Source organism: Saimiri boliviensis, chromosome 1 (assembly GCF_048565385.1).
Source record: "Saimiri boliviensis isolate mSaiBol1 chromosome 1, mSaiBol1.pri, whole genome shotgun sequence".
NCBI classification, from domain to species: Eukaryota; Metazoa; Chordata; class Mammalia; order Primates; family Cebidae; genus Saimiri; species Saimiri boliviensis.
Genome location: NC_133449.1, coordinates 176,203,672 through 176,346,657, shown reverse-complemented (window position 1 = coordinate 176,346,657; position 142,986 = coordinate 176,203,672). Strand labels below are relative to the sequence as shown.

General features: G+C 49.0%; 3 protein-coding genes across 4 annotated transcripts; 1 reads left to right on the top strand and 2 right to left on the bottom strand.

Annotated features, from left to right (window-relative positions):
- Window positions 1–40,941: 40,941 nt before the first annotated feature.
- Window positions 40,942–41,176, bottom strand: LOC101040169 (short transmembrane mitochondrial protein 1). Its single transcript, XM_010342006.1, is given in 2 exon segments — window positions 40,942–41,004; window positions 41,006–41,176. Coding segments are annotated over 2 exon segments (234 nt in total).
- A 31,907-nt stretch (window positions 41,177–73,083) lies between these two features.
- On the top strand, window positions 73,084–113,940 carry TCF7 (transcription factor 7). Its single transcript, XM_039467448.2, is given in 12 exon segments — window positions 73,084–73,553; window positions 73,719–73,785; window positions 74,305–74,429; window positions 97,022–97,130; window positions 97,894–97,981; window positions 100,977–101,096; window positions 101,518–101,680; window positions 101,808–101,915; window positions 102,402–102,450; window positions 103,589–103,661; window positions 104,926–105,094; window positions 105,096–113,940. Coding segments are annotated over 12 exon segments (1,491 nt in total). The 5' UTR covers window positions 73,084–73,304; the 3' UTR covers window positions 105,267–113,940.
- Window positions 113,941–116,174: 2,234 nt separating this feature from the next.
- Window positions 116,175–136,820, bottom strand: SKP1 (S-phase kinase associated protein 1). Of its 2 annotated transcripts, XM_074381519.1 has the most exons (7): window positions 136,684–136,820; window positions 134,304–134,356; window positions 133,788–133,884; window positions 127,661–127,734; window positions 120,002–120,145; window positions 117,449–117,589; window positions 116,175–116,463 (listed from the first exon to the last, which is right to left on the bottom strand). In XM_074381519.1, exons 3-7 carry the CDS (start codon window positions 133,882–133,884, stop codon window positions 116,428–116,430), a joined length of 492 nt encoding a protein of 163 aa, XP_074237620.1. In that variant the 5' UTR covers window positions 134,304–134,356; window positions 136,684–136,820; the 3' UTR covers window positions 116,175–116,427. The 2 variants fall into 2 exon arrangements, with proteins under 2 accessions (XP_074237620.1, XP_039326975.1); XM_039471041.2 differs by lacking the exon at window positions 134,304–134,356 and having other exon boundaries at window positions 136,684–136,819.
- Window positions 136,821–142,986: the final 6,166 nt, after the last annotated feature.

The window sequence follows — 142,986 nt, the reverse complement described above, 5'->3', positions numbered from 1 at the left end:
GTTTCACCATGTTGGCCAGGATGGTCTCGATCTCTTGACCTCGTGATCCGCCCGCCTCGGCCTCCCACAGTGCTGGGATTACAGGCGTGAGCCACGACGTGGGTTATTTTTAAAGCTCCCTCCGATGGTTCTACCGAGAATCCTGTAGGCTAGAATAACTGGCAGCTTGCTATTAGAGAATTAGCCACGAGGTGGCGCCAGAAGCCGCCCAAAGAAGTGCGGTGGGCCGTCTCCGGGCTCCCAAATCCTGCAGTCTTCAGGAGGCGGCACAGCTCCCTGCTCTCAAATTAGGGGAGCAAACACTAGGCTCTGGCCACTCGAGGTTTCTTTCACCTTAGGAGTGTGGCATGTCAGCCCACATCCAAATTTCCAGCAGACACAGCACATTCCCAAGCACCTATGAGCTGTCAACTAAGAAAAACCACAGAGTGCCAGCACCCTTTATCAGGTACAGAAACTCCTAGAACTCCAAAATTTGGCCCTCCTAGAGACAGGGACAAAGGCTTCAGTTCCATGGGTTCACACAAAAGGCATCTCCTCTTTTAGCACCCGAGAGAGAGAGAGAGAGACCCCTGAGGGTAGCACTCCCATTCTAAAAGGAGCAATTGGCCTGTGTTGTGGTCAAGAGTTCCAGACCAGCTTGGCCAACATGGCAAAACCCAGTCTCCACTAAAAATATAAAAATTAGGCTGGGCACGGTGGCTCACACCTGTAATCCCAGCACTTTGGGAAGCTGAGGTGGGAGAATCACTTGAGGTCAAGCGTTCGAGACCAGCCTGGCCAACATAGTGAAACCCATCTCTACTAAAAAGATACAAAAATTAGCCGGGTGTGGTGGTGGGCACCTGTAATCCAAGCTACTCGGGAGGCTGAGGCAGGAGAATCGCTTGAACCCAGGAGGCAGAGGTTGCAGTGAGCCAAGATTGTGCCATTGCACTCCAGCCTGGGCAACAAGAGCAAAACTCCATCTCAAAAAAAAAAAAAAAAAAAAAAAATTAGCTAGGCATAGTGGCATATGCCTGTGGAGGCTGAGGCAAGAGAATCACTTGAATCAAGGAGGTGGAGGTTGCAGTGAGCCAAGATCACATTGCTGCACTCCAGCCCGGGTGGCAGAGAGAGAGATTCTGTCCCAAAAAACATAAAATAAAATAAAAGGAGTAATTGATTCCGTGTCTCTCCAAAACATCCGCTGAAGAAAAACCCAGGCTATTCAACAGTGTCTCCTCCCCAGTTGGGAAAGGGGTCACTCTAGAAAGTCAGTTCTCCCTGAATTACTTTAACTTCCCAAGAATCACACATGGAGGGCTGCTAACCTCTTTAAATCTGGTGCAAAATTCTGTGTGCGTCTTTCCCCCAAGAACAGAGTCTGTAGCTTTTACTATGAGGATTAAGAATACAAAAGATCGGAGAGAGATCCAAGATGGCTGATAACTAGCAGCTCGGGATTGTAGCTCCCACTGAAAGCGCAAAGAAGGAGAGGACGCCACACCTTCACATGAATTCTTGTTGCTTACGCACCAGGAGATTCCCAGCGGAGGAGCCCCACGGGTCGCCAGCGCGACTCTTGTGACCGGCGAGGCGGTTTTGCCGGCGCCTCGGAGCGTCGGTTCTCGGTGCAGAGTTGGAAAAGCACCCTCAATCTTAACGCCGCTGATTTAGTCGGTGCAGTGGGTTGCTCAGATTTCGGCGCTGAGAATCAGTAAGTCGGACGTCCACTCAGAAACCCAATTACAAAGACGGTGATTATAAAGACTACAGATGGATGAATCTACAACGAAGGGAAGAAAACGGTCAAAAAAGGCTGAGAATATCCAAGATCAGAACGCCTCTTCCTCAGCAGGGGATCCCAATTCCTCATCAGCAACGAAACAAGGCTTGATGGAGAACGAGTGGGTTCCAATTACAGAAGCAGGCTTCAAAACGTGGATAATAAGAAACTTCAGTGAATTAAAAGAACTTGTTATAACACAATCTAAAGAAACTAAGAACTTTGAAAAAAGGTTTGACGAAATGTCAACAAGAATACAAAATTTAGAGAGGAAAATAAGTGAATTGATGGAGCTGAAAAACACAATACGAGAACTACGTGAAGTATGCACAAGTTTTAACAGCCGAATTGATCAAGCAGAAGAAAGGATATCAGAGGTCGAAGATCAACTCATTGAAATAAAACAAGAAGACAAGACGAGAGAAAAAAGGATAAAAAGGAACGAGCAAAGTCTCCAAGAAATATGGGACTATGTGAAAAGACCTAATCTACGCTTGATAGGTGTACCTGAATGTGACGAAGAGAATGAATCCAAGCTGGAAAATACGCTTCAGGACATTATTCGGGAAAATTTTCCCAGCCTAGTAAGGCAGGATAATATTCAACTCCAGGTAATACAGAGAACACCACAGAGATATTCCTTAAGAAGAGCAACTCCAAGGCACATAATCGTCAGATTTACCAGGGTTGAAATGAAGGAGAAAATACTAAGGGCAGCCAGAGAGAAAGGTCAGGTTACCCACAAAGGGAAACCTATCAGACTCACAGCAGATCTCTCAGCAGAAACCCTACAAGCCAGAAGAGAGTGGGGGCCAATATTCAACATCCTTAAAGAAAAGAACTTTCAACCCAGAATATCACATCCAGCCAAGCTAAGCTTCACATGCGAAGGAAAAATAAAGTTTTTTGTGAATAAGCAAGCACTCAGAGATTTCATCACCACCAGGCCTGCTTTGCAAGAGCTTCTGAAAGAACCACTACACATAGAAAGGAACAAACAGTATCAGCCTTTCTAAAAAAATTATCAAAAAGAGCATCAATATAATGAAGAATTTATATCAACTAATGGACAAAATAGCCAGCTAATGACAGTATTAAACTCACATATATTATTATTAATTCCAAATTTAAATTGACTAAATCCCCCAATCCAAAGACAGGCAATTTGAATAAAAAACTAAAACCCATCAGTATGCTGCATCCAGATCCATCTCACATTCAAGGATACACAAAGACTCTAAACAAGGGATGGAGAAAGATTTACCAACCAAACAGAGAGCTAAAATAAATAAATAAAAAATAGAAGTTACAATTAAGCAACAAAGATCAAAAGAAGCAAAGAAGGACATTACATAATGATAAAAGGATCAATGCAACAACAAGAAGAGCTAAAGATCCTAAATATATACGTACCCAGTACAGGAATACCTAGACATACAGGACTTATAAAGAGACTTAGACTCCCACATAATAATAGTGGGAGACTTCAACATTAATATTAGACAGATCAATGAGACAGAAAATTAACAACGATATTTAGGTCTTGAACTCAGATCTGGAACAAGTAAATGTAATTAACATTTATAGAACTCTCCACTTTAAATATACAAAATATACACTCTCATCAGTACCACATCATATCAATTTAGAGGTTTAAATGAAATCTTGGTTGGCTCCTTGTTTGTTATTCTCTTCCCTCATTTTCTTTCATGTCACCATTATTGAGGACAATTGTAGGCATACCCATATTTAGACTGCATTCTAGCCTGGGCAATAAAGCAATACCCCCATCCTCTCTCCCTCTTCCTCTTTCTCTTTCTTCCTCTTCTTTATAAAAAAAAAAAAAAAAAAAAAAAAAAAAAAAAAAAAAAGAATACAAAAGATCAAGAACTGTCAAAACAGATGGACTTTAATAAAGACATTTAAAATATTGTCCTTGGTATCCAGTTGAGTTGTTCTGGAATAAATGCACCCACTTGGCTCACCCCCCGTGACTCGTCCTACTCAAGAGAAAACATTGCCAGTGCCTTTCCTTGATGGTTCGAAGACTTGGCTCCTTCTGAACACCTCTAGTGCCCTGCAGGCTCTGGGCATGGCAGAGCTTACCTTGCTCGGGGGACTTCTTTCTTTGGGGGATGTCAGAAAAGAAGTTGCTGCTGAAAATTCCTTGACCTAATCTTTACTGCTTCAGGTAGCTGCATACCCTCTAGGAGAGGCCACAGGCCCAGCAGGGCACATCTGTGGATCACATAACCAGGTAGTATGGGGGCCTCTGCTGACCAGTGGAAAGGGGAAGGCGCGGGTCTGGGGCTACAGAAGGCCAGCCCTGATGGTCAATGTCCCAGTAGGATACAAGGTCCTTATTCAATGGTCCCAGGACCCACTGCTCAGAGAGCCCTGGATGTCGGCGCTGTGAGTGGCATGAGACTCCATAGTGCCCCTTCCCCACTCCAGCGAGGATGGCAGAGACTGTGGAACAGAGCCTGGTGTGCCTCATTTTACCAGACTCACACTCAGAGAAAGGCAGGCCTTGCCTAAGGTCACACTACAAGGGGTCTTGGAGCCATGCCTGGGACCTGGTCTCCTGCCTTCCACACAGGGCACTTTGCACGGCCCATGAGGAGCCCCCAGCTACAAGCATCCCTGTTGGTGAATGGCTCCCTGGAAGCAGGGCCCACCCAGGGTGGGCTGGCCAGCCAGTCCTCCAGAGTAAGGCGCCACCCTGGCCACCACCCCATACTCTCTGGCTGGCCTGGCCACCCTCGAAGCTCCTGAGGTGACCCATTTCCCTCACTCTCCTCTGCAGCTTCAAAACAAACCAAAATGCAGACCAACATCCTTTGTTTGTTTTGGGGGATCAGAGAAAGGGGAAAGCAGCTCTGTGGGTTTGCACTTGAAAACAAAACTGCTCTGAGCTGCCCGAGCAGAAACCAAACCAAAGGTGAACTCGGAGGCCAGAACCCCTGTGGCAGTACTCTCAGAATGAGTCAAGGGGCGGCTTGGGAAGCTCAGAACAAGGCTGGCTACTGACCAGACACTGATGGCCTGGGGTCGACAGCTGCCATGTGGGCTCAGCGTCATGGCCACCCTCACTCGCCCTGGGCACTGTGGGCTTGGTGGAGACCAGGCCCTGATAGGGACAAGCTCTGTGATCGCTGGTCCAGACCTCTTTCCTCACTGTGGAGGGGATGGGGACAGGGCATGCCCAGGGACTGTGGCCCTCACAGCACCCACCCATCCTCTGTCCTGGCTTGCCTTGCCCACAGGCCCTTGCTGGGTGCCCAGAACTAGGTGACCTGCCCCGTGGAAGCTCCTGGCCCTTAGGTGAGACCACAAGGGCCCCTTCAGCACTGGGTGCTTTTTGTGTTTTGGTTTTTCTTTTTTTTTTAGACAGAGTCTTGCTCTGTCTCTCAGGCTGGAGTGCAGTGGTGTGATCTCAGCTCACTGCAACCCCTGTCTCCCAGGTTCAGCTTCCCAAATAGCTGGAGCTACAGGCAAGCACCACCACGCCCGGCTGATTGTTGTATTTTAGTAGAGATGGGGTTTCGCCATGTTGGCCGGGCTGGTCTTGAACTCCTGACCTCAAGTGACCCACCCACCTCAGCCTCCCAAAATGCTGGGATCACAGGCCTGAGCCACTGTGCCTGGCCTTGGGTGATTTAATGGGAGATCGGCCGGGCACCGTCTTACTTGCCTGTTGAACTTAGGCTTCTTGATGAAACTGGGCTCCCCTAGATCCTCCACCTCCAGAGGGAAGCACATAGTGGGACCAAAACCGGGCTGTTGCAGACATCTGGGGCTCCTTCTTGGCACTGAGTATGTGGGCCCCGGGAGACAGACTGGTAAAAGCTCTGGCTGGGCCTTTTCCTGGGCCAGATGAAGGGATGGAAGCAGCGGGGGCAGATCCGGGAGGTCCAGCTGATGCCGCTGCTTCCTGCCAAGAGCCTCCATGAGCACTGTGATCCCGGGGCGGGGCTGGAAGGAGAGACGCGGCCGAAGCTTCAGGGTGAGTGGTGGGCCTGTCCGGCTGGCAAAGTGATACCATCAATTTCTACTGTCCAGGGGTGACCAGAGATGCTCCCCACTCTGTGAGGATTCCCCGCCTCTCCCAATAGTTTCACATGCAGTCTCACGTGAGCTTCACCACTATCCAAGATGGAGAAAAGTAGGCTGCTGAGGTTCAGAGAAGCAAAGCGACATCCTCCAGGTCACACAGCAAGTTAGCACCAGAGGCAGGGCTAGGACCGCGGCAGCGCTGGGCCACACCCCTCCCAGAAACTAGCACCCCCAGAGCAAAATTCTGGACTGCCGGACTACATAGGAGGTGGCTGGAAAGGACTCTCACCACCTCCTCTCTGGTTATTCTGCCCTAGGATGGGCTGGGTAGACTTTTGTTTTTTTCCAAAGAAGCTTCACTCTGTTGCCAGGCTGGAGTGTAGTGGCGCAATCACAGCTCACTGCAGCCTCGACCTCCCAGGCTCAGGTGATCCTCCCACCTCAGCCTCCTGAATAGCTGGGACTCACAGATGTGTACCACCATGCCCAGCTGATTTTTGTATTTTTTTAGAGATGGGGTCTCATTATGTTGCCCAAGCTCATCTTGTACTCCTGGGCTCAAGCAATCTACATACCTGAACCTCCCTCCCCCCAAAGTGCTGGGACTGCAGGTGTGAGCCACTGCGCCCGGCCTGGGTAGACTTTCATCCAGTGCCTCCATTTTCTTAAGCCGCCATTTTATTTTATTTTAGTTTAGTTTAGTTCTTTGGCAATAAAAGGAGCACTTGACTTCTATTCTCTCATCTAATCCCCACTCCAGCCCTGACAGGTAGGAGCCCTCATTCTCCCGTTTCAGAGATGACAAAGCTGAGGCAGAGAGACATCGATCGACCAGCCCAAGGTAACACAGCTGAGGAGTGCAGACTGCGACTCGAACCAAGCCTTTCCGACTCCAGAGCAGGGGCTTTTTTCTCTTTTCTGCTCAGTACCCTGCCTCCCATCCCTATCCCTTTACCGATGGATTGCTGAGCTTGCACCCCACCCCCAATTGCTGTATAGCTGTCCAAAAGCTGAGCCTCCTCCAAGATCCAAGGTAGGTTCAATTTGCAGCCTGAACGTCAGAGGCCCATCTCCGCTTGCTGGGGGACCAACCCAGCCATCTGTGCAGGGCCCCCAGCCCCTCCCGCCCTAGCTGCAGCTCCCATCATATGCAGGTGTCTATACAACGGCCGCCAACAGCAGCCAACACCTGGCTCCCCTCCCCTTCAGTGGGAGATCCGCCCCATCCTTCCTGCCTGGGAGGCTCCCCAGGCAGCTGAGGGTTTTTTTGTGGATTCATACAAACTTCCAAGACCCTGCTAAGCTAGCTGACACCTCAGCTCCCTCAGTGGACAGAAGTGTCCTCTCTTCCCTCAGAATAGGGCTCCATGGCACACTTGCATATCTGTATGTTTCTGTGTGTACATACCCATTGTGCATGTGTGTGTGCACATAACTGTGTGTGTGTGTGTGTGTGTGTGTGTGTGTGTGTGTGTCTGCACAGGTATGTAGGTGCTTATCTAGGTATGCATCTTGGTATAAAAATGACAGTGTGATGTGCCAAGCTGCGTGTGTGTCTGTGTATGTGTGCTACTGACTTATTCATTCGTTCAGCAAATATTTCTTGAGCTCCTACCCCAGGTTAAGCTCTGCGCCAGAGCTAGAAGTACAGAAGAGACTGGCTCTCCAGAGCTCAGAGCCTTCAAGGAGCTCATCACCATGTGAGACCCCCTCAACCCTGGCCGTCCTGGGGAACGGAGGCCTAGGCAGGGGCAGTAATTCGGCCTGGGAGCCAGAGGGCAGTTTTGGCCTTTTAGGCAGCTGGTTCCAAGACAAGGCCTAGAGTAGAGGCTCGGAAATTCCCAACAAGGTCTGCCCTGTGAAGCTCCATTCCTGGTCCTTCCCAACCGTATCACAGGTCAGAACCCTCCAAAGCCACAGTGGACAAAGCTCCTTCCCTGGGAGAGGAAGAACAGCCAGGGAACCAGATTCTCAAAGAAAATTCACAAAATCAGAATAATTTTAGGCCCTGCTGGCCTCGACTCACCAGCTTCAGTCCAGGAAGCAGAGTGCCTGTGGCCCCGCTGGCCAGCCACCCACTTAGCTACAGAGAGGAGAGGACAGCTGAAGCCCGTGTATCCGTTTCCTGCTGCTGCTGGAAAAAGTGCCACAAATTTAGCAGCTTAAAACAGCAGGATGTATTCTATTACAGTTCAGGAGGTCAGAAGTCCTAAAACCAAGGTGCCTACAGAGCTTCCTTCATTCTAAAGGCTTTAGGGAAGAATCGTTTCCTCACCTTTTCTAGCTTCTGGGAGCTGCCTATGTCCCTTGGCTCAGGACGCCATCCTCGTCTTCAAAGCCAGCAGCATCTCCCAGTCGGTCTCTGGCCTCTGTCTCCACAGTCTCAGCTCTTCTAACACGGGCTCTTCTGCCTCCCTCTTTGAAGGGCCCTGGTGGTGACCTTGGGTCTGCCTGAACAATCCAGGATGATCTCCCCATCCCAAGATTTTTCTTTTTAAAAATTTTTATTTTAAAAAACTAGTGACACTAGGCATGGTGGCTCACACCTATAATCCCAGCACTTTGGGAGACTGAGGTGGGTGGGTCACAAGGTCAGGAGATCGAGACCATCCTGGCCAACATGGTGAAACCTCATCTCTTAAAAAAAAAAAAAAAAAAGAAAAAGAAAAGAAAAGAAGAAAAAAGAAAAAAAAAATAGAGACAGGGGTCTCCTTATGTTGGTCAGGCTGGTCTTGAACTCCTGTGCTCAAGTGATCCACCTGCCTCAGCCTCCCAAAGTGCTGGGATTACAGGTATGAGCCACCAAGCCTGGTCCTGAGATTCTTAATGTATTCACATCTGCAAAGTCCCTTTTGCCATCTAAGGTAAGATATTCACAGGTCTGGGCACATGTAAGGATGGGGACATCTTGGGGCAGGGGACAGTGTTCCACCCACCACACCAGAACCAGAGGAAAATATCCAAGGTCTGAAGGCCTTGACCAAAGGCCAGAGCTCAGGCTGCAGGCACCACAGTTCCGGGCAGCACCTCAAGGGGAAGGAAAAGGATGACCCCCCAACACGGTTAGCTTGTCTTCTCAAACATGCTATCCATAGAGTGGTCAATAGCACCTGGGTTGAGCTTCATCTCCACTCTACCATCTACCAGTGGGGTGACCGTGGGCATGTGGCTTAATGCCTCTAGGCCTTGGTCTTCTCATCTGTAAAGTGGGGACAATGATAAGGAGCCACTATGTGGCCTGTTTCAAGAGTGCAAGGAGCCCGGGTTGTGGCCGCACTGTTAGAGCTTTGGCAATGGTCTTGCCACCCTGCCCAGGGACATACCCCAATTCATGTAGAAATGGGAGAAGTGAGGGTGGGGAGAGGGAAGGAACTATACTCAGACTAGCAGGGCTGGTCACTGAGATAGTACCCTTGACCTTTCTCCTGCCCCTCCCAGAGCAGTGGACCAGAGCCAGGGGGTCGCTTTCCTGGAAACTCCCCAGTGAATGAAGGCTTTGATACCTAAGTGGGTCGTAGAAAGGCAACAAAGGGATGCTTTTTGCATGAAAAGCCGCCTGCTGGTGAAGGGCAGAAACTCTGGTTAATAAAAGGTTGGGTGTCAAGTGATTGCAGAGGCGCAGGCAGGTGGTACATTGAGGGGAGGGGCACCCACAGAGAGGGGGCCACTTGAGAGTGCTGCCCATGCATCTCCACACAGGAGGTGGGGATGGTTCCGGAAGGACTGGGAAGGCTTCCCGAGCCCAAGCCATGAGTGGGGCCTCAGAAAAGGACATTCCTACAGAAAAGATGCTCTGGTGTCCAGTTCCAGGCCCCAGGGACTCCATTCAGCCCACACAGGAAGAAACTGGCAGCAGAGGCTGTAGTTCTCCTGGGCCCCTCTCCACACTGCCATGTGCCAAGCAGTATTTTAGCAGCTCACGGTGCTGCAGGCACCATCCGTCAGCTGCCGCCGGTTGGGGTGTTTCTTGTTCTGCTTTTTTGTTTCCTTTTTGGTTCAATGTACCTGTTTGTGCCATGTGGAGATGGGCAAAGCAAATCAGCACGTGGCCCAGTGCTGTCACCACAGGCCAAGCGAGGCTGGCTGTACAGCGACGGGGACGTCGGGGGCTGGGCCCCAGAGGCACACTTCACCACAGTGCCCTGCTTTTCACTACATCCACATGATGGCATGACGTTGCCATCCTAAAAGGCTGGTCAACAAGCACCATCATTTTTCTCTAACTTTTTTTCTTTTCTTTTTTTTTTTTTTTTTTGAGACAGTCTTGCTCTGTCACCCAGGCTGGAGGGTAGCGTCGCAATCTTGGCACACTGCAACCTCCACCTCCTGGGTTCAAGCAATCCTCTTGTCTCAGCCTCCTGAGTAGCTGGGACTGCAGGCGAGCACTAGCACTCCTGCCTAATTTTTGTATTTTTAGTAGAGATGGGGTTTTGCTATGTTGCCCAGGCTGGTCTCCAACTCCTAGGCTCAAGTGATCCACCCACCTCAGCCTCCCAAAGTGCTGGGATTACAGAAGTGAGCCACTGCACCTAGCCTGACTTTTTAAATGTATAGAAATGTCATTATTACTCATAAGAGAAATATTCATTAAAGAAAACTGGGCCATAAGGTAACACCACCCAATGGCCTCATTATTCAGAGACAATTCAGATAATACAGTATCTTGATCTATTTCTTTCTAGTCCTTATCCCCCCAGTCATCTTTTTTTTTTACATGTCTGTGCTCATGCTGCACACATACCTTCCATGTTTTCATTTAGCATTAATTTATTCACTGCTGTAGCTCCAGTATGTAAAGCAGTATTTGGCACAAATCGTACCTCACTAAATATTTACTGAGTGAATGAATGAATGAACCAACATGGATGTTTCCATGTTACACAAAAGTAATAACTGGCCAGGTGCAGTGGCTCACATCCTGTAATCGCAGCACTTTGGGAGGCCAAAGTGGGTGAATCACAAGGTCAGGAGTTCGAGACCAGCCTGGCCAACATGATGAAACCCCATCTCTACTAAAAATGTAAAAATTAGCTGGGTGTGCTGGCAGGTGCCTATAGTCCCGGCTACTCAGGAGGCTGAGTCACGAGAATCACTTGAACCCAGGAGGCAGAGGTTACAGTGAGCTAAGATGGTGCCACTGTGCTCCAGCCTGGGCAACAGAGCAAGACTCCATCTCAAAAAGAAGTCGTCGTCATCATCATCATCATCATCATCATCATCATCATCATCATCATGGTATGTGACAACTGAGGGCTTACTCTGTGCTAAGTAGTTTATATACATTTCTCATGTGATACAGTAATCCTATGAGTAGGCACTACTATTATCCTCATCTTACAGATGCATAAACTTCAGCTTAGACAGAGATTAACTCCCAAAGCACATGGATAGCACTGGGTTTCTACCCCAGGTCTGGCAGCAAAGACTGTTTTCCTAATAGTATGCATCACTGACTCTTTGTGAATATTTTCAGAAATGGCATTTTAAATGATTTCATACTATCCTTTAATTGTTAATGTTTTTAAGTAAATAGAGATAAGGTCTCTCTGTGTTGCCCAGGCTGGTCTCCAGCTCCTGGCCTCAAGCCATCCTCCCACCTCTGCTCCCCAAAGTGCTGGAGTGACAGGCATAAGCCACCTTGCCCAGCCCGTGCTAGCCCTTAGCCTCTGCAAAGTTACATTATTTTCTGGCTTTATTTTTTATTGTCATAAATAATTCTGCAATAAACAACTTTATGCATAACCCAACTCCATATTCTCCATATTTAAAGGTTACTGACTAGCAAAAATTCCCCAGAAAGTGAATTACTAGTTCAATTGGTACAAACACTTCTAAAGCTTTTTTTTTTTTTTTTTTTTTTTTTTTTTTTGTGAGACAGAGTCTCACTCTGTTGCCCAGGAGGGAGTGCAGTATGATCTCAGCTCACTGCAACCTCTGTCTCCCGGGTTCTCCTGTCTCAGCCTCCTGAGTAGCTGGGATTACAGGTGCTCACCACCACACCTGGATAATTTTTGGGGTTTTTTGTTTGTTTGTTTTGAGACAGAGTCTCTCTCTGTTGCCCAGGCTGCAGTGCAGTGGCGCGATCTAGGCTCACCACAACCTTCGCCTCCCAGGTTCAAGCGATTCTCCTGCCTTAGCCTCCTCAGTAGCTAGGATTACAGGCACACACCACCACACCCAGCTAATTTTTGTATTTTCAATAGAGAAGGGGTTTCAGCATGTTGGTCAGGCTGGTCTGGAACTCCTGACCTTGTGATCCACCTGCCTTAGCCTCCCAAAGGGCTGGGATTACAGGCATGAGCCACCATGCACGGCCAATTTTTGTTTTTTTAGTAAAGACAGGGATGGTGCACAGGGGTGGTTAGCCATGTTGGCCTAGCTGGTCTCGAACTCCTGACCTCAGGCAATCCACACCCACCCCCTTGGCTTCCCACGGTGCCCAGATTACCTCAAAGCTTTTGAGGTGTGTTTTTCACTCAACTTTGTTTAGTTTAGCTTTTACAAATGGAAATTTAGATGTACTAAACCCACCACCTTCTATTCTTCAATATTATTCACTGTTTCCTGATTTGAAGTACTTTACCCTTCTACAGAAGTTAATAATTCTATTTTCTAGTGGTTGTACAGTTTGCTTTTAAATTATTCAACCCTTTAGTTCTTTAGCACATCCTTTGGGGGATACACTAAGGAGAAGCCCCATTTACACTTCCAAGCCCCCCCAGCTGCCCCCTCCCTGTTTCCTCTGGGCAGGGGGAGAGATGAAAGAGAATGGGAAATAGTGAGAGTGTGAAATAGGGAGGCCGATGTCTTCCTAATTACAGGGGAATGATTGCCGCTTCTCCACATGAATGACTTTCTCTCAAAGTCTTCCACTTCTTCTTAGAAGCTTCTGCCACATACCAGCTGACTTGAAGTTATGGCAGAATTGTCCTAATGGGAATTAGCCTAAGGAACTTCTTGAAAAACTCAAAGGATGCAAAAATTCTTAAAATGGAATATTAAAAACACATCAAGGCTGGGCGCGGTGGCTCACGCCTGTAGTCCCAGCGCTTTGGGAGGCCGAGGCAGGCGGACCAAGAGGTCAGGAGACGGAGACCATCCTGGCTAACACGCTGAAACCCCATCTCTACTAAAAATACAAAACATTAGCCAGGCATGGTGGGACATGCCTGTAGTCCTAGCTACTCGGGAGGCTGAGGCAGGAGAATCTTTTGAAGGCAGGAGACGGAGTTTGTAGTGAGTCAAGATCACACCACTGCACTCTGGCCTGGGCAACAGAGCCAGACTCCGTCTCAAAAACACCAAACAAAACAAAACCTGTTAAATTGGAAATGAGGGTGTCACGGGGCATATCTGTGTTTGCTGAGTTGGCTTTGGGCAAGTATGGTGGCAGAGTCAACGTGGGGATGGGAGCTGGGGCTCAGGTGGATAAAAACACCTCACCCCTACCCAGCAAAAAAGCCATCAGGAGTTTCTGGGGATAAGAAAGGACCTCTCAACTGAAGAGGCGTCTGATGGTTCTTGAGGGCACGTGAGAACTCCTGGCTAGGGGAGACCTGGCAGTGTCTCAGGCCTGACACAGTTACATGTGAGAATTCCTGGCTAGGGGAGAGCTGGCAGTGTCTCCGGCCTCACACAGTTACGTGTGTTGTGCAGCACCTTCTTCACTTTCCTCAAAGGCGCCCTGTGGGCCAGCGGCTCCCTGGACTGTACAGACAGTGAGATGGAAAAGGAGTGCTGCCCAAGAGGCAGGGGGCCAGGCTCTGACTCCAACTCTGCCACAGCCCTCCAGATTCCAATGGCCCCACCCAGCTTTGATGCTGAACCCGCTCTCAGCATCCACAGCAGCTCTGGCAGCACCCACTGTGGGCTAGGCCTGGGCTACCGTGAACAAGATGCCCTGGGATGCTTCTGCAGGTTAGGGCAAGCAGACTAACCAACCTTCCTCAAACAAATGACTGCTCCAGAGTCACTTGCATTTTGGTTTGGGGCCAGAACCTGTTCCATTGCCTGTCCCTTTCAGGCAGTGCCCTTCTGTGGGCTTGATTATTTGTAAGAACCTTGTTGAGTGAGTCAGCCAGTTCCCCTTGCTCAATACCTGGATGTTCCATATGTCTCTTCCTGCAGAGATTAAATAATATTAATCATCAATACCAATCAACAGGGTTCAGGATACACTATCCCTGGTGCCTGGACATGTTAATTTTTTTTTTTTTTTTTTTTTTGAGACAGTCTCACTCTGTTGCTCAGGCTGGAGTGTGGTGGCGTGACCGCCACCTCCCAGGTTTAAGCGATTCTCACCTTGGCCTCCCAAGTAGCTGGAATTACAGGTATCCACCTTCATGATGGCTAATTTTTGTATTTTTTAGCGGGGTTCGCCATGTTGACCAGGCTGGTCTTGAACTTCTGACCTCAGGTGACCTGCCTGCCTTGGCCTCCTAAAGTGCTGGGATTATAGCCATGAGCCCATCTTCTTTTTAAATGAGGAAACTGAAGCATGGAGTGCGATGTCCCTTGCCTCGTCACCCAGCAAGTCAGCAAAAAGATGCCTTTCAGTTCTTTCTGAAAAGACCCCCTTTCTACAAACAATCCCCCTCCAACCCACACCCACCATGCCTGGGGATATTCTGCAATTTGTCAGTTTGCTGTGGGTCAATGGCCCATTGCCTAACCCTCTACCACAGTCTAGGACTCTTGCGAGCGGTGCCAGGGCCAGGCGCGGGGGTGGAGAATCCTGCCAGAGGAATCACTCAGCTCAGCCTGCATGGAGTCAGACCTGGAGGACCTCACCCCAGGGCAGCTGTGCTGGGAGGAAGCCTGGGAGAAACAGAACAGGTTAAGGACACCCCATCCTGCCCCGCTCAGCCGCATTCCAGGCCATCCCACATTGCATGAGTGGAACTTTCTCTCCAGTCTCTTTGCTGGGCAACTTACTCAGCATCTCTGTGCTACTCAGGGCAGCCCACCCAGACAGCAGTCAACCAGTGCCTGCCCTCACCTAGGAAGATGCCTTTTTCCCTAAATCACAGTCAACAAGTCAGAGACAGGGCTTCTTTCCATTTTTTATCTTTACGGTGGATTCCTCCCAGAGCTGGCATTCACTCCTATTCATTAAAAATGCAAAGAACCAAGTGCAGCAACAGGGAAGTCTTAGGTTATGACTTCCTGTGGGTTACGGGCCAGAGGAGGGAACAATCAGCTCCTTTGTTGTTCGAGCTGCTATTTGTCACTGACAATGGCATTCTTAAGGAATTATGATATTAAGGATTTAATAGCCATTTGGTATATGCAGTAAAACATTTCAATTACGGCGTTTCTGGAAAGTACTGTCCTCATCTGTTGCAGGAATTTACAAAGTGTCTTTTAATTAAGTCGGTTCTAAATGAGACACCACCTCAGTGCAGTAATTTTTTGAATGAAGCTGCCCCGAAGTACTAATTAGTTTGTTTTTAATGCTTGATTTACTCTGCCAGCTTGGTGGTTGGGGCAGGGCTGTCCTGCTGGAACTGGATGAGTCTCACAGGCAGGAACAAGGTGCAGTGGCTCAGGGCTCTCCTGGCTAGAGAAATGGAGGTATTTCATTTCACCCTGGAAAGCTGCTAGACTCTCCCTGTTGAGAACAGACCATAGTCTTTCTTCTTTTTTTTTCTTTTTCTGGTGGTGGAACTTCACTCTGTCACCCAGGCTGGAGTACAGAGGCACCATCTCAGCTCACTGCAACCTCCTTCTCCCGGGTTCAATTGATTCTCCCTCCTCAGCCTCCTGAGTAGCTAAGGTTACAGGTGCTTGCCATCATACCCGGCTAATTTTTTTTGTATGTTTTTAGAGACAAGGTTTCACCATGTTGGCCAGGCTGGTCTTGAACTCCTGACCTCAGGTGATCCGCCCACCTCAGCCTCCCAAATTGCTGGAATTACAGGTGTGAGCCACCTCACTGGGCCAGACCACAGTCTTTCAACTAAACTGGGAAGTGCCTCAGTCACTGGCCCTCCTTCTGATTAACCCGACGAACCACTTCCCATAAGAAGCGTGGGACTGAGCTCCTGGGAAGCTAGTGACTGCCCCATTGCTAGAGGTGGTGAGCAGAGGACATTTGGGCATTGCATAGGCAAGTGGGCCAGGTGACCTCAGAGGTCCGTTCCCACCCAGTGTCACTCTGGCTGTTCCTTTATTATTCAGTCATATGTCAGTCACCAGACATTCACTGAGGCCCCTCTCTGTGCACATAAATGGAAAGCAAATAAGGGCAGGATGAGTGCCCCGGTGGTGCCCACAGCTCAGCTGCCTGGGGTGGGGGTGCTGGGTGGATAGAGTTGGAAGCAGCCACAAAGGAGACAGGCAGGCAGCTCTGGGAGATTGGGTGGTGGCCCCCAGGAAGCCATGGGGAGGGGTAGATGGTGGACGTGGGCTGTCTGTAGCTTAGGAATGGCAGTTGGACCCTGCTATGGTAGCTATGGGTGATCTGATCTGAGGAAGGTGGGCATGGGAAGAGTTTTCAGCCTTGGAGGAGAATTCCCCATGTCTCAGGCATGCATAAATACATGTATATCCATTCTGGTCCTCATGACACGTGAGGACAAGTGATTATTTTGTTTTTAATTGTCTTTTTCTTTAAAAGTAAGTACACGCCCATAAACTATATAGATTTAAAAGTGAAAGTCTCCCATTATCTCAATTGTTATCAGCCCCTCCCAGAGACAAGCATCCTTCCAGACCTTTCCTTTTCCTTTGGGTGTGCAAGCACACATGCATGCACACACACATCTCTCACACAAAGGCACACACACAGAGAACTCGCTTACCTAAATGGATCATATTAAATCCAGGGTCGGCCGAGTGTGGTGGCTCATACCTGCAATCTCAGCACTTTGGGGGGCCAAGGCAGGTGGATCCCCTGAGGTTAAGAGTTCGAGACCAGCCTGGCCAACATGGTGAAACCCCGTCTCTAATAAAAAGATACAAAAAATAGCCAGGCGTGGTGGTGGGCGCCTGTAATCCCAGCTACTTGGGAAGCTGAGAGAGGAGAATCACTTGAACCCAGGAGATGGAGGTTGCAATGAGCCGAGATTGCTCCACTGCACTCCAGCCTGGGCAACAACAGCAAAACTCTGTCTCAAAAATAAAATAAAATAAAATAAGATCCAGGGGTCTGTGATTTATTTTCACCTTATAACGTGTGATTTTTGTATGAGTCAGTACATAAAGACGTGCAACTGTGAGTAGCCTAGGGTGTACATCACTATGCTCATGAATATTAAAGCTGTTGCCTTTTTTTTTTTTTTTTTTTTTTAAGGCAGGGTTTCTCTCTGTTGCCCATGTTGAAGTACAATGGTGCCATCATGGCTCACTGCAGCCTCCACCTCCTGGGCTCAAGTGATCCTCCAGCCTCAGCCCCGCAAAGTGCTGGTATTACAAGCATGAACCCCTGCGCTGGCCCAGTGAACATTCTTGAACGTAACTTTTTGTGTTTTGTGTTATTCTTGGAATTGCAAAATGTTTTTGTATTGTGTAAGTTTTTCTATATGAAGTGTTCTAAGAAATTTACTGGTGGGTCTAAAATATATGTGTCTTTTGGCCGGGTACAGTGGCTCACATCTGTAATTCCAGCACTTTGGGAGGCCAAGGAGGGTAGATCACCTGAGGTCAAGAGTTCGAGACCAGCCTGACTAACATGGTGAAACCCTATCACTACTAGAAATATAAAATTGGGCCGGGCACGGTGGCTCAAGCCTGTAATCCCAGCACTTTGGGAGGCCAAGGCGGGTGGATCACGAGGTCAAGAGATGAAGACCATCCTGGCTAACATGGTGAAACCCCGTCTCTACTAAAAATACAAAAAATTCGCTGGGCATGGTGGCACGTGCCTATAATCCCAGCTACTCGGGAGGCTGAGGCAGGAGAATTGCTTGAACCCAGGAGGCGGAGGTTACGGTGAGCCGAGATCGCGCCATTGAACTCCAGCCTGGGTAACAAGAGCGAAACTCTGACTCAAAATAAAAAAGAAATATAAAATTAGCCAAGTGTAGGCCGAGCATGGTGGCTCATGCCTGTAATCCCAGCACTTTGGGAGGCCATGGAGGGTGGATCACTTGAGGTCAGGAGTTCAAGACCAGCCTGGCCTACATAGTGAAACCCCATCTCTACTAAAAATAGAAAAATTAGCTGGGCATGGTGGTGCATGCCTCTAATCTCAGCTACTTGGGAGGCTGAAGCTGGAGAATTGCTTGAACCCAGGAGGTAGAGGTTGCAGTGAGCCGAGGTCACGCCACTGCACTCCAACCTATACAACAGAGTGAGACTCTGTCTCAAAAACAAAAACAAACAAAAAAATTAGCCAAGTATGGTAGCGCATGCCTGTAATCCCAGTTACTTGTGGGGCTGAGGCACAGGAATCGCTTGAACCCAGAGGCAGAGGTTGCAGTGAGGTGAGACTGCATCATTGCACTCCAGCCTGGGCAACAAGAGAGAAACTTCACCTCAAAAAAAAATAAAAAATAAAAAAGGCTATGTGTCTTTTGAATTTTAACAGATACTGCCAAATGGCCCTTCAGAAACAGGCTTGGCCCCCTTGTCCTGCCATATTACCGCATTCATCTCCCTACATTCGCTTCAACACTGGATATTATTAGTCCTTTAAATTTTTTGCCAATCTGATCGGCAGAAAAAAAGAAAAAAGTGCTTCTCACTGGTTTTGTTTGTTTGTTTGTTGTTTGAGTCAAGGTCTTGCTCCATCACCCAGGCTGGAGTGCAGTGGCATGATCTTGGCTCACTGCAACCTCCACTTCCTGAGCTAAAGCAATCCTCCCACTTCAGCCTCCCAAGTAGCTGGAGTTACAGGCTCCCACCACCACGCCTGGCTAATTTTTGTATTTTTAGCAGAGACGGGACTTCACCATGCTGACCAGGCAGGTCTCAGATCTTAATAAGCCCACCTCAGCTTCTTAGAGTGTTGGGATTTCAGGCGTGAGCCACTGCGCCTGGCTGCTTCTCACTGTTTTTTTGACTTCTGTCCTTGTTTTGTAAACTAAGATGAAGAAAGGCTGAGTGAGTGGCCATAGGGCCTAGGTCAGCAGCCAGGTTGTCTCCCTACTGGTCAGGAACCCTGACTCTTAAGGCCACCTGAGAGACCTTAGGCAGACCATGCATTGCACCAGCCTTGATCAGGCAAACTGCATTCCTTTTTTTTTTTTTTTTTTGGAATTGGAATCTCACTCTTTCGCCCAGTCTGGAATCCAGTGGCACAATCTCAGCTCACTGCGACCTCTGCCTCCTGGGTTCAAGCGATTCTCCTGCCTTAGCCTCCCAAGTAGCTGAGATTACAGGCATCTGCCACCACACCAGCTAATTTTTTGTATTTTAGTAGAGATAGGATTTCACCGTGTTGCTCAGGCTGGTCTTGAACTCTTGATCTCATGATCCACCCACCTCGGCCTAAGTGCTGGGATTATAGGTGTGAGCCACCACGCCCAGCCGCAAACTGCATTCTAATCAGGGATAGATAGGGAACAGAGCAAAGAAGGAGCCTGTCATTCCCAGGGACTGAAGGGACCTGAGCCAGCAGGGTCTTCCTGAGGTAGAGGGTGTCTGAACCTGACACAGCAACGTGACTGGCACTCCAGGACCTCTCCACAAGCCTCTCTCCAGGGAGCTGCAGCCCCAGGAGACAGGCCCTGGCCCCTCCTTGCCCTCTCCCCAGGAGCTGAGCCCAGCTCCACCCAGCCATCAAGGGTGGGCTTTACAATACCTGCCTCCTCGTGCCCACATGCCAGTGCAGAGGCTGTGTACCCTGCATGCCAGCAGAACATGCAAGCCGGAGTGATTCAACACCGCCTGGAGTGTGGCTTGCCAACCCTTGGTCGGCGACGGGCTATGAGTCACAAATTACAGGCCTTCCGTCCGAGCTGCTTTGCCAGCCTGTGGGGCGGCAACACTGGCAAGGAGCTCCAGAGCTCCAGGCTTAGGGCTGTAAGGAAAGAAAGGCCCAGACAGGAGCAGCAGACTGGGCACTCTTACAGCTTCCCTCCCCACCAGCCAACGTGAGGCTCCCAGGTTCCCAGGACACAGAGCCAAGGTGCAGTTTCAGTGATGTGATCCCAGGAGAGGGGCTTGGACATGCTCTGACCCAGGTCTTCCTTGGCTCCAAACCAAGAGGAAGCCAGCTGGCATCATTCCCTAGTACAATTTCTTTCTTTTTTTTTTTTTTTTTTTTTTTTTTGAGACTGAGTTTCACTCTTGTTGCCTAGGCTGGAGTGCAATGGCATGAGCTCAGCTCACTGCAACCTCCATCTCCTGGGTTCAAGGGATTCTCCTGCCTCAGCCTCCCGAGTAGCTGGGATTACAGGTATGTGCCACCACGACCAGCTAATTTTGTATTCTTAGTAAAGACGGGGTTTCACCACATTGGTCAGGCTGATCTCAAACTCCTGACCTCAGGTGATCTGCCCGCCTCAGCCTCCCAAAGTGCTAGGATTACAGGTGTGAGCCTGACTGCCTATTGTAATTTCACTCTGCATCTTTCAAGTGAAACTGTGGGAGAGCCTGCCACGTGCAGTAGGCGGTGGCCCCAGGGAAGTGGTCCTTTGCCCTCTCAGACATCCCCACACCCAGGGAGGGCCTGGAGCAGTCTTGTTCATAGGGCCAAGAAGCTTAGAAGGCCGTCACACTGTTCATGAGCTCCCACCCAACAGGAGCTGACCCCACAGGCCTCTGAGCATCAGCATACCCCCGAGACATTTGGGCAACCTTGGCCATGGTAGCAGGGTTTCTAGAATTTTCAAAGAACTGGATCATTATTTTGTGGTTATGAAGCCAACCACACCCTATACCCCCAATCTCAATTCTGCCCCCTACAAAATTCCTTTCGGTTCAAGAACTGATTCTCAGCAAGCAAACTTAAATGCTACCCGAATCTGATGTCTTGTTTGGGTTTCTTTGTTATACATGTTTGATTGTGTGGCTGAAGGTGACGCAGAGAGGCACAAACAGCAAGGAATAAGAGCCAAAGCCAGGCTTGGGCAGAGGCCCAGGGAGACTGCATGTCTCCTTCAGGAGCAATCACACCCACCCCCAGGACTCTGAGCATCTCTAAAATTCCACAGGCCTTCTACACCCTGCACACCCTCCAGTGCTGCTCCACTGAGAGCCTCTCTCACGAACCAGGGCCCCTGCTAGTGATGACTTGTTGAAACTCCGGGCTGCTGGCATCATCAAGTGCATGGAACAAGCCAGATACAGACTCTAATGAACATGTGTTGGGCACAGTAAAGCCAAGGGTCAGAAACGGATCCTGATTTCAGCAGCTGGAAACTTTGGGCCATTTCTTAGGAACTAATAATACTGGTCACCATTGAGTGGGACTGTGCTCCGGCTACCATGTTGATGCACTGCACACCCTTCACCCCAGCCAAGGGTCGACCACCAGTTAATGCAGGTGCCTGTATCCCCAGCACCAGGCACAGTGGCTAGCACCAAGAAGGTGCTCAGGAAATACGGTTGAATGAAGAATAAGGTCAGTACACGTTAGGAAACCAAAAAGCTTCCTAGTCAAGCTACTTTTTCCAAATATTTCTTTTCCAATAATCGTTTTTCCTATTAGAGATATATGATACACTTATGAATAGACATGTTTTACATTTTTTAAAATTTGGAAGCATTTCAAACACATGGAAAAGTACAGAAAATAATATGATAGGTCAAACCCTATTTTAAAATACCGAAGAATTTATAGGTGCAATATTCAGAATAGAGCTTACCTGTAGGCTGGAAGAAAAAGGATGGGGAAGGAGGACACAATAATAAAATGGTCTTAGTAAAATTCTAGTTTTTAAGTTAGATGTAAGGGTCGTGAGGCTCATTTTGAAATTATGCCTTATAAATCATATGTATGTTGTATATATCATTTTATATGTATTATGTATATTACATAGAAACATTCGACAAATGAAAACAATATAACAGACATACTTGTGCTTTATTTGTTGCAGATATTCTCTTCTTTTTCTTTCTTTTTTTTTTTTTTTAAAGAAGGGTCTCACTCTGTCACCCAGGCTGGAGTACAATGGTGCAATCTCAGCTCACTGCAAACTTCGCCTGCTGGGTTCCAGCAATTCTCCCACCTCAGCTTCCCAAGTAGCTGGGATTACAGGTGCTTGCCACCTGGCTCATTTTTTGTATTTTTAGTAGAGACAGGGTTTGACCATGTTGATCACAAACCCCTGACCTCAAGTCATACACCCACCTTGGCCTCCCAAAATGCTGGGATTATAGACATGAGCCACTGCGCCCAGTCTCTTTTTTTTTTTTTTTTTTTTTTTTAGAAACAAATGACACGTATGGCTAAAGCCCCATCCTCCATCCTGTTCCTCCTGGTTCCTCATCTTCCCTCCTGGATATAATTGTTAAATTTTTTTTTTTTTTTTTTTGAGACGGAGTTTCGCTCTTGTTACCTAGGCTGGAGTGCAATGGCGCGATCTCGGCTCACCGCAACCTCCACCTCCTGGATTCAGGCAATTCTCCTGCCTCAGCCTCCTGAGTAGCTGGGATTACAGGCATGCACCACCATGCCCCGCTAATTTTTTGTATTTTTAGTAGAGACGGGGTTTCACCATGTTGACCAGGATGGTCTCGATCTCTTGACCTCGTGATCCGCCCACCTCAGCCTCCCAAAGTGCTGGGATTACAGGCTTGAGCCACCGCGCCCGGCCAATTGTTAAATTTTAATTTCACATTTGCATATTGACTTTACATCCAGCCACCTAGCTAAACTCTTCTTAGTTCAAACAGCTTACTTGCAAATGCCCCTGATTTTGTTGTTATTGTTGTTTGGAACAGGTTTCACTCTGTTCCCCATGCTGGAGTGCAGTGGTAATGTCACAGTTCACTGCAGCCTCAACTTCCCGGACTCAAGTCCCACCTCCACCTCCCAAGTAGCTGGGCACACACCACCATACCCAGCTAATTAAAAAATTTTTTTGTAAAGACAGGGTCTCCCTATGTTGCCCAGACTGGTCTTGAACTCCTGGGCTCAAGGGATCCTCCTGCCTCAGCCCCCCAGAATGCTGGGATTATAAGCAAGAGCCACTGCACATAGCCCCTGAATTTTTTATGAAGATAATCGTGTCATCTTACATATGAAATTGCCATTTTTTTCTTCCATTGTGATTTTTATTATTTGAATTTATTTTTATTATCTTACTATGCTAGCTAAAACATCTAGCACAGTGTTGAGGGCATCAGTGGTAGCACGTAGATTTTCCTCATGCCTGATTTTAACAAACATGCTTCAAATATTTTGCCATCAAGGATATTGTTTGATGTAGTATTTGGTACATACTCCTTCTCAGGTTTGGGAATTTTCCTTCAGTTCTGGATTGGTCAAGGGTTTTTTGTTTGCTTTGGTTTGTTTTTTGAGACAGAGTCTCGCTCTGTCACCCAAGTTGGAGTGTAGTGGTACAATCTTGGCTCACTGAAACCTCTGCCTCTTGGGTTCAAGCAATTCTTCTGCCTCAATCTCCTGAGTAGCTGGGACTACAGGCACCCACCACCAGGCCCAGCTAATTTTTGTATTTTTAGTAAAGATGGGGTTTCTCCATGTTGGCTAGGATGGGCTCTATCTCCTGACCTCAAGATCTGCCCATGCTGGCCTCCCAAAGTGCTGGAATCACAGGCATGAGCCACTGTACTCAGCTGGTCAAGAGTTTTTATAATGAGTGATACAAAATTTTTATCAAATGCTTTTTCTGCTTGCATCTGTTGAGATGATTATATGATTATTCTTCTTTACTGTTAATTTGGCAAATTATTTTAGGTTTTCTAAACTGTCCGTGTATCCTTGGGGTGTGCATGTGTGTTTGTACGTGTGTGTCTATATACAGTTTGCTAATACTTCATTTAGGAAGTTTGCTTTTCTCTTTATAAGTGAGATTGCCTATAATATTCTCATATTGCCTTTGACCAAACAAGATTATACTAACCTCATAAAATTAATTAATAAGCATTCCTTCTCCAGTTTTCTGAAACAGTTTTTGTTTTTTGTTTTGTTTTTGTTTGTTTGAGATGGAGTCTTGCTCTGTTGCCCAGGCTGGATTGCAATGGCATGTTCTCTGCTAACTGCAACCTCCACCTCCCAGGTTCCAGCGATTCTCCCACTTCAGCCTCCTGAGTAGTTAGGATTACAGCTGTCTGCCACCATGCACAGCTAATTTTTGTATTTTTAATAGAAACAGGGTTTCACCATGTTGGCCAGTCTCAAACTCCTGACTTCAAATAATCCACCTTCCTCAGCTTTGCAAAGTGCTTGGATTACAGGCGTGAGTCACCATGCCCAGCCTGAATTTTCTGTTAAAATAAGAGAGGGGGGCCGGGTGCGGTGGCTCAAGCCTGTAATCCCAGCACTTTGGGAGGCCGAGGCGGGTGGATCACGAGGTCAAGAGATCGAGACCATCCTGGTCAACATGGTGAAACCCCGTCTCTACTGAAAATACAAAACATTAGCTGGGCATGGTGGCGTGTGCCTGTCATCCCAGCTACTCAGGAGGCTGAGGCAGGAGAATTGCCTGAACCCGGGAGGCGGAGGTTGCGGTGAGCCGAGATCGCGCCATTGCACTCCAGCCTGGGTAACAAGATTGAAACGCCGTCTCAAAAAAAAAAAAAAAAAAAAAAAAAAGAGAGGGATATCTGTTCATTGAAAAATTTGGCTAAAATCACCCATAAAATGACCTAGGCCTATAGTTCCCCAGTATGTTGGAAAGTTGTTGCTTTTTTAAAATAAACTTTTAGTTCTGGAAGAATTTTAGACTTACAAAAAGTTTCAAAAACAGTAAACAGAGTTTCCCTATATTTCTCATCTAGTTTCCCCTCAGGTTAATGAGAGCCTATACCCATAGTATATGTGTCTAAGTAAGAAATTAACATTGATATATTTTATTAACTAAAACTCCAGTCTTTCTTTGGATTTCACCACCACCATTAGTTTTCCCACTAATGTTCTTTTTCTGTTCCAACATCCAGTGTGGACTACCACACTCTAATTAGGGAAGGTTCATTGATGTTTATTTAATAGTCTTGGTTGATTGTTATAGTAATAGCCTCCCTATGCCCATTGAATCTCTATCCCTGTATCCTTACCTATGGATAAACCCTCCCTCACTGATTCAGTGACTTGCTTTGGCCAAGATTTGTTATAAGTTGGCCAATGAGATATTAGCAAGTGTGATACAACCAGAGGCTTGAAAAACACTTGTGCACTGGGGTTTGCTCTATTTTGCTACTTGCTGGGAATCTTTCTGCTAATACAAGAAATCTGGACTAACCTGATGGAGACATGTGACTCAGCTGACAACCAGCACCAACCACCAGACATGTGAGGGAGGCCATCCTGGGTTGTCCAGACCCGGAAGAGCTGCCAGATGGCTGCAACTGCCTGAGTGACCCTAGGTAAGACCAGCAGAAGAACTCTCCAGATGTGCCTGGCCTGAACTATTAACCACAGAATCATGAGCAAATAATAAAATGATTGTTGTCTTATTTTATTTTACTTATTTATTTGCTTAATTATGTATTTATTTTTAGAGACATGGTCTTTCTCTGTCACAGGCTGAAGTGCAGTAGCACAATTACAGCTCACTGCAGCCTCAAAGCCCTGGGCTCAAGTGATTCTCCCACCTCAGCCTCCCCAGTAGCTGAGATTACAGGTGCACACAACCTGTACTAATTTTTTTTTTCTTTTTTTTTGTACAGACAGGTTCTCCCTATGTTGCCCAGGTTGGTCACAAAATCCTGGGCTAAAGTGAGCCTCCTGCCACTGCCTCCCAAAGTGCTGGGATTACAGGCAAGAGCCATTGTGCCTGGTCCCTGAATTTTTTTATGTAAATAATCAAGTCATCTTGAATATCAAATTGCAATTTGAATTTCAGTTTTTCTGTAACTTCTTTTTTCTCTATTTTGATACCAAAGTCTGGTTCTATCGCCCAGGCTGGAGCGCAATGGTGTGACCTGGGCTCACTGTGACCTCTGCTCCCTGGGCTCAAGTGATACTCCCACCTCAACCTGCCAAGTAGCTGTGACTACAGGTGTGCACCACCATGCCCAGTTTTTGTTGTTGTTGCTGTTGTTGTTGTTTTTGTATTTTTAGTAGAAATGGGATCTCACCATATTGCCCAGGCTGGTCTTGAACTTGGGAACTCAAGCAATCTGCCTGCCTCAGCCTCCCAAAGTGCTGGGATTATAGGCATGAGCCACCACGCCCACCTTAGTTTCCATTTTTATTTCCTTTTTTACTACTTTCTTCAGGTTATCCTGTTACTCTTTTTCTTTTTTTTTTTTTTCTTTTTTTTTTTTTTTTTTGTATTTTTAGTAGAAACTGGGTTTCACCATGTTAGCCAGGCTGGTCTCCAACTCCTGATCTCAGGTGATCTGCCCACCTCGGCCTCCCAAAGTACTGAGATTACAGGCATGAGCCACTGCACCCAGCCTCTTTTTCTAATTCTTAAACTGGATACTCAGCTTATTAAATTTTAGTCTTTTTTCTTTCTCTAATATATTATTGTTATTATTTGAGATGGAGTTTTGCTCTTGTTGCCCAGGCTGGAATGCAATTGCAGGATCTCAGCTCACTGCAACCTCCGCCTCCTGGGTTCAAGCAATTCTCCCACCTCAGCATCCCAAGTACCTGGGATTACAGGCATGTGCCACCACGCCCAGATAATTTTGTATTTTTAGTAGAGATGGGGTTTCTCCATGTTGGTCAGGCTGGTCTTGAACTCCCGACCTCAAGTGATCTGTCCACCTTGCCCTCCCAAAGTGCTGGGATTACAGGCATGAGCCACAGTGACTGGCTCTCTAATATATTTGGTTAAAGAATATAAATTTCTCTCTAATAATTGTCCTAGCTAATTCCTAAAAAAAAATTTTATATGATGTTTTAATGACTTTCACTTCCAAATGTTTTGTAATTTTCTTTGTGGTTTATTCTTTTCCCTATGAATTCTTTACACACACATCCAAATGTAATGGGGTTTTTTTTTTTTTGTAATGTACAAAAAAAATTGTGTTATTTTTTGTAATGTAATGGGCTATCTCTTTGGTTTTAAATCTTTTGGTTTTTTTTGTTTTTATTTTTTGTTTTTTTTGAGACAGTCTCACTCTCCCATCCAGGCTGGAGTTCAGGGAAGCAATCTCAGCTCACTCCAACCTCTGCCTCCTGGGTTCAAGTAATTCTTATGCTTCAGCCAGGACTACAGGCGTGCCTCACCCCACCCAGCCAATTTTTATATTTTCGTAGAGACAGGGTTTTCCCATATTGGCCCGGCTGGTCTCAAACTCCTGGCCTCAAGTGATCCACCTGTCTCAGCCCCTCAAAGTGTTGGAATTACAGACATGAGCCGCTGTGCCCTACCTCTTTGGTTTTAACTTCTAGTTTTATTTCATTAAGATAAGATAGTATAATCAGTATAATAGCTATTCTTTGATATTTGTTAAAATTTGCTTTATGAATTAGTTTAGGGGTCATTAAACTTTTTCTGTAAAGGGCCAGATAGTAAATATTATGTGTATACATATATATGTGTGTGTGTGTGTATATATATGTATGTATATAATATACATACATACATATATACATATATATAGTGTGTGAGTGTGTGTGTGTGTGTGTGTGTGTGTGTGTGTGTGTGTATGAGACAGAGTCTCATTCTGTCACCCAGGCTGGAGTGCAGTGGCACGATCTTGGCTCACTGCAACCTCTGCCTCCTAGGTTCAAGTGATTCTCCTGCCTCAGTCTCCCAAGTAGCTGGGATTACAGGCACCCACCACTGCACCCAACTAATTTTTGTATTTTTGGTAGAGACAGGGGTTTCACCATGTTGGCCAGGCTGGTCTCGAATTCCTGACCTTGTGATCCACCCACCCTGGCCTACCAAAGTGCTAGGATTATGGGCGTGAGCCACCGCGCCCGGCCTGTTGTTGTTTCATACACAAGGATTATTAGATTTACCCAACATATTCTTTTTCCCTTCAGTATTGTTTCTTCCCTTCCACTCCTATCAGAGTTTAATTTTTGTTTTTCTTTCTGAGAAATACTCTTCAGCAGTTTTCTCAGTGGGGAGATCCATGTGAAAATGTTTCTCAGTCCTTTTTTTTTTTTTTTTTTTTGTCTGAAACGTCATTATTTTGCACTCATTCTTGAACAACACACAGTTTAGAACTTGAGGGATAACAATTATTTTCCCTCAGCCCTTTGAAGGTATTATTCTGATCACTTTTGTTGCTAATGAGAAGGCTGTTTACTTATGATTCCTTTGTAGGTAATTTTTCTTTTCTCTGCGGTTTCTTTTAGGATTTTCTTATTGTCTTTGGTGTCAAGAAGTTTCACTACAAGGTGGCTAGGCATAAAGTGATTTATATTTTTTCTGTTCGGAAACCACTGTGTGCCTCTTCAGCCTGAGGATTCACAGACCCAGCAGTACTGGAAAATTATTAGCTGTCAGCTCTTTGCAAATTGCTTCTTTCCCCTTCTCTCCATTGTCTTCTGCCAAATTAACAGTAGAGGCGTTTCTTCTACTTACTCTATTCTCTGTGCATCTTGGTCTTCTTTTCTCATTTCTTTTCAGTCTTTTAAAAATACAGTATTCTTATCTAAAGTGAATTTAGAATAGAAAGAAATTTCTCTGGGAGGTGGTGTGTGTGTGTGTGTGTGTGTGTGTGTGTGTGTGTGTGTTCGCTCCTCTGTTTTAGTAAAAGCAAATTTTACTTAGCAGCTGTCCTCTCTGGGAGTCCCAGCTAGACTCCTGCCCACACAGCCACCCCCTAGGTTTTTCTGTACTTTCAGAAGAAAAAAAATGAATGTTAAAGAAATCAGAAGTACAGAATGACTTACAGTAATAATCTGCCAAGTTAGAAGCAAAAACTTCAAAGAATCACTAGAGCTGACTAGAGAAAAGGGAAATTTTTTTAGTGTTCGCTAAACCTTATGGTGCAGGATAGAGGGGCCCATTTCAATGGGCTGTAGTCCAAACGTTCTGAATAGATCCCGAGAGAATACAGTTCTCGGTATTTCTCCAACAGCCCTCCTCTAATAATTCAGGACTGTTCTTAGCCACAGGAATGGATGAAGGCGGGGCAGTGCAGGAGGGAGGAATGATGACCCCCTCAGAGGGGAGGGGTCTCTCCCATAACCAGCCGATCACCACCTATTAGGAAGGAAGCTGAATGTCTGACAAGTCCTGGAACTGCAGAAGCTGCCTCTACCACCCAGGCCTCCTGAGTGGTGGTGGAGAAAGGATGAATCATCATACCCAGAACCTCTGGGAGACCACATTATGGCCTCTGGGGAGTGAAGGGTTCTCATTCCTGCTTCCCAGCATTTCTCTTTATTTCTCCACCTTTGTGAGTTCAAGTTGCATTAGGGCTGGTTTGCATGCTGAAGGATGTGTCAGAGGTGTTTAAACCAGAGCAACTCCATCTTGAAGAGGGGCTGGGTAAAATGAGGCTGAGACCTACTGGGCTGCATTGCCAGATGGTTAAGGCATTGTAAGTCACAGGATGAGATAGGAGGTCAGCACACGATACAGGTCATAAAGACCTTGACGGTAAAACAGGCTGCAGCAAAGAAGCTGGCCAAAACCCACCAAAACCAAAATGGCAACAAGAGTGACCTCTATTCATCCTCACTGTTACACTCCTACCAGCACCATGACAGTTGCAAATGCCATGACAACGTCAGAAAGTTACCCATCAATAATCACCCCTTGTTTAGCATGTAATCAAAAAATAATCAATCATGCAAATGGGCAACCAGCAGCCCTCTACTCTGCCTATGGAGTAGCCATTCTTTTATTCCTTTACTTTCTTATCTTTTTTTTGAGATGGAGTCTTGCTCTGACTGCAACCTCCACCTCCCAGGTTCAAGCCATTCTCCGGCCTCATCCTCCCAAGTAGCTGAGATTAGAGGTGAGTGCCACCACGCCTGGCTAATTTTTGTATTTTTAGTAGAGATGTGGTTTCACCTGTTGGTCAGGCTAGTTTTGAACACGCGAACTCAGGTGATCCGCCCACCTTGGCCTCCCAAAGTGCTGGGATTACAGGCGCAAACCACCTGGCCCAACCTATCCCTTTACTTTTTCTTTCTTTTCTTTTCTTTTTTTTTTTTTTTTTTTTTTTTTAAACAAAGTCTTGCTCTTGTCCCCCAGGCTGGAGTGCAATGGCACAATCTCAGCTCACTGCAACCTCTGCCTCCTGGGTTCAAGCAATTGTCCTGCCTCAGCCTCCCAAGTAGCTGGGATTACAGGTGTCTGCCACCGCACTCAACTAATTTTTGTATTTTTAGTAGAGATAGGTTTCACCATGTCGACCAAGCTGGTCTCGAACTCCTGACCTCAGATGATCTGCCCACCTCAGCTTCCCAAAGTGCTGGGACTGCAGGTGTGAGCCACTGTGCCCAGCCTACTTTCTTAATAAACTTGCTTTCACTTTACTCTATGGACTCACCCTGAATTCTTTCTTGCATGTGATCCAAGAACCCTCGCTTGGGGTCTGATTGGGACCCCTTTCCAATAACAGAAGCAGGGAAGCCAAGAATGCAGGGGTCCTGGCGATACCCTAAAGGAGTCATCTGGCTTGCAGCAGGCACATGTGCATGAGTGCGTGCATATGCACGCATATGTCTCCGTGTGTGTGTGTGTGTGTGTGTGTGCGCGTGTGTGTGTGTTACATGCATGCGCATGCACTCAGGAGCGTTCCACTCTACACACACCCCCTCCCCACTTTCCACCCCATGACTCCCCTGCCTGCTCAGCAAACTGAAGGAGCTTCATGCTATGGAAGGACACAGCGTCTGGCCCTACCTGGCCAAGACACACTACCAGCCTTCTCTTCTGTGAAACGGAGATAATAATAACTGCCTACCCATCTCACAGGCTGGAGGCCGGTTTTGAAGAACAAAAGAACAATGTGTTCCAGTGTTGTGAGTCTTATGGGGGTGCTATTCAAATTCAGAAATTACTGAGAAGCCTGGTAAATTGTTTTTCTTTATATTCTTAGAACTAAGGCTTTATCTAAACTACATTTATTTTTAAATACGTGATTATGACAATGGTATTAAACGTTTCAGAAATGCCTAAGATAATCACAGTCATCCTTCAATCCCAGCGCCCAGAGCGAACCACTACTAAGAATTTGTTGGCTTATTTCCCTCAGTCTTCTTTCCATACAGGCTTATATAGTTGTTAATTAATACTATCAACAGCGTTTTTTTCGTAGTAAATATTCTGTCATCGTTGCTCATGATTTGAAGTCTCTGATTTTCTCCAGTGCTGTCTGGCCAGTGGTAAACTAGTAGTTTATTAGTGAATATAATCGTCTCTACTGCTTTCCCACGGTCTCCCAGTTCTAAGCAACGCTCCCATGTTTCATATGCACATACATTTTTGCACGTATCTGCGATTATTTTCTAGGCAGCACGGAGGTTCTGGATGTGAGGTCTGCACAGTTTTTAAGTACTTGTACAAACATATGGCCAAAATGGCTCGTAGGATTTTCACGGGAAACTGGTCCCACATCCCCAACCCCAGCCGCTTCCCGGAGGCGTAAACCCCGCCCAGCAGAGGAATCTAGGGGTTGGGGCTCCGCCGTCCCACCCTGAGTCCTGAGGGATGACCAATCTTTCAGGAAACGTTAAGGGTTAACCTGACGCACCTCGACCCTGCGCCCCGGAGGCGGATTCCCCCAGAGGCCCCTCAGCCCGGCCCTCCTGGGGGATGACTTTACAAAGAGTGCCCAGCGAGTGCCACCCGCCCCTCCCCTTGGACTGAGCTCAGCCACTGCCAAGGTGCAGACGCAGCGGGGGCGGCGCCACGCGGGAGGGGGCAGCCAGCGCGGCCACTTCAAAGCGCGGCATGTGGGGCGGCCGGGGAAGGGCTGGACTTGAGGCTCGCAGAGGGGACCCTCCTAGGGCCTCGCCCCTTCCCGCCTTCCCCCCAACCCCGGGCCCAGCTGCGCCAGCTGTGCAGGTGGTGACATCCTCCTTGCCCAGACTCGGGGGAGAGCCCTTCTTCACGCCCCCACCCCACCCCATCATTCCCACCCAGGGGCCCTCAGCCTCGGGGTCCTCAGCCTTGGGCACTTTTAGCTGCATGTGGCAAATGTGGATGACCAGCCTCACCCAGACCAAAAGTAACACCTTAAGCTTTTCCACCACGCAGAATTCCCCTAAGCCTTGACTTTCGTTTTTTGGGTGAGGGGTGAGTGTCTTAAAATAAATGAGAAGTTAAGTTTTGAGTCTGAAAGAATTAAAATTCTCTGCCCCCACCCCCACCCAGTTCCAGTATTCATTCAGAGTCAGACGGTGGCAGTGGGCTGAGGGGTGGGTGATGGATCCCATCCAGATCACGGCCCTGCCCTTAGCCCATGTGGGCAGACTTGGGCTCTCCAAAATGCTGACATAATGCTCACAGATCCACTCCACCCTCCTCCTTGGGAAGGGAGAAGCCACTCTCCCCTCTGTACACTCTCCTCTGGTGAGCCTGTCCCAGGGTGACCCTTGGATAGGAGGCTGGAGTTCCCTCCACTCCTGCCACCGCCCCCGCCCTTTGGCATCTGAGGTTGTGCAGAAGTTTCTTCTGGCAGTGGAACCCAGCCCCCACAGCAGCAGCAAGGCAAAGGGGTTCTCAGGTAGCTGAGCAGCTGGCCCTAGGGCCCTAGGGAATACAAAGCCTAATCCACCTTGCAGACACCTTCTAAGAACTTCATCTCATCATTTATTCAACAGAGGCTGTTAGGCATCTACTATGTGTTAGGTGTTGTAGTCCAAGACAAGATTTTAGACATTACCCAACCAGAGAGAGAAGGTACCCCAAACGTTACTGCCCAGGATTATAACTGGTGCCAGACTCTGTCCCACTGAAGGGACGGGGCCTGCAGCAGTTCTCAGGAGCTCCCATCTGTCTCACAGGGTTTGTGCTCACTTTGTGGTAGGTAATGGAGCCTCCTTCCCACCTCCCTTCTGATACCTGCAACAAACAGAGGAGTCTGCAGTTCACAGGAATCCTCTTTCTCATGACCAAGGTGGCTGACGTTCATGGACAGCACACTGGGGGAAAGGGCCAGGAGCTCTATGAGCTGCAGGGTGGCACAGCTCTGCTCTGGGCAGTGACCCTGGACAAATGCCTGTTAGGTCTGACCCTCAGCCTGCAACTGAACCATTCTCAGGTGCAGAAGTGTCCAAGCCACGAAGTAAGCCCAGGAAAGGCAGTTAGTCTTTCTGGACGGTCTTTAGTTCCAAGGGTCCATGTTCCAGGTTCCTCCCACCTCTACCCCTGTGATGGTCTCCTCCAACCCCACGGTGACCTCCTGCAGTCCAGCTGGGAATGAAGAGAGCATCAGGGTCTTGAAAGCTCAGGACCTTTAGAAGACCTTCTCTGGAGATGTGGTCTCCTGCTGTTTCTGTTATGAAAACCCCAGAGCACTTCCCAATCATGTTGTGGAAACAGCTCACCACCAGCCTCAGAACCCTTCATTTGGCTCCAAAGGGAAGAACAGGGTGAGTCGCTTGCTGCACGGGGGTGGGTGGTGGGATGCCAGGAAAAGGATGGTCCTGCAGGCTATGTCAAGAGTCAAGAGGTCCTAGGCTTTCAGGCCAGACCTCTGGACCCATCATCAGTGCCCTGAAGGCCTTGCCTTCCCAAGGGATGCCAGGTAGGGTACCTATCTCTTAGTAGAGGGAGGGGCCCAAGATGAATATCGTCTTCCTTAGATGACGTGACTCTTCAAGTAGGTAGAGGCTGAACAGCTAACACCCTGAGGCAGCAATTCCCAAAGTCAGGTCCATAAACCAGGGCATCACATGGAATTTGCTAGAAACAGTTCTCAGGACCCCTCCCAGTCCTCCTGAATTAGAAATTCCAGAGGTCTGGCCCACCAATGTGTAGCTTAAAAAGCTCTCCAGGTAGTTTTCATACCCAACAAAGGTTAAGCATCACTGCTGTGGGGTGAAGAAGACATATTATTTCTTTTTTGCCTTGAATACCTCCTCTGATGCAAACCTCATCATCAAACAAAGCCATCCTTGAGTTAAGCAAGGCTGTCACTTACGAGGATGTTTGCTACAGTGTTGCTTGTGATGGTGACAATCTGGAAACAATGTGAATATTCAGCAGAGAGAGAATGGTGAATAACCCAGGTGAATACACACTGGAGAATACCAAGCAGCCATTTAAAAAGAAGGAAGCAGGTTTACATACATTGATGTGCAAAGATCTCCAAGGTGTACCCATAGCTGAAAAAGGAAGCTGCTGAATAATATGCGTAACTCAGATTGTGTGTGTGTGTGTGCGCGCGCGCACGTGTGTGTGTATCCCAAACAAAATTATCCTTGTATCTACATACTTATAAGTGAAAATGGATTTTAAAAAGACTGGAAGAAGATACACCTAATCGATAACCCTAAGTGGGGGACAGAGATGGGAGAACTCTAGCTTTAATCATGCTATTTTTTCCCATTATTTGTATTATATATGTCATCAAAAGTCAATATAAGAATGAATAAAAACTTTAAATTACATCTACTTTGAAAATGACATTAAACTTGGGAGCGAGCATGCTGGATGTGGGAGTGCTCTGTAACCTCAGATCAGACACAGAGCCTGGGTGAGAGCTGGGCACCAGGGATCTGACCCTGACTCACCAATGCGAGATCACCCTGAGAAAAGCGAAGATGGGCTCACAGTGCAAGTCCAGGGCAGAGGTTTGATTGCCCGTTTGCCAGGTAGAAGCTTTAGAGGCCGCCAGTCAGGCCTTGTCAAACAACCTATGAGGTACCTGTGGCAGCCTCACCCTTCCCAGGCCGCTTCTCCTCCAAGTTTAGCCCATCCAGCCCGTCACTCAGTGGTGGGAGGACCATTGGCTTCCCTTTCCCAGGAGCACTTCGAGTTTTAAAAAGAAACCTGAAGAACAATGCTTACCCTGCCCTATGAGGGATCAGGTGCTGATGCAGGGCACTCCACGCAGATGAAGGAGATTTGGTATTGGTGGTCCTCACATGTGCCATGAAGACATCTACCACCAAAGGCTCCTTTCCCAGGAAAACCTAGACAGAGCAAATGGCACAGTCATGGGCGCCACGGTGACTGCCCCAGACCCCAGACCTGGGTCCTACCCCTCCTTTCCAGGTCACTCATAACTTTGCTCAGTGGGGCAGCTCCTCTGGCCTTTTTGCCTCTCAGCAGGCCACAGAGCCTTTTCATACACTATGCACACAGTGTGGATACACTGTTCACACTATGATTTGCACATGATTCACATGCTATTCATGTTACCATTCATAAGGCTATTCACACTACCATCCCTGCTAATATTCACAGTACTGGTCTCATACTAGTTACACTCCTATGCACGTGCTATTTTATATACAATTTGCGCATAATTCACACTACCATTCACACTTCTATTTGCACTGTTTGCACACTATTCATGCTATTACTATGCACACGATTCACACTGCTATGTGTATGCTATTTACACTGCCATTGACAATGCCATTCACACTACTATTCACACTGCCTTTCCCACTACTTTCACACTGCTATTTACAATACTACCCACACACTAGTCACACTACTGTTCACACACTACTCACACTACTATTCAGACTACTATTGACACAGTATTTACACTGCTGTCCACACTGTTATTGACACTACATTCACAATACGTTCATACTGTTATTCACACTGCTATTCACACTATTCATACACTACTCACTATTCACACACTATACATGGTACTGTTTTCATACTATTCACAATACTCTTCGCAACACTACTCACGCAGTACTGAGCTTGCAACCCTCTCTCCCAACCCCTCTCTGGTTTTTTTGTTGTTTTTTGTTTCTGAGATGGAGTCTCCCTCTGTTGCCCAGGCTGGAGTGCAATGGCATGATCTTGCTCACTGCAACCTCTGTCTCCTGTGTTCAGGCAATTCTTCGGCCTCAGCCTTCCAAGTAGCTGGGATTACAGGCACACGCCACCACACCTAGCTAATTTTGTATTTTTAGTAAAGACAGGATTTCATCATGTTGGTCATGCCGGTCTTGAACTCCTGACCTCAGGTGATCCATGCACCTTAGCCTGCCAAAGTGCTCCCAAAGTGCTGCGATTACAGGCGTGAGCCACCACACCTGACCTCCAATGTCTCTCAAGTTTGTGCATGTCTGTCTCCCCATCTCCCCTCCCAGACCCTGAGTCCTATACTGGCAAGGCTGAGTTTGCTTAGCTCACTGCTCTCACCCCAGCACCCAGCACCACCTGGTACCCTGTGGATTCAGGTTCCAGGAAGATCTGTGGTGTGTGTGAGGGACTCCATACCTAGGCAGGCTCATCCTTGGCTCAGAGTTCTTATACCACACAGCCTTCAAAGGGCTCAAGACGTGGCCTTTCTCCCAGTGGCTGTGTGCATCTGGTTATAAGGCAGCGGCTGGATCAGATAGTGTATCATTCCATCCAAAGACTCCAGAGGCCTTAGGTACAGGAGATTGAAGAGGCAGGATCCTGTTTCCCTGCTCTCTGCCTGATGTGGGCCTCTGTGGTTACCTAACAGGAGAGCCGGAGGTAGGTCTAACTTAATGACCAGATAATAATCATTACTAGTTAGCACTACTCTTGCAAATAAGCACTTAAAGTATTTCTTCTTTTAAGAAGGCCAAACATGATGGCTCACACCTGTAATCCCAGCACTTTGGGAGGCCAAGGCAGGCAGATTACTTGAGGCCAGGAGTTTGAGACCAGCCTGGCCAACATGGCGAAACCCTGTCTCTACTAAAAATATAAAAATTAGCCAGGTGTGGTGGTGTGCACCTGTAATCCCAGCTACTCAAGAGGCTGAGGCACAGGAATTGCTTGAACCCAGGAGGTGGAGGCTGCAGTGAGTGGAGATTGCACGGCTGCACCCCAGCCTGGACAATGGAGCGAGACTCCGTCTCAAAAAAAAAAAAAGGCTGGGCATGGTGGCTCACACTTGTAATCCCAGCACTTTAGGAGGCCAAGGTGGGCAGATCATGAGGTCAGGAGATTGAAACCATTGTGGCCAACATGGTGAAACCTCATCTCTACTAAAATACAAAAAAATGAACCAGGTATGGTGGCGTGCACCTGTAGTCACAGCTACTCGGGAAGCTGAGGCAGGGGAATCGCTTGAACCCAGGAGGCGGAGGTTGCAGTGAGCTGAGATCACACCACTGCATTTCATCCTGGCAGCAGAGCAAGACTCAAAGAAAAAAAAGGGATTAAACATTTATTTACCCTTAAACCTTTTTACTCTCTCAATTGCCTAGCATAATCTTTCTTCAGCTCAGCCTGGTCTGAAAATCCATTCAACAAACTCTTACTGCGCACCCACCATGTGCCAGATGCAGCCTACTCCCTCACAGAGCCTCCTCCTCAGGAGAGAGGGATCTATGAATTGGTCTCATGTGCCTGGGACCTGACTTTCCCAACTGTGACCTGCACTATTCCCATCATGCTGGGATGCCCCACAGATCATCATCAGAACTAACATGTGTCCAACCCTGTAAGAGCTTAATGCATACTCGCTCATTTAATCATCATCATAACCCTATGAGGCAGGCACTTCCCCTTGTACGGATGAGAAAACTGAGGCACAGAGAAGAGCTAGGCCTCCCTTTTGCCCTCCCAGCACCTACCCAGCCAGGGGTGGCAGCGGGTAAATTTCTCTAGGAGTCCAGTTAAAAAAAAAAAAAAAAAAAAAAAAAATTAACCCGGCTCCACAATTCAGAGCTCCACAAAAATGTAATGTGGGTTGTCTGAATGTTCCAGCCTTGGCCACAGGTCAGCTCTCCTACTAAAGCCAGAAAAGATGTAAAAGGTATTTCACGTCCGGAGAAATTCTCTGAAAAAAGACCCTTCCCTTTGGCCCTGCCCACTAATTATCAATGCCATGGGACTTTGTCCTTATTAAAGCAAGCTGCATCAGGGAGCCTGGGAGGCAGGGAGAGGTGGAGTCTATTACATGCTACAAGCTGCTTCCAGGCCCAGTCTGATCCCTTGAGGTTATGAAAGGCACAGAGAGGTGGCCGCCCAGCACACACTGCCCAGCACCTGCTCCATGCCAGAGCCTCCTTGACTGAGCAGGGCAGGGCTGGGCTGGCCTGCAGACACAGAGCCAAATCAGACCCCTGCCCTCAGAGAGGCTAGAGGTGCCCACGCATGACACATGCAAAACTGAGCTGCACACACAGACCGAGGAGGTCCACTGCAGCTGCCGTCAGGGAAGGTGAAGCGGGTGGGGCAGGATGGGGAGAGGAGAGCAGTTCAGCTGAATGGTGAGAGTTGGTGCACTGTGAGGTCCAGGGCCAGGTAGCAGCTGGGAACAGGGGCCTATTCAGAGTACTGTACAAAGCCCAGGAGGCCTGGTAGCCTTGGGGCTTGTTTAGGGACTTCCCCCCACCTCCCAGTAGCTGGGTATTCACAGAACGAGGGAAGAGAGCACATTGGGAGCAAGGATGGGTTCTGACAGGTGGAAGGCCACCCTGGGCCCAGCAGGGCTTTTAGATGCCACACAGCAAGTGTGCAAAATAGTAAGAAAGAAGGTCCATTTGTGATGTGGTCCCTCAAGCATCTATTTTTTTTTTTTAACCTTTTTTTTTTCTTCTGTTTTTGAGACAGGTTTCACTCTGTGGCCCAGGCTGGAGTACAGTGACGCCATCTCAGCTCACTGCAGCCTCCACCTCCCAGGTTCAAGTGATTCTCCTGCCTCAGCCTCTATACTAGCCGGGATTACAGACACATGCCACCATGCCCAGTTGATTTTGTTAATCTTTCTGTAGAGAACAGGCCTCACTATGTTGCCCAGGTTGATCTCCAACTCCTGTGCTCAAGGGACCCCCCGCCTCCCCTCCCAAAGTGCAAGGATTACAGGTATGAGCCACCACACCTGCCGAGTCGCTTTCAGCAGAGGCAACTGCTGGCGAGGCCTCAAGGGCCACTGATACCCCCAACTTTCACCCCAAGAAACCCACTCCATGAGGGAGCTCAGAGGCCAGAACAGAGAATACAGACTGTTGTTGACATAAGAGGAAAAACCAGGCTTCCTGTTTGAACCTATGCAGGTACTGGAAGCTCTGAGTAATGCCGAATCTTGGCCTGCCCCACAGGCGGCCTGCGGTGGGGGCTTCTCACAGCTGCTGTCAAGAGCGACTTTCAAGCATTTGCTTACAGGGGACGTGAGGCCCGGCCAGTGAGTGCTGTGTAGAAGAACACTGCATCCATGTAGAGAGGCCACAAGATGTGTGACATCAAAGCCGGCTGAGCATCAGCCTCTCTCAGGCCGTTCACTGTGGTCAATTGCCCTCGATAAGAACCCAACATCAGAAACCAAGGATTTCTCACGTGGCTGGTGGCCACTTTCACAGTCCCCGGTGGCCTTTACTCCCACAAATCAGGCTATTTCTAGGCCCTTGAACACTAGAAATTGTCTCCTTTTGTCTGGCCTGGGGTCGAGCTAGTGAGAGATGCCATGGGGCTCGGGACTCACTCTGGGCCAGAAAAGCTGGCCTGCTCTGCATGAACGCCCTGTGGGACCGGGGGCAGGGCCCTTGCCTCTCCCAGCCCAGACCCCTGTCTGTAATGAGACATTGCAGTGGAACAAACAATGCACGCCTCCACGGAGGTGCAGCACCCGAGCGGGTTAAGTCACGGAGGCGCGGCGCCGCGAGTGGGTTAAGTCATGGAGGTGCAGCACCCGAGCGGGTTAGGTCGTGGAGGTGCGGTGCCACGAGCGGGTTAAGCATTGGGACATCAACAACATGAGTTGACATTAGCTGTGTACCTCCACCCACCAAACTGGGCTAGTGATTTATCTCATTTAAGTCTCACACCAATATTCCTGAACATGCTTCTATTCTAAAACAAACATTCGTTTATATTTTTCAACTTTATTGAGGCATAATTGAAGTTTACTGAGCTATACATACTTAAAGTGTATAACTGACAAGCATTTTTTTCCCCTAGATACTAATTTTAATTACTTTGAAACTACACTATTTTTTAAAATTTATTTATTTATTTTGAGATGGAGTCTCACTCTTGCCGAGGCTAGAGAGCAGTGGCATGATCTCGGCTCACTGCAACCTCAGTTCACTGCAACCTCCTCCTCCCAGGCTCAAGCGATCCTTCCACCTCAGCCTCCCAAGTAGCTGGGATTCCAGGTGTGCACCACTACGTCTAGCTAACTTTTCGTCTTTTTGGTAGAGACAGGATTTCACCATGTTGCCCAGGCTGGTCTCAAACTCCTGAACTCAGGCAATCTACCTGCCTCGGCCTCCCAAAGTGCTGGAATTACAGGTGTGAGCCACTGCACCCAGCCAAAACAACATAATTTAGTACCAAATGTTTAACAAGCACCTATTTAAATTGCTAAAAACTGTGAAATAAGTATTATTTGTATTTGACCGGTTATACAAAACTCCAAATTTTTCTTTTGACAAAAGGCAGTAGAAATCCCAGATTAAGAAAACGCTACTCATTAAAGTTCATGTTTACTAACCTAGCACCATAATTCCAGTCTTAGAACCTCCCACACAGCTGGAAAAGGATATAGCAAGAGGTGAGATATCAAAAACATAATGGTAGTTCTCAACTTGGGGCCCCATTTTGCTTCTTCTAAAGCAAAAAACACAGGGTTTAGCAAAGAAGAAAATCACTGAGGCTGGAGATGAAAACAAAAGCCGGCCGGGCGCGGTGGCTCAAGCCTGTAATCCCAGCACTTTGGGAGGCCGAGGCGGGTGGATCACGAGGTCGAGATCGAGACCATCCTGGTCAACAAGGTGAAACCCCGTCTCTACTAAAAATACAAAAATTAGCTGGGCATGGTTGTGCGTGCCTATAATCCCAGCTACTTAGGAGGCTGAGGCAGGAGAATTGCCTGAGCCCAGGAGGCGGAGGTTGCGGTGAGCCGAGATCGCGCCATTGCACTCCAGCCTGGGTAACAAGAGCGAAACTCCGTCTCAAAAAAAAAAAACAACAACAACAACAAAAGCCTTTGGTTGAGAAGCTAAAGGAGGCCCTCAAGAGTCGTGGAATCAGGGTATCCAGAAGGCAGTGCTGGAGTCCACCTCACGAACTAGGGGGTTTCTTTCTTCCTGACATCAAGTCCTTTTTAATTTCTTTGAGTTTTTTTAGCCAGGTTTGGTGCATCATAGCTCTGAGCCAGATACATTCCAGCCACGCTGGCCAAACTGAACCCAGGTAGGAGCTGGAGCACGATCATCAGCAGGGAGGGGAGGGGGGCATGAAGGGTGACTGCAGCTCTGCAGGCTGGTCTGAGCCACCAGTCGATAAGTCTGAACATGTTTACACCTGTGCAGCTATTACTACAATCAATATGATAGACATTTTCAGCACTCCCAACTGTTTTCTTTGTAACCCATTCCTCCTTCCTTACACTCCAATCCTCAGGCAACCACTAATCTGCTTTCTGTCAATACAGATTCCTTTACGTTTTCTAGTCTTATATAAATCAAATTATACAGTACAAACTCTCTTTTGTCTGGATTTTTTCACTCAACATAATTATTGTGAGGTTTATCCATGTTGTTGCACATACCAACAGTGAATTCCTTTTGATTGCTGAATACTACTCCATTGCATGGATATACCACAATATCTTTATCCATTCACTTATTGGTAGACATGTGGGTTGTTTCTAGCTTTGGGCTATTATAAATAAAGTTGCTATAAACATTTGTGTACAAATCTTTGTATGGACATGTTTTAATTTCCATTGGGTAAATATCTAGTAGAACGTCTGGATCATATAATAGATATATGCTGTATCTTTTCAAGGAACTGCCAAACTGTTATCCAAATTGGTTTTATATTCAGTATCAGCAATATAACTGCTTCACCTCCTTGCCAACACCTGGTATGGTCAGTTTGGGTTTAGTTTTGTTTCGTTTCTTTTTTTCGGCTATTCTAATGGATGCAGTGGTGGTACCTCATTGTGGTTTCAATCTGCATTTCCCTGATGACTAATGATGCTGAGCATCTTTTCATGTGCTTATCAGCCATGCATATATACATGTCATCAGGGAAATGGAAATTAATATTTTATGTATGTATATAAAAATATTTTTGTGAAATGTCTGTATAAATTTTAGCATCTCTGAAACTGAGACACATCTTACAGTTGATGGCTTGTCATAGGTAAACTGGCAAGGACTGCTTTTCCTTTTGTTGTATGACATAAAGTATGGTATACCTTACAATGGATGGAGATTTAGATTTATGAAATACATTAAGTCACTTGCCTTGGGTCACACAGTGATGGAAGATGGAGGGTCAAATTCTGAGCCTGTGCTTTTTATTTTTTTCTTTTTTGAGATGGAATCTTGCTCTGTCACCTAGGCTGGAGTGCGGTGGCACAATCTCGGCTCACTGCAACCTTCACCTCCTGGGTTCAAGTGATTCTCATGCCTCAGCCTCCCAAGTAGCCGGGATTACAGGCACATGCCACCAAGGCTGGCTAATTTTTATATTTTTAGTAGAGGTGGGGTTTCACCATGTAGGCCAGGCTAGTCTTGAACTCCTGGTCTCAAGTGATCCTTCTACCTCAGCCTTCCAAAGTGCTGGGATTACAGGCACAAACCACCGCGCCTGGCTGAACCCGTGCCTTTAAATGTCATGTTATCCTGCATGGTTAGAAGAATCAGGACTGAGTGTGCGGTCAGTGGAGAAAACTGCACTTCTATGCTCTAAGTGCTACGTCAGAGAGCTCTGGAATGTCCAGGCTCCAGACTTCCAGGCCTCAGTTGGCCTTAGTACCCCTCTGCACAGCAGATGTCTCCACTATGAGCCTTCAACTAGCAGGACTTACCAAGAGCAACTATGTGCTAGGCTGCAGTGTGGAACAGACAGGATGCAGTCTCTGGCATGTAGGACTCAGAGCCCAGAAAGGGAGATAAGAGAGACCCAGAGGACAGACACTTAGCAGAGGCTGGGAATACTCCAGTGAGGGAAGAATGGCTGCGGGCCTGAGCAGTCCCCTGGTGCTTTGTGTCCAGGATAAAGAAGTCAAAGTGGTATGGTGCAGAGGTTCCAGGCTTTTTAAGCCCTAAAGTTCAATCCTGGCTCCAGCCCTTATGAGCTGTGTGACCTCAGGCATGTGGCTTAACCATCTGAGCCTCGTTTTCTCCATCTGTAAAATAGGGGGCAAGGGCCGGGCGAGGTGGCTCAAGCCTGTAATCCCAGCACTTTGGGTGGCTGAGGAGGGTGGATCACGAGGTCAAGAGATCGACACCATCCTGGTCAACATGGTGAAACCCCGTCTCTACTAAAAATACAAAAAATTAGCTGGGCATGGTGGTGCGTGCCTGTAATCCCAGCTACTCAGGAGGCTGAGGCAGGAGAATTGCCTGAACCCAGGAGGTGGAAGTTGCGGTGAGCCGAGATTGTGCCATTGCACTCCAGCCTGGGTAACAAGAGCGAAACTCCGTCTCAAAAAAAAAAAAAAAATAGGGGGCAAATTATGCTATCGGGGATATTTTTATTCTAACTTTATGGATGAGAAAACAGACTTAGAGAGGAATAAATAGGAAAATGTATCTAATATAGGTACAGTGGCTCATGCCTGTAATTCCAGCACTTTAGGAGGCTGAGGTGGATGGATCACGAGGTCAGGAGTTTAAGATCAGCCTGGCCAAGATGGTGAAACCCCATCTCTGCTAAAAATTCAAAAATTAGCCAGGCGCAGTGGCAGGTGCCTATAGTCCCAGCTACTTGGGGAGTCTGAGACAGGAGAATTGCTTGAACCTGGGAGGTGGAGGCTGCAGTGAGCCAAGATCTTGCCATTACACTCCAGCCTGGGAGACAGAGTGAGACTCCATCTCAAAAAAAAAAAAAAAAAAAAAAGAAAAGAAAATGTATCAGTGTATCTGGAGCACTTGGCTCAAACACAAGGTCCTTGGGCTTTAAAGGATAGCCACGAATCGGATTGGCAGGGAGGAAGAATGAGAGGATCCCAAGAAAGGAAACCTGTGTGATCCAAGACAAGGAGTGTGGACGGAGGGGAGGTGCCAAGGTGGGAAGAGTCTGCTGGAGTAGTGATTCCAGGGCATCCTCCTCTAAAAGGCCTTTGTAGGGACCTCCAGGAGCAGCTCCTGAATCCTGCCCAGTGTCCTGTGTTGGGCCAAGAGCCGAGCAACTGGAGCTGCATGGGGTAAGGGGCCCAGAGGACCAGATACTCCAAGCCAGACCCTGAAACTGACCCGAACCTTGGTCTCAGCAGGTGTCATGGCCGTGGCGATGCTTGGCCCTCCAGGGTGGCATGGTGGGGATCCCTGTTGATGGGGCTGCCCAAAAGACAGTGGTTCAGAGGTCCCCACATGCCTATTCAGGTCCTGGCTAGTCCCCAGCCCACCGTGGTTCCCATGGCTAGCCACTTCAACACTCTGTGGCTCAGTTTCCCCATATCTCAAATGGGAATGTGAAAACATGGCAGGCCTGCCTGCCCAATCCGTAGAGCTGTGGTGGGGAGTGAATGAGCTGCTGAAAGCATGTCAGTGGGCTTCGAAAGCTAGATGTTAGGCTGATGCGGACCCAGCACAGTCCAGGGAATCACAGAGCTACGAACTGTCACACCTGGTGGGGACCCTAAAGATATTTTACTGTAACACTGGCATTTACCTGATGAAGAAATTGAAGCCAAGAGATCTGAAATAGCTCACCTAGTGTCACACAGCTAGTAAGCCGGGATTCAACTCTCAGTTTGACTAACGTAAGCCAGCTCTCACCTCTCTACCTCACAGACCTGCGATCTCTGGGGACCTTGGGCACAAAGCAAAGTGAAAAATAAAATCAAGAGCCAAGACATTCTCCCTCTCTTTTTTTTTTTAAATTATACTTTAAGTTCTGGGGTACACGTGCAGAACGTGCAGGTTTGTTACACAGGTATACACGTGCCACGGTGGTTTCTGCACCCATCAACCCGTCATCTACATTAGGTATTTCTCCTAATGCTATCCCTCCCCGATGGTCTCTCTTAAGAGACCTGGGAAGCCACTGATTTCAGTACAAAGCTCGGAGGTGTTTGAAAATGCCTGGTCTCTTCAGACACAATTATGGGGCCTCCCCCAGAAGCCTTCCTTCGGCCTCCAGACTTTTTCTGAAGTGGCTGCTCATATCCTTCTTACCTTATCTGTAATATGGGCACAGAACACCTCAGGGGTTTGCATGGGCTGCCATATTGGCCAACCTTCTCCACAGGGCCAGGCGCAGTGGCTCACGCCTATAATCCCAGCCCTTTGGAAGGCAAAGGTGGGAGAATCACTTGATAGGAGTTTGAGACCAGCCTGTGCAACATAGCATGACCCCATTTCTAAAAAAAAAAAAAAATTTAATTAGCCGAGTATGGTAGTGCACACCTATAGTCCCAACTACTCGAGGGCCTGAGGTGGGAGGATCGCTTGAGCCTGGGGAATCTGAGGTTTCTATGAGCTATGATCGGCCTGGGTGACAGAGTAAGACCCTATCTCTAAAAAAATAGAACAAAAAATAAAGCCAAGCACAGTGGCTTAAGCATATAATCCCAGCACTTTGGGAGTCCAAGGCGGGCAGATCACTTGAGGTCAGGAGTTTGAGACTAGCCTGGACAATATGGTGAAACCCTGTCTCTACTAAAAATACAGAAAAATTCAGCTGGGTGTAGTAGTGCATGCCTGTTACCCAGCCACTTGGGAGGCTGAGGCAGGAGAACTGCTTGAACCCGGAGGCAGAGGTTGCAGTGAGCCAAGACTGCACCACTGCACTCCAGCCCGGGCAACAGAGCAAGACTCCATTTCAATAATAATAATAATAATAATAATAATAACAACTTTCTTCATAGGATGGGAGATGATAGACATGAAAGTGCTTTAGAAAGAAAAAACAATCATTGCTTACACAAAGCAACACAGGGTCTATTTCTGTGATGTAATGGCTGCAAGCGTAGGCCGCCCTCGGGAGACTGCAAATGTTGATGAGCAAAGGGAAGAGCTTAAACACAACCACGGGAGATGCAGCGGCTGAAGCACCTGGAACCTGGGCGGCTCAGACATTCACAAGCTCTTAGAGACCCCGAGCCACTTAGCATCAGCTTCAGAGTCTTTTTAGTTAAGGAAAACGGATGGGCATTAACGTACAGATTCTTGACAGCTTTTGTCAAAGGAGAAACAGCTGTTTCCAGGACATTTCCTGCCATTTTCTCCTGTCCCAAGACCTCCTTCTCAACAGTGCCTGGTGCTGTTTTTCTTCTCCTCCTCCTCCTTTTTCTTGGGGTTTGGGGGATGGCACAGTCTCCAGTACAGGCAGCACAGAGGAGAATTTCACAGACTCAGCGCATTCCCATCCCACTTCTCAAAAATTCAGGTGCCTGATTTTCCCTTGTGACGTGCGTCTTAATGGTGAGCACGAGGTACAGTGAGTGGTTTTGAAGGCAGGTTCCTTATCACCAAGCGTTATCTGCGCCATCAAAGTACACTTGAAGAAAAAAGCAGTTTCAACATCAAACCTGAAGGTTTGACTGTTAAAAAGAAGAGCCAGGACAAAGCGACCACAGCTTTTATCACAAATTCATGAGGGTGGCATGCGGTGGGAATACTACATTTTGGGCCTGTTGCTGAGAATGCCTCCACGGCCTTTGAACAAAAAACAAACCATGCTATGGAAATTGCCGGTAATTGTCTTTACCTACGGTTTCAGAGGGCGCACACCAGGCCTTGCGGTTGTGGGCGCCGTTTCATGCTGGGGTTTGCGTTCCTCCTCTGTTTGGCATAAAGAGAGTGGAACAGATCAGGGCCTCAGATCTGTGTGCACCTGCGGTCGCTGCAGAAAGGGGAGGCGGATTGCCGAGATAAGGCGGCAATGGAAAGTTTCTCACCTGAAAGGTCCGGGGAAGAGCCAGGAGGCCTGTGCGCAGGGGAGACTCATCTGCCCCGGAAAAATAGGGACTGGAGAGGAAGCCAGCCCCGCAGCCCAGCCCCCTCCACCAAGGAACCCTGGCCCCACAAGTCTCACTTTCTCAAATGGTTTCTTCAACCTCAACACCCAGGGATTCCTTGCACCCACTGAAAGGCAGTATTCACCTTCATGTATCCATAGTTCTTAATAACAAAAAGAGCGGCTGGGCGCAGTAATCCCTGTAATCCCAGCACCCTGGGAGGCCGAGGTAGGTGATCACCTGAGGTCAGGAGTTCGAAACCAGCCTGGCCAACATAGTGAAACCCTGCCTCTACTAAAACTACAAAAATTAGCTGGGCATGGTGGCAGGCATCTGTAGTCCCAGGTACTCAGGAGGCTGAGGCAGGAAAATGACTTGAACCCCAGGAGGCAGAGGTTGCAGTGAACGGAGACTGTGCCATTGCACTCCAGCCTGGGTGACAGAGTGAATGAGATCCTGTCTCAAAAACACCCAAACAAAACAGCAAGCAGCTGTGACAATGAGTTGATTTCTGAGCAAGGGACCCTGTACCTAGAGCCCCAACGAGCCCCATCACAGGTCCCAGTGCTGGGTGAGGCACAGGGTAGGCCAGGTGCTACTGAAAAGGGGGCCCCCAAGGCCTTCTGAGCTTCCAATCTCTCTGACGGTCAGAGAACCCACTAGCCTGTGACTCCATCAGTCCCAAGGCAGGCCTGGGCCTGAGCCAGGCTGGGAGAAACAGCTGGAGAGGTTGACCACAGGCATGGAGGAGGCGAGGGAGAACATTCCAGGGGTGCCAGTGGGCAAAAATGAGACAGAGGAAGAAGGCAAACTGGGGAAGAAGGTCCCAGGCAATCATTCAGTGCCTCCGTTTTTGTTTCCTTTTCTTTGAGGTGGAGTCTCTGTCATCCAGGCTGGAATGCAGTGGCGCGATCTTGGCTCACTGCAACCTCCACTCCTGGATTCAAGCGATTCTCCTGCCTCAGCCTCCCGAGTACCTGGGATTACAGGCATGCACCACCACGCCTGGCTAATTTTCATATTTTTAGTAGAGACAGAGTTTTGCCATGTTGGTCTTCAAACCCCTGACCTCAGGTGATCTGCTCACCTCAGCCTCTCACAGTGCTATGATTACAGGTGTGAGTCACCGTGCCCAGGCGTCTCTGTTTTTGTTTTCTTAACCCTTTTTATTGTGAAAAGAAAAACATTCGGGAAAAGGACCTAACGCATAAATGTATAACTTACTGCATTAGGACAAAGTGAACACTCATGTAGCCCCCTCCAGGATTAAGAAATAGAACACGGCCTGTCCCCTGGAAATGTCCCTCCGGCATCGTTCCTCCTGGCACCTCACTGAAGGTTACCACTACTCCAACTTAGGGTACTCACTGGCAACATCCCAAGTTCTCCCCCTAAGCCTGCTTCTCCCCTAACGCTGTGGAACAGTTTCCCTGGTTGTGGACTCCATCACATCCATCCTTTCAGCTTTTGCTCCACACGTCATGCTGAGGATTCATCCGTGTTGTTGCCTGCAGCCATGGCTCCTTCATCATCATGGCCGCTGGCCCCCTTGCCTACACTGGTGCCCTAATTCTCAGTTTGCAAGAAGCCAAGACCTGGGGAGCCCAGAATCCTTTCTTGCCTGTAGCAGCCAGGGGTGACCGGCACCCCCACAGGCTCTGGAGCTTTGCCCAGACTCGCTTTTCTCCAGATGGCCACCTGCAGAGACAGGTGAGGACAAAGGGCAGAGTGCTCCTGACTGCCTCTGCAGAGCTTTCCTGGGGGCACACCCCGGGCTCTGAGTTGCCCGCTACACCCTCAGTGCAGATGACTGATGAGGACACTAATCCATGGCTGCTCTGCCAGCTCTAAAACCAGATGGGCACTGGGAACAAGCAATAAACTGGGGCACATCCCAAATGAGAAGCAGGTGGCTTCTTAGGACCATATTTCTCAACATCCTGCCCTTATGGTTTGCTCCTTATCCAATGTGGTTCCCATTTGAAGGAGCCTATAACCCTTATGAAAAATGATAGAAATTATAGCTCGCCATCCCAGCCTGGTTGTTTGGGATACTGGTATAAACATTAAGGCAGGGCCACCCTGATTATAAGGTAGAGGCACTGAGGAGAGGTGGGGGAGCCAGGCAAACCCCCAACATGCCTTTCTCTACTCCTTTCTGTATGCAGAGTAGCCAGTTCACCTCTCCCAGGCACCTTTGAAAATGTGGATCATGGCCGGGCTTGGTGGCTCACACCATAATCCCAGCAATTTGGGAGGCCGAGGCGGGTGGATCATTTGATATCAGGAGTTCAAGACCAGCCTGGCCAACATGGTGAAACCCCATCTCTACTAAAAATACAAAAATGAGCCAGGTGTGGTGGTTCATGCCTGTAATCCCAGCTACTCGGGAGGCTGAGGCAGGACAATGGCTTGAACCTGGGAGGTGGAGGTTACAGTGAGCCGAGATTGTACCATTGCACTCCAGCCTAGGTGACAGAGCAAGACTCTGTCTCAGGAAAAAAAAAAAAAAAAAAAAGAAAAAAGAAAACACGGCCCAGTAGGAATTAGTGAGGTGGGCTCTGAAGTGCTCATTCTTAGGCCTCGTCCAGTCTGGGGAGGACCCAAATTTCTGCCCCAGTTCCTCCTTCCATCAGTCCCCACGTTCAGGCCAAGCTAGGTCCCACCTCTGAGCTTCTATCCATGCTGCCTGCATGTCCTCTCACCTACCCAAGGTTTACCCCTCCCAGGCCCCAGAAACTACTCTAATTCTTTGTGGAATATTCCTGGGTGGTTGGTTCAGAGACCCACTGATGTCCTGGCCCCAAACGCCTGGCATTCCTCCTCTTCTGAACCACACCAATTAGCCCTGATTACAGAATGCGTGCATTGTTCTCTAACAGTTTCATATGTGCAAGCTCCAAATCCCCAGATGGGGAGGGTACATAGATGGCGGGGGTGGAGGTAAGCCAGCCTCTGGTCCTCTCCGGGCCTCAGTTTTTCCATCTTTGAAAGAAGGAGATGGCACAGAGACTCCATAAGCGCTCTTCCCCAAAACCCTGAAACACTTTGGCCTGGGTCTGTGGTCTTCAGGAAAGACAAGTGACGATCGGCTGTCCTCCTACCCTCAGTCTCCACCCTGGGCCCTGTGCCAGGAAACCTGCTCCCACCAACCTCCGCTCAAGGTCACAGCCCTTGGCCTCCACCCCCAGCCCCACCCCCTGCCACCGAAAGGCAGCATTGGGGCAAACATCCTAAACCACCGAATGCTTCTAAAAATACGGTGTTTTTGTCAGAGAGCAAACTTCTACTTCCTTCAGGCTTTAATCTCCATGCAACCCACGGAGGAGAAGACACACAATAACAGTTTAAAGCTTTCTTCTTCCTTTGGGGTCTACCTCTCAAGGATTTTGAATCCCCAGCTGGGTGGTGGTAACCTATGGTCTTTCTGAGCATGCTCAGATCCATCAGCAGTGGCTCAGAGACTGACACACCTGGTCCTACCCCCGATCTACGGTCAGGAAGAAAAGTCCAGAACAGAGAGCCTGCCAGGGCACAGACTGGCCATGGAATACTATGCAAGTTTATTTATTTATTTATTTTATTTTTTGAGATGGAGTCTTGCTTTGTCACCCAGGTTGGAGTGCAATGGCACCATCTCAGCTCACTGCAACCTCCACCTCCCAGATTCAAGTGATTCTCCTGCCTCAGCCTCCCAAGTAGCTGGGATTACAGGTGTGCACCACCATGCCCAGCTAATTTTTGTATTTTTAGTAGAGATGGGGTTTCACATGTTAGTCAGGCTGGTCTTGAACTCCTGACCTTGTGATCCACCTGCCTCTGCCTCCCAAAGAACTGGGATTACAGAGGTGAGCCACCACGCCTGGCCACTATGCAAGTTTATAACGCCCTTTACTGTCTGCACTCTAGGGAGAAAAATTAATGCTATAGGGTTGAGCAGAATAAAATCAGGGCTCAATCACAGAAATGGGCTGTGAAAAAGGAATGGAGGCACTAACTCTCACATGGTCCCTGGACAGCAGAGACAATAAGTATTTGTTAACGTTTTCATGAAGATCAAGAAATAGAGCATGGCCTGTCCCCTGGAAATGCCCCATGTCCCACCCACATCCTTCCCCCTTCCTCACTGAAGCTTACTGCTATTCCAACTTAGGATAATCGCTTAGAACCTTCCAAGTTTCCCCCTAACTTGCCTCTCCCCTAATACCACAAAATCGTTTGGCATGGTCAGATCAGATCTGACTGGGCAGATGGAAAGTTCTCCACAAAACCTTGTGAACTGGGCACTGGAAGGATGTTGACTGATGGGGACAGAGAAGTAAGGGCCTTCTGGCAGAGGGAACGGCATGGGCAGAGGCTGGGCCACATTGAACAAGAAAAGCACAAATGCTCGCTGGCAGAAATGGAAGTATGGAAACTCTCCCACTAGGTCTGCAGACGCATGAGCTCTTGCTGCCTGCCGGAAACACAGGTACGAGAAGGAAAAACAGGGACGGTGACAAAAGGATCATCTATAAACACCGACTGCGTACGAGGTGCTGTTCTAAGCACCACCCACGCGGGTCCTGGTGTTGAGCAGTCATAGTCCACATTTTTCCTGGAGGGAAAAAGAGCCTCAGAGAGGGGGAGTTCTTTGACCCCAGATTAGTGACAGAGCCAGATCTGAAACCGTGAAGCCCAGCTCCTGATCAACAGGCCCATGCAGGCTGCACTTGAGCCTCCACGCAGGCCAGGTTAGTGCTTGAGGAGTCAGATCCTGGCCTTCCTGCTTCGGCAGGTGTCCAGGGAATAACCCTAATGCCCATGTACTCAGGTCTCCTTGGGGCTAAACACGCCCTGCTCATTGCTTCATTTAGTCCCCCAGCAACCCTTGAACTAAGTCCCGCTGTTTCTTATCAAAACCAGATGAGGAGCCAAGGCTCGGTGTGATGAACTCACATAGTTTTTAAGTGGCAGAGTGGAGATCTGAACTCAGATCCCTCTGCTCCCAAATTCTATGTCCCTAACTTCTGTATTTTAAGGCCTCTCTAAACCTTATCCCCTGCCTGGGAATTCCAGACTGTGAGTAATTCAAACATGTCTGAAAAAGTCAAAATCACTATAATTTCCTAAAGACTTTAATAGAGACAGAACATCCCACTTCAAAACAAAAAAATTATCAACAATACTGCCAAGGGGTCTCTGAGTCACTGTCTTGGGCTTCTCCCTGTTTTTGAGAGGGAGGTATGCAGAAGAGCTCCAGGGCACAAGCAGGCCTTAAAAGAATAAGGGTGGGGTCCTGGTCTTGGCCCTCATGTGCTGTTGAATCCTGTAGTATCTTGACATTTCTGGATCTGTTTCCTCATCTAGAAGATGTATTCATTTCCCTGGTGACCTCTGACACTGATTCTGGAATCACTGCTATCGGATTACCCCAAAACCCCAGTGATCCCCACACATAAGGAACAAAGGTAGTGTGTTTACTGGAAAAGTCCAGAACAGAGAGGCTGCCAGGGCACAAACCAGCCATGGAACACTATGCAAGTGGCACACAGTTCAATAAATTCACTCCTAGAGCTTAGGTTACTACAGATTTGCACACAAGTCTTCTCTCTCCATTGCAACCCTTGCCACTTCTCAGGGACCAGTTGGAGCTACTAGAGTTTCCTTGTCTGGTGGTTCATAGCTTTGATCAAGGTTTGCCAAAGACACCTGCAACAAAGGCCTCCTTCAAGCTAATGCACAGTCACCCTTCCAGGGGGATAAAGGTGATTTATGGATTCATGACCCGGAGTCATAAATCTACCAGCAATCTGCTGCAGTTGGGAACAGTAGCTTTCTGGCCCTTGGCAAGCCTGCAGGTACTTGTGAGTCATCTGGCACAGGTGCATATCCACAGAGCTGGATATGGGTCCTGAAAGGTTAGGTGTAGAGAGAACCTCACTTCAAATGCCCTGGGGGAAGTCCTTGGCTTCCTAGAATGGGTAATACCACTGCCTGGATTTTGAGTGCAGTTGTATACTGATGTATTAGGAGTATGAGGTATGGTGAGGAAGGTGCAGCAAGACTGACACACGCGCATTGAAGTGTGTGTGTGTCCAGAATGGCCTGCGTTGTGTTCCTTTAGAGCAGTGTCCCAGAGTTGTGCAACATGGTAGCCCTGCACATGTTTATAGCAAGTTCACAGGAAAACAGACCAGACCACACACTCCAGGCCAGGGCAGACTGTCCCCTCATGATGCAAGGCTGAGCATCTCACCTCCCACCAAGCCCATCAAACCTGTAATTGCCCGGGTGGCTGGTGATGTCTTTCCACGGGGTCTGACCAGGCTTCCCAGACTTCAGATACACACTGGTGTCGAGAGCATGAGTCGTCAGAGAGAAGCGTTCCAGTTCTTCCGTCCAGGCTCTTCGATCAGGCTCAAATCAGTGCGCTGGGTACAGAAGGGGCCTCCTGGATCAGTCCTCAGCATACAGGGCTCCACCTGCACCCGCAGAGTTCTGAAGGGAGTAGGGGGTGAGGGTTCCACTCTCTGCTGCCCAGAGAGGACTGAGCCCAGGAAGAAACAGGCTGCTGATCCAATACTTCCCAGAGAGGGACAGAAAGTGGCCAAGGCAGCCCCTCTTTAGTGGGCCATTCCTTGTTCTGGGAAGCACTGTGAGATACCTTTGAAGGTCCCCCAGCTATGAGTCTCCTGTCTGCCTCATCTGAGAGTAATTGTTACCTTCCTGCAATCTGTAGCACCAACCCCACTGAAGTACCCCAGAGACCAGAGCTGTGTGATCCTGGAGTCCATGGGGCCAGTGAGGGCTGGGTGAAAGGCAGGTGCCCTGCTTCTTGGCTTAATGCAAAGTCAACAGGTTTGAGCACTGCCTCATCCAAGCAAGCACGAAGCTATTCCAGCCAGAGGGCGTGGATTCTTCCTGCAGGTGCAGGTCATTCACGCTCCAGGCAGCTCGGGGCCCTGGCCTCCACCCTGCATTCCTGGGCAGACAAAGGAAGCACCTGATGGATATCTGCCCTGCCTCATCTCTCTTCCCATCAGGGTCCAGCCCAGGTACTGGAATGATGACAGAGTTTCTTCCCGATCAAACTCTGGTCCGAGGAGCAACAGATTGAAAAGACATGAAACGGGGCAGCTGCCTTTGTGCTCCCCAATGGGAGGCCCTAATGCCAACGGGCAGCCTGCAGAGTAGGGAGGAGCTGCCCTGGGCCCCACAGCTGCCATGTCCAGGGCAGAGCACACAGTGACGAGGCTCCCAGGGCCACTGCTGGGCTCCTGCTCTGACTCAAAGGCCGGGGGAAACCCAAGGAAACGTCTTCAGTTTAACCAAGAGCTCTGAGTTTCCCACACACATGCTGCAGGAGCCTGGAGTCGCCCCATTTGGGAGCATCAGCTCTTCCACATGTCCAGTTTCCTTGTCTGGCATTTCCCAAGGGGAACTCCACAAAACACCAATAGATGTGCCATGTAAAAAAGGTGGTGTGGTCAAACACATTTGGAAAATTTGAGGTTAAATAAAACGAAATGATTGTTTTCTAAGCAGAATATCTCAGTGCCTTTATTTAACATGCAAATATGCATCTCAAAAATCCAAGAGGAGGCCGGCACCGTAACACACGCCTGTAATCCCCGCAGTTTGGGAGGCTGAGGCAGGAGGATCTGACGCCAGGAGTTTGAGACCAGCCCGAACACTACAAGGAGACCCCATCGCTACAAAAAAATTTAAATTAGCTGGGTGTGGTAGCAGGCACCTATGGTCCTAGCTACTCAAGAGGCTGAGGTGGGAGGATTGTTTGAGCCCAGGAGATTGAGGCTGCAGTGAGCTATGATTGCATCACCGCATCCCAGCCTGGGCAACAGAGTGGACTCTGTCTCAAAAAATAAATAAGGCCAGGCATGGTGGCTCATGCCTGTAATTCCAGCACTTTGGGAGGCCAAGGTGGGCGGATCATGAGGTCAGAGGTTCAAGACCAGCCTGATCAACATGGTGAAACCCCATCTCTACTAAAAATACAAAAAAATCAGCCGGGGTGGGGTGGTGGCGCCTGCCTGTAATCCCAGCTACTCGGGAGGCTGTGGCAGAAGAATTGCTTGAACCTGGGAGGCAGGGGTTGCGGTGAGCTGAAATGGCGCCATGGCACTCCAACCTGGGCAACAAGAGCAAAACTCCATCTCAAAGATAAATAAATAAATAAATCCAAGAGGAGGATAGAGTGGAATATTTGCCAGATGTAATCTAACTTTTTCTCATAGACTATCACAAGACGGGGGTTTACTGGAATCCTTGGGTGGCCTTCTTCTAATGCTGCCATCCCTCCCACTGCCCAAGGAGCCTGGTGAGCTGGGAGAGGCGAGCTGAGGCACAGGACCCTAGAACTGCACTGCCCAGTTCGGCAGCGCCAACAGCCACGAGTGGCTACTTACATATAAATTAACTGCAATTCAATGAAATGTGAAGTGCAGCTCCTCAGGCACGGCAGCCCCACTGTCGGCACTCAATGGCCACATGTGGCTAGTGGCTACTGTACTGACAACACAGAGAACATTTCCGTCACTGCAGAAAGTTCTGGAGGAATGGCGCTCATCTAGCTTCTAGAGAGAGTGGGAGACAAGCCCAGAGACATAGAAAAATTCTCGGAAATGGCCAAACCAGCTTCACCCTCCTGCTCTCGGCCTCAGAATCTGAGAACCAAGCTCCCTGGAGCCCGACGAGCCATGGGTGCCAGCCACCAAGTCAGACTCTACCCAGTGTGCCAGAGAAGTTTCACTGACACTGCGAGGAGGTGCCGGTTCCTTTCCGTAGGGCCTGGGATTGTGCGGGGCAGGCCCTGACTCCCAGGCCCACTCCCTCCCAGGAGCTTCCTCCTCAGCCCCTCCCCAGCCCCACTGACACTGCACAGTGAGTCGTGGAAGAGGGAAAGGAGGGGCTGCACTCCTCTCTTCAGTGCTGCTCAGAGGAGTCCCAGTCCCAGAGTGCCCTTACCCTCCATGCCAGGTGACAAGGCATCTGAAAGTTCCCTCTGCCCCTAGCCAGGGGCCGGGCCCACTGCTTGACTGAGCAGCCCCGCTGCGGGATTTGGGGCAGCTTCCAGGAGCTGTCTCTGCCAGGGTTCTCAGCATTACCCAATCCCAGTCTTGGGGGAAGGGGCTGTGGGCCACCCAGTCTCCCCTTTATCCAGACAACTAAGGATGCTTTGCTCCCACACCCGCATTCCTCTGGGCAGATGCCATACGACTCCTTCCTTTCAATGCTTATCTATATTTTCTCTTCTCTTCTTCTTCTTTTTTTTTTGAAACAGGATCTTGCTTTGTCACCCAGGCTGGAGTGCAGTGGTGTGATCAACCTTCACCTCCTGGGCTCAAGCAATCCTCTCACCTCAGCCTCTCAAGTAGCTGGGATTACAGGTGAGCACCACCACACCTGGCTAGTTTTTGTATTTTATGTGGAGAGATGGTTTTGCCATGTTGCCCAGGCTGGTTTTGTACTCCTGAGTTCAATCCACCTACCTCGGCCTCCTAAAGTGCTGGAATTACAGGCATATGACACTGCACCAGCCCCACCTCTAGATGGACAGTTATGAGCTCTCCAGCAGGCAAACTGAGGCCTAGCTAAGGGGCCTGCAGCCCCCTCTGGGGAAGCCATGGATTTCCTGGGACTCAGCCCACGGCTAGAGACCTGTGGTCCCAGCACACATCCCCACCAGCGTTGCCTCTCGCAAAGCACATGCCTGTCTCATAAAAAGATACCAGCACGAATGCTGTCAGGACCCTTCACATCTCTGCAGTTAATGAACCCCTACAGTCTCAAACATCCTGTTTGCAACATTTTGATAATGGCATCCTGTTTTCTTTTGGAAGGAAACCCAGGTTGAATTGATTAACAAATACAATCATTATTTAACCTCAGAACTTGGTTTTGAAATTAATTTACAATAAAAGAAAAAGTCCTCACTAAATAATCTCTCTAATTACATGCTAAGGGCTCAGAATGGAAAACATTCAGGAACACAAAAGACCCAACCAAGCTCATTAGCTCTGTTTGCCTCTAACTTATCTCTATGGCAACTCACAGAGGGTCCAGGGAAAAAAGGCTTTTAAAATCAGATCATCAAGAACTTCAACCAGAACAGCCACAACACAAAACGCTTTCAGAAAGCCTTCGGTTGATGAAATGGTGAGGGTATGTTTCCTGATCACAGATGGGCACAAGCATGGGGAAGCCTCTTCCCGGAAGCCCTCAGCCACCTCGGTTCACCCTGCAGAGGTCTTTCCAATGGCTGGAAGGTGCTTGGTCCTGTAGCCCACACCCGCGGTGGAGGGGCTGCTGATGAAGGTGGTGGAAATGCTCCTCTGAGCATGGTGGGGAGAATAGGAGAGTGTACATGTTCCCAAAATGAGGACCACAGACATAGAAGGAGCCAGACGTCTAATTATTACTACAACTGCAGCTCAGGGTTCTGAAGGTTTTTCCACCGGGACTCTCACAGGACAAGTCTTGCCAACACAAGGATTCCTTTCTTTCTTTCTTTCTTTCTTTCTTTCTGTTTTTAGATGGGGTTTCACCATGTTGGCCAGGATGGTCTCGATCTCTTGACCTTGTGATCTGCCTGTCTCGGCCTCCCAAAGTGCTGGGATTACAGGCGTTAGCCACCATGCCCGGCCTTCCTTCCTTCCTTCCTTTCTTCCTTCCTTTCTCTTTCTCTTCCTTTCCTTTCCTTTCTGAGATTCAGTTTTGCTCTAGCTGGAGTGCAGTGACAAGATCTCTGCTCACTGCAATCAAGCGATTCTCCGGCCTCGGCCTCCCATGTAGCTGGGATTACAGGCACCCACCACCGTACCCAGCTAATTTTTGTATTTTTGGTAGAGACAGGGTTTCACCATGTTGGCCAGGCTGCTCTCGAACTCCTGACCACAGGTGATTCGCCTGCCTTGGCCTCCCAAAGTGCTGGGATTACAGGCTAAGTCACCATGCCCAGCTAAGGATTCCTTTCTTTCATACCAATGCTCTGCTAACCTCGGATAAAGCTCCCCTCTCAACCTCCTGGACAGATGGTGGTGTCCAAGTGGCCCTGACCACTAGCTCCATCTTTGTAACATGAAGACCCTTGGCCCCAGGCCCCTGAGGCCTTCTGCATGAGCTAGGCCTGATCTTTTCCTGTCTGCAGGCTGCCCAAGTCGGGGACGAAGGCCATGGTGACCAGGGCCTACCCAGCTCCTACTCTCACCCTGAGGGGCTCTCCCAGAGGGCTGAGTCACTTTTGGAGAAGCAAAGGGCAAAGGGGCCAAATTCTAGTCCACAATGGGTAGGACGACAAAGCAGCTCAGCTGCACCAGATCCAAAGTCATGCTTCTGGTGACTGTACCTGTTCAGGAGCAGCGGGCAAGCCAGGCTGGACTCTAAGCTCCGATCCTGAAGGAGCGATGAGCAGGGAGATCAGGCGCCGCTGGGGCTGCACAAGTAGTGAATTCTGACACAGAGGAGAAACGGAGACTCCTAGAGAGGCACTGTAGGAGAAAAGGAAGGCGGGCAGCGAGGTGGCCAGGCAGGAAAGGCGGAACTCATTGAAACCTACCAGCTCACAGCCTGTGTGCTTCAGGTTGAGCACAGCCTCTCAGAAGTGGGGCTTTGAGTGGGCTGTGATTTGGGCTGTCAAAACCAGCCAGCATCTGGTTGGGTCTGGCTTGGGGAGGGTGGCTCTGGCTTACCCTCTGTTGCTGCGGAATTGTCCCTCAATGGGACCAGCCCTTTACATTCCCAGAAAGCCCCCTTGCTTCTCAGGGCCCTAAAGGTGCCGTTTGGGACTGCTAGAGGAGGCTGGAGCCCCTGGGGTCCTTCTCACCCACTTCCTTTCACTTCCTCCTCTGGCTCATGCTCCTTATCTGACCAGCCTGGCAATCTGGCACAGCTGCGAGGGTCAGAGCGCTACATGTGGGGAGTCATGGTGAGCATGCTACACGGCCTTCCGGAGGCAGCCTTTCTCACCTTTCTCAACCACTGTCTTTTTTTTTTTTTTTTTTTTTTTAATTTTCTGAGACAGGGTCTTGCTTTGTCACCCAGGCTGGAGTGCAGTTGGTGCAGTCACAACTCACGGTAGCCTTGAACTCTTTGGTTTAAGCAATCCTCCCAGCTCAGCCTCTCAAGTAGCTGGGACTACAGGCACATGCCATCATGCATGGCTAATTATGTTTTTACTTTTTGTAGAGACAGGGTCTACCTAAGTTGCCCAGGCTGGTTTCAAACTCCTGGGCTCAAGTGATCCTCCCGCCTTGGCCTCCCAGAGTGCTGGGATTATGGGTATGAGCCACCATGGCCTGGCCCCCCCACTACCTTCTTTATCTCCCCGGAATTCATTGTCCAGGCCCAGGGCTGAGGCAGAATAGGAAGGGGTCCATCCCACATTCCCCAGACCTCGCTGGTACAGACTGGCCCCTTGGCTGGTGTGGGGTCAATCCAAGCACGGCCCCGCATGGCTGGCCTGGTGCATAGGCACAGGCAGAGAACGCAGAAGCAGCAGGATGCTCTGTATTTTTTCATCCAGCTTGATGCCCCACCTCTTTCTCACAAGGAGTGGAGGCCCCTCAGGGAGCACTAAGTGCCGGGGGAGCCGGTCTCCAGGAGGAGGAAGCAGTCAGGGCTCTCCCTGAAAGCAAGCTGGGGTTACATGTTTTTAGGGCAGAGGAGGCACAAATCAGCCAGAACTACCTCCCTTTCAAATCTTACCCAGCCACTAAGCTTTGAGAGGACCCCCCCTCGTTTAAATACATTTACATTTTATTTGCATGTGATGCAAAGAATGGAAAATCCCCTCAGTGCTTAGCCCCAAGATCACAGTCTCTAACACCTCGTTCCCACAGCTGCAGCACCATGCGACAGACAGGGGGTCCCGCCTGGTCATCTAGATCTGGGCTACCTGCAGCCTGGGACCCAGCCTGCGGCCTCCTGCCTGGAGGTAGCAGCTCCTGTGAAGCAGGTGACGGCAGCAGACACAGGCCTAGCAAAACAAGGTACTTTCACATGTGACTCACACCAAGGACCAGAAGCAGAATTACAGTGTGAACACCACAGCCGGCTGAGTCTCCCTCGGGGAATCCCCTCCAGCTCCCTCTCTGTTTCACTCCTTTAAAAAGCCCTGGCCATGGCCCAGCACTCTAGAACCCTCCAAGAAAGTTCTGTGCCTCCCATCCAGCATGGGCAGGGGCTGGGTCACTCTCAGAGACACCTTGTGTCATCCCTCACTGGGGTCCTCGCCAGCTGTATATCACAGCTACGTCGCCAGCACCGCACCAAGGTGGGGCTCCAGCGGGAGTCTCACAACGCCTGAGCAGCTGCCAGGGCTCAGCTGCAGCCTGGCCCTCCCATTAGGCTCTCTGTGTTAGCGACTTCATTCCAAGAGACGCCCTTCTAGGAGGCCGGGGAACAAACATGCTGGCCACCAGGCCTGCTTCGGAGTCCAGGCGAGAACGCGGTCGCAGCTCCCTGGCGACTGGACCGAGACCGCGTGCCCTTCATCTACTATTCAGCGGCAGCGGCTGTGACAGGAGTCACGGGAGATGGGTTTCCTTTTGAGGGTCCTGGGGTGTAAACATCACCCTGGTTACTTCCCACTCCTGCTGTTCAGAGGCACGGCCTCTTCCAAATCTAGCCACAAGGGGGCGTCCGTGAGCAGCCCCCGCCGCCCTAGGGGAACTCCCGGCCTCTGCTGAGCTGAGAGGGGAGGAGGCTGTGGACCCGGCCACCGGGTCACGCGGGGCCAGGACAGACTGCACTGATCGTTTGTGAATGGAGCAGACTCCCCAGCCCCACCCTACCCCACATTCCAAAGTTTTTATTTCCACCTGCATTTCTAAATAACATTAAATATATATATATATTTTTAAGTACGAAAGCAACTCATGGTCAATACATTGCATGGGTGCTCTGGGTTTGCTGGTTTGTTTTACTTTGCATTATGTTTCAAGATTTCCTGAGTTTGGGCTATGGAGCAGAGGAGGGTCCCTGCCTCTGGGCCTCAGTTTCCTCCGGGTGCATGTCTGGAAGTCCTGGTGTTCTCTTGAGTCTCCCTGAGTTCTCTGCAAGCTGTCAGAGTCTCTTTCTTTGGTGCTCAAGGCTGGTCCCAGGGAAGGTGGGACAGGGAGATGCAAACCCCAGCCTCTGCTCCCAAGTCCTCAGCCCCTCCCACAGGAGCCCTCACTGTCTTCCCTCCCCTCTGAGGGCCAGCTCAGCTCAGAGTCTCTGCTATTCCAGGCACATCATGACCCCACGCCCTGTCCAGATGGTGTCATTATTTTATTTTATTTTTATTTTCGAGACGGAGTTTTGCTCTTGTTGCCCAGGCTGGAGTGCAAAGGCGTGATCTCAGCTCACCACAACCTCCGCTTCCCAGGTTCAGGCAATTTTCCTGCCAAAGCCTCCCAAGTAGCTGGGATTACAGGTATGAGCCACCATGCTGGTTAATTTTTTGTATTTTTAGTAGAGATGGGGTTTCTCCATGTTGGTCAGTTGGTGTCAAACTCCTGATCTGAGGTGATTCGCCCGCCTTGTCCTCCCAGAGTGCTGGGATTACAGGTGTGAGCCACCATGCCTGGCATTCTTTTATTTATTTATTTGAGACAGGGTCTGACTCTGTCACCCAGGCTGGAGTGCAGTGGTACAATCTCAGCTAAAGGCAGCCTCCACCTCCTGGGCTCAAACCATCCTCTCACTTCAGCCTCCTGAGAAGCTGGGACTACAGGTATGTGCCACCACACTTGGCTAATTTTTGTATTTTTTGTAGAGATGGGGTTTCGCCATGTTGCCCAGGCTGGTCTCCAACTCCTGGACTCAAAGCGATCTGCCCACCTCAGCCTCCCAAAGTGCTGGTATTACAAGCATAAGCCACTGTGCCAGGTGGGTGTCATTCTTTAACTTCACACCGATTGACACTGCTGGTTCTCTGGGTGCTCTGGCACCCGCCATGGCAAGACAGGCCTAATCCCCCGTGCGCGGGCCTCATAGTTTAACTACCGCCAGCCTTTGAGCTGGTGCTCTGAGTAGTTCGAGACTTTCTGTGGGCGCAAAGGAAAGGCCCAGACAGCATTTCTCACGCTTGGAAATGCAGACACACTGTGAGTCTGTCTCAGGTATAAGTCCCAGCAGCCAAAGGGTTTTTAAGTGCTTCCCCCTGCAGAGTTGAATCTCATCCTCAAACATAAAATGAAATGTTTACCAGTGCTGCCACACAGGCGTGAGTAGATCAGGCTAGAACACCGCACTATCTTGCAGCAGGAGGAGCCGAGGCAAAAAGCTTTGGGACTTCTGCCCATCCCCAATCTGAGGTCCTAGGAGCAGGGCTGAGCAAGAGGCACTAGGAGCGCTGCTTGTCACCTAGGCAGAGGTAGAAAGGCGGGCTCATCTCTGCGGGCCTGGGGCTTCCTCTGTGCCTCAGTTCCTACCTTTTCAGAATCAGATGCCAGGTATCAGGCCCAGGGCAGATTGGAGGGACCCTCCCAGTCCACCCTGGGCCCTGACCTGGGTCCCAAAATCCACCACAATGGGCAAGTTATGTCACTAGGGCCCAGCCTGCTACAACTGAGAAAACCCCCGCCCCAACCAAGGGTCTGTGAATTTCAGAAAGGGAGTTTTTGGCCACAGAACTAGTCCCACAATGAATCAGGGAGGAGCAGAGGGCCCCTTGCAAGCCCTTCCCCTCATCCCTCATCCGTCTCTGCCATGTGCCCATTTTCCCAGGGCACTACAGGCCCCAGAAAGGGAGACGTGGTGCTCACAGTCAGCGGGTGCGGCGGTGCTGGCAGTGGCCCGAAGCGGGCGGGCAGCCCTGGGGGGAGGGAGAATGCAGGGACCACCGCACAAAGGGTCTTGCACGAGCAGGGCGAGAGGCATCAAAGCTCTGCATGAACAGGAACAAGAATCCCCAGTTTATAAGGGTGCCATCTCCCCCAGATGCTGCCCTCCAAGCTAGATCCACCCGGGGGGGGGCCCTCAGGCCTGCTGGGGGCAGGGGCAGGGAGACGAGGGATGCAGGGGGAGCTGCTTTGAACCTTCCTCCCCCACCTGCCTCCTGCTTCAGCTTTTTCCAAAACCGTGGGCCAGGAGGAGGAAGAGCAGAAAAGGAGAGAAGCTCTAAAATTCTAAAAACAAAAGACCAACTTGACCACGATGGGGAAACCCTTCAAGATGTCGGTAATAACAGAGCAGTGAACCAACACTAAAAACAGCAGAGCTGACAAGGAAAACCGCAGGGGCTCACCAGTGACCCCAAGGTGAGGGGATATACTTTCACCGCTCACAATGGAGGTGCTCACTCAGAAGAGCTGCCCGCCACGCCCAATCCAGACAGCTCCGGAGGCTGCAGGCTTGGGGCAGGGGGTCCCAGGCGGTTCTTCGGTGCTGTCTCCTGTAAATGGCATGCTATGCCCCGCAAGTGCCTTGGGACCCATCCAGCCTACCTCCCGAGAGCTCCTGAGAGCGTGGCCCTGTCTGGTCCTGGCACCCAGCAGAGGCTGGGAATGAACTGGCTTTGTGAATGGATGACCACCAGCAACCCTGAGGTGCCCCACCTCCACCAGAAGTCCTGCAGCCCCAGGCTCTGACCCCTGCTGGCCGATAGCACCACCCCTAGTGACCTCTGAGGAGCTCCTCTGTGTTAAAGGAGGCCAGGGGAGGCCTCCAACAACTTGGGACTCCTGCTGTTCCCCACTATCCTCACACAAGAAACAGGGCGAGGTCTCTGTAGACTGCAGAACTAGAGTCAGTTTGGAGCCCCAAAACTTTGGAGCCCAAAAGTTTGAGTTGTATGACCTGGGCGAGTCACTTCCGCTCTCTGAGCCGCAGTTTCCACGTCTGTAAAGTGGGGTTAAAAGACCTACCTCTCTGGGTTGCCTAGAGGATCGGATGAGATAACACACAGGAAGGTGTTCTGTAGACAGTAAGGTGCTGCACAAGTGTCCCGAGTCATTCTTGGGGCCAAGAGGTATTTCCTGGACATCTGCTGTCTGCCAGGCCCTGGCTCTGCCAGGGGACCCAGTCATGAGCAAGACCAAGCAGTCTGTTGGGACAGACGAGGAAATGAGAGTGAGCAGAACACGCTAGGCGCAGCCACCACCCGAACCCAGGGAGGCTGCACGGGGACCCGGGTCTCCCGGCTCCTGCAGGCCATCTGGGGTGGCCCCGCTCCCTTGGCAGTGCCCCCACCCAGGCAAACACAGCCAGCCCCTGATCTGGCTTTGGGAACTGCCCACACCAGAAACCCCCTCTTTCTAGGACCCCACGATGGAGCTTGCCCGGCTTGGGGGAACAGGGCTACAGTTTGCCATCCAAGACACCCAGCAAATTAGTCAGAGGAGTCTCTCTGGCCTGAGGAAAAACGGGCCCTTCTCGGCCCACCCCTCCTCCCTCTGCTGGCGGGTCTGCTGTTGGCCAAAAGCCACCCAGTAGATGTTTCTCCTCTGCAGAGAGGCTGCTGGTCCTGGAGCAGGCAGGGCTGGTGGCAGAGAGCTCGGTCCTGCAGACAGACCACCCTGAGTCTCAACCTTCGCTCTGCCTCTCGCCAGCTGTGTGACCTCAGGCAAGGAACTTGACCTTCTTGGGTCCACTTTCCCTAATAATAGTCCTTCCAAGCTCACGCGGCTGTGGGGAAGATCAAACAAGGGGGTTGATGTGAAGCCCCTTGTATGACACTAGGCATAGGTGAGCCGGGCAGTTCATCTGTATGTATTTGACAAACACAGGACCACAAACTCTTCCAAGTATGCTAAAAACAGGAACCCGTTTAATCCTCATGAGAATCCAGTGAGACAGGCAACGTTGTCATTCTGTCTTACAGATGAGAAAACAAAACCCACGGAGGGTAAGTGACCTGCCAAAGCCACAGAGCTACCAGGCGGCGGGGCAGAAGGGAAACCAGGCTCTCTTCTCTCCTGTTTCTTCCCATCTTTCTCCTTCCAGTTTCTGGTTTTAGAAAAAGCTGAAGCCGGGCGCGGTGGCTCAAGCCTGTAATCCCGGCACTTTGGGAGGCCGAGGCGGGTGGATCACGAGGTCGAGAGATCAAGACCATCCTGGTCAACATGGTGAAACCCCGTCTCTACTAAAAATACAAAAAATTAGCTGGGCATGGAGGCACATGCCTGTAATCCCAGCCACTCAGGAGGCTGAGGCAGGAGAATTGCCTGAACCCAGGAGGCGGAGGTTGCGGTGAGCCGAGATCGCGCCATTGCACTCCAGCCTGGGTAACAAGAGCGAAACGCCGTCTCAAAAAAAAAAAAAAAAAAAAAAGAAAAAAAAAGAAAAAAAAGGAAAAAAAGAAAAAAAAAAAAAAGAAAAAGCTGAAGCCTGTGAGGGGTGGCTGGTTTAAGAATAATCCTGTGGCCAGGCATGGTGGCTCATGCCCGTAATCCCAACACTTTGGGAGGCCGGGGCAGGTAGATCACTGGAGGTCAGGAGTTCAAGACCGGCCTGGCCAACCTGGTGAAAACTGTCTCTACTAAAAATAAAATAAAATAATAAAAAATAAAAAATTAGCCGGGCATGGTGGTGGTCGCCTATAATCCCCGCCTCTCAGAAGGCTAAAGCAGGAGAATCATTTGAACCCAGGGGGTAGAGGCTGCAGTGAGCCGAGATCATACCACTGCACTCCAGTCTGGACAACAGAGGGAGACTCCATCTCAAAAAAAAAAGCATAATCCCTCCCCCTGGTCTCTGTCCTTCCTGGTCCCACAGAAGGCCTAAGACTATCAGCCACTGCACTAAGCTGCCTCTCCAAAAAGAAGGTGACGTTGTTGGTATGAGGTCCCTTCAGCTCAGACTCTTACAGTGACCACCCTGCTCCAGCCTCCAGCCCCAATTTGGAGCCAGAGATGTCCAAACCTTTGCCCTCACACTTACCTCGGGGCCTGCAGCTGGTCAGATGCCTGCAGATGGTCAGATGCCAGGCCAAGCGATGGGCAGAGCCACACAGGAAGTAGAAGGCACTGCCCACAGCCTCAGAGGGGCCAGAAGGGCAGACAACCCCTCCGAAGCTTCCCTCCCTAGAGAGCCCCCAACCTCTGCTCACACACCTCTGGTGACAGGGAGCTCACTGCCTCTGCTGCAGCCTGGGCAGGCCACGGCTGGGCAGCTTTGACTGATAGACATGCTTCCTCGAGCCAAGATGAAATCTCTCCGTGTAATTTCCTCCCATTAGTCCTGTCTCTGCCTCCAGGCCCCCCATGGCCATCCAGCTCCTCCGGCCTGCAGACATCTGGAGATGGCCATCTCTTGGCAAGAGGAGTCACCACTCAGGCTGAACGTCCTGGCAGCCCCGGCCTGGCCTCGGCAAGCAGGATTCCTGGTACCCTCCCCAACCTGGTCCCCACTCTCCACCCATGAACCCTGCAAGATTGCAGGATTGCAAAGGCAGCTGCTTGCTCAGGCAACAAATGCTAAGCACCATGACAGGCCCGGTCCTGAGCTCAGCCCGGCTGCCTAGGAACAATAATAATAAGTGACAACAGCCACCACTCAGCAAGTATCTACTCTGCCCCAGACACTGGGCTAAGTACTCTACAAGCAGGAACTCATCCCATCTTCCCAGCTCTTTGAGACAAGTATTATTCTTACCCCCACTTAACAGGTGAGAAAAAGAAGCCTCCAAGAAGGAGGTGGCTTGCCCACGGTCCTGCTCGCACTGAGTAAGTGGAGAAGCTGAGTTCACACCAGGCTGTGAGTGTCAAGCTCAGCTCTTGACCAAAAGAAAACAAAGACACAGCAACAGAGGGAAAGGAGACTCACTCACAGGAAACGGAGACCAACAGCTCAGCAGATGATGGTGACTTCAGTTCTAAAGGCAATGGGACTCCAGAAAGGAGAAAGGATCTCTGTGGACCTGGGGAGGTGGGGAGGCTTCCTAGATTAGGGAGAGACTGGAGATGGGCCTTGAAAAAACAAAGACACCTCAGGCTGCAGAATGCCCAGCTAACAAACAAACTGAAACCCCCGCCCCCATCCTCACTCCCAACCCCTACCCTTGGAGCCTGAGAAAACACACTGGACCATTATGCAACAGCCCCATTCCCTGAGCAGCAAGCATTTATTAAGTGCCACGGTATGCAAGGGCACACATGAGGGTGCCATAATCCCACGAAGTGAGACTCTATTTGGGCAGGAGGGTGGCCTGCTTAGAGCTGTAACGAGCTGTGGCTGTAGGATCTGGTATAGGTCCCCTTCAAACGTTCCCTGCCCACCACATCCTTTCGCTTCTTCCCCCACTAACCCTGTTGCCCTGGGCTGGAAAGGGGTGAAGATGGAATAAGAGGGTAAGCTTTCCTTGGGGCACTGAGCCAGGGAAGTCTTGAAGCCCCATGCAAGACAGTGGGTCATATACTGGGGAGGTAGTCTGTTCTAGGAGAGGGGCCAGATACGGAGAGTCAGTGTCCTGGGGAGGGAATACTTGGAGGAATTGTCCCAGGTAGCAGGGGTTGGAGGACTGCAGGGACTGGGACATGAAAAGGTGACATTCTACGCAAGGTTCAATGGAAGGCCAAACTCTGCCCCAGGACCTACGTCACCTAAGTCCCAGGGACCCTGAATCTACCATCACCCAGAGTGTGGCTTACTGCCCTACCTGAAGAAGGTCACATCCTCTTTAATCCCTCTTGTCTCCTAGGCTGACCTCTTCCTCCAGGAAGCCCTCCCTGAGTGCCATGTTGTGTGCCATGACATGCATAAAACAGCCAGGAGAGTTTCTGAACCCCTGGCTCTCAGAGCCTCTTTTGGGCCTGATATCTTCTGCAAGATGGTGAGTTGCCTGATGGCAGGTACTGGGCCTGCTAACTGCTCCCTGGATTTGAAGTGATCACTTCTATGGATAATCCACATCTCCATTCAGCCATTCATCCAAAACTTCTGAGTATTGTGGGTTGCCAGTTCTGTGCAAGTCCCTAGGGATAAGCAACAAAGCCCTGTATAGCCCTGTCTCAAAAAAACAATATTGAATGGTTCTTTCCCAGTAAGACATTCCTCTCTCAATGTGTCTGAGGCTCTCCTCAGCCCAAACAGGATTTAATGCAGGCACATTCCTCTGTGAAGCTGCAGGTGACTCCCACGGGAACCCTGGGCCTTGCTGTGCTCCACCTCCAGCCGTGACACCTCTTGTGTCTCACCTCTGGTCTAGTGGCCATAAGCTCTTCAAGGCATCCTTAGAACTTAGGGGCACCTGCATTTTCCAGGTGAATTTGGGCCCAAGGAAGGCAGAGGACTGACTTGGGTTCACTTGGAAATCCATTGTTGGGTCAGGTACCAGGACACAGGCTGGCACTTGCAACCCCTTGAATAACTGGTACACCTGGCAGCATGGGACCCGGCACACAGTGGCCACTCCATGCTTGCCTTTGCTGCCACCACCTTGGTGTCTCTGACCCTAGACCCTTTCCTGTGGAAATTCCAGCCTAATTTTTCCTTCTGGTGAGGGAACCCCAATCCTGTTCATCGGGAACAATGGCTGGCACAATTCGGGAAAACAACCCATGGGAAACAGTCCTAACAAGCCCTGTGAACCTGTGGGGCAGCTGTTCTCAAAATTTGCCTATCACCTCTCAAGCCAATTTTCCCAAATTTCCTTAAGATTTCATCAGGAAATGTGAACTGCCAATTTCATTATTAAGTCTTTATTTTAATAACAATTCTTGGTTCTTGCGTCAAGTCTGAGGGATGGAGCGGGAGAGGAGAATCCACAGAAGAGTCCTTCCTTCCTTGTGAAGAAAGAACTGACCCCAAAGCCCCCTTGTTTCATTTTAAGACCAGCGGCATCCCAGCAATTGTGTTTGCCTTGCTGTAGGTCACAACCACCCACAGGCACACATACGGACACACACGCCTCAATAAACACAGTGAAACTACACAGACTTTCCAGAAAGCAAATTGTGTTTCTAGTAACAAACCACAGTCTGCCTCAAGGACCTGTGACCGGGTTTTGCCCTGAGAGGATGCTCCATGGGAAGTGCTCCTGCCCAGAGCCGGCAGCCCAGCCTCCAGGCGGCTTTGGGCAAGCCCCAGCAGGATGCCAGGCGGGCTGGTGAGCAGGAAGAGACGCTGCTCACAACCTCTCCTTGCTGTAATTTACTAAATCCATCTGGGGCTCCTTTGAGCCGTTTTCTAGAAATGCCACATTTCAAGAGTCTCCCTGTTAGTAAAGGTCAGAGTTCACATAGGCCTTTCACGTTAAAGGAGCTTGAAAGAAAAGGAAAGAAAATGTATATTTTCAGCTTTAACCACGATTAAATGGGCTCAGGCCATGAGAACACTCAGATGATTTACATGATGTTACATGAAGAGCCAATTAGCCTAACAACTTCCGAAAAATATCTCGCTCAAGAGCACCCATTTATTAGACACTTGGAATGCATCAGGCGTTGTGCTAAGCTCCTCACTAGGATACAGTGATTCATCTCAACTACACTCTAACAGAGCAAGGCAGGCCCGCATATGATACCCATTTCACCTAAGGAGAGACTGAGGCTTAGAGAGGGTCAGTGATCTGCCTTGGGTCCCACAGCTAGTAAGTGGCAAGGCAGGAACAGAAACTTAAGACTGCCCAAATTGCAGGGCACAGTGGCTCACGCCTGTAATCCCGTCACTTTGGAAACCCGAGGCAGGCAGATCATGAGGTCAAGAGATTGAAGCCATCCAGGTCAACATGGTGAAAACCCATCTCTACTAAAAATATAAAAATTAGCTGGACATAGTAGTGCATGCCTGTAATCCCAGCTACTCGGGAGGCTGAGGCAGGAGAATCACTTGAACCCGGGAGGCAGAGGTTGCAGTGAGCCCAGATCAGGCCACTGCACTTCAGCCTGGCGACAGAGCAAGATTCCGTCTCAAAAAAAAAATTGCCCAAATCTAAAGTTGGAGCTCCCTTGCTCCAACTCTCAAGCCTTGGGAGTTCTGACTTAGTCCTGTTTCCAGCATCTGAGGAATGCAAGTTCATTTGCATGATGATGAAGCCTTATTAATTCACCAGCTCTGGCCTGGTCTGGATGAATCCAGAAGACTTTGGGGCCTCCTTGCAGCTGATCCTGGTCCTGAAACTCCGTGGTCACCTCCAGAGGGAGCAACCACAGCAGATTCCACTCACTACCCTGTGGAAGAACCCCAGTGTCTACCATTTCTGTATGTGATCTGAATGTGATCTGAGCCAATCCCAGGAGAGCTGGCCTCGGGTGGGCTCAGGAGAGAGATGGTACACACTGAGATGTGTCTGGCTCAAGGGAGAGGTTCTATGCCCTCTTTGCCAGCAAAGGTCTTGGGCCACCCTATACAGACCACCAAGCTGATTCCCTAATCCTGTTGGTGGTCCCTTTCATGCAACATGAGCCACACACAGTCAGGGCACCGTATTAGTGACAGCTCATTCGTCAGCCTCTGTCTGCCAAGACCACAAAGCAAATAAGGACTCCCTCTGGAATTTTAGGGATCATAATGAAATACTACAATGTGATAGGATGTGGGCTTAGGAGTCAGACTGCCTGGGTTTCAAATTCTGACACCTTCATTTTCAAGCTGTGAGAACTTAGGTGACTTTACCTCTCTGAGCTTCAGTTTCCTCATTAGTCAAATGGGGATACGAATCCCTATGTCATAGAGCTGGTATGATTAAATGAGATAATCTGTGTGAAGCTCTTGACAGGATGCCTGGCACATAGTAATCACTCAGTATATGAGGTTGGTCACCGTGCAGATGGCGGCAAAGGAATCAATGCTGAAGTGACATAGGGCTCCTGTGGGGCTGCACCACCTTCTGGGGAACCAGTTGGAGCTCTTGTTCCTTTCCCGTTCTCCAAATCCTCCTCAGCCTTCCAGGCCCACATGAAATCTCCCTCCTTCAGGAAGCCACCCTGACTACTCCAGTCCACATTGATCTCACCATTTCTAAGCTCTTTCTGTTCACTGTCTCTATAGACTACTCTAGCACCTGAATAGGCTCTAATAATTCTTCAGCTTCTCAAAGCAGCCAATGGCTCCTGGAAGGTGGACACCTCTATCCCTTCCCTCTCCACAGCCCAAGCCAGGGCTAGAAACACAGTAGATGATCCCTTAGCAAGCCTTCAGACTGATTTCAGTGTGGCTGTGGATGCCTGTGACTCAGCCCTTCTCTCCCTCACTCCTCCTCACCGCCCTGCTCTCCCTACTCACCCAACCCCTCCTCCAGTTCCAGCCAGCAGAGTGAGGAGTTAGAGCTATGACCCCGTAGGACAGTGGTTCCCAGACTATAAAATGTCCAAAGAAACTTGAGGGTAGGGGAGTTAACAGATGGGGAAAAATGTTTTCCTTATTTTCTTTTGCCAAATGAGGACACACACACACACACACACACACACACACACACACACACACACTTTGTCCTACCATCACTTTAGTGAAGAAAGGACGTTTTCACACCAATAAAGCAGTAAGGTCATACTCTTTGATTAAAATCTGGAAATTTTAACCTTATCGAGAAAACAAAACAAAACAAAAAGAACCTCACTGTTCTGACTTCTCTCCTTTCTCCAAGGACTGGAGAAAATGTCAGCCTTCACTGATCTGTGTCTGGGAAACTCATGGGTCTGGGGACATCTGTTTGGAGGAGGTGCCTGCTGAACCAGGGTTCCCTACAAACACAGGAGGACCCCTAAAGCCCTTGGCTTAGGCAGACCCGGATTCCCTTTCGGCTGTCCCAGAGGAGGTTCACCCCAAGCCAGACCCTATAACCTCAGGAGCTGAGGTGGGGGAGGCTGAGCTCCAGTCCCTGTGCCTCTCCCCTCAGGGTAGGGCCAAGCTCCTGCTTCCCCGCCAATCTGGAGCAGATCAGGCGAGACTGAGCGTCAAGCCCAACCTGGGAGGAGGCTGGAGAGAACTAATGGGCAGGGTCTTTCCCTCATCTCCATCACCAAGCTGAGCACTCGTGCACATTCCACCCCCCAGTCCCAGCCTGGGGAAAGAAGGAAAGTGGGCACCCTGGCCCAGAGGTGGTGGGGGAGGGGGAACGGGTGGTATCCGAAGCACCCCGCTGGGCGGGCGCAGATAGGATCTGAACACAGGGAAGCACGGCCCTGGTTCTTTGATCCGCAGCCAGCCACGCCGGGCCTGGACCCGAGGGAGGCACGGCTGTCTTCCGGCCCGGCTTTGCACCGCTGCCAGGGGTCCCGTGGGGCCCTCAGCGGGAGAGGTGTCCAATACCCGGCCCTCCCCCAAATACCCTCTATCCCAACTGCTCTCAGAAGAGGCGGGAGCATCTACACTGAATCCACCACAGAAACATGCTAGGGGGGCTGCGGTTGACTGCATCGCGATTCAAAGGGCCGGTGTCTTTTGTGGATGTAGTGGCTGAGCCAGGCCAAGCGCGCCTCGGAGGCCTTCGTGGACGCAGAGCTGGGTGCCATGCAGATGCGCTGGAAGCTAGACACTTTCCCGCGCTTCGAAAACCTAGAAGCTTCAATCTGGATCGAGTGAGGGTTAGAGGGTTAGTCAGGCCAGGGTCAACTTCTAAATGCGACTTCTCGGGTTGAATTGCTGCTGATGAGGGACCTACGTCGGAATCCCGCGGCCCACGTGGCTGCCCAAAGCTCCGAGTCTCCGGGCTGCAGGTTCTAGTCATGGAAACAACTTGGGAGAGCCATGGGGGTCGGGGTTTGGAGGATCGGCTGAGGTCCTTCCTCCTGATGGTCTTGGCTGTGTGTTCGCGGCTCGGAGCCGTTGCCTGGCTGAGGGGCCCGTCACAGATGTGTGATGCATAAGCTCTGCATGCAGCAGGAACTCAATAAATGTGCGAGGGGGTATGCTTGTGTTCGCGCTGCTTGCAGGCGGAATAGAGGACCGGGCAAGAGCCGCGACAGCGCCGCGGAGTCCCAACGCTGCCGTTTCCTTGGGGTCGGAGCACAGCCTCAAGCAGCCGCCAGCTCTAGGAAGACCCAGTTCAAAGCACAGGGCGCCCGGGAGCCCTGGCACGATACAGTTCACACCACAGCTGCGGTGGTAAGCCACGCCCAACTCCCAAGGGCCTAGGGGACCCCTGCCCTCCGAAGCCAGAGGGGAAACCCGGGCGCAGGATGCGGGGTTAATATCTGGTTGTAGGTAAGTGGGGTCAGGAGTTGCCTTTAGAGTCGGCGTTTCGGGAGAAGGTGATGATTCTCAGGCTCGGCGGACGTCTCGCTCGCGGTGAGCGCCTGCGGCGCGAGCCCTTTAAGACTATGCCAGAGGGCGCGTCCCGGCCTCTCCCGGGAGAGGAGGAGCGGAGCGGACCTGTGTCCCCGCCCCGGCCGGCCCCGCCCCCGCTGCCCGCCCCGCCCCCGGCATTCGGCCGGCGGCGCCTTTGATGTTCGGACCCGCCAGCTCCCGGAGCCGCTCTGCCCCGCGCCCTAGCCCGCGCCTGTAGCCCGCCCAGGCGGAGTCAGCCCGCGCTCCGCCCGCCGCGATCCGGGCTCGGAGGTTCGGACTCCGGGCTCGCCGCCCCCCGGGCCGGCTCCGCGCCCCGCACTCCCGGCGCCCCGCGCCCCGGCGGGCGGAGCGCACCATGCCGCAGCTGGACTCCGGCGGGGGCGGCGCGGGCGGCGGCGACGACCTCGGCGCGCCGGACGAGCTGCTGGCCTTCCAGGATGAGGGCGAGGAGCCGGACGACAAGAGCCGCGACAGCGCCGCGGGTCCCGAGCGCGACCTGGCGGAGCTCAAGTCGTCGCTCGTGAACGAGTCCGAGGGCGCGGCCGGCGGCGCGGGAATCCCGGGGGTCCCGGGGACCGGCGCCGAGACCCGCGGCGAGGCCGAGGTGAGCGCCCGCCGGCGCCAGCTCCTCCCCCGGGGTCGCCGCGCCCCGCCGCCCCCGCTGCGCGCGGCCCCCGGGGTTTCCAGCGTGCAGGGCGCCCCTGCCCCGGGGCTGGCTCCGACCCCGGCGCTCCCACCGCCCCTCACGTCCCTCCGGTTCTCCCTCCAGGCTCTCGGGCGGGAGCACGGTGCGCAGAGACTCTTCCCGAACAAAGTTCCAGAGCCCCTGGAGGACGGTGAGTTTCTGCCCGGCCCGGCTCGGCTTCCTCGCGCTCAGGCCTTGGCCTCGGTGGGACCGGGAAGCCGAGGACCGCGGGGAGCCGGGTGCCTCCCCCACCGCAGCTCGGGAGGCGGCAGAACCCAGGGGTGGGGAGTGGGGGGCGGGCTTCCCGGGCGCCGCTGGGTCGAGTCACTTCCGGTGCCCTGACCTTTATAGGAGTAAACAGACCCCAGCCATCCCCGCCTCCCCTCCTGCCCAGGTGACTGACTAATCCGCCGTCTTCAGGAGACAGAGCTGGCCAAGGTTCCTTGGTTGGAGGGCGGGGTGGGGGGTCAAGTAGGGGCCGCCTCGGGGAGGCCTGCACTCCTGGTCCTTCCCCCAAAACTTGGCACTGCGGATACTCCCAGCCCGTTCCTTTCCAAGTCAGGAACTTGCAGGGGACCCCTTGGCAATTCTTTTTCTCTGAAGAGCAGACAGCCTTCAGCCCCAGCCACCGCCAGGGCTGGTGTGTCTGACCCAGCTGTGGTTTTTCCAGGCCTGAAGGCCCCGGAGTGCGCCAGCGGCATGTACAAAGAGACCGTCTACTCCGCCTTCAATCTGCTCATGCACTACCCACCCCCCTCGGGAGCAGGGCAGCACCCCCAGCCGCAGCCCACGCTGGTAAGTGGCCCCAGCAGCCAGTGCCGCCCTCGGCTCGCAACCTCCTTGACCAGGTAGGCAAGAGACTTCTGCCTGGAACAAAACAGATGAGACTCCTGTGTTGGTCTTGTTTCCCATACACACCCAGTGGGATCCAAACCAAAAGGAGAACTTTGCTGAAGGAAGGAGGGGCTGCCCTGGGGCATCCCCTGCCCTCGGGCTCTTGGCTTTTGTCTTCCTAGCTTGCTCATAAGCAGTTGCAGGCTCTGTCCTGGTGCTGGGTGATGCCAGGGTGGGGTCTACTAACTTTTGAGCTGAGACCACCCTCTCTCCTCGCTGCTCTGATCTGAGCTCAGAGCTTTGCATTTAACTTTCTAACTAGCCCAGGAAACCCTGAGCCTCCTCGGGGCTTGGAGGAATGGGCAAAGCTTATCTGCTCAGGTACCCTGGTTGTACAGAAGAAACGTGCTGTACTGTGTCCTTACTGGTGTGAGTTCACCCTCGCCAAAGAAGGACCCTGAACACCATTGTGTGGAAAGTGGGTTCTTAGGAAACTGGCTTGGTCTCAGACACACCAGGAAGAGTTGGCGAAGGTGCCACAAATCAGTGATGTTGAGAAGGGACCAGTTTAATGAATGCGTGAATTAAATATTTTTAAGTACCCAGTGCTTTGAAAAGATTTCATGATCATTACAAACCATGCCTGTTGGTGCAGATGACCTTAGTGTGAAGACCCTATTCTGAGTGCTTTGGAGCAGTATAGCTGCTCTTTTAAAGAAATCCCTGTTTGTGTCCACACTCTTCTCAGTTGGCCCAAGTTGGGGTGAGGGTACATGGAAGGTTTGGATGACTGTGGTGAGCAAGTATTGGATGCGGATGTAACCCCAGTGCAGGTGGGGCTGGCAGGCTGAAGACTCACATGGCTACGGTAGGGTCACCAGAGGGAGGAGAGAGTAACTGCTAAGCTGTTTCAGACCAAGAGTGCAGAGGGTGGTTCTGAGAGCTACTGCATGCTGAGCTGGTGGGAGTGAGAAGACATCCAGCTTCTCTCCAGAAGCCCAGGCTGGAAAACCTGTTGTATGGCTGGCTCTAAAAATGAACTTCTTGCCCTTTGGGCCCCTATTTCCTCATCTGCAAAATAAGCATGTTTCCGAGTAGTCTCTGTATCCAACTTTCTGCTCGGGGGTGGCTTGGTGTATGAGGTGGTTCACTTCCTTCCAAGTCTGTGAGGTGAGGGGCTTGCCCGCTAGCCTTCCCCCCATGCAGTGACTGTACCCAGAGAACTCACTCCACATGAGCCCATGCTTAACAAAGATGCATTTTGGATTCCTGCAAGACCCAAACCCTTAGATTTGGGACCAGGTTGACATAATCCACCAGTGCCAGACTTCCAGCAGGTGAGCTGCATGCATGGGGGCTGGGGTCACCGTGGGACCGTGATTAGACAAAAGGCCTAGGCCCAAGGCTCCACTTCATCCTCCCGGGGCTCCACAGCAGCACAGGGAAAAGGCATCCTTTTGGAGCTCATCTCGTGGTGTGGGCAAGTGCTGGGAGAGTATCCAGAGCAGGGAGGGCCTTGTTCTGCTGTCGGGGGAAGGGTGATGGGACTGTTTGGTGTCCGTTGGCAACACAGGTCAAGAGTAGTCTCTAACAGTCAGGATAGTCGGGGAGGCACAATACCATGGGCCTGGGTCATTTATTTTTCACCTTTCTGTCTTTCTCAAGCCATGGCAGATGCATTTCTATGTATCACACCCGCTCCTATAGGTACAAACCCCCTTGCGCTCCTCCCCACTGTCTGGGTTCTAGGCACACAGGAGGAGGAGGATGGACTCTGACAGTGACTCTCTGTGTCTTGGCCTCAGCTGCTCTGTGGGGCTGCAGAAAATGACAGAGGCAGAGGTCTCAGTGGGAGTGACACTGGGTGAGGAAGATGTATGTGAATTTAGGTGAATCTCTTTCAGCAAACCTGCCAGTTACAAATACATAGCAAGTCAGAGTATTTGCTTGCATTACCTGAAGACATGTGGGCATTTAAAATGTGGTTGGGTTTTACCAAGCAAAGTGGATCCACCCCCACATTTTAGAAGCACATTTATCATTGGATTCAAGGTTCATGTGTCTGGAACCAGGACTGATCCTCTTATCTTGGGTTGGGAGACCCTTGCAAGGGCCCTGAGGAAAAACTACCTTTGGAAAAGTTTTCCAAAGCTGGTCACTTTCCCAAGCCCATATTTAAAGAACAGACAGCTTGCTGCTCAGGCCCTGCCACAGGCCTTAGATCCAGGCCCCCTTGCCCTTTGCCCAGCCCTTTCTGAGGGCATCCGTGTGGTCAGCACTTAAGCTCAGATGCCCGAGGCCAGTCACTGGACTTCCCTCAAGAGCAGGAAAAGCCTATACCAGGGACTGCTCTGCCCATGTGTGGGATGCCCATGCGGCTGCTGTGTTAGAGACCTCAAAACAGCTCGAATCTCGACGGGAGCAATGGGCTGAATGACCACCCCACAGCCAACTGCCACAGGACACTTTTTTTTTTTCTTCCAAAAAGGTTCCTTCTTTTTGGTAGTAGGCTTCTTTTAAGCTTGTTTGAGGAAGAAGAAATTAGGTCAAAGTTCATTCCATGAACACTGTCAGGCAACTAATGTAGGCTTGCAGGCAGTTACTGGCCTAGACCAGTAACCAGGGTTTTTTGTTTTGTTTTTGTGTTTTGTAAGAGACAGGGTCTCACTCTGTTGCCCAGACTGGAGTGCAGTGGTATGATCTTGGCTCACTGCAGCCTCGAACTCCTGGGCTCAAACAGTCCTCCCACCTCAGCCTCCTGAGTAGCTGGGACTACAGGTAGGCACTGCCATGCCCGGCTAAGTTTGTTTTTATATTTTGTAGCAATGGGATCTCGTTGTGTTGCCTGGGCTTCGGTTTGGTTTTGTTTTCTCCTCTCTGCTCTGAGACCTGAAAGTCGGTGGAGGCAATGAGCAGGAGGATAGTGAGCTGATCCTAGGCTGTACTTTGGGGGAGATTCTGGGATGAGTAAGATATTATTCCTTAGGCAAACTCAGGCTCCTGGGTGCACACAACATAGTCAGTCTGGTCATATCCAAAAATGATGTGAGGCAGCCTTGCTCTGTGGCTCCTATGAGCTCTACTTGGAGTCTGTAGCTTGGACAGATGCTGAGCCTTTTGCCATTTTGATGAAATACCCAGAATAAACACAGAGGATAAGTGCTTGCCAGGGGTTGACGGAAGAGAGGGCTGCTAATGGATATGGGGATACTTTCTGGGGTGACGAATATGTTCTGGAATTACATAGTGGTGACAGTTGCACAATCTTATGAATATACCAAAAGCCAATGAATTATATATCCTTTAAAACGGTGTATTTTGGCGGGGCGCAGTGGCTCACGCCTGTAATCCCAGACTTTGGGAGGCCGAGACGGGTGGATCACAAGGTCAAGAGATCGAGACCATCCTGGTCAACATGGTGAAACCCGTTTCTACTAAAAATACAAAAAAATTGGCCGGGCGCGGTGGCGCAAGCCTGTAATCCCAGCACTTTGAGAGGCCGAGGCAGGTGGATCACGAGGTCGAGAGATCGAGACCATCCTGGTCAACATGGTGAAAGCCCGTCTCTACTAAAAAATACAAAAAGTTAGCTGGGCATGGTGGCGCATGCCTGTAATCCCAGCTACTCAGGAGGCTGAGGCAGGAGAATTGCCTGAGCCCAGGAGGCGGAGGTTGCGGTGAGCCGAGATCGCGTGCTCCAGCCTGGGTAACAAGAGCGAAACTCCATCTCAAAAAAAAAAAAACAAAACAGTGTATTTTATGATATGTGAATTACATCTCAATTTAAATAAAAAGGCTGAGGCCTTTGGCTGTTGGCAGACTTGGAGTCATGTTTCTCCGTCCCTGATCTCCACAGCCATCCAGGTCCCTGGGCATGCCCCAAGCCAGGGGGTCAGGCGTCAGGTATCAGGTCCAGTGGAAAGAGCCTCGCTCAGGCAGTGGACTCGTGTTGGTGCTCCCAGCAGGTCCAGAGTGTGCCTGGGGGAGCAGGAGGTGAGGGTATGAGCAAGGTTCCAGCAGAGGAAGGAAGTGCTGCTGACGCACGGCCAGCCTGTCCGAGCCACTTTACAGAGATGAGTAGGTGCAGGAGCACCCACCGGCCTCCACACACCACAGGGCGAGCCGTGGGCCTTGCTGGGAAGCGTTAGTGATTGGTGTTGAGTGCCAGCTCTGGCTGGAGTGAAGCCTGCTAGGAGGGAATTTGGCACCAGGTTGGGTACCAGGCTCTGCCCCTAGGAGTGCCCGGCTGAGTGGAGGAGACAGAGACCTGAAGCAGGAGCTGGTAGGAGAAGCTCCTGTCACCAGGGTGTCCCAGCCCCAGCCCCAGCTATGAGGGAGAGCCCACTGAGCAGCACCCTGAAGGCCACAGGGTATCCAACAGATGAAGACAAGGGAGGGACTGGCAGGCCCCAGGCTCTTCTCTGAACACATCCCAAACCTTCCAGCTTCTCTGCAGTTAGCACCTGAAACCCAAACTATCGCCATCTCTCACCCAGACAGCAGCAACAGCCCCCCCAGGGGCCCCCTCCCTCACCCTCTAACCCCCATCCTAACCCACAGTCCAGGCTTCATATAGCAGCCAAAGGGGTCCTTTAAGACAGAAATCAGATCACAGCTCTCACGTGATTAAACCCTGCATTAGCTTCCCAATGCTCTTGGAGTAAAGTCCAAGCCACTCACCACATCTGAGTGCCTGGGTGGCCCCCTTGTCACCTGCACCAGCCTCTTGCTTTGTCCCTGATAGCAGTCCCGTCCCTGTCCTGGGGTGAGGGGGGGGGTCTTGCAGCCAGCAACTTCTTTACACCTCAGGACTCCTGCCCTGCTTCCTTCCGCTCAGAAGTCTCTTCCCCAGCCCTGCACATAGCCACCACCTTCTCATTCCTCACTTAGGGCTCAGTTCAGATGTCTCCGCCTCAGGGAGCCCCCTCTGACCATCCCTGTGGGACCCTCCTCATCCTCCAGCTCACTGCCTTGCCCGCCCTGGCAGCTCTTCAGGCCGAAACGGTTGGCACTGCTTTACAATGCACTCACCATGCTTAACCCAAAGAAAGCCTGGCTGTTTGTTTCCTCCTCTGCACAATGGGAGTGGTGAACCCTCTTCCCAGAGCTGGAGTGAGGACCGGCAGCAGTGCCAGGGAGGGGCCCAGGGAGGTGCCAGTGCAGCCTGGTCGGGGGAGTCAGCCATGAATGAACCCTTGTCCCTTGCTGGCCTGGCTCCCCTGGGGTCAGTGGTGGCTCAGTGGCAGGCCCCATGTGGACTTGGGGCTGGAGGGGTCTGGAGGTCTGAACCCTGGGATTGGGGACTGAGGGGATCAGTCCCCTACTCACTGCCCTACCTGACCCGGGATTCTTGAGGGGGGAAGTGCTATCCCTGGGACCAAGCTGGGAGCCATAGCCACTCACTCCTTTCTAAGAATTCTTGCCCACCACCCCAAAGATTGACCTGAAAGAGACTCCCCTTCTTCACTCCTTTACATGAGATGTTAGAAGCTTAAGCTGTTTTGTTTTGTTTGAAAAAAAAAAAAAAAAAGGTTGGCTGGGCACAGTGGCTCTCGCCTGTAATCCCAGCACTTTGGGAGGCCAAGGTGGGCAAAGGATCACTTGAGGTCAGGAGTTCAAGACCAGCCTGACCAACATAGTGAAACCCCATCACTACTAAAAATACAAAATTAGCTGGGCATGGTGGCACGTGCCTGTAATCCCAGCTATTCTACTCCAGAGGCCAAAGCAGGAGAATCGCTTGAACCCAAGAGGCAGAGGTTGCAGTGAGCCGAGATCGTGCCACTGCACTCCAGCCTGGGTGACAGAGCAGACTCCTTCTCAAAAAAAAAAAAAAAAAAAAAAAAACGCAAAAAAGCCTCATGGCCATCATCCTGGGAAGCCATGGCCACCCTGTGCATGCCCCTCACTCTTCCCATGATGCTATGCACGGGAGTGGGCTGCCTCCTTGCTTGCAGCCTCTCCTGCAGCTCTGGATTGCTCCCAGGCTGCCTTCTTTCCCAGTGTGAATGATGTTCTGTACACATCACTCCACCATGACTATTTTCCTGAAGCATAATACCCAAACAGAAGTATGGGTCAAGAGGTAGGAAGAATAGAGGCGTTTTACTTCCCTGGTGCCCCTGTTTCCTCTAGGTTCTGAGCTGTGACAGTCCCATGCTTACAGTGGCTCGGCACAGCTGACGTGGAGTTCTTCATTGAATAGATTTGTGGTGGGCAGTGGGACTGTGAGCTGTTTTGAATTACATTTCTTTCCTTGGAAGGCTGCAAAGTATTGGCTGTTGTATTTGCAAAATCTGCAGCCTCTTCTCCACTGCTCCCAAGGTAAGACTTTGAGCATGGCTGCCTCCAAGCCTTGATGCCTTTCAAAGCCAGGAGGGCACCATGAAGGGGGCCAATCCCACAGACCCCTGGTTAGAGCCAGGCTTTCTGCCCTACCCTGTCCTAAGACAGGGAGGGAGGGCTGGGAATTCAGGGTGGCGTGCCCCTCCTCTGGAAAGTCAGGGTGAATACTAGCTCAGCAGGGCAAAGAAGACCGTCCCAAAACCCAGGGCTGGCAAAGAGCCCTGGATTGGTTGCTGAGATCTGGGATCCTTCCCCCAGCTCTACCAGGTTCCACCAAGCCAGTTTCCACAGCAGCACACAGGAATATTCATACCAACACTGCCACCTCCCAGCTGCTCTGAGATTCAAGTGTGAGTGGGCTGAAGCAGAGAGGGATGAGGGTGGCCCCCTTTCTGAGTCTCTGAAAACCATACCCCATCCCCTGCCCCTCCAAGGAAGGAGGTTTAGCTGAGCTATAAGTAAGGCTCCAGGGATGCTGGTTTAAAGTCACATAATTGCTGAGGTCAGATGGGTCGGGGTGGGCCCAGAGCCTCCTGGAGGTGCAAGGGAAGCCACAGCCCCTCTGAGCCTCCTCAGGCTGTTGCGGTCCCAAAGCCATACAGTCACACCCCTCACACCTTGTGACTGATGCTTCCTGCTGCTGTGTACAAACAAGGCTCCGTTGGAGGAAACAGGTGTTTTATCAGGTCACGGGGCCCCCACCCACAATGGTACAGTGCACAGATCCTCCTGCTGCAGGTGGGACAGGGAGGCCAGATCAGGGAAGAGACTTATCCAAGGCCCCTTAGGGGAACAGACAGAGGGAAGGCATTGAGTCTGCACGATCCTCTCTCTGACACTGTATCTGCCATTCTTTGGCTGGGTGGCCCTGTGTGAGTTAAGTTAGCCTCTCTGAGCCTTAGTTTCCTTATCTAAAACTGAGGATAATGAGAGTTCTCACCTGCTTGGGTCACTGTGGAATGGAAAGAGGCAGTGTATGTGAAAGAGCCAGCACACATAGATGCCTCCTGAGCAGGCATAGTGGTGGAGGGAAGGCCTCTACCAGGAGTGTGAGTGCTCCAAAAGCTGAGGTGGCACTGGGGCCTTGGCTGAACTTCCCTTTCCCAGCTCTTGGGGCAGTGCCCTTGGCCCACCCCACCCTTAGGCCCTCAGCCTGTTGACAGACAACACATTCTGTGCTGTAATCTTGGGTCCATACCCCAACTGAACCCCTTCTGTATACTTGGCCTGGCTCAACACATTACAGGTTCCCTCTGGCCTTCCAGAGCTCAGTCCTGGGAGACAAGGAGACTTTCATTGGGAGCCTCCAAGTTGGCTCTGAGGTTCTGCCGGAGTTGAAAAAAGGGCACAGAGGAGGGAAAGGCCAATGGGAGCAGCAGGGGAGGCTCCTGAGAGAGGGGCCTGCACAGGTGAGAGGGGGAGAACATTCTGGATGGGGGCCCTCCTAGAACAAAGGAGGAAAGAGGCAGAGGCTGGCATGCTCCGTCAGCAAAGGGGTGGACAGAGGCCTGGGGTCTGTGAGGGACGTATGGTGAGGCTGGAGAAGAAGGGCCCAGGCTGTGACCTTGGTGCTGGGGCAGTGCCGGTTCCAGAGCCTGGGAGAGGCTGGTGGGCACATGCAGCATGTTGGCATCATGGTAGGGCAAGGCGGCACCCACCTATAGATGGTGGAAATTGGACATGGTGGGCCAAGGTGGGCAGAGCCAGCTGCTGGGACAGGGTGGATGCTAAGGAGGCATGGGGATTATGGGAGGAACTCGAGCAGAGTCAAGGGAGGGGTAGGCTTTGGGCAGAGAAGACCCATGGGTATTGAGCAGTGCAAGGCAAGGGTACCTTACAGGTGGGAAGTTTCCATTTTCCTCTTTCCATTTGACTCATGCTTTCAGGGTTTGGGAGCCTAGGGTCTGGCCCCCTGATTACTGAGGGGAACTCTATCCCAGAGGTCAGCAGCTTGTTTAGGCCCTAGGGCCCATTGGTGACTCAGCCAGGGTGTGGAGAGCATCTCTGACCAGCATTGTCTCTAGCAGAGCTCCAAGGTCCCAGGGGCCTTGGCGGGGGTGGAGGGTGGGTGTCTCCGAGAAACCAGGACGTCGTCAGCTTCTTCATTCAGGCAGTTTGCTGCCCTGTCTCCCCAACCTGTCATGCTTAGGGTCTGGACCTGGGAAACTGCCTCCCTCCCTTAAAAATGTGTGGCCCACTTCTGCCACTGCACACAAGCTGTCTACAGCCTGGGTGGGCTTGTCCTCCTCAGAGGGTTCCCGCCTTCTTCCCCTCCTTGCTGCTGGAACACGGCGCTCCTCTTGGCCAGTTCCCCAGGGAGTAGAGGGCCTCCATCCCTTGCTGTATAGGGACCCTGGCCTGGGGCATAGCTGCGATGAACCTGAGTCTGGCCCTCTCCTGGGCTCTGCCAGCAAACTACCCTAGAGGCTGAGCAAGCCTGGGGGGACACAGCCCTCACTTTGCAGCCCCGACTCCACAGCCAGAACTCCCTGGAGATCAGAGGAACAGACACTCTGCCAAGTAAGCTTCCTCCTAGCACCCCTCCCTCCCCGTTAAAACAACCAGCTTTCTCTTCATGGGCAGGAAAGCTGTCTGGGCCTCACACTGTGTGCTTCCAAATGATGAGTGTATGCCAGAGGCTCTAGGCATGGATGGGCAGGATATGGCCCCAGGGGACAGTGGCCATAGGCTTTGGGGGTTTACACAGTTAGGGCTGCCCCCACTCCACCATGTCTGAGCTGGTTTGGGTGCCAGTGGTGGCAAATTACCTCCTCCCAGGAAACCCAGTTTTCCCATGAGGGCAGGGAGCTGTGATGGGAAGGAAGCCATCCCTTCCCCTGCTGTGTAACCTCACACAAATCTATTAACCTCTCTAGTTCTCAGTTTCTTTGTCTAAAATGGGGTGGGAATCCCTGGCCATGGAGAAGCCTGTGTGCTGGGTGGGCCTCAGCCAGGGTCTGCTGGGCAGCTCCTTGCAAACACTGCTCCAGAGCCAGCCTCCTCATCAGGCACTAAGTAGTCATGGGGAGGGAGGGACAGGTGATGAGAGTCCAGGCCGAGGGATTCTGACTAACTCTGACCTGGCTCTGGTGGCAGCGGGCCCAGCCTCCTGGCCTGCTGGGTCGCCATCTGAAACGCATTACTGATGCTTTGTAAACTCCACATCATTTGGCCACATGAAAGCCTAGGACCTAAAAATAGCTGCTCCCAGAGGACGCCCCGCATTGGTGGGGCTCAGCCGACCTCTGCACGCACACCCACCACCAAGCCACCTCCCTCGCCAGGGAGCCCCGACTGGTAGGGCCCCACCCACTCACCCTCCCAGTGTGGGCAGCCACTGCCTGGGGCCAATTTATCTGGGCACAGATCTCACTCACTGGTCAAAGCTTCAGGCCCTGTGGCTGTACCCAGGGCAGAATGTCTGAGAGAGCCAGGAGGAGGCTGCCGAGGGTGAGGTGGTAGCTTTGGGACCCTTCCCCAGACTTGCCATGCCTGGAATACTGGGGGGAAGCTTACTGGAAAGCTAGTGGAACCATCTTACAGAAGAGGACAGAGGCCCCGACGATGGGAGCACTGGGAGGGGCGCTAGTCTGATGTTTACTTGGCCAGTGTCCGATGTTGGACACAAGAGTCGCTGCCCACGTGCTTGTGAGAGTAGGGCAGGGCCTGTCTGGGAGCCCCCGGTGTCCGGCAGAGAACCCACTAAGCGGGAGGCAGGGCAGCACAGGCCTCTGAGCTGCTAGGGTTGACTCTTTGCCCTGCGTCTGTGGGTTCCCTCTCCTTATGGTCTCTATGACCAACTGCAAACCGCTCTCTTCCCTAAAAATAAACATGCTTATGGGATTGGGGGAAGCTTTGTAGCTATCAAAGGAAATAATAGGGTGTTTTAGAAAATTACATTGTGTTTTAAATAACCAGCATGAAAGTCATTAAGTTTGAAGTTTCATTCAAATCAGATGGCTCTGTGGCTGGCCCGGTGGCCAGGCAGGCAGAGGTGGGTGGGCCCTTCCGAGAGGCTGAGAGGCAGCTTGTGGAGAGCCTTGCGGCGGTGACAGCAGTGAGGTCTCTGCTGGCTGGGTACAGCCAAGGTCCAGGCGGGCTGGCCACCGAGTGCGTGCCTGGCTGCAGCAGCCACCCCAGAGCTCACTGGCAGCCTTTGAAGCAGTGTGCAGCTGGCTATGGTGGGCAGCCCCATGGGCGGGAGTGTGGCGACAAATGAACCTGGGAGAGCCGAGGCCACAAGGTTGATGGCCATGTTGCGGGGGATGGTTTCAGGGATGGAGTTGGGATCAGAAAGGGCTGGGGAGGATCTGTGGGGCCCAGGCCACATCTGTTCACTTCACCACTGGATTCTCAGTGCCCACCCTAGGGCCTAGCACACAGTAGGTGCTCAGTAAGCAGCTGTTGAAAGAATAACAACTTCAACAGTTCATGTGTCAAGCACTTCCCAAGTGCCAGGCCTGTGCCAGGGGCTTTTACTCATGATACCAAGATACGTACAAGCCAAGAAAGTAGATACTACTGTTGCCTCCCTCTTGCAGATGGGGAAACTGGGGCTTAGAGAGGATAAGGAATGTGCTAATACCTGGCAGAGTCAGGATTTGAACTTTGGTCTGTTTTATCCTGAAACCCACACTCCTCACTGCTCTATCTGATTTGCTGAAGAATGTGAGGAGATGGGGGCACTGCGGGCCAAGAAGCTAGGTGGTACCCCCAACACCCTGCCAGGTTCATAAGCTGGACCCAGCTGGATTCCCCTAGCCCCAGAGAAAGGCCATGCCTCTCACTGCCTCTCCAGGGACATCTCATAGCTCTGGGCCTGGGTCAGGGATGGCCCCTGTCCTCCTCGGACACCTGGCAAATTCGGGGCTCCCAGAGCCAAAAGGGCTGTCTTTCTTGATTGAAAGGCATGTGCCCAGGGCTTCCAGAACAAATGTTACATGGAAAAGTATCTGTAAAGGACATTTAGTATCGATTCCGATTTGGTGTGTGATGGAAGTACAGATAAAAACCTGTCTATAGGTGAATCACTTCCTCTTTCTAGTATTGGTCCTGATGCAGCTCAGGGCCCACTGTAAGACTTCTGGGCCAGGCACTCTCCTCTGTGTGGTCCCAGGCTGGGCTGGGGGGTTTCATAGGCTCTGAGTCATGGGAAATGGCTGGACTGAGGCAGCTGAGGGAGTCCCAGGGTATGGGTGCGCCTGCCCACCTTATTCCCCCATGGGAAAGCTGCTTAGGAGCCAGAGCCACTGCCAGCCCTACTGGGGCACTTTGATGGCAGTTTCTTCTTCTCTCGCTGCCTGCTGCCTCCCACCCTTTCACTCTGGTCATCGCGGACCAGTCAGGAGCTCAGTGATATGGCCTGACAGGAATCTGGCAGTGGTCCAGAGGAAATCAAGGGCTGGCCATCCCGACCTGGCACAAAGCTGGCGTTCCTGAAAAGCCCTTGTCTTGGGACATACTTGCTTTTGCTTTTTCTTCTGTTTCATTTTATTCTTAAATAAAAAAGGAACATTAAGTTGAAAAAGTGCAAACATTAATCCATCTTAACCTCACAGCAACCCCATGAGGCCTGGACATTTTACAGATGGGGACCCCCAGGAATGGAGAGACTTGTGCCTAATGGGTGGTGGAGGAGGGATTTGAGCCCGGGCATCTGACTCGGCGTTTGCCGTCCCTCCCTTACACTCAGTTGCGTCTTTGGCCATGCACATGTGTGTGGCAGCCACAGCCGGGTGCCTGGCTCCCCCGTCCCATCCCTTCCCACTCCTCGCCCCCAGGACTATGCTATTTCACCCTCTGCCCTGTTTGCGTAATGCTACATCCAGGTGTGTTTCTGAGAGTTGTCTGCAGCAGTTTTGTGTGACCCTCCCTCACTCGCCTCATGAGGGGCTCTCCTAAGGTTCCTGTGCAGTTGACACAGCCCAGCCTCCTCCCTCTGCTCACACTGGGTGTGAGGCCCTCGGGTGTCAGCACCCCAGGGCCTGGCACCTCCAGGAGCTCCTTTCCACGCCTTGTGGATAAATGGCTAGACAGTCCAGACAGAGCCCCAGGGGCCTTGACTGGCCGTAGCTGGGGGAGTGAGTGCTTCCTGACCGTGGCCTTAGGGCAGGACTGTCCTCCTAACGGCTGGTACAGGCTGCGGAACAGAACAGAACAGAACCCATGTGTTGTCTTTGCTCCTCAGAGGCTGCTGGATTAAATTGGGCAAGAATGCAGGGCCAAGGCTGGGGAGGTGATCTCCAAGTCTCTCTCCCTCTGCCCTTGAGCCCCTACCTTTCTGGGCCTTGCCTGGGCTCTCAGTTCTCACTCCCCAGCTTCAGGCTAGGCAAGCCCTTGCAAGAGCACCCCAGCCTCCAGTGGCTGCCGCACCACTCCTTACACGTGGGGCCTCGGAGCACCAGCCAGACCCTGTGGGAGGGATGACTTCTTGCGTTTCTTTTGGTCATTTATGACAATTAAAACCACCTCCTTCAAGGACAGGGCGCCTTCACCAAGGGCTGGGGGAAGTCGGAGCCACACTGCTAGCTAATTTGTTTCAAGAAAGATTCTTGTCTGGGCACGGTAGCTCACGCCTGTAATCCCAGTACTTTGGGATTACCTGTCGAGGCAGGTGGATCACGAGGTCAGGAGTTCAAGACCAGCCTGGCCAAGATGGTGAATCCCGTCTCTACTAAAAATACAAAAATTAGCCAGGTGCGGTGGCAGGTGCCTGTAATCCCAGCTACTCGGGAGGCTGAGGCAGGAGAATAGCTTGAACCAGTCGGGCAGAGGTTGCAGTGAGCCGAGATCGTGCCACTACACTCCAGCCTTGATGACAGAGTGAGACTCCATCTCAAAAAAAAAGATTATTGGCAGGCTGTTGCCAACAGAAGTGCTGCCTGTGAGGCCTGTCACTGAATGGTAAAGATCTGTGGCCAAGAACCCCATAGAGCCAGATTCAAATCCAGATCCACCACTGCTGGCTATGAGACCCTGGGCAAGAGTCTTCTCTGTGCTTCATGTTCCTCATCTGCAAAGTATGCACAGGACACAGTGGTTGGGAAGACTGGTAGGATTCCAGCAGAGGCAGAGCTCTGCAAACTTCGAGATACTCAGTTGGCTGTTACTAGTGGGGGCTGCCGTCTCTTTCTGCCTCTTCTGCAAAGCCCCCAGGAAAACAGTCTCAGAACTCCTCAAATACCTCCCTCCCCAGATCCCTTCTTTCCCTACTGCCAAAGACAGCGGAGCTATGAGGCTGTGCCTTGCCTTGATCCACAGTGGGCTCCTGGGCACCGAGGAGGAGCTGCAAGTTGCATGAGTAACTGCCTGGGCTGGGGGTTGCCCAGCCTCAGGGCTGCTGCGCAGTCTCCAGGCTGTGTTGATGGCATCAACTAGCAGCTCAGTTGCAGCAGCTCCCGGAAGCTTATATTTTCCTCTAAAAACATCCTGTCCAGAGGGGCGTTCACCTCAAAACAGAGGAAAGAAAACGCAAGTAAACGAATGCATAGAAACCACTGGAGGCCAGGGGCCAGGCCACTCAGCTAAGTGGGGCTCAGCGAGTTGAGTGTGCCTCGGGTCAGGCCGGGCCTAGAGCAGGCCTGTGGTTTGCCAAGCCTACATGCAGGGACTCCAGTCACCACCTTCGCGGTGGCAGGCCGCTTTATCTGATGTCAAGGCCAAGCGGTGGGTGGACTGGCCACACGCACCTAGCAGAGCCCTGTGCAACTGTGGCAGCAGCCTTGTGCCAGCAGGCAGGACTGAAGGCTCCTGGTCCAGAAGGGTGTGGCCTTGCCAGCCCCCAGCCCTTCCAGCTCAGCTGGCCACGCAGCCACACACTGTGCTTTTCTGTGCTTTGTGGTGGGCGTCTGGCACAGGGCATCCAGCACACTGTGGGTAGGGAGCTTGCAGGCCATCTTTGGAGAGCACCGTGTCCTGGGCAGTTCCTGGAGCAGGGGCTAGGGATAAAGGGCATGAGCAGGGGCTCCTCCAGCCTCTCAGCCCTACTGGAGTATATCTGCAGAGGTGAGATCTGCAAAAGCCCATTAATCGAGACCTGGTCCATATGCAGATGAGCCCTGTTTAGAAAGTCTGAGGGGCCCATCCCCTGGGAAATTCATTATGGTCTGAGGCTTTGTGGGACATCTTGCTCAGCAACTGGGCAGACTCCTTGGCACTAAAGCACCGTTGGTGCTGGTCAGTGGGGCCCCAGTTCTAGATGCAGATGCCTGGGGGAGCTGTGGGGCTGCCTGGTGAGCCGTAGCAGTGCAAGGAAGAAAAGTGAGAACCAGAGGGGCTGTGCCAGGGGAGCTGGGCCAAGGGCTGAGACCAGCCTACACTGTGCTTCCCAAGTCACTGCCCTGGCATAGCCTGGGTGTCTGTCCAGGAGAAGGGGTGCTTTTTCTGATTAGCACAAACGCACCATGTGAATTAACGGCAGCCCTGATTTTGACTGGTCATTCTGACTCCCAAAGTATTTCAGGCAGGAGAGGACAGGGGTAGGAGGAGGCCAAAGGGTCTTAGGTACCAAGTAGGATGTCCTGAGTCCAAGTAGTGGCCCCAGCTCCTCCCAGCTTCCTTGCCTGTACTGCAGTGATCCTGTGCCCAGCCCTAGCCTGGGTGCCTTATTTAGTGCAGACACATTGTCCCTAATCACTGGCTCCCTAATGGCTCCCACCCTGCTACACTGGACTCAACTTTGAGGGCCCAGCTCTAATACATTCAATATAAATAACTCAAGGCACAATTCCAGACCACAAGGGCAGGATAGATGAACAGTCAACTATAGCACAGTGGATCAGTGCTCCAGAAGGAGTTGAGGATGAGGGCATGGCAAGGGACCCCTCCACAGATGAGGAAGTAGGACAGACTTCTAGGAGGAAGTCTATTTATGTGAGTCCTGAAAGATGGATTGGAGTTTGCCAGGCCAAGTGGTACAAGAGTGCTCCGGGGAGAGTGAGTATCATGGCCCTTGGAGCCAGTGTCCCCACGTGGCCAGAGCATGGAGAAGGGGAGGATGAGGCTGGTGCCACTGAAGACCCAGAGAGCCCATAAAGGGTCCTGGCACTGGTCTGGTGGGGGCTGAGGGGCCACAGGTGACTTTCTCACCTCACTGAGGCTTGCTTCCCACATGTGCGAATGGGAAGAATCTATAAGAATCTTGAGGCCTGCCTCAAGTGGGTTGTCACTCGTGGTATTTACGTTACTCAGTATCACCTCTGTGTGTTTGGCAAACAGAACAGGAACCATAGCAATAGCCCACCTTTCTGTCTGGTCAGCCTCTGCCCTGGAAGCAGCACAAGGATCAAAGTGGGGATCTGCCCTTCATTCCATGTACTTTTCCCCAAGGCCTCTCCCAGCTCCAGACCAGGCATCAGGAGCAGCCTTCTGCCTGAGGGAAGAAGTTACAGCCCTGTGGCTGAGGAGGGGGCATGCACAAGTTCTGGAGGCACCGGGATTTAGAGGGCTTCATGCAACAAGTCTGCTGAGTGCAGAGCCCAGAGAGACAGAGATGACTACCAGGCAGACCCTGCCCTCCAGGACCCCCAGGCCAACCTCCACCAGCCAGGCTGGTGGCACCCCAAGCCAGGTCACTGGCCTTTCCACAAGGTGATCCTTAGACTAAGGTCAGGATGAGAGCGGGCCAGCCTAGCCCAGAGCAGGAGAAAGTATGGAACACTTTAGGGGGGAAGGCACGTGGGCCAGAGGAGCAGGCTGGCATGACTGTGCCGTGGTGAGCAGGGGACATGGCTGGGGCCTTGGGGCCATGCTCAACTGCTGCCACCAGGCAGGCTGCCAGTGCAGCCAGAACCCCCATCCCAGGGGTCTCAAAACTTGCTGGAGCATTTTTCAGGTTAGGGAAGCACTCATTCAAGTAACCCTGACCAGCCAGGCTGGGAAAGGGAGAGATTGAGTTTAGAACTGGGACAGCCTCCTCCCACTCCCTACCTTGTTCTGCGCACAATAACCATAGGCCCTGTGCAGTGTCATGGGTGTCATCCCAGCTCTGCCACTTACTAGCTGTGTGACCTTGTGCCTCAGCTTCCCCGTCTGTCAGGTGGGCATAGTAGTTGACCTACTATCATCGGTCTGTTTTAGGAGTATCTGAGCTAAACTCTGCAAGGTGCTCAGAACTGTGTCTAGCACATGGGAAACATTCTACTCACATTAGCACATGCTTTTCCCTTGGCCTGAAGCATTCTTTTGCCTGGCACATAATAGGAGCTCATCAACATACCCTGACCGAATGGTACTAATAGCAACCAGCTGAGCATCCTGGTCTCTTGGGGGGCTGCTTCTGCTGGCACAGTCCCATGCCACTGGGAGGCGTTCTTGGGAGGGCCTGAACAAGCCTAACCTATCCCCTACCCCCTCGGGCTTGAGCAGAGGAAACAGCAACTTTCTTCGCTGGGAAAGTGTTGTGAGGCTCAAGCATTTGGGGGTTTTCAGAGTCAACTGTCAGAGGCGAGGGAGTTTCTCTGCTGGCAGTGGCAAGGGCTGTCAGCGTGCACACAGCCTGCAAGCAGACCGCTGCGGTCTGCAGGGAAAATGCCGACTCTGTTTATTTTTCACCTGAGCCTGCAGGAAGTTGGGGGGGTTGGGGAGTGGTGGTAAAGGGGGATGCCAAGCCAGGCCCAAGCTCGACTTCAGAACAGAGGAGAACTACCTCAGGAGTCTCCTGTTTCCACCTCCTCCTGCCTGGTCCTGCCTGGCCCTCTTCCAGGCTCCAGCCTCTAAACAAGAGGGCACGCTGGAAGCACCCGAATGAGAAATTCCTTGCCATGGGCTCAGGAAATAGCCCAGAAGGGCGAGGAGCCCCTGCGGGACAGTGGACTGAAGTGGCCTGAGGAAGTCTTTGAGCAGTAAGAGCAGTACAGTGGCAGGAAGGACCACCTCTGCAGGGAGTGAGCCCTGTCACCAGGCATCCAGCAGAAGTCTGGACAGGCACTGATGGGACAGAGATGACTCTAGGGTAGCCCTGGGGTGTCTGAGCTGGTGGAGGAGACAGAGGGGCTCAGGCAAACGCAACAGCAACAAACAGGCGTCTGGGGTATGCTGATCAAGCAGCATGGGCTGCGGATGAGGCATATACGCATTTAAATATCCTAGCATGCTTTGAGAACCCAGCTCTATGTTTGGTACTCTGGCCCCAAAGGGTGAGGGCAAGAGAGATGAAGGTGGGCCATTGAGATGCTCAGAGCCTGGTAGGGACAGTCAACCCAGGCCTGCCTCCTTCCCTCAGGGACTGGGCACAGTCATCATCAGGGGGAGCAGGAGAGGGGAGCTCCAGTCACTGGGCTCCCCATGCACACACCAGGCCCCAGGCGACCCCACCCTGTTGTCTAGGCAGCCTGGCCCTGAGGCAGCCTTGTGCTGAAGCCCTGGAGTGGGACATTCCACTGGGCAAGGGGGACATGGGCGCCAGACCCTGTGCCAGACGGTTTCCCCTGACTACTACCACCAGGCACCAAGGGGGCTGGGGAGTGAGGCTAAAAGGCAGCCTGCATGAATGTAGGAGGGACTGGCCAGGACCTCGATACCCTGCCTTGCAGCCCTGGCCACCCCAGGACCTCCAGCTGCCAGTGGGTTATCTGCCCCACCACTGCCCACCTAGCACTTCTCCTGTGGTCTGACAGCCGACTCCTGTTCAATGCATTTTTTCCCGGTTCCCAAGGAAAGCTGGTAGACAGTAGGAGCCCACAGCCTGCCAGGCAACACCCCGCATCATATGTATATGTACCAGGCCAGCAGCTGTAGGCTGGGCTGGATTCTCTTGGTGGTTTCCTAGGCCTAGCCTGAGCTGTGCAGCAACGTGGGGCTCAGGTGGCAAAGCTGAACCCAAGCCAGGCCCAGCATGGCCAACGAAGGTCAGCTCTGGCTTCCCCGCCCCCGATAGGAGGGCTCTCCATGGCTTCCTGGCCAAAACTCCTGTGAGTAGTTTCTTGGTAAACTACCCACTCCCAGGGGAAGGGCAGTTTACTGAGAAACCTGCATTGGAGTCATGTTCTCACTACCTTGGAGCAGACCCCCAACTCTGGGCAGAGCAGAGACTCTGAGACTGTCTTCCAGGAGCTGGCACTGTGGACCCCTGCCTATTCCGCTAGCCAGGCCCTCAGTCCATCCCAAGGGTCAAAGAGCCAGAGCCAAGGCTGGATGGCAAGGCCTCCTCTGAAGCAGAAGCTTAGACTCGAAAGCCCCCCATGCTCCAGGCATTTGTGCCCAAAGCTGGTGAATGGTGGAATGCTTTCTGCCAGAATCCAATGTTCCTGAAGTAGGCCCTAAGGCTCAGTCTCCATCCTCAGCTATCACGAGGGCCTGGTCAGGGCTGATGCTGTCTGGCTGTCTGGCTGGCACTATTCTAGGAACCTGTTAGGATAAAAACATCTCAGGGGTTTCCAGGAAACTTCCTACTTTAACAGGCCCTTAGCTCCTTCTCCCCAGAACTTTAAGACAAAGCAGAACTTTTACATCTGTGACCAGTAAGGTGAGCAGGACTGGTATTCTCATCTTCATTTTACAAGGGGAGAAAATGCAGCCTCAGAGAAGGGATGACACTGGCCCAGGATCCTCTAGAAAAAGGTCAGTGAAAAAGCAAGTCTAGATCTGGGCCTCCCAACCTACCTCACATCATGGCACGTTTACAAAATTATCACTGGAGCTGGGCACGGTGGCTCACGCCTGTAATCCCAGCACTTTGGGAGGCCGAGGCGGGTGGATCACGAGGTCAAGAGATCGAGACCATCCTGGTCAACGTGGTGAAACCCCGTCTCTACTAAAAATACAAAAAGTTAGCTGGGCATGGTGGCGTGTGCCTGTAATCCCAGCTACTCAGGAGGCTGAGGCAGGAGAATTGCCTGAACCCAGGAGGCGGAGGTTGCGGTGAGCCGAGATCGCGCCATTGCACTCCAACCTGGGTAACAAGAGCGAAACTCCGTCTCAAAAAAAAAAAAAAAAAAAAAAAAAGAAACAAAACAAAACAAAATTATCACTGGAGTAAATGAAGAAGGATGCTGGAGGCTAAAGCACCCATGGGAAGTCCTGGGCATAGTGAACAAGGAAGAGAGTAGAAGGTGCTGGGGTTACAGAGGAAGCAGAGGACAGATCATGTAGAAGTTTACTTACTTATTCTGAGACGGCATCTCGCGGTCACCCAGGCTGGAGTGCAGTGGCACAATCATGGCTCACTGCAGCCTCCATCTCCAGGGCTCCAGGGATCCTCCTGCCTCAGCCTTCCTGAGTAGCTGGGGCTACAGGCATGTACCATCATGCCCAGCTAGTTATTTTTATTTTTAGTAGAGACAAGGCCTTGCTATGTTGCCCACACTGGTCTTCAACTCCTGACCTCAAGCAGTCCTCCTGCCTCAGTCCCCCAAAGTGCTGGGATTACAGGCATGAAGCCACTGTGCCCAGTCCACACAGAACTTTGTAGGCCCCAGGTCAGGAGATAGCATGGGAAGCCACTGGAAGCTTTAGGGAGGAGTGACATGATCTGATTCCTCTTGCTGCTGGATTGAGGACTGGCAGAGGGGCAGGAGAGATGCAGGGGTCTAGGGAGAGTCTGCTGCAGTCATCCAGGTGCGAAGTGATAGTGGTTGGGACTGGGTGGAGAACAAAGAAGAAGGAAGAAGTGGTGGAATTCTAGATACACTTTGAAGGTAGAGCATTAGGGTTTGCTGATAAATTGGATATGGAATATCAGAGAAAAAGGAGTCAAGGATGACTTCAAGGTTTTGTCTGAGCAGCTGAAAGGACGAAGTGACCATTAACTGAGGAAGACAGGGAGGAGCGTTTGGGGCAGGAAATCAGAGGGTCTGATCTGGATATGTTGAGTTTGGGAGGCATTTCAGACCACCAAGTAGAGTTGAGTAAGCATTTGGAAAGTAGAGTTCCTAGAAGTGGGGCTGGGATAGAAATGTGGAGTTATCACATGAAGATATTTAAAGCTGTAAACCCAGATGAGGGGACGATGGAAGCCAGAAACAAGGTGAAGGAGTGGTCTGTGAAGCTGGAGAAATATCAGGCAGTGTGGCATTCTGCAATCCAAGTGAAGAAACTAGTTCAAGGAACTGGGAGAAACCAATTGTGTCTGATGCTGCAGAGAGGTCGGGTAAAATTACAACTGAGAATTGACTACTGAGTTCAGGATTGCAGAAGTTATTGGGACTGTGACAAGAGTCATCTGGTAGAGGGATGGGGCAAGACCCTGGCTGCGTTGAAGAGAGAATGAGGGCTGAGAACTAGGGGCAGTGAATGTGGACAGGTCTGCTGAGGTTTCTGTAAAAGGGAGTGAGACAGGAGGTGGTAGGTAGGTGGGGGAAGATTTAGAGATGGGATAAATGGCAGCCAGTTTGTACCCTGATGGGAATGAGACAGGGTTTACAAAGTGCATGACACAGTCCCTGGCACATAGCAGGTACCAGATACCTGAAGGACTTCACATGTGTCCACATGCCCTGCAGCTGCCCCAGCCTCTCCTCTTCCTTGCCAGTCACCTACAGGGACATCATACTCTGCCTGCCTGAGGAAAGGAGAAAGCCTGGGTAGCCCTGTTATATGAGGCTCTTCTTGGTGAACAGATAGATGAGTAGGGCACGTAGCAGTGTCAGCACCTTCCCCAAGACCAGAGAGGAAGGGCGAAGCTTGTAGCCCGGAGGCAGGAATATGAGGGAAGATGCCAGCAACACGGCTGTTGCTGGCAGGTGAGGGGGCCTGTGCCCAGCTGGGAGCTTCATGCTTTGGCTACAGTGGGACTTATACCCAGCCTTCCATCTGGGCTTGCCCTGGGCTCCAATAACCAAGTGCCAAGAGACTGTGCCAGTCCCCCTCACCATGAGGCACCCTTCTCCAGGCCCAGAAATAAAGGGACTATGAACTCCATTCACTACCACGAGAGAAGCCTGAAGCTCTTAAGGAGTCTGGCTAAATTCACCCAGTCAGAAACTGTACCCACAGAGTGGGGAGGCACCAAGACCACAGCCCTTATTACTGTCTTGCCCCAAAGATGTCCCGTTCCCTCTCTCCCAGGGGTCAGAGATCACTCATCCATAGTCCTAGCCAGCAGCACCCCTGCAGATGGGCTTTTCGAAGTGGGAAGTTGAACCTGGGTTGCAGATGATGTCTCCAAGGCCTTGACCCATGCAGATGTGCACTGAGAATACTGTAGACCTGGGCCTTGGCCCTGGTAGTGACTCTCTGCAGCCAAATCTCCCTGGGGAGCCCCTCTTCCAGCCTGCTGACTGAGTCATCTCTTGATAGAGCAGTGCAACTAGTGTGAAAACTGCACTAGTCTGGCCAGGTGCAGCAGCTCATGCCTGTAATCCCAGCACTTTGGGAGGCCAAGGCAGGTGGATCACTTGAGGCCAGGAGTTCAAGACCAGCCTAACCAACATGGTGAAACCCCACCTCTACTAAAAATACAAAAATTAGCTGGGCACAGTGGCGGGTGCCTGTAATCCCAGCTACTCGGGAAGCTGAGGCAGGAGAATCACTTAAAACCACTGGGAGGCGTAGATTGCAGTGAGCCGAGATTGTGCCACTGTACTCCAGCCTGGGCCACAGAACAAGTCTCTGTCTCAAAAAAAAAAAAAAAAAAAAAAAGAAAAAGAAAAGTAAAGGGTCCTGCGGTGCTGACAAAACAGGAATTACAGGGGCTGGGCAGGTTGGCCCTGAAGGAAGCCAGGCCCCATCTCCCCTGAGTTAGGGGACTGAGGAGGACCCTTCCCTATGCCAGCAAATCCTGTGAGGCCTGAGCCAAGACAAATGGTCAGACTCAACATACCCAGATTGGGGACTAGAGGAGGAAGAAAGCAAGCTCCAGGCTGTGCTAGGGTAGGCCTGAGTATCCTCAAACCATGCCCTGGTTTAGGGGGCTGGAGGCTGTAAGCAACACCCAAGACAAGCCAAATCTGAGATCAGGAGGCCAATAAGGGTTTTCTGGACGGGGGAGATGCACCTCTAGGAAATGAGTGCCTAGAAAAAAACAAGAGGCTTTCTAGCGGGTGGGACTGCTTAGGTAGAGTCTTGCAGGCTAGTGGGCAGAGGCACTGGACACAGGGTGGCTTGAGTTGTATCTCCTTCCCTGATGCCTCTGGTTTTGGCCACTTCCACTTTTGAGAGCTGGGCTTCCTGCACACAATTCACTGGGACCCTGCCTACATACACACCCTCACCTCGGTGCCTTCCTCCCTCAGGACTCCCCACACTTACCCACCTTCCTTCTCATTTTTCAGCACAAGGCCAGTCAGCCTGCCCATGGTGTCCCCCAACTCTCTCCTCTCTACGAACATTTCAACAGCCCACACCCCACCCCTGCACCTGTGGACATCAGCCAGAAACAAGGTACAAGCCTGGAATGGGGAGGGGCCCAGTGAAATCAGTCTGAGGGCCAAGTCCCCAGTTTCTGAGACCAGATGACCGGGTCCATTTTATAACTGGAGAACCTGGGGCTGTGCAAACTAAGGGCCCAAAGAAAATTCCAGAAAGAGGGACTGGGGGTAGGAGGGCACCAGAATACTGGAAAAGGGGGTGTTAGGTCAAAATGTGAAAGCTTCAGGTTGAGGTAGAAGCCTAAATCCCATGGGTAACCCTGCTGCCAGTATGGGAGCATTGCTGAGAACTGTAAAACTGTAGCCTTTCCTCCCCTCAGTGAGAAAATGGAAAGTGGTGGTTGTGATGGCTGATTCACCTCGGCCTCAGGCAAAGTCATTCTGAAATCCCTCATTGTCAGCTGTGGGAAACCTGCTGACTCAACCCTGAGGGGCAGGTGGAACCCTGGCTACCCAGGCTGGGCTCCCCTAGACTAAGGACCTGCCTCCTACCCAAAAAGCCAGGCTGGAGTCCCCCCAGCAGAGATGCCCCAGCCGTGGACCAGGAGGCCTGGCCTCCGTGCCTGAATGACTTCAGCTCTGCCTACTGGCCAACTGATGTCTTAGACAAGTCACCCGGCCCTCTGCCCTGAGTTCGTCAAAGGGACACTGTTCTCACACTGAATAAACCAGTTTATGTCTGGTCGTCTTAAGGCTTCTGTAGGCAGCTCTAGGATGTAGTATATATGGCCTGCCGGGTCAGGCTAGCCCACTCACTCAGTCTCTCTCTTCTGCAGTTCCTAGGCCTCTGCAGACCCCTGACCTCTCTGGCTTCTACTCCCTGACCTCAAGCAGCATGGGACAGCTCCCCCACACTGTGAGCTGGTGAGTGTTGGCCCAATGGGAAAGGGGTACCATGTGCTGGTCAGACCAAGACCTGCCTGCCCTTCCATTTCCCCCTCCATCCCTCTTGGCTGGCCACCCTGCTGCCAGCTCTGTTTAGATGCCAGGGGCTGGCCAGGAGGTCTGTCCTAACCTGGCTGTGAGCGAGGGGTCCCCCTGGCCTGCATTCCCCAGGTAGTCTGATATACCCCCTTTGGGGAGGCAGAAGAGCTGGTCCCTGGTCCCAGCCCTGTCTCCCTCAGTGTCCAAGAGGTCCCCTTGTATGGGATAAGGCTGGGCTACTAAGGGACCTCCAGGGCTATATGAGTATGTGAGGAAGAAAGGTGCACCTGAGCAGGGAGGCAACAGCATGAATGGCTCCCAGAGAGGCTGCTGCTTCTCAGCTCACTGGCCTCAGTGCCTACTGCTTTTGGTCCCTTCCCTGGCCGAGCTGCTTGAGGGGCAGTGTTCCTCCCTGCCCCCATGGCACCTGCTTGAGCCCAAGGCTCTGACCAGCCTGCTTGGAGAGTCGGCTGGGCCAGGAAAAGGAAGCCTGGACCCCTAAGCCAGCAGGTCTGACTATGGGCCAAAGGGCCTGTCCTCAGCTGGAGTTGGGCCTTCGCAGGCTACTTGGCCCTTTACTCAACAACAATAGTGTGAGCTGCGCAGGTCTCTAGCCTATTTCAGAGAGCTGGGCTGTGGCAGTCACCTAACAGCAGGAAAACTTGGCTTCCCAAGGAGATTGGGCAGGCCAGAGGCCCAACCTGCAGTTAACACCCTCCTCCATTCCAGATTCTCCTTGGATAATCCATTCTGAATACTAATCAAGACTACCCCCATTAATACCCCTAGGATCAAAGTGTGGCAAGATGCTCAAGATCTCAGCCTTACTGCACTAGATCAAAGTTCTGTAGATGCCCATCTGTGGGCCAGCCCTTCAAAAGCATCCCCTAGGCCAGCAGCACTGAAGACCAAGAGACTTGAGCCTAGAGCACATGTTTACCCACCAAGGCTCTAAGGAGGGGACTTCAGGCAGGCCTGTGTTCTCAGCTTCCACCTGGTAGCAGTTGGCTGTAAGGAAAGAAGTGGGGATATTTTAGCCATCTCTCCACTGAGCCCTACTGTGTGCCAGGCAGGGTTCTGGGCACCAGGGAAGCACTGCTGAAGCCAAATGATCCTTAGGTCCCTGCCTTCTCAGAACTTGGTCCACCTAGTGGGCAACCCAGGCAAGAAGCAGTTATGGGGCACTGTTGGGAATGCTTTGATTAGGGATTGTAGGAGCCCACAGGAGTATCTCATCCAGCGTGGAATCTCACGGATTTGAGGAGAAAAGGTCACAATCCAGTGTTAACAGTGGGCGCAATGGCCCCAGGACAGGTATCAGCCCTGTATTGTCAAAGAAACAGGAAGCAGGCTGAAGGGGCCCGGGGGTCTGCTAAACTGGATCCCAGGAGGATAGCATTTCCATCCCTCCAACACCCACGCAAGTTTATAGAGGGAAACAGGTGCAGCACAAGCTGCCCTCTGGTGGCAGATGCTTGAAATTCCAGCGAGGCCTATCTGTCTCATACTATGGGGTCAAGGCCTAGCAAGGTAGGGAAGTCCTTCCCCATGCCTGGCCAGCAGCCAGACTGCTAACAGCTGTCTCTCCTAACCACAGGCCCAGCCCTCCTCTCTACCCCCTGTCCCCTTCCTGCGGATATAGACAGCACTTCCCTGCCCCCACTGCAGCCCCTGGCGCCCCTTACCCCAGGTGAGTCCCCTACACTGCAGCCAGGCTCCTGCTTCTTGTTGCCCAGGCTTCAGTGCCCACACAAGGCCATGCCCAAGCCAGTGCTTGCCCTGTGTTAGTCTTTTGTCCATCTGTCTGTCTGTCCTTTTGCAGCCCCCTGCTGTCCTGTGCCTGAAAATGAAGCTAGTGCAAGTGCCAACAGGCCTCAGCCCGGGCCACACCAGGCAGCAGACTGCCATAGAGGCCAGGACAGTACATGCACATGTGGCTCAGTCTGAGTGCAGATGGGTGGGCACTCACCTCTGTTCTGCATCCCTACTTAGGAGTACTCTCTTGGGCATCCCCTGAGCTCTGCCCAAGCTGAGACAGCATCTTTTACATAAGTCCCCAATGGGCTGCTGTTCAGGGATAACACCTGTGCAAGCAGTAACAGGCAGAATGGTCTCCACAAAGCAGCAAGAAAGTGAAGTGGGAGGTGTGTGTACATGTATCCCTTTACTTAGCTTACTTCCTCAGTGATAGACTCAGTGCCAGATACGCAATAGCAGGGGATTCCACAGACATTTCTAGCCCACTGGAGCTCACAGCCCAGCATAGCAAGTGTAGACATGCCACCAGCAGTAGAATGGGCCAGCTGAGTGATGGGGAAGCCCTAAGGAGACCTCACCAGGCCTGATGGATCAGAGAGAGCTTCATGAAAAAGAATAATAGATCTTTATTGAGAGGGAAACAAAGGGAACAGCTGTAATTGGGGCTGACTGGGAATGGAGAGCAGCAAGAAGCAGAGGGGAAGAGAAGAGGTAGAAACATCAGTAGGGATGCTCATGCACAGATGTGCAGGCCCTTGGGAGCAGCCTGGGTTCTATTCTGTGGATGCTGAGGGAATTTCAGCAGCAGCAGGCCAGGAACATTCAGGTGTTTTTAATGGTCACTCTGGCTATTGTGTGGAGAGAGGCCTGGAAAAGTCAAGCAGTAGAGGGATGAGGACTCACAAGGCAGCCACAGGCTCCTGAGACTGGTTGGTGGGGGCAGAACATGAGAAGGGGACAGATTCAAAAGCTACTTGGCAATCTATGTAGATTTTTGCAGTATGTCTGTGCAGTGTGCTGGGAGCAGGTATTTGTATTTATCTGTGTACTTATGTCCAGGCCAGTAGGGGTAGAATATCTGTGTCCTCAAGTCATGTACTATGCAGGGGCTTCCATGTGTCTCCCAAGGTCTGGCCCATAATTCTTGGCTCAGTGTTAACTTTCTTCCTGCCTCCAGGTTCACCCACCCATCCTTGATGCTCGGCTCTGGTGTACCTGGTCACCCAGCAGCCATTCCCCACCCCACAATTGTGCCCCCCTCAGGGAAGCAGGAGCTGCAGCCCTACGACCGCAACCTGTGAGTCAAGACAATGATGGCAGGGGGTGTGTCAGCCAGGACACACATGCCTTCCCACCAGGCCTGAGAGCTGCCACCAGGTCCCTGGCCAAGCTGCTTTGTGTCTCCGGCTACATGTTTTTGATCTTTAGAAGAGGAAGGGGTGGGTGGGATGGGGAAACAACGATTTCTCTGAGCCAACAGAGGAGAGGCTCAGAAGTCCTTTACACATGCTTTTCCCACTTGGCTGTAGTATTCCTGTAAGGAACAGATACTTAGCTGTCTGCTCACCCATTTGGGGGCAGCTAGAAAAGATCCCACTTAGAAAACTCTGGTATCATACATACACTTACTCACACACTAGGCCCACACTAGAAGAGGGGCCTGCCATTAGGTGGACAATTGGGGGTGCCTCTGAGCAATCTGAATTTCTGCCCCTCAGGAAAACACAAGCAGAGTCCAAAGCAGAGAAGGAGGCTAAGAAGCCAACCATCAAGAAGCCCCTCAATGCTTTCATGCTGTACATGAAGGAGATGAGAGCCAAGGTCATCGCAGAGTGCACACTTAAGGAGAGCGCTGCCATCAACCAGATCCTGGGCCGCAGGGTGAGACCATGGGCAGGTGGGCTGGCAGGCATGCTCCCAGACCATCTTCAGCCTGGTGCAGCCTGCTGACTCCCTTATGCACCTCCCCCGCACCACCTGCCCTCCCCCCGCCCTTTCCCTACTACAGTGGCACGCGTTGTCTCGAGAAGAGCAGGCCAAGTATTATGAGCTGGCCCGCAAGGAAAGGCAGCTGCACATGCAGCTTTACCCAGGCTGGTCGGCGCGGGACAACTACGTGAGTGGCCAGTGATGCACAGCAGGGTTGGGGAGGGGACCCTTTGAGAAACCATGCCCCTAGGCACAATCTCAGCAAGGAAGGCAGTTGAAGGCACAGATGAGGAAGGGCAAGGAGGGTCCAAGGCCTTCCATGGCTGGCTCAGAAGAGGCCAAGCCCACATCCTATTCACCACTCCACAATACACTCACACATGGGCTGTTGTTCCCCAACATTTGATTGGGCCACATGGGTAGAAGGGGAGAAAGCGGTCTGGAAGTCACCTCCCTCCATTCAAATTGGAGACCCAATTGGGGCAAGGGAAGAGCCTCTAAATGCACTCCATAGCAGCCTAGCAAGAAAAGCAATCAAGAAACACCAGCACCCCCAAGGTAGGAGGGGCCTGTATGCCCAGAATCCCAGGGGGTACCCAAGCTAGGCAGCAGGCTGTGGGTATCCCAGTAGCTGCCTTCCAGATCTGAGCATCCCTCCTTTTGTTTCCTGCAGGGGAAGAAGAAGAGGAGGTCGAGGGAAAAGCACCAAGAATCCACCACAGGTGAGACCTTCCCTCAGCAGTTGTAGAGGCTCCTCTCCATGTCCCCATTTCAATAGCATCCCTCCTCTGACCCAAAGGGAGGAGCAGGGTACCCAGCCAGGAACCTTCAGGGCCTGAGCCCTATGAAAATAAGGTGTGCATCTCACAAGTCAAATTCCCATGCAAGAAACAGCTGTATTACACCAAGTCCCAGGGAAACGCAGCAAAACTGGCTTCTGCTGGGTAGATGATGTGTTCCTCTGCCTTGCCCCCACCACCTTTGCTACCTCCACTCACAGCTAGACTCTACCAGAGAAGTTAGCAAGGTACTGACTGTATGGTTTGATGTCCTAGCTAGTTCTGCTGAGATTGGGAGAGGCTGAGCCAGGCCCCATAACTAGGCCTAGTAGTCACACAGCCTACTGGCTGGAGCCTGGCCATTTGTCACCCCCACTCCAACATCTTTCATGGCTGTGTAAAGTGCTCTGTGTAGAGAAGCCCACACCCTGCTGCAGGCCTCCTTCCTGTGGGTGAATTCCTGCCCCTGTGGTTACTTAAGACTCCACATCCATGATTTTCTCAGCTGTGCTGTCTCCACATGGGGAAGCTGGAGGCTAGGACTGGGACACAGCAGGGCAGAGTTCCTTTTCCAAGGCAAAGAATGGACCCTTCCTTCCATCTGGAAGTGTGTAGAACAAGCCTAAGCTATAGCCTTCAGCCTCATCCCTTGAGTAAATATAGGTCAAGAAATGAAGAGAAACAGGATAAAATGGATAGGGAGTTGGGGAGGAGGTGGGTAGCTCTAAGGCAGAAGAGGCTGGATCTCTATGGTCTTCCCTGGGCGCCTCTGCAACCTCCGTGCTGCAAGGACCCCGCAAGCCACAGAGATGAGCCAGACTGACAGGACCCCCTCCCTCCCATTCTTCCCACTGCCTCTACTGTCTAGCTGGGTGCCCACCTTTCCTGGTATCTTGGCTCTGGGCTCTCGGGCTCCCACTGGGGCTGGCTGTGCCATGGAGAGGCCCACTCTGTCTATGGGGGCTATAGGATGTCTGTAACTGGCTAACACTGATGTTACCTCTTCTTTCTGGGCCCTGCTCTGCCCCGCTGCCTGCTCGCCCTCTGCCCTGCTCTGCCCCTCTGGCATGGCTGTGAGCAGACCCTGGCTCGCCTAAGAAATGCCGTGCTCGCTTTGGCCTCAACCAGCAGACGGATTGGTGTGGTCCGTGCAGGTGGGTTTGTCCCCACCATTGTTCTCCCTTTGCTTTAAGCTGCTTCCCTGACTCTGCACATGTTCCACTGGGCCTGCAGCCCACTCCTTTGGCCCCTCAGCCCACTAGCATACTTAGCAGACTGGGGAGCTCAGGCCTCCTACTACTAGCAAATACTGAACACAGTGTATGGAGAAGACCGCTTAGGTCTAAGTGCAGGAGAAGTGGAAAGACATGATGTTCCACAAAGGAAGGACAGACTCAAGAAGGTAGCAAACAGATGGCTCAGACACCACTCAGGGGGCCTGGAGCCCATTCCCAGGCCTCAAAGTCATCATGGCCCATCAGCGCCCTCACTTCAAGGTGGGATCCCTGCCTGTACCGTCCTGAGCCCTTAATCTGAAACTATCTAGTTGCTAGGCATCCTTGTGACCTGCTATCTTGCATCTACTGAGACCAGAGGGCTGGAGAGGCTGGGGAAGAGGAGCCAGGGTACCCTGCGCTGTCTTGAGAAATGGGCCTGGTGGCACTATGTCCATGTGTTTCACTGCACAACAGAGAGATACTTGTGGGTGTGACAAGGTTTACCCACTAAGTGGTTAAAGTTTCCTCAGGTTCAGGCCAGGCCTGGCAGAACTAAGACAGAGGGTACGCCAGTCAGAATAAGGCCACTGGCTCTAAGGAATACTTGTCCAGGCCCTCAGGGTACCCACCATGCTCCCTGTTAAAGAGCAGAGGAGTTGAGTTTGGAATGTGTCTGTGTACCCACATATGTATGCACAGTGGGAAACAACCCTGTCTTTAGAGGTGGTTCTATTCCATCCATTCCATCAGAGACAAACTGGCCCAGAGAACTCAAGGATGGTAATAATGGACAAAAGGAGTCACTGTCCATGTCTTCCTCCTCTAGCCCAGCCTGAGGACTGGGATGGCTGAGCAAGAAAGCTTGCAGCCCCTTGCCCTAGTGCAGATCTGACTCCCACAAACCTGGAGAAGCTCAAAGGCCGGCACTGGGAGATGACTCCCCTAGAAGACAGGAGGTGTCCCTCAGCCCTAGTTACAAAAGGCCCCTGTGCCAGCTGGTGGCTGTTCTGGGAACTGCACCTGTCCTACGTCTGGGCCAGGCCAACCAGGCTGGCAGTCTGAGGACACTGACTTACCACACAAGTCACGGGAAGAGACGCAAAGAAATCAGCCAGGCCTGTGCAAAGGCAGCATTTTTTGGTTGTGTGTATGACTATGAATTCACCCTCTGTTTACAGATAACTCTCTTCACTATTCCTAGGAGGAAAAAGAAATGCATTCGGTACTTACCCGGAGAAGGCCGCTACCCCAGCCCCGTTCCTTACGATGACAGTGCTCTAGGCTGCCCCAGGTCCCCAGCTCCCCAGGACTCACCCTCATACCATCTGCTGCCCCACTTTCCCACAGAACTGCTTGCTAGCCCTGCGGAGCCAGCACCTACATCCCCAGATCTCTCCACTGCTCTCAGCCTCCCAGCCCCAGGGCCCCCACAGGCCCCCCGCAGCACCTTGCAGAGTACACAGGTACAGCAACAGGAATCTCAGAGACAGGCGGCCTAGCAGGTACAGGACACCTGGCCTCCTCCAGGAGCCTACCCCCTGAGAGGAAGCAACAGAGACCCAGATTGCATGGAAATCAGCCAGGGGTCCTGTTAACTTCATCTCAGGGTCCAGACCCTGAAGATTTCAGAGGCTGTACAATTTCTGCCTGAACCTGACGCCATCGATTCAAACTGCTCCAAGTGGTGGGGACTCACATCTGTGTTGATGTGTCACCTAATTAAGGGCGTATCTTGTAGCTATGGCTGCCTGCATCTATTCTTTTTACCATCTGTCTTGCCAGCCAGAAGCCTCTGCCTCCCTAGCTTTTCTGCTATAGGTCAGACATGGGCTGAACTGAGCCTAGCTACCTTCTCTACCCATCTCCCCTATCCCCCACTGCCACACCCTCCCCATACAGATACTTCATGGACCAAGGATGAGTTGGTTTATCAAACATGTGTGCATGGTCACAAACACAAAGCTCAAGATGACAACCCTTCTCTTTTAAGGAAATGGAGAAGCTCTATTTATAAAAAACCAGCTGCTACTCATAAGGTGGACCAGAGGAAGCTTCTGTGTTCTCAGGAGCTTGCAAGAAGCAGGGGCGGGGAAGGGAATTGAATAGGTTAAGTTTAGGCCTATCAACCTAAGCAACAGAAATAACCTGACACTACCTTCTCAGGCAAGTTGGGGAGCGGAGGGTGTAATCTGGCTGTAGTTCAAATAACTTGGAAATGTTTCCTGAGAAACTCACTAGCCTAAGAAGCTCCGATACCAAGGTCCCAGGCTTGTCACCAGCAGCTGCGATCAACAGTTCAGAGAAGTCATGGCCCAAATTCAGTGTGCAGCCCTCCCCATTCAGAGAGCCTTTTTCACAATTCCATTTCCAGTTCATCCATGGCAGTCCAACCAGCTCCTGGACAGCTGTGAGAGCAAACCCAAAACTTCACAACAGCCAGAGCCTATCTTCCAGCATTCAGTCCAGGCCAGCTGCAGTTTCCCCATGGGGCTGCAGGACAGAGCGCCATTACAGCTAAATCAAGAAGCCCAGAAAACTTCCAGTGGTGAACAACAGGTCTTCACCACAGCCTACTTTAACTCATTTTTGAGCCAAGCTTCAACCCTGAGCCTTGAAAAACAAGTTTTTTAATTTTTGTTCCTTGCCTTCTCACCATATGTAGCCTGAATCCAAAGAAAAAAGGGCTGTCCAGCCAGGTGTGGTGGCTCACGCCTGTAATTCCAGCACTTTGCGAAGCCGAGGCAAGCAGATCACCTGAGGTCAGGAGTTTTGAGGCCAGCCTGGCCAACAGGGTGAAACCTCATCTCCACTAAATATATAAAAATTAGCCAGGCGTGGTGGTGCATGTCTGTCATCCCAGCCACTCAGGAGGCTGAGGCAGGAGAATCACTTGAACCTGGGAGGCAGAGGTTGCAGTGAGCCAAGATTGCACACCTGCACTCTAGCCTGGGCAAAAGAGGGAGATTCCATCTTAAAAAGGAGAAAAAAAGAAAAAAAAAAAAAAAAAAAAAGGCTGTCCATGTACTCACACACCCCTCAAAAAAAAGCCTTTAGTTCCTACTTTAGCCACTGGTTTCTCAGAATCCAAAGACCACATATTCTAGTGTAACACTGCAAGAAGTCTTGACAAAAGATTATTGTAGTGTTCAAAGTATTTTTGTATTGTTAATGCATCATCATAGAAAAACTTTTTAAACATGAGAATAAAGATAACTTTTTACTGGGTTTGTTTTTCAAAGCCTGACACTGAGGAATAAGCTGTCTCAGTAACAGAACATGGTATTCTTTCCTTTTCTTCTCCAGTCAGGAAACTTAAGAGTTTGTTCCCTATGGTGCACATTTCCAAACCTCCAACCTGCAGAAACCAGGGATTACATTTGTCATTTCCCCTAAAGGGGTGTGGGCCCTGCCTGCCTCACCCTTGAGAGCTAGGCCCATACTCCCATTCCAAGCTTTGCTCTTAAACCCCCCATCCTCTGACCCCACAATGATGCAGGCCAGACTGCACCCCAGTGCTCATATAAGAATAAATGAATTGGAAATTGTCATCCGTACAGCCCAAAAAGACAATCCCACCTGAAATAGGTACACCTGACCAGTAGGCTCCATTTTCCTCTCAGGGCAGAGAGAAAACATTCCACAAGTGCATATCCTATTTCAAAGAAAACAAGACCAAATAGGAGTCTTTTATAACCTATTAGCACCACAAAATCCTAAAGGATATTTTAGTAGCATCCTTTCCTCCCAACAACTGTATCTGTTAAGACACAAAGTATTTTTTGTATTTTCACACAAGCCTTCAAGTTTGAGATATCTACAACCCACTTTTTAAAAAATCATACATGCTGTTGGTGGACACTAGAGCCACTATATCCACTTTATTTTTACATTATTTGTATATATTTAGGGGGTACAAATACAGCTGTGTTACATGGATATATTGTGTAGTGGTGAGGTCCAGGCTTTTAGTGCACCCCTCACCCAAACAGTGTACCATGCACCTAAACAGTGTACACTGTACTCAACAGGTAGGATTTCATACCTCATCCCCCTTTCATCTCCCAGTTTCTGAAGTCTCCAGTGTCTATTATTCCATTCCGCAAATCCCTGTGCACTTAACTGTTTAGCACCCTACAACCCACTTTTTACATGGCAGTTTCCACCAAGTACACTGCTATCTTCCTTGGACCTATCATGAATGTAAAAGGTGTCATGAAGACATCTCAATAGGTCAACAGATGATAAATGTTGGGCAAGAAGTGTTTTCACATGGGCCACCATCTGCACTGTCATCATCATTCTACTGAGTTATACTTTTTGGATTTTGTGTTTAAAGATATTTATAAAGAAAGTAATTTTCCAGAGTAGTGTCTATTTAAAGTAGGACACTGGACATTGTAACCTTAGCCTTGCTTCTTTCTGGGAGACTGTTAGAGGACACTAGCCATTCTCTGGACATCTGTCCCATTTTAAAGAACTCTGTTCTGGCTACTGGCCTAGTTGTTTTTTTAAAAAAAAAAAAACAAAAACAAAAAAAACCTACATTGTAGCTAGGGCTTATGCAAGATCAGGTTGCTGCATCTGATTTGGTGTCTTAGAGCACACAGGGTACATGAACAATGCAGTCTTTGTGTACTGGCAGGGAAGCCTTTGCAACTTTGTTTAAATCAAATCAGTTTTTTTTTTTTTTTTTTTAATCTGACTTCATAAAGGAAACTCAGATCCTCCCAAGTCACCCTGGTGCATTCCTATGAGGCCAGAGGGTGACTTGAGACTGCAACCTCGAAGTTCAACTTCTAATACCATACCAGCCCCCATTCACTGTCAGCTGAGGACCAACCCCGTTTTCTGAGACATAGGATGATACCCTAGACTTCCTTGAACATTTCCAGACAACTAGCCGACTTGCAACGTGCTTGAAACGCGTTCATCCCTCCCCTGGTACACCTGCTCCGCATTTTGTGCTCAGTGGATATGGTGAGGGTTCAGCCCAGCAAGCGGAAAAAGCCTGTCTCCCAATTTGAAGGTGTCTCCCTTAACAGAACCCCACAGCTGGACTCTATTCTGACTGCAACTATCTTTTGAATGGTTCCTGTTGTCTCCCATTCCTTCTGGCTGTGGACCCCCAATAGCTGGCTCAGAAGCATGGCTGCCTAGCTCTGTTCAGTATACAGTAAGCCTGGCCAGGAAGGCCATAAGTAAAGGGAAGCAGAATGGTTCTCTATGTCCTGTTCCAGAGAGGAAGAAAGGGAATCGGTTCCTGCATCCATTTCTCAGAAAACAGCACAGGAAAGAAGAGGCAAGACTAACAAGGCCACGTGAAACTCCTACTTCTTAGGCCTATATATCAGAAGAATTTAAGACCCAAATCTAGTTAATTGTATAAAAAGGCTAAGTTGGCTTTTCTTTGAGGTTAGAAAGGATGCTTAAGTATGACTCTCAGATCTCCTCAGAGCTTTCTTTAAGCTCTTCAGGGCAGAGTTCACCAAGGGTCTTTGAAACAGCTGCCCACCCAAGCAGACCCTGCATTTATCAACTCCCCCAATCCCAACTTATTGTGATCACCTTCTCAAATCACCCTGTGGGCATCTTTCAAATTCAGACTCCTGAGCTCTCCAATGGTTTGGAGCTACTAACAAACCATTACTGGCAGTGAGCATGTGAAAATACTCTAATAGCAGGGAATCTGAAAACAGGGAACACAGATGGTAGGGATGTTCTCATAGGCAGTCCCCAAAATAAAAGCCTGGCTCAGGTCAGGAAGGATTTTCAAGCTCTTCCAAGACAGCACGGGATTAGGCATGTTAACTGGAAAGGGAAAACTTATGCGTCCTAGGGGTGGAAACTATCCTATCCCCTAGCAGTCCTCACAAGTTAGGTCAGTAGCAATAGAAGGTAAGGGATGTTTCACTTCTGAAGACAAGAGAGCAGCTGTGAATTAAGGAGGAGATAGTCCAGGCCAACACTTCTTTGATATTCACCAGGGGCTCTAGACCAAGTAAGTCTTCCTTTTTCATTCAGGTGTTCTCATTCTTTTATCTGAAGCCTTGTTCTTTAAGGTATGTGCAATCGATGTCAGGAAGCAGTGTGGGGGGCTTGGGGGGGGGGGGACAGGAGGGAAGGAGAAAAGCTAGGTTCTACTCACCAAAAAAAAAAAAAAAAAAAGTCACTCTGGAAACCCTGCTTGAGTAGCTTCAGGGTACAGAGTACAGCTCCTCTATTTTCCCACCCCTTTCAGTAAGCTTCCTGGAAGAGAAAAATCTGCAAAGCAACTGAAGAAGGCAGAGTTAGAGGTTATGAAATGGTATACTCAGGAAAAAAAGGACAAATAGGAATTTTCACTAAACAGGTGGAAATAAGCTGATCCTCAGTGTGCAATCAGAGGCTGCCATAATAGCAGGCTGAAAATTTAAAGCTAAGAGATACCAGAACATCTGAATATACTTAAAATACTTGCAGAAAATTTAAAGTTGAGAGATACCAGAAGGTTACAAGAACTACAGATGTGGAAGCAAACACCGTTGTGAGCAACTACATTCCTCCCATAGAATGTTGCTTTATACTGGCACACAGACCAGAGGTAGCCAACAGTACACAAGACTGCAAGGCAACAAGTGCATCATCAATGAATTAATCATCTATCACTCAAACTATGCCCTGCATTGGAAGTGTGTCAAGCAAGAACACCTTCAACAACACTTTTCTGCCACCACCAATGATCATCTCCACTAACACCTCAGCAGAAAGGCTAACATTTACCCAACTCTTCTTAGGCATCCAAACGGCTCAATCTTGGGCCAAAGGACATGCTCTAAATGATTTCTTACACCATACTTCATCTTGATATGCACAGCCAGTTCTCTTACTCATTCTCTTTGACCACTAGACGTAATATTTTTAACAACAGTAAACAAGAAAAAGTCATCAGGACCCAACATTCAAAGGAAAGGTTTAGTTCAGCAACAACAAAAATTAGAATTTATTTCAAACACTCAAAAATTGCCCTGCCTAATGTAAGTCTGATGAATGTGAGTCCGATGAATAAACACTCTTGATAAAATACTACTGTCAGCAAAGTAGTATCACTAATCCCACCCTAATTTCTCTTTACAGTCCATATTCTCAAGGAAACGTACCAATACCCAACCTTCTGCTGTTAGTTCCCGACTGAGCACTGTTTCTTTCTCACTATGGCATCGCTCTACCCCCAAACAAATCCAACTTTACAGAACCTTTCCTAGCACCTTTCAGTTCTGTAGTCCCCCACTGGCTCATTAATCTTGTTCTGTACAGGAACATTTTTATTATTTACCCACTCCCAGCAGTGTTTATGCCTCATCTCCTGAACTACACCAAAAGCTCCCAGCTCCCAAGAGGAAAAGCATGTCTAATGCTTTCTACGAAGGAGAAGCGAGAGCTATAAACATTCAACCATTTTATAAGCTTTCCCTTTGCTTGCAATCTTCTTATTCTTGACTTTTTCCTAGCTTAAAAAGTTATTCACACATTGGTTTCAAATCCAGATAACTGAAGATTAACTTTTCAAATCCTCAAACTTTGTAGGGAGAACACTTACTTGGTTGATTCCTTACTACTAAAATGTACTCTGAGGTTTATTTAGAAAAAAGAAAAACCGGTGGTGAGTACTGTGGCTGACATCTATATTCCCAGTACTTTGGGAGGTTGAGGCAGGAGGATCTTGAGCACAGGAATTCCAAAACAGCCTGGGCAACATGGCAATACCTCATCTCTATAAAAAATTTAGAAATACAAAAACTAGTTAGGCGTGGCTGTACACACATACAGTCCCAGCTTACTCAGGAGGCTGAGGTGGGAGGACTGAGCCCAGGAGTTCGGAGCTGCAGTGAGCCGTGATCACACCACTGCACTCCAGCCTGGGCAGCAGAGGTGAGACCTTGTCTCTTATAAGAAGAATCAAAAAGCTCTTCAGGCTCTGGGCACAATGCCTGCGGGGTAGCCCTGCTCTGCAAGGAGCAGTGAAAAAAATCTTCCAATGGTAATGCTGGCAAGCAAAAATTCAGCTTGGAAAGGGTGCTCAGAGCAAGAGGTTTGCTGCTTTCTCAAATCTCTCTTTTCTGGTGGAAACAACTTCATATTTCCAAACTGCCTTATTGAGAGCCTAGGCAACTTATGTAATTTTTAAAAATTTTATGTTGGGATCAGAACACAGCCCATAGGACTGGCCAATTTTTTAAGTAAAATTGAAAGTTATTTGGAAAATCTGTCTGCCCTAGGTCAGATGCCCAGAGTGACTCACTCCTTCCCTAGTTAATTTTAAGATAAGTTCAGCATTACTATGATGTCATGTTACAGGGCTACAGTTACCTATCCAACCCAGTCACAATATAGTTCTTGTTTGATTCCAGTAGCAGGTATATTCTAACAGTTATAGAGTAAAAAGTCATAGTTATGATCCCACCTGGGGAGCTGCAGGATGATTTTGTGAATCTTTGGAAAAATATGAGAACTGTAAAGCATTATCTGTTTTACATATCAAGAGTAGATTTATTAAAGTAAGCTAACACAACAGCACTTCAAAAGAGTTAACTTGCCTCCACAACTTAAGAATTATTAGGGCCAGGTTCCGTGGCTCACACCTGTAATCCCACCACTTTGGGAGGCTGATGCAGGTAGATCACAAGGTCAGGAGTTTGAGACCAGCCTGGCCAACATAGTAAAACTGCATCTCTACTAAAAACATGAAAAATTTAGCTGGGCATGGTGGCACATGCCTGTAATCCCAGCTACTTGGGAGGCTGAGGCAGGAGAATCGCTTGAACCTGGGAAGTGGAGGTTGCAGCGAGCCAAGGTTGCGCCACTGCACTCTAGCCTGCACTACAGAGCAAGACTATCTCAAAAAAATATATATTAGAATCTGTTTGAGGGGGCACATCTTTTGCCATGACAATGTTAAGGAGAAAGTCATAAGCTAACATTCAGGAAGGTTTTGGTTTTAGATCACAAGTGACATAATCAATGAAAAGGCAAGAAGTCAAAGGACTGACATAAGGTCCTTGAAAGGACTGTAGGAAGCAGCATGCATTTTCCATGTTTACAGAGGAAACTCACATTCTTCAATCACCCAAATCAGCCAAATACCTTCTTCCTCTCAATTCTCTTTCCTGGTGAAATAAAGGTCATTTCCTAATTGACCCTTAAGGTTAGTTAATCAAGAAGAGTTTCCTTTCCTCTACTACTGTAACAGTAATTAGAGAACATCTTCATAATTCATCAGTAACCACTCTCCAAACCAAGGCTATTACCAGCTCTCCCATCTCATGCATTTTAAAAACTGTTCTTTTCATTATGCCCTGTGCCTGCATTTCACAAGGACTTTTCACTTATGTTACGTATATTGAAATTCATGGAGTAGTGCTGCTAAATAACAAGTTAAATCCCGCTGTCAAGTGACTTCCAATTAAGTACTGGAATTAATATGAAGCAAACTGCACTAGATCTATAAAACCATATTACCTACTATTTCCAACTTGCTCAAGGCCATGCAGACACTGAAACTCCAGCCTCAAGGTATGACTTCAAGCCACAATATTAGTTTAGAAGAATGGCTGGGAAGTAAGAGAGTAGGCAGAAATTAGTACAGTTTTGAAGATTGAGGTTTGGCTGCTATGATAATGAGAAAGGACCACTCACTCCAGGTGAGAGCCTAGAAAAGTTCTAGTAGATATATTAAAGCAGTAGTGGGCATACAGCGCGGAATAGGAAAAAGAAGGGTAGGAAAAGAATGGTGCAGCCAGATTGAAAAGGGCTTCTTAATACCACATCCATGATTTATTTGGGTCCACAGTGGTCACAAATGACCTATTTTCTCTTGGATTTCTATTAATGTAAAAGTTTAAGATTACCAGGATTTTTGTTTATTGTTTAAAGATTAGAGACTACAGAAAGTCAAGAGGGAAACAAAAATTTAAATTACTATACAGTTTGTCCATCCAATCTTTCTGAAAGATCCAGTATCCTTTAACTGTAGATAGTAACATTATTTACTACTATAATTCTAACAACTCCTGTGTATTATACAAATCAAGTGGCAATAATAACAAGCTCCAGTTTCTTAGAAGGTGATACCTCCTTTACAAGTTAAACATGATATATGGCAGTAATCCTGGACCTTCAGTGAAGATTTGTATGTGTCATAATACTGCTAAGGATACTTTTTTTTTGTTTTTTGAGACAAGGTCTCGATCTGCTGCCTAGGCTGGAGTGCAGTGGTGCAATGCCAGCTCACTGCAGCCTCGACCTCTCAGGCTCAAGCAATCCCCCCACCTCAGCTTCCCAAGTAGTTGAGACTACAGGCATGCACCACATGCCTGCTAATTTTGTTGTTGTTGTTGTTGTTTTAATAAGACGGGGATTCACCATGTTGGTCAGGCTGGTCTTGAACTCCCAACCTCAGGTGATCCGCCCGCCTTGGCCTCCAAAGTGCTTGGATTACAGGCATGAGCCACCGCGCCCAGCCAATTTCTTTTTTGTGTAGAGACGGGGTCTTCCTATGTTGCCCAGGCTGGTCTCCTGGGCTCAAATGATCCTCCTGCCACCTTGTCCTCACAAAATGTTGAGATTACAGGCATAAAGCACCATGCCCAGCTGCTAAGGATACTTGAGGTGGATAAGGTTTTTGCAGAAGTTGATCATTATAGAGGAACTGGTAGATGGAACAATTCAGCTGGGAGCATACACTGCTACTCTCCCCACTAAAACCAGGACAAATCTAAAACAAGCTTATTTCTCGCCAGGCACAGTGGCTCATGCCTGTAATCCTGGCACTTTGGGAGGCTGAGGCGGGTGGATCACGAGGTCAGGAGTTCAAGACCAGCCTGGCCAAGATGGTGAAACCCCATCTCTACTAAAAATACAAAAATAAGCTGGGTGTGGTGGCACGTGCCTGTAGTCCCAGCTACTCGGGAGGATGAGTCGGGAATGGCTTAAACCGGGGTGGAAATTACAGTGAGCCAAGATCGCACCACTGCACTCCAGCCTGGGGGACAGAGCAAGACTCTGTCTCAAAGAAAAACAAGCTTATTTCCTAAGAATAAAGGGAACCAGGAATCCAAAGGTAGTCACAGGGTTTGGCAAACATTTTCTGTAAATGTGAGATAGTAAATATTTTAGGCTTTTTGGTCAAATTCAGGTTCTCGTGTGTGTGTGTGTGTGTGTGTGTGTGTGTGTGTGTGTGGTGGTCGGGGTGTGGGTGTGTGTGTGTGTGTGTGTGTTTTAAACAACACTTTACAAAGTAAAAACCCTTTTTAGCTCAAAGACTACAAAAACAGGCTATGGGCCTGATTTGATCCACATACATTATAGTTTCCTATCTCTGGTACAGATAACAAATAGAAATTGAGAAAACATATGGGACTTTTTAAATAAGGTGAATTTGGGGCAAATGAAAGGTGAGATGAAGGCAAACTACTGCCAAGGGATAATCTGAGCCTAAATTACTCAATGAATGTGAAGAAAAAACAAGATTACATGTGAATACAGACATTAACTGGAAAAGAAAGAAGAAAAAAAGGGAGCAGAAGAAAAATAATCAAAATTTGTAAGTCATCAACAAAAACTTCACTCTATTGTAGAAGGCAAGCTGGAAACAATGACAGAGTAATGCTGTGTTAAGAATTAAAGTACTGGCTCCAGTTAGGCATATAAATGACAATTAGAAGAGACAGAAGTTATACTTATGTCAGCAGCCTCCAGTGAGCTAGAATATAAACTAAGTCTTTTCAAGCTAAAGAAATATATACAAATTCAACCCATTTAAGTGAAGAGACACATTTAAGTCCACAAAAGCAAACTTAACTACCTACAATATAACTTACTTTTTATTGAAAGTATCTTGCATTCATGATGGATGTTTTCTAAATTTTACCACATATTTTTTTGTTAAAAGTTAAATTATTTTTTACATGCAAGTAGTGTGAATAATTTTCCCCACATGGGAACACTGATTATAAAAAGATGACATCCCACATAGGTTAAGTGTCTTTAATTGAAACGCTGACAAACTGTCCAGTTAACATTTCTCCCAAAAAACCAAACTGGATAGTAACTGAGTCTCTAGGCAATATAATTAAAGCTAAGAGGATTAAAAATAAAATTAAAGATAAAACAAGTCCTCAGATGCAATGAAGGGAGGAACCCTGCTAAATACAGGCTAATCAATACAGTGGTACTCCTTGCCTGCAGGAGGCTGAAAGACATCCTAGTAACTCCACTGAGAACATTTACTTCAAGAAGCCTTTTCCAGTTTCCAACTCATGAATAAAGATAATATTTTGTTAATTCTATTCCAAGTAACTTTTTTGCAGGTTGTTTTATTTACAATGCCAACTTTTAAAAGGTCACTAAAGTTAACTGGACAAGAAACTAGGCAGACATTGCTTTACAAAAAAGAGGGAAAGCCCAAAATGCCACTTACAGAGAACCCACAGTTCAGTTTTATTCAGAGCAAAGAAAAAAGAAACTTTCAATCATACTAGAAGAAACTCAGCCATAGATTTGGAATCTGTACTCAAACTACACATGCAATGAGGACAATATTCTGCTAATACAATTGACTTGCTGCTGCATTTGTCTACTGTTTGTCTAGTATTAACAATTATAAACAGAGCAGTGCAACTAGTATTTGGAACAATCCTTACAGTGTTACAGTGTCAGGCACAACATTTCACTTCTCTTCACACCACTGGTTCTCTTTGCGTACCTAAAAGAGATGGATATAAGGAAGTACCTTAACTTAAGTTGTCTTTCCTAAGACTTAGAAATACTACCTACTCATTCATCGATAGCTAGTGAGTTGAGTCAGAAGAACAGATGGAAAATTAGAACACCAGGTTAAGACTATACTTCCGGATTTCCTTTTTTTGCCTCCCAAGGTTTTTATTCTGCCCTTTTGAAATTATGAACAAAATAAAGGCAATGGGCAGTTTACTAAAGTTGACAAAGCAAATTCAGTTAGTTCACTGACACAATTTCAGTCTGTAGTCATGTGAACAAAATCATTCTGATCTATTCTTTCATTTCCTCCTCTCATTAAGTTGCTCTGAAGTGTCCTAGCATACACTTCTCCAGGGCCTGCTTTTCTGAAGTCAGATATGTATGATCTATACAAAAAGTTGCAGGTGTTAATTCACAAGAAAGAGCTCCTCTTGCCGGGCGTGGTGGCTCACGTCTGTAATCCCAGCACTTTGGGAGGCCGAGGCGGGCAGATTAAGAGGTCAAGAGATCGAGACCATCCTGGCCATGGTGAAACCCCTTCTCAACTAAAAATACAAAAATTAGCTGGGCGTGGTGGCACATGCCTGTGGTCCCAGCTACTCAGGAGGCTGAGGCTGAGGCAGAGGAAATGCTTGAACCCAGGAGGTGGAGGTTGCAGTGAGCCGAGACTGCACCACTGCACTCCAGCCTGGCAACAAAGCAAGACTCCGTCTCAAAAAAAAAAAAAAAAAAAAAAAAAAGAGCTGCTCTGGTTGAAAACTAATTGTTCTTATACTTAAAAATGCAGTATCATGTAAGCGTTTAGACTCACACATGACAGTCCAGTAGGAATATGTTTAAGACACGGAAACTACTTAGTATTCCCTCAAGTATCAAGACTACTTGATACAGTCACCTCTTTTCTGGTATGTTAAAGGCTTTAGTCCCTTTTTAAGAGCATGCGATCAGAGACAAACCTGTGTGCTACCTACCTGGGCTTCCTCCTCTTCAGTAAAGTCATTTTTGATATTGAAGGTCTTGCGAATCTCCTCAGGAGTTTTCCCCTTTATCATATTGGCAACAGTCTTGCATGTAACATCAAGCAAACCTTTGATGTCTAGGTAGTTTGCAGCCTGTAAAGAGACAGTTGTTTTCCTTAAAGTATACTTGATGTTTTAAACTAAATCCAAAGTTAATGATTGATACTCCACGTCTAATAAAGCTTAAAATCATAATTTTATTAAAGGGAGAAGAATATAAATCACTCATAAGTTTCTCCATGAAAGAATTTTATGTGATCTTTGTTATATCTCTATAATGTTGAATCCTTCTACTTCCTTAACCAAACTATACTAGCTCAAATGTTAAACAGCCACTACTGTTGTGTATGTGTGTACAGACGCACACAAATACCACATCAGATCTTGACAAAAATATCTGTCCACACTTAGAGAGTTCAATAAGCAGTTATAGCATTATACTTTATTGATCTGATTTTTAAAAACAGGTTTTGGTTTCACTGACTTTATTGTTTACCTATTTCCTATTTCATTGATTTCTGCCCTTTTAATATTCTCATTCTTCTGTTTGCTTTGTATTTAATTTCATCTTTTACTAGTTTCTTAAGGTGGAAGCTTGGATCACTCATTTGAAACTTTTCTTCTTTTCTAATAATATAGGTATTTTATGCTATCAGTTTCCCTCTGAGTATTTCTTTAGCTGCATCTCACAGATTTTTCATGTGTTTTACTTCTATTCAGCTCAAAGTACGAATTATTTTTATTTCTTCTTTGACTTATAGGTTATTTGCAAATGTGTTAGTTTTAAAGTTAACTGCAGATTTTTCCAGTTACCTTTCTGTTCGTTATTTCTAATTCCATTGCAGAGAACATACTTTGTATGGCGTAAATCCTTTTATGATAGAGAGGTTTTTTTTTTTGAGACACCATCTCACTCTGTCACCCAGGCTGAAGTTCAGTGGTGCAGTATCAGCTCACTGCAGCATCTGCCTCCTAGGTTCAAGCGATTCTCCTTCCTCAGTCTCCCAAGTAGCTGGGATTATAGGTGCATGCCACCACACCCAGCTAATTTTGGTATTTTTAGTAGAGATGGGGTTTTATCATGTTGACCAGGCTGGTCTCAAACTCCTGGCCTCAAGTGATCCACATGCCTCAACCTCCCAAAGTGTTGCGATTACAGGTGTGAGCCACTGTGCCAGGCTGAGACTTGGTTTATGGCCCAGAACACAGTCTATCTTGGCAATATACACTTGAAAAGAATATGTATTCTGCAATCATTACATAGAATGTTTTAGGCCACGTGCAGTGGCTCACACCTGTAATCCCAACACTTTGGGAGGCCAAGGCGGGCGGATAACCTGAAGTCAGGAGTTCGAGACCAACCTGACCAACATGGTGAAACCCCATCTATACTAAAAATACAAAAAATTAGCTGGGCATGGTGGCAGGTGGCTGTAATCTCAGCTATTCAGGAGGCTGAGGCAGGAGAATCACTTATCTTGGGAGAAGGAGGTTGCAGTGAGCAGAGATTGCACCACTGCACTCCAGCCTGGGTGACATGAGTGAGACTCTGTCTCAAAAAGATACATATATATAGAAATAGATAGATAAAATGTTTCATAAATGTCCATTAAGTTGGTCAATAGTGTTATATCAAGTTATCATTATTTCTGTCTACTTGTTATATTAATTGAGAGAGGTACTGAAATCTCTATGATTGCAAATCTGTGGACTTCTTTGAGTTCTTCTGGGTTGTTTCACTTCTTGAAGTTCTCCTTCTAGGCAGATAAACATTTATGATTGTTATGTCTTCTTAAAAAACTGATGCCCTTAACAATACAAAATAATCCCCTTTAACCCTAGTAATATTCTTTGCCTCCAAATCTACTTTAACATAGTCACTCCAGCTTTCTTTTCATTTGTGTCAGTATAGTTTACCTCCTTTCATTCTTCAAACCTAGGTGTGTCTATTTACTTAAAGTGGGTTTCTTATAGACAGCATAGTTAATCTTGCTTTTCTGATCTGATAATTTCTGCCTTTTAACTGTGTTTAGACCATTTACATTTAGTGTGTTACTGATATGTGGATTTAAATATGGCATTACATTTTAGTTCAGAGTATTAAAATTCAGCGTCAAGTAAGCTAATTTTAAATCTATAAGTAGTAGTATTTAAAGGCTCTAGAATAGAGCTATCTTATACGTTACAAAAACTTACCAGATGCCAGGCGCAGTGGCTCATGCCTATAATCCCAGCACTTTGGAAGGCTGAGGCAGGTGGATCATGAGGTCAGGGGTTCGAGACCAGCCTGACCAACATGGTGAAACCCTGTCTCTACTTAAAAATACAAAAATTAGCTAAGCGTGGTGGCACACACCTGTAATCCCAGCTACTTGGGAGGTGGAGTCAGGAGAACTGCTTAAACCCGGGAGGCAGAGGTTGCAGTGAGCCAAGAACACACACTGCACTCTAGCCTGGGTGACAGAGCAAGACTCCGTCTCAAAAAAGAAAAACAAAAAAACTTACCAGAATGAGTTCAAAAAGTGTTCCTTGGTCAACTTTCAGGAATTCTTGGTCCCAAACAGGAATATCATCTGTTCGCTTTTCTTTATTCTCATCATCCTCAGGAGGAGGAGGGTCATCCTTGTGGTGGGTGCACCACTGAATGACCTGCAACAACAAAAGTTGATTCTTCTGTGGCATTTTGTCAAAGGTATTCATTCCACTGCTGGGACAACTTATCCCTACAGTGGGATAATAATTAGCTAGAGGTTGACTTGAACAACAGCCAAGCTTGAAAAACAAAAATGAAGCTTGAAGAATCTTTATAACCCTAGAAGGCAGAAGATCTTATTAGATAAAAGCAAGCCATGCAGGCAAAGTACCATACTTGACCACATTAAAAAGCTTCTATGCAGCTGGGCGTGGTGGCTCATGCCTATAATTCCAGCACTTTGGGAGGCTGAGGCAGGCGAATCACAAGGTCATGACTTCAAAACCAGCCTGGCCAACATGGTAGAACCCATCTCTACTAAAAAAATACAAAAAATTAGCTGGGCATGGTGGCCGGCGCCTGTAAATTCAGTTACTCAGAAGGCTGAGGCAGGAGAATCACTTGAACCCAGGAGGCAGAGGTTGCAGTGAGCCGAGATGGCACCACTGCATTCCATCTCAAAAAAAAAAAAAGTTTCTATGCAAAAAGAAAAGTCAAGTTAAGACAGGACAATGACTGGAGGCTACCTCCAAAACGTACAACAATGATTAGCCTAGAGAATATGAAATATTTTAAAAATCACTATAGAGAAATGGGTTAAAGATATGTACAGGCAATAAATGAAAACTGAGGAGTCAAACATAAGAACATTCAACTTCATAGACGCAAAACTAACACTACAGATACTTCTCTAGAATGAAAAAAATCAAGACATTGATACTAATTGTTGGGCAATAGTGGAAAGGAAACACGAACTCTTCTAGAGTATACATTGGTATAACCCATTTGAAAGCTAATCCAGCACTCCTCAGTAAAGCTGAATATGTGCATATATTGTAACCAGGAAATTCCAAATACCTCAGACACATCTGTAAGACTACTTGGTGTAACAACAAAACAACAAAACCCCCAAAATTCCCTTAATAGGAGAATAATGACTTCATAAAGTTTCAGGAAGCTGATTACCTACATACCAACATAAAGACCAAAATCAATACTGAAAGTGTTTTAAGTTGTAGAATCTAGGCAATGGCTGTATAGGTATCCACTGTGTAATTATTTCAATTTTTCTGTATGGTTAAAACGTTTTCATAGGAAAATGTTGGAGAAATAAACAATGCTGAGAGAAAATAGTAGAGTCAAGAAATTATATTGCCAGGATACAAAAAAAAAAAAAAAAAGAAAGAAAGAACAGTTTAAATAAGGCAAAGCCAACCCAAGGGTTTTTTGTTCATTTGTTTTTGAGACAAGGTATCACTCCCTGTGTCACCCAGGCTGGAATGCAGTGCCGCAATCATGGCTCACTCGACCTCCTGTGCTTAAGCAATCCTCCCACCTCAACCTCCTGAGTAGCTGGGGCTACAGGTGCATGCCACCATACCTGGCTAATTTTTTTTATTTTGTTTTATTTTGTATTTATGATAAGGTTTCATCATGTTGCTCAGGCTGATTTCAAACTTCTAAACTCAATCAATTCACCCACCCTGCCCTCCCAAAGTGTTGAGATTACAGGTGTGAGCCACCGTGCCTAGCCAGCAAAGAGTTTTAATGAAATAAATAGTAACTTCTTAAGCAGTATTCCAATAACATAAAAGAAACAAATGGCAATTAATATTTGCTTATCTGGGCATTTTTAAAACTCTGAAGCTAGGCACAGTAATCCCAGAAATTTGAGAGGCTGAGGCACAAGGACTGCTTAGTGCCAGAAGTTCAAGACTAGCCTAGGCAATGTAGCAAAACCTCACCTCTACAAAAAAATGACAATACTAATAATAAATAGGCTGAGCGAGGAGGCTCACACCTGTAATCCTAGCACTTTGGGAGGGTAAGGTGGGGGACATGCTTGAGCCCAGAAGTTCGAGACCAACCTGGGTAACATGGTGAAACCCTGTCTGTATAAAAAATACAAAAATGAGCCAGGGGTGGTGGTGCACATCTACGGTCCCAGGTACTCAGAAGGTTGAGGAAAGAGAATCACTTGAGCCCAGGAGGTTGAGGACGAAGCAAGCCATGATCACACCACTGCATTCTAGTCTGGGCAAGAGAGAAAAAGATTGTCTTAAAAAAAAAAATTACTACCATTCCTAATAAAAAATAATAAAATTTAAAAATAAAAAACTCTTTAAAGGATATATAAGAAACTAATGCCTAGGTTCACAATGGGCAGCGCCAGTAAAAAAGAAAAACAAAACAAAAAAATGCCACATTACTTTCTGGGGAGAATAGTTTCCCAATCAGATAAGAGACAATGATGGGAGATTTTATTGTACACTTTCACAGTTTTGGCATCATGTAATTATTCAAAATATAATATACATTCAATGCAAACAGGTTTAAAAAAAAAAAAACTTCTTAGCTAGGTGTGATTGTGATGGCTCACACCTATAATCCCAGCAATCTGGGAGGCCAAGGGAGACAGATCGCTTGAGCCCAGGAGTTCCACACCATTCTGGGCTACACAGTGAAACTCCACCTCTATAGCAAATACAAAAATTAGCCAGGTATGGTGGCATGCGCCTGTAGTCCCAGCTACTCAGGAGGCTGCAGTGAGAGGATCACCTGAACCCGGGAGGCAGAGCTGCAATGATCCATGACTGCACCACTGCACTCCAGCCTAGGCAACAGAATGAGACCCTATCTCAAAAAAACAAAAGAAAACAAAAAACCAAACACTTCTCATTCTCAGAAGTGGCCCTAAATCACCCAGCCCATTAACTCTGATTTTATCTACTTCCTTCTTGTTTGGTCACCGTGCTCTAGCTTCCACTAAACTCCTTGTCTTTCCTGAAATGGCAGGGCATGCTCTTGTCTTAAGGTACTACACTTGCTCCCAAATCCCAGAATCCTTTTCCCCTACATATTCCCATTTCTTTGTTTAAAGATCATCTTCTCAGTAAGGCATCGCCTATCTTTATTTTTAAAACAGTTAACTGTTCTCCTACTCACCCCTTTATGTTCCCCATTCCCTTCTTTATTCTCCATAGCTTTTCCATCTGATGTATTTCTTATGTTGTATGTTTCCCCACCCCTTCAGATCGTAAACTCCATAAGGATTTTGGGTTCACTGCTATACCTCCAGCTTTTGAATGGCATCTGAATGTACCTGGCATTTGAATGACTACAAGCAAAGATCCTTTTAGAAACATTTTTCATTAGTATAAAATAGAATATGTTACTTGTAAGAATATGTTTCTTTATTCAGAAGTCATAAAGAATGAGATCTGGTCGGGCTCGGTGGCTCAAGCCTATAATCCCAGCACTTTGGGAGGCCGAGGCAGGTGGATCACAAGGTCAAGAGATCGAGACCATCCTAGTCAACATGATGAAACCCCGTCTCTACAAAAATACAAAAAAAAATTAGCTGGGCATGGTGACGCACACCTGTAGTTCCAGCTACTTGGGAGGCTGAGGCAGAATTGCTTGAACCCAGGAGGCAGAGGTTGCGGTGAGCCGAGATCGCGCCATTGCACTCCAGCCTGGGTAACAAGTGAAACTCCATCTCAAAAAAAAAAGAATGAGATCTAACTAGATAAAATAAACCCTCTAAATCATAACATAAATTAACTAAGATAAGCAAACTGGTAGAAACTTTTTAAAAGAGTTCTTATAAAAAGCCTATTAGAGTCAGGGCACAGTGACTCACGCCTGTAATCCGAGCCCCTTTGGAGGCTGAGGCAGACGAATCACGAAGTTAGGAGTTCGAGACCAGCCTGACCAACATGGCAGAACCCTGTCTCTACTAAAAATACAAAAATTAGCCAGGTGTGGTGGCACACGCGTGTAATCCTAGCTACTCAGGAGGCTGAGGCAGGAGAATCCTTTGAACCCAGGAGGCGGAGCTGCAGTGAGATCGAACCATTGCACTACAGCCTGGGCAACAGAGTGACACTGTCTCCAAAACAAACAAACAAAAAGCCTATTAGATAATACCACTGAATTGTCACTTCAAAATGGTTAAGATGGCTGGGTGCAGTAGCTCATGCCTGTAATCCCAGCATTTTGGGAGGCCAAGGCGGGCAGAACACAAGGTCAAGAGATCCAGACCATCCTGGCCAACATGGTGAAATCCCAACTCTACAAAAAATACAAAAATTAGCTGGGCATGGTGGCACGTGCCTGTAATCCCAGCTACTTAGGAGGCTGAGGCAGGAGAACTGCTTGAACCCGGGAGGTGGAGGTTGCAGTGAACTGAGATTGTGCCACAGCACTCCAGCCTGGACAACAGAGTGAGACTACGTCTCAAAAAAAAAAAAAAAAAAAAAAATGGTTAAGATGATGGCCGGGTGTGGTGGCTCACATCTGTAATACTAGCACTTTGGGACACTGAGGTGGGCAGATCACCTGAGGTCAGGAGTTGGAGACCAGCCTGACCAACATGGAAAAACCTTGTCTCTACTAAAAGTACAAAATTAGCTGGGTATGGTGGTGCATGCCTGCAACACCAGCTACTCGGGAGGCTGAGGTAGGAGAATCACTTGAACCCAGAAGGTGGAGGTTGTGGTGAGCCAAGATCATGCCATTGCACACTCCAGCTTGGGCAATAAGAGCAAAACTCCATCTCAAAAAAAAAAAAAAAAAAAAAAAAAGAGAAAATGGTTAAGATAATAACTTTTGTTATGTATATTTGACCACAATTTTTTAAGCCCATTAGACAACAACATGGATGAACCTTGAAAACATTATACTAAGTGAAATAAGCCAGCTACAAAATGACTAATATTGTATGATTCCATATATGATGTACCCAGAATAACTAAGTTCAGACACACAAAGTAGAATAGTGATTATCTAGGGGACTTGGGGAATGGAGTGTACAAAAATGGGGAGTTACCGTTTCATGGATACAGAGTTTCAGTTAGGGATAATAAAGTTCTGATAATGGTTAGTGGTGATGGCGGTACAACACTGTGAGTGTAATTAATGTCACTGAATGATGCACTTTTAAAAACTGAAAATGATAACCGTCATGTATATTTTCCACTTTTTAAGTCCATTAGGAAAACAGGAAAATGAAAACCGACAATGCAGAAAATGTAAATGTCCAGTGAAACATGTAAAAACATTCCACTTTGGGAGATTGAAGCAGGCAGATCGCCTGAGGTCAGGAGTTCAAGACCAGCCTGGCCAACATGGTGCAACCCCATCTCTACAAAAATACAAAAATCAGCTGGGCGTGGTAGCAGGTGCCTGTAATCCCAGCTACTCAGGAGGCTGAGGCAGGAGAATCACTGGAACCAAGGAGGTGGAGGTTGCAGTGAACTGAAATCGTGCCACTGTACTCCAGCCTAGGCCACAGAACAAAACTCCATCTCAAAAACAAAAACAAAACAAAAGGCCAGCAGGGTGGCTCACAACTGTAATCCCAACACTTTCGGACGCTGAGGCAGGTGGATCACAAGGTCGGGAGTTCAAGATCAGCCGGACCAACATGGTGAAACCCCGTCTCTCCTAAAAAATGCAAAAATTAGCTGGGCGTGGTGGTGAGTGCCTGTAATCCCAGCTACTTGGGAGGCTGAGGCAAGAGAACTGCCTGAAACTAGAAGGCGGAGATTGTAGTGACCTGAGATCACACCACTGTGCTCCAGCCTGGGCAAAAGAGTGAGACCCTGCCTCAAAAACAAAAACAAAAAAATTCCGGTTGGCTGGGCATGGTGGCTCATGCCTGTAATCCCAGCACCTCTGGAAGGCAGCCAGATCACCTGTGGTCAGGAGTTGGAGACCAGCCTGTCCAACATGGTGAAAACCCATCTCTACTAAAAATACAAAAATTAGCCAGGCATGGTGGTAGGCATCTGCAATCCTAGCTACTCGGGAGGCTGAGGCAAGAGAATTACTTGAACCTGGACGGCAGAGGCTGCAGTGAGCTGACATCACACCACTACACTCCAACCTGGGCAAGAGAGTGAAACTCTGTCTCAAACAAAAAACATTCAGACACAGAGAATCACTTTACGCCGTCTAGGGAGAATTAAAAAGACTGGTAATATAATAGTCAATGTGGTAAGACTATGGGAAAATATGCAATGCATCTGCATCTCTCAAGTTCTTAAGAAAGCATAAAATGAAACTGGATTGGGTTCGTGACCTTTAATAAATCCTGAAAGAAGGGGACAACCGGAGGTGAACATCTCCAGTTCTAAGTCTAGCCAGTTTTTGCCCCAATGTAGAAAAAGGCTGCTCTTTATCATCCAATGAAATAACTCGCTCTATTACACAGCTATATGCCCTTAAACACTAAAATCCTATTCAATGTGGGGAACTGTTTATGCTCAAACACAAGGCAAAGTGAGCAAGTAAAAAAAAGAACCACAAAAACACATCATTCTTACACTCCTTTTAAGGCACACTCATTCAGTGAATAATATTAATACAAAAATTTTATCTTTTTGCTAAGCATATACTATTGCATTGCAGTAATTTAAATATGCTAATACAAAAGACTAAATAATTAAAATATTCATAGAGACTGGATAAATAAACTTCAACAGATACTCAGAGTCATAATCACACCAAAAGTTAGGGGGAAAAAAAAAAAGGATGCTGGCCAGGCGCACTGACTCACACTAGTAATCCCAGCACTTTGGGAGGCCAAAGCAGGTGGGTCACAAGTTCAGGAGTTCAAGACCAGCCTGGCCAACATCGTGAAACCCCATCTCTACTAAAGATATAAAAAAATTAGCCAAGTATGGTGGCACACGCCTGCAATCCCAGCTACCTGGGAGGTGAGAATGGCTTGAACCCGGGAGGCAGAGGTTGCAGTGAGCCGAGATCATGCCATTGCACTCCTGACTGGGTGAAAGGGTGAGACTCCATCTCAAAAAAATTTTAAAAAAAGATGTCATGCATTAACATAGACAAATCACCTTTCAACATATGGAAAAAAAAAAAAAAAAAACGTAGAAATGTATAGTTTGCTACTTCAAGAATGGGGGGGGACCATACTTATTTGTTAATACCTGTATTACAAAATACTAAAAGGATAAATCACTACCTTGAAGGGGACTGGAATAGAGAAGGCAGAAATTGGAACAAAGTGTTACATATTCCTTTATTTTGACTTTAGCCATTTCAAAAATACAAATCTAAGAAAGGTAGTCACGATTCAATTCCACCATGCTATAAAAGTGGTATCTTTCCAGAAGACTACTGAACAATATCTATCAAAATTTAGGTATATAAGCCATCCTGTGATCCAGATATTCTACAACCTGTGATCCAGATATCCTTCCTAGAGAAGTGTTTGCATAGGTATACGTAGTACAGATGCCCAATCAATGACAACAGTCAACTGTGGCAAAGAAACAGAACTTTTTTCTATATATTTTAAGAACAAACAAACACCACTCAACTGTTAAAGAACATTCAAATTTAAAAGTAATTTTTAGCAATAAATTCTAATATAGATTGTTGCATTACTTATATTAATCAATTAGTATAATATTTTAAGTAGAATAACTCTTTAAAAACCTTACCTTTTTTAATATTGCCGCATTAACATTTGGTAGAGGAACTGGGTCATCATCTCCTTCATCATCCATTCCCAAATCTAAGAAAACCAGAAGATAGTTACTATTTCCTAATTCCATTTTAATACTTATACCAACCAGTCTATGCCTCAAAACAAGAGTCAGCCCCCATATCCACGAGATCTACATCAGTGGATTCAACCAACCACAGATTAAACATATCGGAAAAAAGGATGACTATGTCTACACTGAACGCGTAGACTTGTTTCCTTATCATTAATCCCTAAACAATACAACTATTTACATAGCATTTATACTGTATTCGGTATTGTTAAGTAATCTAGAGAGGATTTAAAGTATACAAGATGGGGCCCCATGCAGTGGCTCACGCCTGTAATCCCAGCACTTTGGGAGGCCAAGACAGGCGGATCACAAGTTCAGGAGTTTGAGACCAGCCTGACCAACATGGTGAAACCCCATCTCTACTAAAAATACAAAAATGAGCCGGGCGTCGTGGCTGGCACCTGTAGTCCCAGCTCCTCAGAAGGCTGAGGCAGAATTGTTTGAACCCAGGAGGCAAAGGTTGCAGCGAGCCGAGATCGCGCCACTGCACTCCAGCCTGGTGACAGCAAAAGACTCTGTCTCAAAAAAAAAGTATACAAAATGATGTGCATATGTTATATGCCAATACTATACTGTTTTATTATAAGGGACTTGAGTATTGGTGGATTAAGGTATCTACAGGGGTGTCCTGAAACCAATCCCCCATGGATACCAAGGGAGGACTTATAAGACATGTCTGAAAGAATATAAAAAGCACTTTACTAAGAACAGCTCTCTAAGGAGCATTTAAAAATTGGTGGCTCCTAATGATACAGTCCATGAACCACCCAAAACTATGTAAACTTGTGTGAGTAGACCAATAAAGAAATATTACATAACAGTTCTTTATTAGGAGGAAAAGTGATTTAGTAAGTTGGGCTTGAATGACTGGGCGGCCATCTGAAAAAAATTAGATGGCCCCTTTCCTTAACCTTTGTTATCAAATTCTCCAGATGAACTGTATTTTAAAAAGTAAAATAATGAAAACTATTAAAGGTAATAAAATCTCAATCTACCTCAAATCTGAAACCCACAGATGTGTGTATATACATACATACATACGTACACACCAGATCATGCAGCCACTGATGAAATAGAAATACGTTTATATTGTATATAACATATCTCCAAGAGGATATACAAGAAACTGTTAACAATATTATGTGTAAGGAAGTTAAAGAACATAGATTAAGGAACACAATTATGGGGCTATCAATAATCCAGGCACAAGATGATAGCCTGGACAAGGTTTGAAGCTAAGGAGGTGGTAAAAAATTACCTAATTCTGTCTGTATTTTCAAAGTACAGACAATAGAATTTGCCAGCAGAAAGAAAGTAGAATGTGACAAGAGTTAGGGTACACTAAGGTTTATGGCATGAAAAGGATGAAGTTGCCACCAATTGATAAGGGGGAGGCTGTCGAAGGAACTATTATTTTTAATAAGAGAGGAACAAGAGCTCTAGTTTCATAAACGTGAAATATTAGATATCCAAGGGCAGCTGTATGTTCAAGTTCAGAAATCAAGAGAAGGGATCAGAACTGTAAGTTTGGGAATTGGTGTACAGATGGTTTATAATACTATGGACTATGATCAAGCGAATGAGTGTGTACAGATACAGTGAAGAGGTCCAAGGAGGAACCCTAGGGTACTGCAGGCTTTAAAGATCAGAAGACAGAAGGGTGTGAGGTAAGTAGTAAGCAGTATTTTGGAAACCAAATTAAAAGGGGAATGATCAGCCAGGTGCAGTGGCTCACGCCTGTAATCCCAACACTTTAGGAGGCCAGAGCAGGAAGATCATGAGATCAGGAAACCAAGACCATCCTGGCTAACATGGCAAAACCCCAGTCTCTACTAAAACTACAAAAAAGTAGCTGGGCACGGTGGCACGCGCCTATAATCCCAGCTACTCGGGAGGCTGAGGGAGGATAATCACTTGAACCCGGGAGGCGCAGGTTGCAGTGAGCCAAGATCATGCCACTGCACTCCAGCCTAGGCAATAGAGAGAGACTCCACCTCAAAAAAAAAAAAAAAAAAGGAGAATGATCAAGCATCAAATGATGTCAACAGGTCTAGTTAAGAAATGAAAGCAGACAATGCACTTGATGACATAGAGTTCAATGAGCTTAACAAACAGTTCCAGTGGAATGGTAAAGATGAGAGTAGATTCAAAAATAATTCATGTTATCTTGTCACTCATCTCCCCTCTTTTCTCCCTCCCACCAATTCCTATCCCTGATCCTATCTCAGCTTAGAGCAGGCATCCCCAAACTTTTTACACAGGGGGCCAGTTCACTGTCCCTCAGACCATTGGAGGGCTGTCATATACTGTGCTCCTCTTACTGACCACCAATGAAAGAGGTGCCCCTTCCTGAAGTGTGGCGGGGGGCCGGATAAATGGCCTCAGGGGGCCACATGCAGCCCGCAGGCCGTAGTTTGGGGATGCCTGGCTTAGAGTAATACTGTAAAATGACAATGTCTCATGTAAAGCTCTATGTGGATCAAGTTGCTTATGTCTTTCCTGAACAAGTATGTAATATTTTTAATCAGGTGAGAGAAATAATTATAAAATGTAAAACACTTTTGTCTGGAGAACTACAATATTAGAGGAAAAATACAGAAGACCAGCTTGTTTAGATCCAAATGTAATTTCAAATGAGGCTTAACTCACATTAAAAATAAGGCTTTTATGACTGTAAAGGACCATAAAGCTAATTTTTAATTTTTTTGTAGAGACAGGGTCTTGCTATGTTGTCCAGGCTGGTTTTGAACTCCTGGGCTGGCTCAAGCAATCCTCTTTAAGTCCTCCAGCATTTAAACTAAGGATATGCAATATTTTTTGTTTTTGGACTAAATGCACAAGTAGCAACAGTCATTCCTTTAAACTATTTAGTTTCAGGGACTTCTGAAAGACACCCGTATCCTGATACTGTACCCTGGACCTGAACTAATTGCCCAATCCACATGTAAACGTGCCAAGATTCTCACTTCTGATTGTCCTGTGGATTAAAAGGTTTTACTTTTGTTTTCTAAGTCACATGAAACCCATAACCAGAGATACTGCAGAGGGAAAACAAGAAAAGCAGTAAGTTGCCAAATTCAAAAGACTCCAGTCCTCAAGAGGCTAGAATCTTATGTAAGCCACTGGTACTTAGGATAAAACCATTCACTTCTGATTTCCAAAGGCGACGGAGTAAAAGAATAATTTTATTGTTGCTAACTGCCTATCAGTCCACTTACTTCAGTGATCCAAATTGGCATCCTAAGTTTTCAAGAAGCTCTACATTTTCAAAATTGGCAAATGCTTCTTTGAAGCAGCACAAGACAGATTAGTGTGTCAGGCACCAAGATAAAATAAAGAACACTTTCATTGCCAAAGCAAGTATTTAGGCAGCAATTCTAGTATCAGTTTCTACATCATCTTCTTCTTTTTTTTTTTGATATGGAGTTTCGCTCTTGTTACCCAGGCTGGAGTGCAATGGCGCGATCTCGGCTCACCGCAACCTCCGCCTCCTGGGTTCAGGCAATTCTCCTGTCTAAGCCTCCTGAGTAGCTGGGATTACAGGCACACACCACCATGCCCAGCTAATTTTTTGTATTTTTAGTAGAGACGGGGTTTCACCTTGTTGACCAGGATGGTCTCGATCTCTTGACCTTCGTGATCCACCCGCCACGGCCTCCCAAAGTGCTGGGATTACAGGCTTGAGCCACCACGCCCGGCTCTACATCTTGAAAAAGCCTTACTTACCTGCTTTTTAGGGACACTCAGATTGCTTTTACTTTTTTTTAGTGAACATAACATACTCATTCATTCAACAGGCACTTGATGAAAAGTCACTGTGAGATGTACCAAGGGGTTTACAACTTAATAAAACTGATCTATGTAGGTAAGTTACCAGGATACAGGACTTTAGGGGTCACATGATTGGTACCAATTACTCAAGAGAATTCTGAGCTTTATCAGAAAACAGAAGTCACCCAATTAGAAAACAGAAGACACACCCCCTGCAATTCAGCTTCTGCCTCTACCACACGTAAGTGTCTGCTGCTAGAAGTCCTCTGACTTATTAACTTATTAACTATGAAATTCTAAGGACCAGTCTACAGTATATAAATCTGGCAATCACCAAATGCCCTCTTTTCCCTTAGCTTCCACAAATCCTACTCTACTACCCTCTCAAACCCATTTCAGCTCTACCAACTATAATATCACAATTCCATCCCACCCCAACTAAAAACCTTAATTTTACTTTCCCTAGCACATCCTGTCTACTTTGCTTCAGACTGATATCCCCAGACATCCTAATTTTACTACATTTGAAATACCACCTTGGCCAGGTGCAGTGGCTCAGGCCTGTAATCCCAGCACTTTGGGAGGCCAAGGTGGGTGGATCACCTAAGGTCGGGAGTTCAAGACCAGCCTGGCCAACATGGAGAAATCCCGTCTATACTAAAGATACAAAATTACCCAGGCGTAGCTACTCTGTAATCCCAGCTACTCAGGAGGCTGAGGCAGGAGAATCACCTGAACCCAGGAGGTGAAGGTTGAGGTGAACTGAGATCACACCAGTGCACTCTGGCCTGGGAAGCAAAACTATCTTAAAAAAAAAAAAATAGTACCTCACCAGTACTACATACTGCATTCCCTTCCAGATTGAAGAGTAACACTAGCCAAGATGTTCCCACAGCACCACTTGGCACACAACTTTATTAATGCACTAATTACACCATGTGACAAGTTTGCCTTGTTTGTGTCTGGCTTCCCTCCTGGTTTATAAATTCTTCCAAGGGTAAAGGCCATGTCTCACTTACCTTCTTTTCACCAGCATCAATGCTTAGCATATAACCCTCCTCTTTAAGCACTTATAAGCTGAAGATCTTCCCTACATAAAAACCGTCTGACATTCTTTAGTACACAGTGTACTAAAGAACACTCAATACTACTAAGTTTTTTTCATCGATACAACACACTGATTTGTACCAGCCCACTGGTAATACTAAAAAGAGATCCATATTAACTAGTGAAAGTTCCAAGACCTGTTTTCTAACTTACTTCCTTGTGCTGCACATATAATTCTGTAGCAGTTTCAGAGGAATAACAGAGAAAACAGAAAGCTTGCTTAAAAAAAAAAAAATTCAGCTGGGTACGGTGGCTCACGCCTGTAATCCCAGCACTTTGAGAAGCTGAGGTAAGCCCATCACGAAGTCAGGAGTTCAAGACCAGCCTGACCAACATGGAGAAACCCTGTCTCTACTAAAAATACAAAATTAGCTGGGTGTGGTGGCACACGCCTGTAATCCCAGCTACTGAGGAGACGAGGCATGAGAACCACCTGAACTGGGGAGGCGGAGGTTGCAGTGAGCTGTGATCACGCCACTGCAATCTAGCCTGGACAACAAGAGTGAAACTAGATCTCAAAAAAAAAAAAAAAAAAAAAAAAAAAAAAAATCAGCCAGATGTGGTGGCACCTACCTGTTAGTCCCAGCTACCTGGAAGGCTGAGGTGGGAGGAATGCTTGAACCCAGAAGGCTGAAGCTGCAGTAAGCCATGATTGTACCATTGTACTCCAGTCTGAACAAGAGTGAGCCTCAGTCTCAAATAAATAAATAAGTAAAATCTACACAGCAATCCATGGAGCTCATTCCCTCCACTGAAATAAAGTGTTCTATTCAGTTACCATTATAGGAAGCTATCTCTTTTCCAAAGGTTTTAATTTCTATCACTAGAGCCTGTGAATCCAAATTTACTTGAACACAAATCAGCCACAGCCTAAGGCTTGGCAATGACTTCAGTGTTTTTTACCTTATGATTTTATCCATTTAATGAGGAGAAAAAAAACTTCATTAATTCAGACAATGCAGAAAAGATGACCTGTATCAGAAAAATGTTTATACTTTAATGAAAAAATTTAAATTTTACCTGTTCATACTCTCAAGCACCTTATGACAGCTTGCTGCTCATATAAATTTGATAGTCACAAATTATCTCAAACTACATATTTCCTCCCACCCAGGTTTTCCAATTAACTTACCTTCCAACATGGTCTTGATAGTCACAGATTGTTTGGCAATTTCCACATCAACTTCAAATATCTCTCCATCAGAACTCTGCAATTTAATTGAAGGCATCTAAAAAAAAGTATATTAAATGTAAATTTTGAGAGTTCTACATATTTCATCAACTACAGTCCATCAGAAGCCTTAAACTTGTTGACTGCAAAGTTCTAAGGACCTGCAATATATAACCCTGTAAAGCACTGCTGTCAATAGTTATTCACAGGTTAGCCTGCAAGTATTTCCATGAAATTTTTTCAAACTACTAGGAACAGCAGCTTTTAAGGCCTGCCCCACTGAACTCACTATTGGTATAAGTTTAATAAAACATACTTATTTGCTTTCTGCCTGCCTTTCGTCTCCCACTGAATATTGAACTAGTTCATTTGAATAGTTAACTGCCACAATGAACCACATGCAAACCTAAGGAAGGTCAGCTCAAAATAAACAAGGCTACCAAATAAAATAGAAATTTCCCCTGCAGTGAAACCTACCTGTGAAAATGAGTTCAGATCCCAAGAGTAGATCAGAATATGCTCATTTATGTCTGAGGCAATGCAAGACCATATACAAGAGAATAAAATGATTTAAAGATACGCAGATGTGAGTACAATTCCCTAAATCTAGTAAGAAGCTTAAATTCAGGGCCCTTTTTATCTTTCAGTTCTGACTGTCCAGGTAACCATCTCTGAAATCTCTCAGCAAGATCTCCATAATAATAACCTATTACTTGCTCTGAAAATGCATGCATTAACTCAGGTTAATTATGAGTCATTAGGAAAAAGATATAATCTTACATTAAAAAGTTAAGCAATTAATTTCAAAGGACTTAAGTTCTGGCAAAAAAAAAAAAAGGCATTTAAAATTAAAAGTCCAATAATTTTTTACCATCTTCAAATTATTAAAAAAAAAAAAAAAGGAAACATTCACATACAAACAAAAACAAGAGTATAGCAATACCTGGTACAGATTAATTCAAGGCCTCTTAAAATTCACATACAACTTTCAAAAGGCCCATGCTTCTGAAGTATTCATAATCCGGTGATATCACTATTAACTTATAGCACCTCTGAAGCTTTCTAGGTGTTATGTATTAAAAATCGTATATATTTTCACAAAAGTGTATGATTTGGCATTTAAAACATACATCGCACCCGTTTTATGTTCAAACTTATGACCCATTACATCAGTTAAAATATTCATTCAGCTTCTCTGAGACAATTGTCCCCAATCCCAATACAGATAGGCTGTTAGGCAAAGGAAGCAAAAAAGTAAAGCATGTTTTAAACCCAGCCACTGAAATACCCTACTCTCACTCATCCGTGGTTGGAGAGAATCAGATTTCACTTTGCAGTTCACAAACATGTCTGCTTCTCCATGTTGCTTAGCGCTTGCCAATAATGCAGTTGTCCTGCTCAATGGAAAGGGCCCGGAGTAGAGGACCCTTCCTGTGAAAAGACAATAGGTATCTCCAAAAGAAAATATTTTAACGTGGGCCCAATTTTTAATTACAGAACATTTAAACACATAATTTTTACATTACATAGTACTGATATGAACAGTACAGAATCACGTCTAACAATGCAGTTGATAAAATTACTCTAAAAGCAAGACAACCGTTTCATATTTCTTTCAAATAACTCAATATAAGTGCTTAGTCACAGTCAAATTCGTGGATTGGGTTACTCCTAAGGGAGTTAAGATCTTACTAAATAGCAGGTAGGCAATCGGTTTATCTGTAATTCGATGCACTTTGTAACACTAGACTAAACTCAAAGATAAGTTTTGGTGCTAAAGTAAGTGCAAAATTTTTAAGTAACGGATGAAATTCTAATTGGAAATGCTTTCAAAACAATTCCATTCTAAATAAAGAGGCCTAAAGGCTCCTGCACTTGTAAATAATTCTCCATGGCCAGTATAAAGTGGGTTCTATCACATCATAAAGGGGGGCGGGGGGGACCTGCGTTTTAAGTGACCCGAAATTCTGACACCTCTTTTTAGACTGCACAGTGGAGGACACTGTACAGTTCTATGACACAGATACATTCTATTTGACGCTCTGACGAAAAATGCATGCCCCTAAAACCCAAACCTGACGTTTCCATTAAGAGTGAACCAAAGCGGGTGGACGTCCTATATCTTTAAAAGCCAGACACGTCGAATTTACAGCTAAGGCTCCTACAAGTCACACCACTATGACGATGGTATCTGCTATCACAACAGTTATTTCAAAGACTCCAAGTCGTGGCAACACAACGCGGATAAATATTTAGAAGGAGCGAGCGGCTACGTGCAGAGACCCGGAGCCCGCACACGGTTAGCCAGGACCGGTAGCTAGTGACGCCAGACACGGGAGTGAAAGGATGGGAGCCAGGAACCGGGCGGCCTCACACCACCACCGCCGCTCTCCCTTCCGACCACAACAAAAACCAGACACCGACACACGCCCACGCGCGACACAGCCAAGGGACCCCCCATTCACAACCCCGCCGCCACCCCCGCCCTGGTCCTCAGGACAGCAGGCTTAAGGCCAAGAGAGGCCTCCGGCCGCAGCCTGGGCCTTGCAGGCGAGCTCTGCGCCGGCTGACGCACGGCCGGTGCAGAGAAGGCCCAGCCCGGGCTTCGACTCACACTCCAGAAGCGCCGTGAGGACGCGCGGCCAGAGGAGGCCTCGCTGAGCCGGGGGCGGGGCGGGTGAATGGGACCCGACGGTGTCTCCCGAAGAACAGGGTCGACAACGGGATCCACCCGGCCCGAGTGAAGGCCAGGCCCGGTCACCGCCCGCTGCAGGCAGGCCCAAACCGCAGCGGTGAGGCCAGCCGGCACGCAGTCCCGGCGCCACAACCTTTTCCAGCTCAGTGGACGACTACTCACGGTGTTCGGCGATAAGGAGACCGCTGGCCGGAGGCTGATGAGAGTCGCAAGGCGTCAGCGAAGCGACAGAGGAGCCGAAGACGAAGCCTCTACTGCCGTGCGGCGCGTCGTCTGCTTTATAGGAGAGCGCGCAGGCGCCAAGGACCCCGGGGCGCGCGGCGTCACACAGCGGCTGGGCTGGCCACGGACATCGCCTGACTGTAGGCCTAGGATGGCGGGTCGGGCCCAGGCCGGGAAGCGGCGAAGAGCTTCAGGAGGCGGCGGGCCGAAGGGCTGGGGAGCCGGGGGGCCGGGGAGCCGGGAGAGCTTCCGCCTTTTCCCAGCCCTGAAAGCGCCGCGCTCTCTCCTCTACTGGGTGCCGAGCACCGGCTGGTCTAGAAAGGTCTTTCAGGCAGGGGTGCCCTAAGCCGAGTGAAAGACCCCAGTTAAAAAGCCTGGAAAAAACAAAACGGGGCGTGTGCCTACGCCTCTGTTGTGTGTTCCTGGGAACAACAAAACGGGGCGTGTGCGCGCGCTTGTGTGTTGATTCCTGGAGGGGCTGTGTCTGTGTGTGTGTGTGTGTGTACGCGCGTGTGTTCATTCCTGAGGTGTATGTGTGTGTGCGCGCGGGTGTGCGTGTGTGTGTTTTACTACTGAAGTGATAGAGCTTCTCCAGCCTTCATTCTCCACTGTAACCTTCCGAGGTTACTGAAATAGTGTTAGCCTTTTCGCCTCTGCAGTGAGGGAACAGGTTCGGAACGGTTAAGTGACAGAGCTAGGATTTGAACCTTCACAATTAGCTGCTCTTAGCCCTTATTTCCTCCTATTGACTTCTGAAGAGGTTTCCATGCCAAAAATAGCCATCTTTGTAGGGAAACCCCAAATTTACAAGAGAAGGCCTCCATCTAGCAGTAGGTATCCACTCACTAAATATACTTTGAGCCCTATATGCGAGGCGTGGTGTTGGGGATTCAGCGGTGAACCGGCAGCCAGGGCCCAGCCTGGACGGAACTGTTTTGTCTGGGGTGCTCCCAGGAAAGCTACGATGAGGTGAAGCTATGATGGGCTGAAGCCAGCTGTAAAGGAAAGGCAGTAGTTTGAAAGCCCCAACCCGCTCTGCTCGGGAACATTACCCTCCCCGCCCTAGGAGACTGGACGCCAGGCTCGCCTAGCCATCAGGCACGTGATGGTATCCCTGACACAAGGAAGACAAAAGATGCTTCCACACAGGCCCCCCCTGAAGAAACCAGAGACGTACAGTGCCTCTGGGATAGGACGGGGTAGAAAGGCCAAGCAGCTCCTTGAGTTACCAGGTCTTTGTCTACAACCCGTGGTACCCAGTGTCTGCCGGGTGCCACAGCTGATGACAGAAGATGAAAGACCTGCAGCTCTCAGACTTTTTCTCTGCAGCACAGCCCTGCCCTCAGCAGCTCCAGCTTCAGGCCTCCTAGGCAGGGCCCACTGGAGCCCCTTTGCTCCCCTGCCTATGGCATGCATGCTGGTACCTTATAAACTCTTCTTGAGCATCCTAAGCAGGACTGTGCAGTGTCAGGTCACACAGCTAGCCCAGGGGCCCAGCACAGGCTCTGGCATAAAAGTAGGGATATGTTTTTCCAAATATGCCTGAGAATCTCTATTAGAATCACTAAGAAATGCTTGTTTTTAAGAAAGATTTTGGGGCCAGGTATGGTGGCTCACTGTGAGCCTGTAATCTCAGCACTTTGGGAGGCCAAGGTGGGCAGATCACTTGAACTCAGGCGTTTGAGACCAGCCTGGGGCAACATGGTGAAAACCATCTCTACAAACAAACAGAAGTTAGCCAGGCATGGTGGTGTGTGCCTGTAGTCCCAGCTACTCCAGAGATTAAGGTGCGAGGATCACCTGAGCCCAGGAGGCAGAGGTTGTGATGAACCGAGATGGTGTAACTGCACTCCAGCCTGGGTGACAGAGTGAGACCCAGTCTCAAAAAAAATAAATAAGACGTATTTCATTGGCATGCATATGATACTATATGCACAGATTATCTCAGGAAAGATACACAAGAAATTTGTCACCTCAGAGGAAGGGAACTAGGTCACTAAGGGACGGGTTAGAACAAGTTTTCACCTTATACTCCTTTCTACCTTTGGGATATCAATTCACATGAATGTATTATATATTCAAATTTTTTAACTTTAAAAATAAATTGGCTCAAGTCAAGAAAAATGCAGATTCCTGGGTCCACTTTCAATCTAATAACTCCCTGGAGGTAGGTTTTTCTGCCCTTCAAACAAGTTCTCACGGTGATCCTCAAGCCCAGAGTAAGTGCATAAACCTCTCTAGTAGATTCTCAGCGGTGAAGGACTGCCAGGAAGGAGCCAACAGTGTTTGTCGGAAGTAACTGGTTTAGCTCCACATTTTCTAGATCAACCCTACCTTCCCTCAAATCGTCCACTTGGGAGGGCCAAGGCAGCTGCAGCACTGTGGGAGAGGCTGGAAGTGACTCATCTCCATTCACCTATCCATAGTGATCAGCCCAGGTCAGAAAGGACTGGCCACCACAGAGTTCCCTTGGTAGGGGTGGATACATGTGTGAGCATGAGAGGCAGGGGCACATAGGTTTCCAGAGCTGGCCCTGAGGAAGCTGAGGCTCCACCCTTACTCCAATCACTCCACATGCTCCCCACCAAGGGGTAATCAAAACCCCTTGTCCAAGAGGCCTGGCGCGATGGCTCAAGCCTGTAATCCCAGCACTTTGGGAGGCCGAGGCGGGTGGATCACGAGGTCAAGATATCGAGACCATCCTGGACAACAAGGTGAAACCCCGTCTCTACTAAAAATACAAAAAATTAGCTGGGCATGGTGGTGCGTGCCTGTAATCCCAGCTACTCAGGAGGCTGAGGCAGGAGAATTGCCTGAACCCAGGAGGTGGAGGTTGCGGTGAGCCGAGATTGCGCCATTGCACTCCAGCCTGGGTAACAAGAGCGAAACTCCGTCTAAAAAAAAAAAAAAAAAATCCTGCAGACACTGCAGCCACAGATGTATGGGAGTCACACAGACCTGCTGTTGCCCGCTTGCTGCTAATGTCCTGTGTGATCTGGGATAAGTGGCTTCTCCTCGCTGATCCCCATCTCCCTTGTCTGTATAGTGGGGATTATAACAAGACCAACACATCACAGGATTTTTGTGAAAATCAATGATTTTAGTCACCAGAATGGCTAAACTTAAAAGAATAACAATACCAAGTATTAGCAAGGAAGTGGAACAATTGGAGCTCTCATACATTGCTGGTGGGAGTACAAATTGGCACACTTCAGAAAACTGGCAGTATCTACTAAAGCTAAACATACATGTACCCAGTGCCCAGCAACTCCAGTTCTTATACTCAGCAGAAATAAGTGCTTATGTCCACCAAAAATATGTTTAAGAATGTTCATAGCAGCTTTATTCATAAGAGTCGAGAAAGAACAAATCTATCAACTATAAAATGAAAAAAATAGCTGTAGGGTATTCACTTAATGGAATATTAAACAGCAGTGAAAAAGAACCTACGGATATCCACATTGTGGATGAATCTCATGGACAATGCTGAACAGAAAAAGCTAAACACAAGAATATTGATCGTGTAAGTCCATTTAAACAAAGACCAAGAAAACCCCAGGCAATAATGAATCCGTGGTGAGAGAAGAAAGAATGATTACCTTTGGCAGGTGACAGGTATTGATGGGGGAAGTTTTGGAATGTGAAATATTTTTTTTCTTCTGTTTTTTTGCAGTGGTGCAATCACTGCATTTGTTCTCCCAGACTCAAGCAATCTTCCCACCGCAGCCACCCGAGTTGTTGAGACTACAGGCGCACACCACCACAATGGCTTTTTTTTTTTTTTTTTTTTTTTGAGCCAGAGGTTCAATCTTGTTGACCAGACTGGAGTGCAGTGGTACAATCTGGGATCACTTTACCCTCTCCATCTCCTGGGTTCAAGCAATTCTCCTGTCTCGGCCTCCCAAATAGCTGGGATGGCAGGTGCCTGCCACCACGCCCAGCTAATTTTTGTGTTTTTAGTAGAGATGGGGTTTCATTATGTTGGTCAGGCTGGTCTCAAACTCCTGACCTCAGGTAATCTACCCACCTCGGCCTCCCAAAGTGCTGGGATTACAGGTGTGAGCCACTGTGCCCAGGTTTTTTTTTTTTTTTTTTTTTTTTTTTTAAGAGATGGCATCTTCGCATGTCGCCCAGGTTAATCTCAAACTTCTGGAGTCAAGCAATCCTCCCACTTTGGCCTCCCAAAGTGCTGGGATTACAGGTGTGAGCCACCATGCCCAGTCAACATTTTCTATCTTGATGCAGATGGTGGTTTCATGAGTGTATGCACATACAAAAATTCACTGAGCTATGATTATATTTATATATTTTACTGCATGTAAATCATAGCTCCAGAAAAGGGGGACAAAAGCCAGGTGTGGTGGTTCACACCTGTAACCCCAGCACTTTGGGAGGCTGGGATCTCAGCACTTTGGTGGGCAGATCACCTGAGGTCAGGAGTTTGAGACCAGCCTGGACAGCATGGTGAAACCCAGTCTCTACAAAAATACAAAAAAAATTAGCGGGGCATGATGGCGTGTGCCTGTAATCCCAGCTACTCGGGAGGCTGAGGAGGGAGAATGGCTTGAACCCAGGAGGCAGAGGTTGCAGCGAGCCGAGATCGCGCCAATGCACTCCAGCTTGGGTGACAGAGCAAGACTCCATTTCAAAAAAAGAAAGTTGTTGGAGGGAGAAAGTGACAACATAGGAATGCATGTAACTTTCTTAACATATGCCAGTGTCAATTCCTGAAGGAAGTTTGAGTCCCTGGGGCGTTTCCTTCACATGGCTGCCCAACCCTTCACAGCCAAGTTTGGAGGAATACAGGAGATGTCAGGAAGGAAGGTGAGGAATTTCTGCAACACCACAGAGAGGACTTATCTGCCCATGGCCCAAGAGTTCAACTAAGACCTTTGAGAAAGCTACAGAAAGCTACAGCTTCCTCTCCTCTATTGGAGCCAGCCAGTGCAATACCCTCCTGGTGGACTATGGACCTGCCCTTGGGAAGCTGCTGTGGACTCTCTAGGCAGAAGTGGCATCTACACCTAAGTGATGGAGGAAAACATTTCTTGACTCACATCTGTACCCGGCACCATCAGATGTCAGGAACTCCAGACTCCGTTGGGCCGAGGCTAGGTTCGAGGGTCTTGGCAAGCCAAGGTGGGCCTACTCATGAAGCAGGGACTGAACGGCGATACTTCCCAAATCATCATGCCTATAAGCACAACCACTAACGTACCTGGAGCATGGGCCTCCCAGATTACCGAGCTAAGCTCTTTCTTTATAATCTTTTAATCTCACAACAACCCTAGGAGGTAGTTACTATTATAATCTGCATTTTACACGAGATATTCCAAGAATGATATGGGTTAAGTAATAGAGCCATAGAGCAAGAAAGTGGGGAGGTGGGATTTGAACCTAGGTCTGGCTAACTTTCCACAGATAAGTCTGACTTCATGGAGGAGCATGGGCTACACCCACCTCTCTTCAACGTGGAATGACTATGGGGATACATGGTGCCCATCATGTGCTCAGAGTTGTCATGCTGGGCCCAGGCTAAGGCAGGGATGGGGACAGGATTGCTCTAGTCTGTCGACCAGGTCAACCCCCAAGAACTAGCAGTACTGACTGACTCTAGCCAGCAGATGGCGCCAGAGAGCCAGGTGGCTGTCCCAAGGGTGCATCTTCACTGGGCCTGCCCTGTTACACGCTTGCCCTCTGGCCCCTCCAAAGGTTGCCCTCTCTCCCCTCCAGGACGAAGTGTCCTGTCCAGAAACCCAGTCTGGCCACCAGAAGCTGAATGCTAGTGCCACTTAATCCCATGTCCACAGTGTGACCATGGAAGTAGCCTCCGGCCATCTGGGCCACAGTGTCCCTCTGTGAAATGGAGAGTTTGACAGAGGCCTGTGAAATGCAGGACCTGGTAGCAGGGCCAGGAAGTCTCAGGAGCAGGGCGGTGCAGTACAATGCAGCAAGGACTTCTTCCCAGACGAGAAAACAACGGCAGGCATGACCTATCATCACCCACTATGTCTCTCAACTCTTCCGCCCAGAGGACCACAGCACCAATATGTCATCAGGACCAGCACACTGGAGCAAGGACTACTAGAGAGAAAGGGCAATTTAAAAACTCTGCAAAGCCCAGCCAGTCAGCCACCCATGGAGCTCCAGGCAGGCCCTGAGTTGCTGAACATTCCAGGAGCTAGACTGGGATCATCAATGAGATAATCAAGTATAACCTGGGTATGTCCTACAGGTCAAGTG

Bases quoted from the DNA above. Each gene is read 5' to 3' on its own strand.
- SKP1 (XM_074381519.1), bottom strand. From the start codon at position 133,884: ATGCCTTCAATTAAATTGCAGAGTTCTGATGGAGAGATATTTGAAGTT. The intron at 127,735-133,787 runs GTAAGTTAATTG...TGGTTTTCTTAG, and splicing joins TATCAAGACCATGTTGGAAG to ATTTGGGAATGGATGATGAA. The intron at 117,590-120,001 runs GTAAGTTTTTTT...GTCTCTTTACAG, and splicing joins CACTTTTTGAACTCATTCTG to GCTGCAAACTACCTAGACAT.